The following is a 127,101-nucleotide window of genomic DNA, read 5'->3' on the forward strand; positions in this document are numbered from 1 at the left end:
CATGGTGCCGACACTGCCCTCGCCAATCCCGTGACCAAGGATCGTCCCTTCACGTCTATGAAGCAGCACTTCTGGGGGTGCACTTTCAGTCCTGCTGCTGCCACCCCCTCCAACACACATTTGAGGGACCTGAGGGCCGACTCAAAGGACTCTCCGTGTACCAGGGTATCGTCCAGATACACAACACACTCGGCGAGGGAATATCAGCCAGCACCTTGTCCATCAGCCTCTGGAACGTGGCGGGGGCGTTGGATGGACCTTAAACTGCCACAAACCTCTGTTGGTGATGAAGGCAGCTTTGTGTCTGGCCTCAGGGGTGAGAGGGACCTGACAATATCCGCTGCGCAGATCCAGAGAGGAGAACCAGGAAGACCCCGCCACTGAATCAAGGGCCCCATCAATGCGCGGGAAGGGGTAGGGGTCCTGAAGTCCAGGCAGAATCGAAAGTCGTCCTTCTGCCTTTTGGGGACCATGACTACTGGGGAGGCCCAGGAGCCGGAGGAGGGCCCAATGAGTCCAGCCTGTTGCAGACTTTTTGTGCTCGATGAAATCCGTCCGACCAACATCGTTCTCCGACAGTCAACTCAAGTAGGAGCTGTAGTAGCAGACTCTGTTCATTGGGGGTTAGTCCATCACAGTTGTTCTCTGTGCGGCTCCACACGAGCTGTCTCCCGCCATTCTTCGTCCCTGTAGCCCGCTGCAAGCACGTTGCGTTAACCCGGAGGCGAAACTTCTTACTTCAGAGACGACACGGGACTTTCTCTCCTTATTTGCAGCTTTATGTAAAAACGTAACCAACGTCTGAAGAACATGAAACACTCTCCTTGTTTTCCCGCTCCGACATTCATCACATGACGCACTCGTCTCTTCACTCTCTACTTCCTCCTTTCACCCGTGACCCGACAACAAACCCTCTCTCCCAGCCAATGAGAGCCGGCTATCTCACACAACCCCCACAGCAATTGGTCTAGAGCTGTCACGTGCCCCAACCCTGACCTGTTCACTGACACTCCGGACATTTCAGTACTTCAGTAACAAACCTTGTAAACTCAGCTGTGAACATAAATCATAAACAGCAACCACATGGCAGCAGTCAACCAGAACATGAACTACTAGTCCGTTACACTATGAAATAGAATTTTGTTATTTGATTGCATATTAATATATATATTTACCATTTGTTGCTCTTGACTTTATTGGGTTCATCTATCAATCACATAAAATGAATACACAGATTACTCTTTCAATGAAATATGAATATAACACTGTGTGTACCATGTGTCCTCCACCAGCGTGTTGCAGAGTTAGAAGAGCAGCTCGGCAGAGCTCAAAGAGACAAGAGCTCGCTGACCAATCAGCTGGAAAATGCTCGTAGCCACATTATTGACCAGGACAAAGACAATGCCACGGTACAGTGTGTGCAAGAAAGCATTGAGTCAACATGTATCCTTAGATGTCATTGGAACTTAGGTTGCACATAGTTTCCACTGAGTAGTTTGAATTAACATCATTCAGATTTAGTAATTTAGTATTTTGGTAAAATACAGCTGAAGTGAGAGGTTGAAATGCTGCTAGACCAGCACCTAAAAATGATGGCTATCGATCTGAAGGAACAGGGGTAAAGATCACCTCTGATACTCAAGATGCAGTTAGTGTTGTCTACTTGTAATGGCCCTGTAAATCCACTGGATGGTAGCAAAGTTTCATCAATGTCAAGATTTATTTTCAAGAGTAATTCAACATACATAATGCATAAATAAGTTTTGATATTTGGATTTAACTGAAAGACTGATGTTCAGCTGTTGCGTTTCAGCAAATCTGATACCCTGCAGAAGTGTTGTGACAAAAAACGGATCAATATCAGGTTTAGTTTCTGTTCCATAGTGGACCCTGATTTATTATTTCTTGGCCACATACTTATATCAATACCATTAAGTGCTTTTATTTTTTTGGTTATGATAAGTTGTAATAATAAAAATAAAGGTACTACACAGTGTATGAATGTATAATAACTATGGTAAAATTAGCCAAATAGATCAGTATTATAACATTCTGTATTTAGTTCAGGGACCTTTTTCCAAAATAAAATGACTAATCTGAAATTTGCCAATGATGAAAGAACGGACAAGAAGTGATATGTGTTGATAATCATCTCTAGATGTCTGCGGACCTGCAATACCGATATAACCAGGCCAAGTGGAAGAAAGAGCAGGTAGAGAGAGAGCTCAGCAACCTCAAGATCAGGAACACCAGACAGCTGGAAAACTCTGCAAAGGTACCTCTGCATTTTTATCTGTCTGCAGATGTATCAGGAGAGTTGGTTTTATATTAGCAAATGATCAGTTAAGTAAGACGATGGAAGCTGTCTTGAAGTTTAAGATGCGTTATCAAGATGCCCTCAAATATTATATCCAAACTGTCAAGTTTATTCCAAATAATTTGGAAGATTCAATTATCCGGGTTGTCATGTGGAAATGATTACGTAAGCAAGATAATTCCTTTTTTTTTACAAATAATGTAAAACATATGCAGTAAAATAATTTACTCAAATATTTTAAATTATAGTTTATTATCAATATTAAAAGGATGTCCTCGTTGACCTTTAGGTGAGGTTGTAATCAGCCTTTGACATTGTGCGTGTTTGAGGGCATAAGGTGGATTGTTGGGGAAGAGTTCCCCACCTCTATTCCCGTTTTTCCTCCATCTCTGCGGGACAGGAAGTGGAAGGGCTGAGCTCAGAGCTGGCTGGCTGTCGGATACATCTGGGGGTGGTCCAAAAGGAAGGGAGCCAATGGCAGGACAAAGCCCTGAGCCTAACAGAACAGCTGGCAGATGCCCAGCGCCAACTGAACCTCACCAGGTAGGACCTAATCCTATTATACATGCCACCACACTCACACACACACACACACACACACACACACACACACACACACACACACACACAAACACGCCACTCCCCTCTGCCCAGCTTCTGCCCAGCTCAGCCCAGTCTAGTCCGGTCCAGTTCAGACCAGCACACCAACTGTACCGCACCAGGTAACAGCTAATCCTATTATACAAACCACATACACATAAACACACATGCCCGCCGCTGTGCCTTGGTCCCGGTACCAACTGGACCTCACCAGGTCACCTCTAATCCTGTTAAGCATGCCACAACATAATGCAACACACACACACTGCTTGCGCTGTGCCACTAGGCCGGTGTCCAGCCCAGCAACAGCTCCAGCAGAGCCAAAATGGCGCCTGAGTCTTTCTTCTGTCCCTGGCGCGCGCACACACATAAACACATACATATATACACACAGAAAAGTGTGGCTGATGGTGACTGGACAGCCTGGCCTCAGTGCCACCTGCCAGTGCCCTGTACCCATCTCACGACGGGCGCTACCGGCTGCCCCCCCCCCACCTCCATCTTCTATCTCATCCTCTTTCTATTTCTGATTCTTTCCATCCCATTTTCCCTGTCTCCTTCTGTTCCTTTAGCCATTCACCCCTCCCATCAATCCCTTCGCACATTTTTCTATCTTTTCTACCTGCAGCTCTTTTGTTTTCATATAACTTAGCTGTCCTTCCGAAGCATCATGTTTATCACAACCGTCCTTTTCTTTCTCAGTTTCATCCTCTCCTACCTTATTCTCTATTTTCCATTATCTCCTAACCTCTCCTGCCCTCCTGTATTCCCTCCTTTTCCTTCCCTCTATCCATCCTGTCATCCGCTGGCTGCTATTCCCTTCCACACCATCCACTCACAGGGCCATGCCAGCCCATGCCAGCCGCCCAGGGCACTCTCTCACCCCTGCTGCCCACAGCCAAGGTGTCTGAGATGGGCACAGATGTGGCAGCGGTGTCCTGTGGTGCTAAAGGCTGCAGGAGGCATGATAGTGTGTGTGTGTGTGTGTGTGTGTGTGTGTGTGTGTGTGTGTGTGTGTGTGTGTGTGTGTGTGTGTGTGTGTGTGTGTGTGTGTGTGTGTGTGAGTGGTTGTGTACTTGTTTTAATGTGTCTGTCAGCCTGGTGGTATGTCCAATGCAGTTTGTCCACTGCTGCTCCTGGCTCTGATCTGTGTTTAAGTGAGTTTTTCTGTCAGCTGGCCAGCGCGAACACACTGGCTGCGTGGCGGCCTGTCGTGTGTTTAAGGGATGAAGCAAAGGCCGCATGAGTTTGTGTGTCTGTGTGTGTGTATATTTTGCAGCCAGCTGTGGAGAATGACATGCATATTAATGTGGCAACATGATGACTTTGACCTGTGCTAGAGGAGCCACTGGACTAAACCATTTTACTGCCATGTGTGCAAGTGTATGTGCATGAGAGAGTTCATAGTTTTATCTGTCCGCAGATGCAAACGGGATGTTTGACAGCTGTTGACTTGGCCGAGCATGTGGCCATTCAAATTCAATTGGTTATTAGCAGTGAAAGCCACTTCTGATACTGATTCAATTTGTAATTTCTTTTCCTACAGTTCAAAATGAGAAGAAACAAATATCCTGTAGTGATAAATTTGTGAATGTTAAAAATACAAATGTATTGATACACTTAAATAGGAGGCAACAGCTTTCAAGGAGCTGAAATAAACTTAAATGCTAAAGATAATAAAAATAGCCTGCAGGTCTTTATCCTATTTTTAAAGAACAAATTTCTTAAAGCGTGGGTTGTATTTAGGAATAGTAGTTGAGATTTATATTAGGGTATACAGATGGAATGTCACTGCTACAGTATATATCCCAACACTGAGTTTTAATCTACTGCCAAGTGTTTGTCTTTTTAAATCTTGTTAAGATAGTTAGAGCAAACAATGCTGCTCAGCCGAAATGCATATTTAGCCTCAAACTAAAGTGAATCATTCACATTTGTCAAAGTGGCATATCATTAATATTACTGATATGCTCTGATAAAGTATTTCTGTAGTCTGAACATTCACACTTATTAATTATTAGGAAAGATAATCGTAAAAAAATCACGAGGGGTTCAGGATGTGGGGTGTGTAAATGTGGTTAAATGTGGATAGAAAGAAAAATATGAATGCCATTGTACAAAAAAAAGTACTTCACTGATATTATAAATTGACCTCTTGGTTTATTCTTTTTAATTAATCAGAATAAATCTCTTAGACCCCCAGCACTATATTGACTGATTCATCATATTCAGCAAAAACGGTTTATAACTGCTTTGAACAGCCAGATTTGAAGGCTTATTCTCACAGAGAGGTGCGAGACACAATAATTGTTCATAAATGGAGATAATGGAGCAGAATTTGGAACAATCTGAGCCTGAGGGAGATTTTGAAGCTGCTTCTCACCCCTGCACACCTCACCAGTCGTTGTGGGATGGTAAAAAGGTTTAGAGGATGTTTGATCATCTGACAAGCACTCAGCTTGAAGCGTACTGATGCCTTATACATAGAAATACACACAAATTACATCTTTAGCTTTATAGCAGCTACTGGTCATCACTAAGTCACTTAATGATATTATTTTCTTCATTACATGAGTTTCTCAAGTTGGTGAATACTGAAACAGAAAAAGGTCGACTGAGGACACGCTGAGGATTTTGTTTTCTGTTCTCACCACAGTTTTGAAACATGATTGTTTTTCCCAAACCTACCATTTTATTAGCAGCCCTTGAATTCTGTCCATCCGTCTTCTTCTATCTCTCCTGCCATGTCTGTAAATATAAAATATCTAAAGTTTTAAAACATATAATAAGCAGTATTTTTTTTTAAGCTACATGCAGATGAAGGAGGGTATCAAACAAAACTTGGAAGCGTGACATATTTGGAGCACTTCATACACACACACACACACACACACACACACACACACACACACACACACACACACACACCTTCTTACATTTGGTCACAGCCTTTTCCTCTCCTCAGGCCAGCACTGCGTTTTTTCACCCTTTTTGGTATTCTACTTTTTTCCCTCACTTGTCATGTTCTCTATTGCTTTTCATGCGGCTCCAGCCTTCACAAATAAACCTCCAGCGATTGTCCCCTCCCTCTGTCTGCCTCTGCCCCTTCCGCTCTCTCTCTGTCCATCTGTGGACCCTCTGGGGTTATGCAGACTCTACATGTAGTTTACTCGTAGTCATGCCTCTGTTTGCCCTCGCTTGTTGTTCACTACAGAGCCACGCATGTGTCTTTGTATTTTGCAGTGGGTCGGTTTGTGTAACCGTGTGTTTTTTCGTGTGTTCTTAGAGAGCAAGAGTGTGAGATTCACAGTAGCGAGAGCCTGGAAGGCATTTGTATGACCAGCCTTCGGAGGCAGCTCTTTGATTCTCCCTTAGCAACTTGCTCACTCCCCTCTTTCATTCTGTGCTCCTCTCATGGCCCAAATGATCACAGCCCATCTTCAAACAGGGTACATGAAGCACAGACAGCCTCTGTTTGATTTCTGATAGCCCTACCTTCCTTTCTGAGAAACACACACACTGACACACACACACACACACACTCATATTTGTTTGTACAACTGCATGCCTGCAAATGTGCACACTGATATGCACATCAGTCGAATCCACATGCCTATACACACAAACACACACACGCATACACAGATGCATGCACGGCATCCATGTGTCCCATGGCGGCTGGTGCGCTGTGCTGTGCTCCAGGATTGGATCATCAGCCAGCTGTGAGTTGGACAGCCCAGGATCTGTCCTAATCCCCGCCACTCTGTTCACATTGACACACACACACACACACACACACACACACACACACACACACACACACACACACACACACACACACACACACACACACACACACACACACACACACACACACACACACACACACACACACACGCACACAATCCAGTCCCGGCCCCAGCCCAGCAGTGGGCTTTACCAAGTTTGTTTTGTTTGTTTGCTCCTGTCTTTCTTCACTTTCTTTCTTTTCTTATTTCCTCATCTCCTGGCCTTCTTTCTTCTCTATGTTGTGATCATAGAACCCGGTGGCCACAGTGAATACTGCCCAGCATAACTTTTGCGTTAGTGTATCCATAGTTGGTTGAGGCCTGTGTGCCAGCTTTGTGTTTGGGAGGATTCAAATGTCTGCAAGGCCCCAAATCATCCACCAGTTCCGTTATCCCCGTGAAATCAAGCATCCTTATTCGTGAAGGCACTCGCTTAGAGCTGTGGACGGACCTGAAGCTGAAAGTCCGTCAGTGAATACGTTTTCTTCACTTTCTCACCTAGCACTCCTAAATATGGATTGCTGGGCCAGGAAATGTCTGAACATGACTGTCCATATAATTTGATCTGTGTCTCTATAGCATGAACGGCAGATGCTTTCAGCCAAAACTCTCCCCGGTAGTGAGTTTGATCAGGAGGCGGTGAGGTTGGCAGGCAGATCTGATGCAATGAAACTTGCACAGGCGTTTTCAGTGGCAGCGCCCCAAGAATGGTGGTCACGAGAAGTGGAGGAAGCGTTATGGGCTTGGTCTGAAGCTTCCGTGACCTTTGAAGAAAACCCTCAGTGGACTGGGTGTAGGTGGGCCACGGGAAAACACTTTCAGTTTGCCATTAAAGAGTGTGTGGGAAACTGTCAGATAGAAGGAAAGGAGGCACGGCCTTGCCCAGCAAGGAGAACAACTGCTGAAAGTATTATTGTTAGGCAATGGACCTTCAACTTTCATCTTTGACATCACACAACATTTTCAACATTCAGGGAACAGTGGACAAGCCGTTAATATTAGATTTTATCTCATTGTATTACAGGTCAAATATGTAAATTCAAGTCTTGTCGACTGCACGCTGAGTTTTAACAGTGCTGCCTATCTTAGCAGCATTCCTAAATACCGCTTCACCCAGAATAACTTGAGAAATAAGAGACGAGGTATAAACATGGCAGCACAAAATGGGCCCCGTCACTAAGAGAAAACGGTATGTGATGAGGGTTGATGTGCATTTATCAATATTAATAGAATGCTGGGTGAAACAAACAGGTAAGAAGGTATACAGATTGAGAAGGAGAGATAGAGTTCCTAAGTTTTAAAAGTCACACTCCACACTGTGACCTGATATAAGATAGATGCTAAGAAGTGGAGCGAGAAACGCTGCCGCCAGATGAAGCTCCATACCCACCGCTGTGTTTCTTAAACACAGACTTCCCCAAACTCAATTAAACATGTCACGCTGCTGCTCTCTCTCTGTACCTCCACTTAGTTCTCTCTCTCCCCCCCCCCCTCAGTTGTACATGGTGATATCAAGGTCTGGAAAGGCGGTGAACAAAACTGTGTGTGTGTGTGTGTGTGTGTGTGTGTGTGTGTGTGTGTGTGTGTGTGAGGGCGGAGAAGTGTAAATGAGGAAGGTGAGGCAGCAGATGCCACGTCCCGCCAGAGGCTCGCTTTGAGCAGCGAGTGAAATCTGGGCGCGACAAAACTGCTGCAAACCAACTCGGCGGGAAGCCCTTGTCCAATCACGGCCCGGAATAAAAGGGCCGGGGCGCCATGCGGGCTGCAGTCACTCAGGAGAGGTGGGGGCCATAATGAACCTTCAAGCGCTGCCAGCGAACGCTCACGCACGGCATCCTTCTTTCTACCTGGCATTACAGCCTCACCACTGTCGGCACAAGCTCGTACACAACCTCTACAGCAACTGTGTGTGTGACTTTCCCTGCGTGTGTGAGCACATGCTTGAAGAGCCCTGTGTTGTGTTGTGTGTGTGTGTGTGTGTGTGTGTGTGTGTGTGTTGACTCGTTTGCGAGCGCGCAATTAGATGAGTTTGCGTGCATGCCTTTGTGCTAATGTTAAGTGTTGATACCTCTGGGCTACACCTGTGTCTCTGAAGTTTGATGTGTGTGTCTCTGTGTGACAGCAGCGGGGCAGTGCCAGGTATGAGTCTTGCTGTGTGTATTTGTGTGTTTGCGTGTGTGTGTGTGTTTGCGTGTCTGGTCGGCAGCCATGTTGTTGGGTAGCAGATGGCACCATGGTTGGCAGGGGAGGGGCTGCTTAGCACAACTAATCAGACAGTTACGGATAGGGCAGCTGGGAGGGCCGTCGGCCAGCCGTGTGTGTTTGTGCATGTGCATTTGTGTGTGTGTGTGTATCGCAGAGTGCCATGATGTTGACAGTGGTGGGCCCGTTGGCCCGGTGACGAGACCTTGCCGCGTTCTTCTCTCCTCACTGTCGGAGTACCCTCTCTCTCATCCTGCCTTCTCACCTCTCTCTCCGGCACTCGTGCTGCCTCTCTGGCTGAATCTGTCGAGACCTGCTCAGTCTTTTTATCTTTCAGTTTCTTTGACCCTTGGTTTCCTTTTGTCTTTCTGTCACACTGTCTGAATGTCTCTCTCACAGCTGCATGTTTCTGTCGCTGGTCTTTAATTGTGTGTTTATTTGTGTTAATATAGTTGACAGTAATTGTGCATTTTTTGTAAATCTCAGTACTAAATGGAAATAGCAGTAGAAGGCAGGGCAAGATCTATAAAAATGTGGCCTCTTGAGCAGGAACATTTTCTTATATCTCAACTTAACCATCCTCTTTTCAATCTTGTACACATGTTAACCATAGACTGTAAATGAAGATGGACGGCATGGCTCTACTTCCTTCAGTTGTACAAAAATGAGGCTAAAATACCCCAGGTGTGGGTGCTGCCATCTTGCTTTTTGGATGTGATTTGTGAATCTGGACTCTAGTAATCGTGGGATGGAGCAACAGTATCAAGGTCCCATGTATAAACACGCTCAACCAATCATGATTAGGACTTAGCTGTCAATTCTGATGTTTCACCCGTTTTTTAAAGCACCAAATATGTAGGAGGCCGGGTGTATGACCTAGAATGCAGCCAGCTTCAATTTGAGGGCAGCTGTCATATCGTCCATCTTTATTTAAGGTCTATGATGTTTATTCTGATAAAGTACGTTTCTTGTGTGTTTGTTTAAAAGTAAAGTCACAGACCTTTTGTGGTGTGACCCCCCCACCTAAACCTATATTTTCCCTCTAATTGTGTTGTTTACATTCAGCCTCTTATGATCCTGGTCTTTAACCATCACTGTCACATCAAAGCTAATTGTCAGTGCAACATTTCGTGATTATTGAAACTGCACAGCATCTCCAATTCATCTTCAATATTGATTTGTATTCTTTCAGTATGAGTGTCTAGATACATTTCTGTATTGAATTTGCACATTTTTATCATGGATTTCATGATGAGCACAAGGATGCAGTTTCTTTTGGAGGAATCAGAAGTTTAGATATAACAAACGGCTGTCGTTTCACCTGTACGGCTCTTTCTCTTGACTTTTCCTCCGCTGTCGACTCATGCATGTCCGGTGTTATAGGTAGATGGAGACAGGTGTATATATCTCCACAGCTTCATCCATCCTTCTATCATCAGTTTGTTTGGCAGAAGATAAATGATACCATGAGCCATGAGTGAGAATATCTTCCTTGCTCTAACTCTGTGAAAGCATCAACTCATTTGCACCAGAACTATCATAAAGGTTAATTTGTGCAAGCTATAAATTCAGCAGTGGAAAATCACGCACTAAAAGTAGAGGGATTATTAAACAGAGCTGTAATCTGCCCATCCTGCAGGGCTGGGAATGGATGGAATAGACAGATCGCTTACTGGGAGACCTCAGGCAAGATGGAGGCAAATCTGTCGGGTACAACTGTTGTCACCTCAGCCAAGTGTGCCCTGGGACACTGGCCTACATACACACAGTACGGCTGGAGGACAGAGCAGGAGGGAGAGCACCAGCCCTCTGTCATCCATCCACCGTCCACGTTTCACTTCATACAGAGTTCATCTTTTCTTGTCCGTGCACCTTGCATGCTAAAGCCACCTCTTACACATCTGACCATTTATCTTGAAATACCGAATAGCCTACTAGGGGTTTTAAAATATGTTATGCTTTACTGCACGTTCCATGTGTTGTGTGTGTTGTGTGTGTTGTGTGTGTGTGTGTGTGTGTGTGTGTGTGTGTGTGTGTGTGTGTGTGTGTGTGTGTGTGTGTGTGTGTGTGTGCGCTATCTGGCCAACTTTATGCCATCCCACAAAGTTGAGAGTAGCACCATCAGTGACTCCACACTGCCCAGTAGGCACAGGCTTTCATCCAACATGACAGAACCTCTCTCTGCTCTTCTGTCCCCCTCGTTTCTCTCTTTTACCTCTGACACTCTCTTTTTCCTGATTGATCCATCCCTTTATCTTATCATCCTTTTTCGTTTTTTCACACTTCAGAAAGCTGCTCTTTGTTCTCCTTTATTCTCTTGTCTTCAATTCATCCCTTTCTCTGTGTTGCCCTTTGTGACCACATCAGTGCCAAGCGTTGCCTCGTAGGTAGCAGGGCAGTGCCCGCATCTGCACCATTTCATCTGAATGATCAGGAGGATAAGACTGGAGGTTCAGGAAGAGATGCAGAGAGGAATTATGGAAGAGAAATGAGTGACGATGTATTAAAGAGGGTGTGATAAAAGGAAAGTGGGGACAGGCGACACATCCGGCTCTGGGTGTATCAGTCAGAGCGGCTTATGTTCCATGACCTTTGAAAAAACCCTTGTTTCTTGTGTAGCGACTCTCATAAGCAATGACCAAAATTAAGACATTTCACATAGGCTTGATTTTACTACACTTTTGAAATACCAAACAGATTAATGTACAGTTTTTGTTATATGTATTTTGTTTATCTTGGGAAGTAGGATAAACTTTGGACAGTAAAGTGTAATCTTATCTTAAAAGGTCTGTTGCTAAATTGCCACACAGAGATTTTGTTCATATTCATATACATTATAAAATAGGCCCAAAAATAGAAAGCTATATTTATGCATGTTGATGTGCGCCTTCTTCCAAACTAAGCGCTGTGTGAAAAAGGATAACAAATCGACACATAAAACACAGCCCTAAAAGTGATGCTATTTTGTGCAGGCTCTTAGTAAAGGTTTACTGTACATGTAGAAATATGGCTGATTTGAAAGGAGGTGAGGCTGGAAATGTAAATCAGGGCAAATACATAAAAGTAGATGTAGATGAGAATGGAAAAAGTGGAAGACGAATGGGAAATTGTGCAGAGAGAAGGTTTTTGGAGCATATGGAGGAAGTTTATTTGTATAAGTGAGACAGAGGGGAGTGTAGGAGAAGAGTGGTGAGGCTGGCCATGGTGTGTGTGTGTGTGTGTGTGTGTGTGTGTGTGTGTGTGTGTGATCCGGACACAAATCTCCGGTGCCAACTCCAGCCCGAGTCTCCCCTGCTGAGTTTAAAAAACGCCTCTCTTTGTTTTCCACCTCAATGGCCACCCTCTCCCTCACTGAGCATCTGATCTAATGGCCCAGGAGTACAGAGACTGAGGACAGGGGAGAAGGAGTAGAAATGAAGAGGTGCGGAAAGTGAGGGGATGATAGAGGAGTTGACTGAAGTTTGCTGGGTCGGGTTTGGAGAGCGAGATGGCGAATGTTCCTTCCTGCCAGTTGCCCCCAAGTTTCAGAGCGTGTGGGAGGGGTGAGGGGTGTTTGAAACAACATCAGGTATGTCTCAGGTGTGAAGTGAATTCCAACACGGGTGGATTGTGTTCACACGAGGAGAGAAGACTCAATGTGATGTTTCTGAACGTGTTTCTTCCTCTCGCACAGCTCCGTTTATCCTTATGTGAAACTTTCGCTATTATCTTGAATTTGTTTATTTTAGAAAAATTGACACGCGTTTCCTGCAGATGATTTATTTACTTTTTTATAAATGTTCCTGTCATGATCTTACAAAATCCTTCTCACCATATAATTTATTACAATATACAGTATTCATTCATATGCTATAATATTCATATGCATCTATTATTCACCCTGGTGTTATCCTGAAGAAAACAATTTTAGACAATTTTCCTCCATCAGCTCAAATTGATTTGACCCTCAGCTCCACCACATATGTTCCCCACAACAGTTTCTGCAGGGCACAGATTTGACACTGACGTGGATTCCTGGTTTTCTTGGACTGGGTCAGTAGGGGAGAGTACTGTACGTATGCTGTGGGTTTATTTTTAAAAATCACAGATGCCTGCGCCGCCGGTCCGCTGTGTTCCTGTATTAAGACCACCAATCATCCGTGCCAATTAAATCTTAAACTTCTCGTGCTCTGCTTTCTGTGCAGAGAGACGATGACAGAGGCCAATCAGCAGCTAATTACTTCAGTCTCGAGCTGCGTTCTTCTCTGAGGGAATGTGTGCTGTAACAGCAAATGTTTGTATCTGTGGGGGTCATGCGTATTTATAACTGTATGTATATGTGTGTTTATTCATATGCATGAGAGAGTTACAAACAGCTTTTAAGATGTGCATATCTCAAGAGTGTTATTGTCCATATACTTAACATTTGCCGTTTTTCAGTTTTTGGGCACGATTGGCTCGCCGCTGACCTTGGTGGTGGTGGTGGTGGTGGTGGGGGGGGGGGGGCTTTCGTGCTCCTTGAAGAAGAATAGAGGCTTGGGCCGCCCGCTGTAAACAAAGTTGACTTGCCGACAGATGGATTGAATGACAGAGAGGCTAACTGAGCCAGGAATGGGCCTGGCAGCATCGTACTGAGCAGAGAGAGGGAGAGAGAGAGAGAGAGCGAGAGAGAGCGAGAGAGAGAGAGAGAGCAAAAGAGAGAGATAAAGGGGGGGGGGGGGGCTGGCCAACAGGAGAGGAGGTGTGAACAGGTGCAGGGCCGCTGAAGGAAGAACCAGCAGATGGAGAGAGACACAGCCAGTTTAGTTACAGGAAAAAAGGGTGGGAGGGAAAAGAGGAGGGAGGAGGGAGAGATGGAAACGGCAGAAAAGAAAGATCGGAGCAGAGATGAGAGCGGCTCTGTATGGATAGATGGACAGATAGAGAGAAATATCAGCTGGGCAGAGAGTAAACAAACGGTGGGGCTACATCAGGCGGCCTCTGTTTTCCGTGGCTTTCTTTCATAAATTTGAGCCGCGAGATGAAGGGAGGGGGTGTTAGGGGCGAAAATATGGGAGCAGAGTGACTGACAGACTGATTAAACCTCGGGGTGATTACATCAATCTGAGGTTTCATAAAAATGTGCTAAAAACACATTGAGGTGCATGAGAGAAAAAAAAAAGGGTAACACTGCATGTCGTCGGCAACACGAAACAATTCAGATGTTTACTGCGCGCAGCATCACTGATATGCAGCGAAACAAACGCTCAATATGTCACCTTGTTTTCTCGGCGGTTGCGCTCGTCTATTGTTGGCAGTGGCGGTTAGATAGGCCCGCACAAGGCCTCTGCCTCACACACATAAACAAGCGCACTCGCACATAAGCAGAACATCCTCTTTGTAGTTGCTGCGTATCAAACTGTTGAATATTAATGCGGTCTGATTGATGCAGTCTATCATAAATAGCCGTGGATCTGCTGGAATTCCTCCACTAAAATGAATCACTGCGAGTGTCACCATTTTTTTTGGTTGCTGTTGATATGTGAGCAAATAGTTAACAGTTGTAATTTTATAGTACGGTGTCAGTTCTTTTCAATCGCATCATATCAACAGCAAGCCTCACAAAGTGAGAGTTTGAGTTTGGGTGAATTAGTTTTGATAATCAAATCTTCTTTTAATTTAGGTGTTTAGTTAAACGTATTGGTCTAATTTTAAAGGTGAAGTATTTTAAAAGTAATACGTAGATCATTCATTGTTTATTGCTGTTGATATTTTTTCATTAGTTCCTGGTTAGGAGCAGCGTCACACGTGAGAGCTATGACACAAATCTGTACATTTTATTTTCGGAGACACACTTATAGTTTTTAAAATGTACAGACAATAATGTATTTATGTGCCGAAACGCTGCTGGTACAGGGCGTCCTCTGTAAAATGAATAGTATTATTGGTCTTCTTCGTGCTGCGCCGTCTCCTCAGCTCTGCAGTGATCATCAATGTCTGACAACAGTCCGTCTTCTTTGCTGCGAACGAGGCTTGTGAGTTTGTATGTTTGTGCTATAGGCTGAGTTCGCAATCTGTTAACCTGTATGCTAATTTCACACCTGTTATTTTGCAGCCCAGGATCATTGCAGAGCATAAATATGAATATGCAGCGATTTCAGGGATTGTACACTTCAGTTTTCGATTAGTTCTCATGTAAAGAACTTATATGCATTTCCTGTGTGTTTCCTCTTCTCTTGGTTTGGAAACTGAACACTTCCAATAAGCTTCTCAAAGTTGAGAAGAGCTTCATCAATCATGTCGATGTATAACTTCAGTTTGCATGTGTGTTTATGTGTATTGCGTTGAGAGAGGATATAGTCCCTTTTACTTGGGTCCTAACAGCGGTCAGTGGTGTTGGCGTTTGCAAATGTCTTCTATTCCTCCAAGTCCACCGTCTGACTCCAATTTGTGCTCGTTCTCTGATAAACCGCGGCATTTGGTGGTTCTGGCATGGGATCCCGGCTGCACCATGGGGTGCTGCAAACTCTGCGCTTGGTCAGGCCCTGGCACCCCACATCTAATGGGCAACAGCTTGAATAGTGCCCACTTAGGCAGGCAGTGTGGACTGGGCCCCCTCTTCTTCCTCGCCACTCCAGCCAGCTAGCCAGCCATCCACCGCCTCTGCCACCTCCCACTTACCCAGCAGCCACTGTACCTGGCCGCAGCCCCAGAGCCATTCCAGTCTACCTTAGGCCCCTGGCCCATGCAGCTCTCGCCATACTTATCAAGCTGTCCTTCAGCGCATCAGGCCAGGCATATACAAACAGGCCCAGCTATCCTCTAACTCAATATTCAGTCTATTGCCTCCTAGGCCCAAACAGGAGTTCCTGCCACAGGCAGCAACCCAGAGCCCATTCACCAATTAGCTGGAAGGCAGATTATTGTCCAGGGAGAATTATCCAGCTCCAGCCCCACATATTCAGCCTCTGCTCTTCCCGTCGCCCTCCACGCTCGCTCCGGGGCTCGGCTCTCGACTGACTTTACTTTCTCTTTTTTATGTTTTAATTTGACAGTGCTCATCAGCAGCCATTTTGTGAGCAATTTGCAAGTAAACATGTTGAATTTGATTGGGAGCACAAAATGGCGCCGGCGAGAGAACCGCACATCGTTCCAAGTTGATCCTGGAGGAGATTTTCATGAACTTTTCTAAACTCTCAGGCCTGACCGACCCCTCCTCAAGGTCTCCTCACTTCCACCCAGAAATGAAGGTCTTGAGTCTGTTCTGTTGTGTATGAGAGTATTAGGTTGTACATGTTGGTTCAGTAGATCAGCAAGACCAAACAGATGCCAAATGTGTAGCTCTCTGTCTTTTTGCTTATCTATCTTTTTTGGCTTTTTTTTTTTTGTCACCCTCCTTCTCTTCACCACCACTCTATTGCTGACTGCTGGAACTTTCTGGCGGTCTGTCTGATGCTAATTGGTGGGTAAACAGGTCTGGTGTGAGTCCCCCCCCCCTCAGTTATACACAAACACACACACATAGACATACGCAAATACACACGGCCCCCTGGAACCTCTTGCAGGACCAAATGGCTGGCAACGCCTGCCCGCCATCTCCCGCTGAGCCCTGGTGTGCGCTTTGGTGGCTCAGGCTGCTGTTCAAGCCCAGCGGGGGTTCATTCACTCACACACACATACACACATACACGTACAGACACACACAGTCTCCTTGTGTCCCCTGCACACCCGCCACCCGCTTTCACACCCCAGACAGCAGGACAGCAGGAGAACACACGCACACACACACACACGGAGGAACAGACAGACGCGGTCACTTTAGAGATGCAGGCCAAGCGCTGCAGGGGAGAAAAGTTTTCACTTAAACTGGAGAATTCTCTCTTCATTAGCGCCTTTGGACTTCAGGAAGAGTTCTGTTTATTTGTTCGATTTTCCTGTCTTTGTAGTTGTTCTCTTCTCTCCTTCTTTGTCTGTTCCTCTGTTGTTTGGGTACATTTGGACTCAGTTGTGTCACAAAGTTTGGTTCAAACGGGAGTAAAATGCAGTGTTGTTCAAAGGCAACAGGGATAGGCACCTTAGCTCGCATCTTACCTGCTCGAGATTGAAATTCAGACGAATGTGAGTTGAAATTGAAGAGATATTATCGCTACCAAAAATATCGGTGTTTAAACCGGTTGTTCGTACTGAGACCTTCTACGGTTCAAATCTCGAAATATCTGTAAAAAGTGGATAAGACTGATCGACTCAGTGTTACGTGTGTGTTCAGCATAAGTGTGGAGTGTGTACCATTGAATCAGATTGATCGAGTTTACAGTACGTGCACAGGACCACAAGTTGCTTAAGCAAAGTAACATCTTAACTGTTAAAAACTTTATTCCTGATTTTTATTTTTTTTTAATCAGAGGATAAAGCTGTCCTCCTGGACTGGTCTGTAATGGAGCTGTGTGTGTGTGTGTGTGTGTGTGTGTGTGTGTGTGTGTGTGTGTGTGTGTGTGTGTGTGTGTGTGTGTGTGTGTGTGTGTGTGTGTGTGTGTGTGTGTGTGTGTGTGTGTGTGTGTGTGTGTGTCGTAGACAGCTGCAGTATCACTCAGGGGTCTTCGAGCTGACAGTGGCCTGACACTTCTACCCTTCTACCCCCTGAGTCTTTTCTGTCGTGTGTGCTCTCCTCCACACAAATCAACCCTCTCCCTCTTTTGTACCAGCAATGGTTGTTCATATATGCTGGGATGTACATAGAAATGCAGCTGCTGAATCTGAAATATATATATACTGTGAACAGGGCACTGGTATTGGCCTGATCTGGTTTTCATACTCGTGTTAATCAACACTGAGTGCGATCCGAGGTTTTCAATCTCACTCTCCCTTTGCACGTCGAATCATGAGAGCGATTATTGAATGTACTGCTTTCACAGCTGCTCATGTACAGTATATTACTTTCTAAGTGTTTTTTATAGCCTGTTTAATTAGTAGCCATTTAAAGCTACAATCTGTGATCCAGCAGTAAACATTTGGACACCCCCACCAACAAAACAAGACTGTGGTCCTCTGTCACTCTTATATTGGATACACACATCTTTAAATGCATTGCATGATAGTTACTGTAAATGACTGTCAGTAAAATCAGCTTATACTTCAAATCATGGTCAGCTAAACTAATTAAAATGCAGTATTTAATTATGCTTTTGAATTCATGATTTAAAAAAAAAAATGAATATGTTAAAGACAGAAGTTGTTGACGATGTGGAAATGTTTTTAATGCTCCTCCACGAGCAGAACATGAGTCATCAGTCATCTCAAGCACAGACTAACATTCAGTTGCAGTGTTTGAAAAAAAAAAGGGCAAAGTTATGTGCATCTAATTCACACCATGCTACTTTGATGACGCTTAGCTTGTGTAAAAAGTATACGTACACAATGGCAATATTCATGTGATCTTCATTGCAGTTACTATACAGCTGATATCAGGTTGAAATTGTAACAGAGATTGTTCCTTTTCTTTTCTCCAGGCATGAAGTTAAGAGTGCTGAACGCTCTCACAAGGAGATAATGGAGTCTACGACCCTCTCGGCACAGGAAAGGCACCGAGACATGACTGCGTTACTGGAGGCTCAATACAAGCAGAGAGGTCAGTGCGTCCTGCGTGGGCTTGACTTTAACAGTGGAGATACTGTCCACACACCTTTCCTTTGTCCTCCACTCACTAACAAACCACCTTTTAAAGTCCTGCATATTCACTGGATGAGGCTGCATCACGGTGGCGTTGTCCCACAGCTCTGTCACGAGAAGCACTGAGGTGGAACGTTTTTTTTCCTTCAGCTGCCACAAAATGTTTCAGAGTTGTCATCATTTTTTTACTCTACAAATGCACTGAAGACACATTGGCAGCTAATTTCTGATCATTGTGCTAATAGATTAATTTTTAGTATGTATTTGCTTCTCATGCGATACAGACTTCAGGAGGGAAGAGACGTAAACAAGAAAAGTCAGTTTTCCTCGCTTTTTGTAAAAGTTAAGACAAAAGCAATTGTGGATGAAAGGCTCCAGCACACATTACATTCATGTGATGTGATAATAGATATCAGTCAGTGAATTTCAGTCCACTGAGACATTTCAGTTAGTCTCTGGTGGCCATTAGCACACCAGATCGTGTGCGGCTGCCATGATGGAGCCACATCCAGAGGATATTTGGGATCAGACTTCCCAGAGGACGGCATTAAAAGGGTTTCAGTGGAGAGCCAGGCATTCTTCAGAGCATCTCTACACAGCTACATCACAGCAAGTTCTCAAATTTGCATATCAGTAGGTTGTTGGTAATTGTTACTCACAGGCGTTTAGTTGTCTCGCATGAGTGTGAGGTGAGAATGGGAGAATAACAGAGAACCACACAGGATGGAGCCCAGAGTCAGATTATCCAGCCCTGCAAAAACAGCAGAGATGATCCGGCTCAGCTACAGGATCACAGCCCTGAGCTGGGGTCCTCCTGATGGACACTTCAGCAGGGAGGATGTTTGCTGGGACGGGGTCTTGAACCTGCATCTTCCAGTTAAAAGATTGTTTTTCCCTCTTACTGTGCCACCTCACTAACCTTCATCACAACATGACCAGAGTGGGAGGGGACGGACAGCAACACAAATCATCTGAGCTGAACGAGACCGAGTTGAAGTGACCTCAAACGAGCGGAACGGAGCAAAACAGAAGTGGAGAGAGGAGACGAGAGAATCACGGGGCAGAGCGGAGGGAAGGTGATGGGAGCGGTGCAGAGAGACCCCGGCTCAGAGCTCCTTGTCTGTCTGCACAGCAGAGCTGCTGCTGCTAGCACATCTGTTGCACCATCTGGACCCCCCCCCCCCCCCCCCCCCCCCCCCACACACACACACACACACACACACACACACACACACACACAACCACCCGCCCTCAACGACTCTCCCCCTCCCTCCCCTCTCCCCTTCTCCTATCTTTTTATTTACCTGTGGTTAACTTCAACAAACAGGGAGCCTGCTGGTACACAGAACAAAGATGGAGGGTATAGAGGGAGGAATGGATGGAGGCAGGAGGGGGGAGGGAGGGAAGGGGGTGTGGGGATAAACAAAGGGTCTGTTTCTGGCGCGTGTCGGCAGCACACATGTTGTCTAAAGAGAGCTGACATCAGAGCACAGCAGGAAACTGTGGATGGGGAGGGGATGGAGGGGTGGACGTCCTTTAGTAGCTCGCATCACTTCCTCTCCCCGTGCAACCCAACAGACGAGCTGGATAATTAGCTTTCTTGCTCTCCAAATCCCGCCTCCCTGTCCATCCGTTTGTCCTCCCATCCATCCACCTTTTTTTCCCGTTTTTTCATGTTTCTTTTTTGAATAAAATACGTACAGAGCAGCCTCTAGATGATATCAGATTTTTTGTTTCTCTCCGTCCCTCCCTTCCCTGCCATGCCTCTTCCCTCCCTCATTTTTCCTCTGTTTGTTTTCAGTGCCAGTTCTGCTGTGTTTCTGTGTCCCAGGGTTCTTTTTGGACTACGCATGGCCAGACGCATTCAAAGCCTGCTCGGCTAATTACCATTCTTCATACAACTTTTCCAGCACTGACCAAACTTTTGTTGAGTGTACGTGTGTGTGTGTGTGCATCTCTGTGCAGATAAGAGTCGTTCTCTGCAGCATCCGGTGTCTGCACTCCATGCATTACCTATGGCTGTGATTTGTGTGTACTGGATTAAATTAAGTAATGCAGCAACTCACTTTGGAGGAGCAAAGGGCTGCCATTAAAATATGAATATTACATTCCCGGGAAGGAATGAAACATTAGTGGGCTCTGACCTTTACACCTCTCCCAGTCATAATCCCCCCCTTTGTATTTTAATAGTATTTCTGTAGCATGTAGAGAAAGATGGAAAAATTGTGTAGTCAAAATTCCGCCTGCGGAAACAGTCACATTCACTTTGCAAAGATCTACCGTTATCGCTCTTCCTCATTTTTTTGTCTTATCTTTCTCCCTCCCCCAATTTCTACTATATGCAAAAAAAAAAAGCTTCACAAGTCTGAGCTACTTTTCAAAGACTGCAAGTCCTTGGTGTTTTTAGTTGCGCTTGACTGTAACAGAATGCCGGAGCAGGTGGATCATTCCCTCAATCCAAACGGCAGCCATTGTTATTTTTAAAAGAGCAGACATATGTTGGAGAGCGAGACGTGGATCATTTCAAAGAAATGATGAAAGCCCAGTGTTGGATTGTTCAGAAAGAGGCCCCCATGAGTGGTTGAGGACGTGGCAGGAAGGGTGGAAAGGAGAGAGAGAGAGAGAGAGAGAGAGAGAGAGAGAGAGAGAGAGAGAGAGAGAGAGAGAGAGAGAGAGAGAGCAACAATACCCTCTCTCTCTCTCCACCATGTTCTACCGTACTCAGTCACTTAATATCTCCATTCTGTGTTATCTGTACTTTTGTTTTTCAGTTCATCTCCTGCTCTTTGAACAGTTCTGCGAACGTCAACAAAAGACTTGTTGGGAATACATTCAAACAGACATATGTATCTTGTTTTCGCTGCGGTATTTGTTACAAAAGATTTCAATGTTCATCTCGACGTGGATGTTTTTTCTCTGGTGTTTGAAGCCATTTGTTTGGCATCCTCTTGGAAACGTATGTGTTCAGAGAAGAAGCCATGAGGCTCTCAAAGCCAAGTCTTTTAAACTTGTACTTCCTTCCATTATTATTGTATACAAACTGTTTTTACCTCCTTGATTGTAACTATAGGGAATCATTGAATTTGATTTGGCAATGGAAAAACACAAATGTAATTCACACACATTCTTTATGCTTTAGGTATAAGCTCAAACTTGTTCTGCAACTTTTTTTGATCAGTGAATTTGAAATAATTTTTCTCATGAAATATGCAGATCTCAAAACACAAATCAGATCCTGGTCACTTTTTTGGCTTTGGTCTTAACATTGAGACTAAATAATCTCCTGGCAATTTAACTCGTAACACTTTAAAAAATGTAAAAAGGTGCTTGGTTGCTGGTAGGTCACACAGTATCAGATATGACACATCACACATTAGAACGTCACAAATGCTCGTACTGGACGTTGTTAATTTTTGTTTCTATTCTTCTAAATGCCAATCCTTTCATCCTTTCAGTAGAATTTACTCTGTTTCTCCTCTTCTCTCAGAAAGAAATATTTAAGAAATATAAAGTCATGTTTGTGTTAGCTTTTGTTTAATGGTTATTGTATTACTTCACTGTTATTGTGTTACAAACATATTTGTCCAGGTCCATCCATCTCTTTTTGCAGTGGAATAATAATTAAAAACTATAGGTTTAGGAGTTTCAAAAAAAGTTACTTTACTTGGGTTTGGCTCAGTTTTGTTTGGGTCAAGGTGAGGATTCATTAGGCCTGGATCTCTGAAAGCTAAACAAAGTCCTCCTGCGATGGTTAACCTCGATGTAACCAACATCTTTTTCCCAGTGACTGATTGCAGTTGGAGAGCAGGACGGTCTGTTGAGTTCCCAGAGTTCCATGATCAAGAAGATGGGGGGTGAGTGCAACAGACTTGTGGCACAACTGGAAGAGATGGCAGAAAAACACAGGTCAGCATTTGATTCTCTCATTACAGTTTCTTAACAAAAAATAACATTCAGCTTTCATTTTCTCTGACAACATCCTTCATCCTGATTCCACAAAAAAAAAAGAAATTTCTTCCAGTGAGTTAAAATGCTTAAAACTTGAGTCGATACACAAAGCATCTGTTTTTTCATTGTTTCCTTCCGCGGCTCAGTTGTTTATTCCCTCTATCTGCTGGACGTCCTTGTCATCTTGTCACGGAGCATCATCGATTCAGGCTGTTTGGACAGAGCACGTCAACACACTACACACTGCTTTCCATTCTGACCTGTTTTCTCGTTAACCTGATGCTACAGTAGTCACAGCAGGCCTGCACAGCTCTCCATCTGGGCTGCCTGTGCGTGTGTGTGCGTGCCTTTGTGTGTATGACAGTGACCCTGGGCCCAGTGTCCTGTCAGCTGTTGGAGCTGTGCTGCACATTAGTCACATGACAGCCCCCAATCTGGCACTGCCAGACCGCACTGGCCTCACCAGCTACAGGACACGTGGACACAATACACACACTGAAGTGCGCTGTGGGATTTCTTATATATCAATATAAAATACACATCCTGTACATGTACACACTAACTTTCACCTTGAACGTGTCTTTATGTGAAAGTTTCTCCGTTCACAGACCGACTCAGTGTTCAGACGTACGTGTGTGTGCAGTGTAGTTTAGCAGCATTGTGGTGTTGGTGTGTTTTGTGCCTCGGGTTGTTTGAGCTCCTGGAGCTGAAGCCTAGTGTAGCGGTTAAAGTCCTGCTGGACGGCCTCAGTCGAGCCGAGCGAGGAAACTCTGAGACAGTTGCAGCAAGACGGAAAAAGTAAACTCTGATGAATTGTTCCAGGAGTTAGTCTCACCCGCGGCGTCTGACAGTATGAGCCGTGCCCCCTGCTGATTGGTCGGTCTCAGTTTGTGAAGCAGGAAATGGGGTTCAGGGCGTCCAGTGGACTAGTGGTTCAGATGCACCACATAACTGCAGCCTCACTGGAAGTCCGACCCATCACCGCTTATTACAGTCTTGTCCTAGATTATGAAGTATTTTAGACATAAGTTTGACAATAAAACATAAAAAAGATTTATTCTCTAGTTGGTTAGGTATGTTTTCAACTGTAGCATTTGCATTAACATGTGTGTCGGTCTGTGTGCAGGCGTAAAGAAAAACAAACGGCCGTGGAGAAAAAGGACCTCCAGGAGACCATAACAAGTCTAGAAGCTCGCTGCTGCAACTTGGAGGAACAGAGCGGGTTATGAAGGGCAGGTGAGAAAATACACACAATACTACTGTTAACACATCTTCTCACATCTTTATCACATGTTAAGGGACATTTGTTTGAAAGCAAAAAAACAGGATTTACAAAACATTGATTTGTTAATTCTCCATCAAGGTTATTATGATTTCAGTGATATTTGTCCTCCTTTTATAATGAAAAGCTTCTACTTTTACTCTAACTGATGTATTTTTCACACTAGATCATTTTCATCATTAAATTGTACAGTGGAGGTACTTGGCAGCAGGCCCTCACAGAAAAGTACACTTTCTTCCCAGCGTACCCACAACCCGGCTATTTCCTGCACATCTAATGTTTATTCCTAATGAGAATTGTTTAAATATTTGTTCACACCGTGGTGTTTGTGTCATCCGCACGCAGTTCTCCTGCTTTCTGTAGAGCGGCGATGTTTTCTGCATCATCAGGAATCATCAAACAATTCTCTCTTTGTCCTGTAACACACTGCGATTAGAGACTTCCATCAGTGAATCTATGCTGGTGAAGCACTACACCTGCACTCATGCCCAACAGTTGGTCTCGAAAATGGTGGTGTTAAGTGCTCATATATCAGATGATTTATTTATGGCTGCGTTGCTTCACAACTCACATGAATAATTGAGTTAACAAGGAGGTAATTCATGATAAATTGTGACTGGTTTCGGTGGCATCTGCATCCCAGAATACTTTCCGCTGTGTAAGAGACGCGCAGCGATAACGGAAGTACTGACTTATAAAAAGGCTGCGGCTAAAACTGCTTCCATCTTTGGCTTATGCTATAGTATCTGTATGTGTGTGTGAAGAGTGTGCGAGCCCATTGCGGGGGTCTCATCCTCCCTGAGTGTGGAGCCCAGTTGGTGTGTGGCTCCACAGGGCGCCTGGCGTACAGCCTGGCTCTGCCGACGTGGGCAAGGGTGTGTGGGTGTTGTTGCCCCACTGTGCAGGCTCTCTACCCCCCCCCCCCCCCCCCCCCCCCCCAACTTCACCTTACTCTTAACCACAACCGAACACACACATGTACACACCCTCGCTCGCCCTTCTCTCCTGCTCCATCACTGACACCACATATTGTCTACCACCCACCGGTGTTAACCTGTCGACAGTCAGACGCTGCCAAAAAACAAAGTTTACCGAGTCACAGCTGTCTCCCGGTTGTGTGCGCGACTCTTTTTGTGTGTGTGTTTCATAGACAGAATAACAATCTAAGTTGTCAAGGAGTGCGGGGTATGAATATTCTGTATGTTTCTGCCGCATATGCTATGGTGGTGGTTTGTGTGTGGACCGGTTGCTATTGCATGTTCTCTGGAGGTTTAGCAGAGTAGGAATCCGGCTGCCAAAAGTAGATTGGCTGGGAAGTTGGCACCTAACTTCTCTCTTCTCCCATCTGAACCACAATAATCACTCTTGGCATTTAGTGAGTTTTATTTTTTGCTTTGACACTTAGTTGGTTGATGAATCCTCCCGATAGTTAGAAGAATCTCTGGAGTTCACTTCTACACGAGGTCACTTTTGGAGTGACTGTTAAACCGCTTGACCATATTTAAAGTATTTGATTTTTTTGGAGATTATTCTTCTGTGAAAAATGTGTATATGTCTGGGATATCCACCGGGTGAGTTCTGATCAGTAAATACGTGTATTCTAATCTTTTTTCGATGTATTAATTTTAGACGTCTTGATGTGAGGAGGCACAGCACAGGGACGAGGGAGAGACGGGGGGGGGGGGGGGCTCTGACTCACAATTACGATGATCCACGTTACAGCTGCTGCTTTCGTTTTTCTGCACGTGGTTGTACTTTTGCTGCTGATCCCTCTCAGGTGGTGAACTCTGACGCTGGTGTCCTGCCACAGATATGATTTATCTTATCAGTCGGAGCTTTGACGAAATAACAAGTAGATTAACCGTGTTTATCAGGGTTTTGTTGCAGTTACGTTTGTGATCAGGCTGCAGAGACGGGACTGAACTTTGTGTTTTCTGATGGAACTCTGTACTCCTCTGTGTCTCAGTGATATTTATATGCATGTGTGCATTTTCACGTTCAAGTGTCAGTCTCTCTACACATGATGCAGAATAGACGCTCTTGTGTTCTCCTCGCCTTGTGTCTATGAGTGCGTCCATACATTGGTTATATGTGAGTTGGTCCCTGCAGGCCCCGGGTGCCTGTTGGGCGCCCTGCCGTGCCGCTCGGGGGTTTAGGTGTACGTGTTAACAAGCTGGTGCAAGTGGGTTCAGTATGATCCAGCGCCCCGCCCCTCCCCACAGCCTCTCCATCGGCCTGCAATCTGTGCTGCGAAGAGCGGCAGCAGCGCACCACGCACAAAACATTTGGAAAATCAGCTTGATTTATTTTTACATGGGCGAGCTGATTGCCAAACTACACAGGGGTTTTTCGCACACAATGTTTTGCTGCAACCATTTAATTATTTATTTCACTATTTCTGTGTTGTTGTGCTTTGAAAGCGAGGGGGACAGCACGGAGGGTGGAGGGAGGGGAGACGGAGCAGCAGAGCAGAGAGTTGGGGACGACGAGGAGCCAGTTAATGATTCATTTAAAGGTTGTGTGTCTTTAATCAGCAGTTTGATTTAAGAATAACACGTTCAATTTTAGTTCATGAAATAAAATCTTTATTTGATTTAACTCCCATTTGGAGAATGTTTAGTTGATTTATGACATTTTATTTAGTTTTGGAATTTTTTGGTCCTTTTACACCTGAAGAAACACAAACAAAATGATGTAATCTCTTAACTTGATATAGTTGCTTCTCATTGAGGGAAGGAGGTGAAACAAAATACAGATGCGAAAATAGAAATGCAGGGAATGGATGTGTATTATTTCACAATTCATTTTAACAGTGCAACTAAATGAAAAATCTGTTTCTCTAAATTTATTTCTTACGTGATTCGATTAAGTCGTCAAATGTGAAATCGGAAGAAATTCTGACGAAAAGGAAAAAGCTGTTTGTTGATTTCATTACTAGACAAAGATCTTGGTGAGAAAAGAAACTAAATTCGTCGATAAATATCTGGGACATTAATGAAGGTTGTTGTGTCTCGTAAAAATATTTGTGATAAGTGAACAGTTGTTTTTTTGTCAGTGTAAACATTCCTTTAAATAATGAACTTAGAATAATGAATTCATATCTGGCTTCCAGCAACAGTTAGAATCAGTGAATTTAACTGTTTCTCATTAGTTTTATTTTGACTGAAAATCACAACTTTTATCCTTTTAACTTCACAATAAATTAAAAACCAATCCTCTCTTTGTATTTATATGGAAAATATTTGATCTCTCTCCATATATATCAAGAGTTAAAGACAGTCAGAAGTCTGTGTGTTTAACAAGGTTTGATGTTGGAGGAAATATAAGAAACATGCAGAGGAAACTTTGTTCCACAGACTTCTCCCCTGTGGAAGATTTACATCCTCTCTTCTCTTATCTCCCCCTCTTCTTACCTTCTTCTCGTTTCACTTCCCTTTCCTCTTTGCCCTTTTTAATCTCCAACTTTTCCTTTCTCCTCTCCTCTCCTTCTTCCTCTCCTCCTCTCCTTATTCCTCCTCTCCTCTCCTCTTCTTCTTCCTCTCCTCCTCTCCTTCTTCCTCTCCTCCTCTCCTCTCCTCTTCTTCTTCCTTTCCTCCTCTACTTATTCCTCACCCCCTATCCTCTCCTCTCCTCCTCTCCTTATTCCTCCTCTCCTCTCATCTCCTCTCCTTCTTCCTCTCCTCCTCTCCTCTCCTTCTTCCTCTCCACCTCTACTTATTCCTCTCCCCCTATCCTTTCCTCTCCTTCTTCCTCTCCTCCTCTCCTTATTCCTCCTCTCCTCTCATCTCCTCTCCTTCTTCCTCTCCTCCTCTCCTCCTCTCCTCTCCTTCCCTCTCCTTCTTCCTCTCCTCTCCTCTCCTCTTCTTCTTCCTCTCCTCCTTTCCTTCTTTCTCTCCTCCTCTCCTCTCCTTATTCTTCCTCTCCTCTCGTCTCTTCTCTTTCTCCCCCTCCCCTCTGCTTTCCGTACCAAACACCACGCAACCTTTCCTCACCCTGCAGCTGTTCGCAGGCTGTTTCACCAATTATCACTACGCATGTACACACTTAGGTCACATACACTGACTCTCTCACACACAGACACACACATGTACGACAGACCAACATAACACCAACGCTTGCTTAACCACACATAGTGACAGCAGTGTGTTTGTCAGCCCTGGGTGTGTGTGTGTGTGTGTGTGTGTGTGTGTGTGTGTGTGTGTGTGTGTGTGTGTGTGTGTGTGTGTGTGTGTGTGAGTCCACAGCTGACTGTGCAGCCCTTTAAGGAGAGCAGCAACATATACGCAGATGTGCCTGTAGATCCACAGGCTTCACTGGGCCATATGGCCTCCACCAAGAAAGATGGTGCATGCGTCTGAAGTAGAGCAGAGGAGGGAGCGAAGGATGGAGCGAAGGATGGAGGAGGGATAGAGGGCCATGTGTGGCATGAGCTGTGCAAGCAGTTGTTGAAGTATGTACTGTATGTCGGTGGATGTGTGTGTGTGTGTGTGTGTGTGTGTGTGTGTGTGTGTGTGTGTGTGTGTGTGTGTGTGTGTGTGTGTGTGTGTGTGTGTGTGTGTGTGTGTGTGTGTGTGTGTGTGTGTGTTTGCACCAGAGGCTCCAGGAGATTGGTTAATGGAACAAATGGTCGCGGCGGGCCGGGGAAGAAGGAACAGGCTTGCTGCTACCACGGGCGAACAGCAAGCCCGGGGCGAGGGCTGCTTCATCTGGGCTCCTGCCACACACACACACACACACCCTCTGTCGAACCCACTTCTCCCCCCCCACCCCCTATCCCCGAACACACAGTGTACTGCCATGCCCCAGAAGCAAAAAGGACGCTCCTCGCAAAACTTTTCATTTGCAAATTAAGTTGGCAGCGGCTGGGATGAAGAAAACAGGACAGCTTTCATTTGTCTCGTCGTCTCTCTGTGTGTGTGTGTGTGTGTGTGTGTGTGTGTGTGTGTGTGTGTGTGTGTGTGTGTGTGTGTGTGTGTGTGTGCATACGGGAATGTTTGTGTGCTTCACTGTGTGTGTGATGAGTCGCAACTGTGTGTGTGAGCTGAGCGATAGAGGGATGATAAAAGAATGAAAGAAATGGAACGAGGTCCAGTGTGAGGTCCAGCTTAAACTGAAAATCATGACGGTTCACACTCGTGTTCCACAGATTAATATTAACATCACTGCTCTCTCCTCATCCCATTTTTTATTTACCTAACACATATGCGAGTTGTTGTTTTCATCATCCAATTTCAAAAATCTGACATTTTCATTTTTCATAGAACAACAGCTGCTTCACATTATCTGGGTTTTTTTCCCCCTTGAGGAAGTTTTTACAGAAATTGCAGAAAAAGAGGTTTAGGCACATTTTTAAATGCAGTTGTGGTTTATTTCAGATCTTTCTTTTCAAGTTCCTACTGTAAACTCTGAAAACCCACCAGCATCGCACACGTCTAATAGTTAATGAGACATTTTCTGAGAAAAATTACAACGTAAAAAAATGAATTTGAGAAATGATTCGGGGCCTCAGTTCATACTTACAGTATATCTCTTAATTTCCCTCTTACCTCTGGATGGCGCTGATCAGTCATCCTCTCCCCTCCTTCATCTTCCTCTCCTCCTCTTCTCATCGTCTCTGTCTCTGCGTTGCCCAGCTGGCTTCTGTAGCCGGGAGCGAATGCAGGGCGGCCTGCTGAAAGAGCATTGTCAAACGGTGGCTTTACAGCTCTATCATACACACAGACACACACACACACACACACGCACACACACACACAGATGCACAGATTTGCAGCTCAGATGTCAGGCTGTAGCCAGGGGCTTGCAAGCTGGAGCGTTAACTGTGCAAAGCGTCACATCTCGAGCCCCAGTTGGTGACACTCGCTAACATCTCGTCATAAAACTACGACTAGAAAAGCTCGCGCAGGAAAAACACCTGCACCTTCTTTAGGAAAATGTTAAAAGTAATAAGGGCTGAAAACACTCTGATGCCAGGGAAGCAAACTTTCAAACACGAGACTTAAAGAGAGGCTGCGGGGCCTCACGGCTCCAAACGCTTTGACATTGAATAGATGATATAACAGCCTGCAGCAGCAGCAGCACTGAAACCAATGACAGAATGAAAGCAGAGACGACTTCTGTGCTGGTTCAGAAGCTGTTTTGCGGCTTTGGTTTTAAAGTCAGGGTAAGAATATATTTCTGTTATTCCAACCTAAACAAATCTGGTTTAATATGGCAAAAATAGATAGGTCTGCAGAAAAAGTTCATTAGGCTGACGACCTGTTTTGATCTTTTTTTTGTATATTTAGAACAGATTAATTGATTTTCTCCATTTATCACCCTTTAATTGTTTTATTTTTTTATTCTTCTCCCTTTTAATTTTTATATTCTTCATTTAAACAGTAAAAAAGATTTGGTTTGATGTAGTTTAAAGGTTCAGAGATGGTCTCAAATGTCTGGATGAAAATAGCTCGTCATTATTATAGAAATAAATAATGACAAAAAGAGATTTAGACCCTGAGCTCTGATCTGTGTGTTTGTACAAACAGCACATGCACCTGTGTGTTTAGCTAATTTGAGCAATCACATTAATTATTATTAATTAATTAGATTTGTTAAAAAGGCCAGAAGAACAAATTATTTTCTAATTTGCTATTTAATTCAATGCAGCATTTTGTTTTGTGCTTGTGTGAAAGGACAAATAACCTGATAAAGGTGTGAGAGGCCTTCAACTGTCATTCGTCTAGCGTATCGATTACAAATCCTGTAATATTACTTAACATTGGTCAAAATGAGTGCTTTTATTTTTATAATGTTTAATTCTTCAGTTGTGTTACAGCTTCTCTCTTGCTCAGCTGTAACCAAACTCTGACAATTTTAACATTTTAAACGCAGAAGCACATTATAAAAACATGGGATTTCTATTAAATCAGTGTGAACATAAAAAAAGGTGGTGTGGTCATTTTAAAGATTTATGCCTCTGGTAATTTCTTTCAAAATTAAATTGTCATTGAGAATTTTTTTCGCTCATAAATCAGCTGCATCGAATCTATAAGTAAATACAATTTTAAAAACAAAAGTGTTTCAATGTAAAATGGTCGAGCTTCAAATATCAAACAGGCAGGATGGTAAAAAAAAAAAAACGAAAGCAACACAATAAATTGATAAGACAGAAAAACAAATATCAGCAGAAAGAATCCTGAGTAAGTGAAAGATGAAATATTTCACGATATGTGATTCCAAAATGTAGAAGCAAAAAATAATTAATGTTTTAAACTGAGATCTGAGAACATTGAGATACATGTTGGGTAAAGATTTGTATGAGGACACAGCAGTGAGCTGCTCTATGTGAAATTACTTTAATTGTGCTTTGCTTTTATATGATTTATGGTTGAATTTTGTATTTTAAAGTGACTCATTCAGACCAGTTCAGCTTCTGGAAACCACAGGTAACTAAAAGACAGGGAAATGTCAGGGAACTTAAACCCCAGCGAGGGAACGTGTGTCGCTCTCGTCCTCATCAGAACACACAGGGACACTGATCGTGTTCTCATGGCAAATGTACATGTCAGCAAGAGCAACAACTGGCACGACAGGTTGATGGAGGGGAAGAGGGGTGTGGCCTTCAGGCAGCAGACACACACACACACACACACACACACACACACACACACACACACACACACACACACACACACATTCTTGAGTGCAGTTATGTGCCAGCCAAGATTTAGCTAGAGCGCTGAGGTGTGAGGGTGGTGATGGTGGGCCTCGGATTGGGCAAAATATGCTTACGTGTGTGTGTGTGTGTGTGTGTGTGTGTGTGGGGCAGCTGCAGCCTTCATGCCCCTGGCAGTGTTGTTGTAACCAGGCAAGCCAAGGCCGTCTGCCGGCATTCTTCACCCCCTAGGCCCCCTGCATGCTCTACTCACACACACACACACACACACACACACACACACACACACACACACACACACACACACACACACACACACACACACACACACACACACACTTCAGTTACTCCAACAATTGTGTGTTTACAGCTCAGATTTTTCATTATCTTTAGAGTTGACTTTTTGTTGAGAGAAAGATTTAACTTTTCGTCTTTGTTTGTGTGTGTGTATGTGTGTGTGTGTGTGTGTGTGTGTGTGTGTGTGTGTGTGTGTGTGTGTGTGTGTTCTATGAGCTCAGTTAATATCTCCTCCCCGATTATAGCTCACGTTCGTTTTTTACTTTGCTTTCTTATTCTGAAAATCTTTAATCTCATAGAGTGAAATCCAGGTTCAACGGTTGCACTTTGAAATACAGACAGATTCTATACAGATGGATGTTAGTTTACTATGTGAGCTCATTCATATTATTTTGAATTTGTATGCAAATATTTTAAGGATTTTAGGGATTTTCTTAAAGTGACTAAATGTGGCTACATTTCGTGAATCCAGGTTAATCAAAAGGTGGAAACTTTGTAAATACCAGATCGTCTAAAAATCGCAGGTTCACTTTTACGGATTGTTCATCAACGTTTCATTTCAACGTTGGAGCATTTGAATGTGATCGTATCAGATTTGGCATATTTCAATATATTTGGTCTCATAATCATGTTGAATTATTAAAAAGGCTGTAACATGGAAGCTGTTTTAGATCAGTGAGGCGACCACGCACAACCCCTCGATTGGTGAAGAGATTTTCTCTGGTTGACTACATTCCTAAAACCACACACATTTATCGGGGGGGGGGGTTTGAATGACGGAGCTCAACACTGCTTCCAGTTTCTCTCTCTCCGTTTCTCCAACATGACATTAGACTTTCCCTTTGGACCTGGTGCCTTTAGGAGAGATGCCTCCACCTGTAAATAAATATGCAAACAGACAAACATACACAACAGAGTTTAGACACTAGCTGAGGGCTACGACTGATGTATACCACAGAGAGGTGACTGTGTGTGTGTGTGTGTGTGTGTGTGTGTGTGTGTGTGTGTGTGTGGCTTGTAATTAATCTCCTTAGTAGCAGCAGTCAATAGAGAGTGCTGCGGTTGGAGGTGCAGATTGTGAGCAGAGTTTGATTATCGGCCTGTCTGGGGAAATTACTGCAAACTGCCTCCCAGCAAAACGTGTGTTTATTATGTCTGCTGAAGAGCAAAGAAACACACCAGCAGCAGCGCTCGGTTTCAGGTGGGTTCAGAGGAATTATCTCCACCTAGGTGTTTGTCCTGTGTGTCAGTAAACTGTGGGATCCAGTAGGTGGTGTCCTTTCACCGGGTCAGTGGGGAGGGATGGGGAGGTGGGGGGGGGTCGTTCAGACCAGCAGCAGCAGGGAGGTGGAACTGGAACCTTTAGCTTCTTGGTTTCCTCCGTCCCTCCTGCACTGCGTCTAGAAGCTCACCGGAAACCGTCAACCCTCGTTTTTCACCAAGTGCACATCAGCTCGACATCCAGTTATCTGTCTCGCTATCAGCTCATCCATCCATCCATCCATCCATCCAAGCTTCCTTCCTTCCTTCCTCGACAGTGCCTGGCAGCGTGCAGATGCGAGCCAGCTTACTGTGTGTGTGTGTGTGTGTGTGCGTGCGCGTGTGTTAGTGTAGGGCAGTGCCCGAGCATTAAGCCGCATTAAGCCCTAATTAATGAGTGTGCCAGTCGATAGAGGCCAGTTATTGGATTTTCTGCTTTAGCTGCTGGAAGGCGTGCTGCTACTATAATCACACACACACACACACACACACCTCTGAGGCAGGGTATGCAAGGTGAGAGTAGATTAGTGTGTGTGTGTGTGTGTGTGTGTGTGTGTGTGTGGGGGGGGTCTAGGTATTATGTTGTGGGGACAAAATCTGTTAACACAAAAATTCCAAAAATGTCCCCATGACATAATATTAGATGTTACGGTAGCGTGGGGGTTGGGTGCAGGCGAGTGGTAGTTATAGTGTCCTGATGTCTGAAGCTATGGAAATTCAAGTGTGTGTGTGTGTGTGTGTGTGTGTGTGTGTGTGTGTGTGTGTGTGTGTGTGTGTGTGTGTGTGTCAGGGTCAAAGCTTTAGTCACTGCATTACATAAACGTGCAGATTACAACCTGCAGCAGCTTTAAACATCTGAGGCCGCGACCCGACTGTTTGACTGCTGCGCTCACTCACTGTCGAGCTGCTGGAGCTGGAGCTGAACGCGTGTCGGCGTTTAACACCAGAGTTTCCTTTCTGTCTAGTTTGTGTTTGTTTTGTCGGCAAGATGACGTAAACACTACTGATCAGATTTGTCATGAAACTCGGTGGCAGGAGGCGACTCAGGCCAAGAAACAACCCGATGACATGAGGTGCAGATCGAGTTCAGGGGGAAGATCCAGGAACGTTCTTCACTTTCTTAAATCTTGTGCTGCATCGACTAATCGAGAGTAATTAATACATAATGATTTTAAAAAAATTAGGGGACTGATATACACATAAAATATATTTTAAAAATATAGTTATTTTACTAGAAATGTTTGGAAATAAAGGGTCAATTTGTCCAAATTATGAGCCTCAATCTGACTCTTGTTCTGGTAATAACTATTGTTTGACACAGGTTCTGAATCATCTGCTGCGTCGTCTGTTCTTTGGTTTACTCAGAACAACAGGGACAATATTTGCTGAATTTTTTTCAAGTTAACTTAATCGTTATAAGATCAGATCATGAATTCTTCAGAGATGGTCCATTGTTTACTGCAGCAGGACGTCCTCCATCAGCAAGTTGTGCTTCACCCCAGGAAAACAACTTCCTACACTCGGCGTCACACTCATCTCCACAAACAGGCCGAGTGTAAAATATCAGAGAGGCTGCGTCATCACGAAACCTCTGACTGCTGCTTTTAACTCTTTTCCAGAGAAAACAGGTTTGAAGCTTTTGGTTCCGTCCACACACACACACACGTAGATCAGAGGTTGTGATTGGACGGAGGATCGGCATTTTTTTCTCAGCGTGACTCAGATTAGTTTGGCGGTGCGGAGCTAAAGGCCGCCAGTCGACACACGGCCAACACTTCCCTCATCAAACATTTACAGCCTCAGAACAACAGGCTCTGTCTCTGACCTTTAGGTCCTCGGCTGTGTGTGTGTGTGTGTGTGTGTGTGTGTGTGTGTGTGTGTGTGTGTGTGTGTGTGTGTGTGTGTGTGTGTGTGTGTGTGTCGCTGATATCGGCCGGACTCTCACCGGCGTATCGTGCGTCTTCAGTCATAGCGGGGCTCTTTCTGTGCGTGTGCCCTGCTGCGTCATGCTGTGGTGCTGTTTGGACGGGGAGTGGGGGGGGGGGGGTTGGCTGGTCAGGGGACTAAGCAGAGCCTCCAGGTCTGAGATGAAACTACCCGGCGGGCCTCTGCTCGGACAGAGAAGAGGTCACAGAGTGCAGGTTGTGAGCAGGGACATGATGATGAGGATGGAGGAGGAAGGAGCTCCTTATTAAAAGGGGAAAGAAGAGGGATTAAACCCCGCGGTGGAAGCAGCACAGGGCAGAGTGAGGACAACGCGGGGGGAGAGCACGGAGCAGATTGCGGAGGAGAGTTGGGATGTTCGCCTCCCCCGTCTGTCACACGCAGGCAGCCCCGACACTGCCAACATGACCAGCAGGGCAGGGGCATCTGTCTCCCCCCTAGCTACCTCTCTCTGTCTCCCTCTGCCCCGAGCCACAGCTCCCTTCATCCCCATCCTCCTCCTCCTCATCACACACATTATTCCCGCAGCCTTATCACCCTCTGAACCTGTTGAAACAGGGAACGGACAAAGTAGAAGATGATTTACTTCATGTTGAGATGCAGAGCAGTGGTCTTTCCGAAGCTTCTCGCTCTCTGATGTTTACATGTGATTCCTGGTCACAGGCTGAAAGGAACCTTTAAGCAGCTCGGCTCTTTTAGCAGTGAAGAGAACGAGCTCTGTCCGACCGGATTCATCCATCAGTCAAATTTGATTTGTTCAGCCCGTATTCACTAATCAATGAGAAAAGACAGTGTCTAACGTGTGTTCAGAGGTGTGTCAGTATTTTAAGAAAATGTCTAACAGAGCTGAACGGAGCAGTAATGACAATTGTAAGAGATTTTACTCGTAATAGTGAGCGGTCAGATTATATATGATCAAGTTGTGATCCTGATCCTGATCCTGATCCAGATCCTGATCCACCGCCACAGGTTGGAGGAGAAGCCCTGTGGAGACTTCAGCTCCCTTCACAGATGTTTTAGTTTGGAACCTTTTGTCAGTTCACGATCAGAGTTCAGACTTTCTGTTGACCATCGTTTGACCTTTCAACAAGCGTTGGTCTTCATGAACCAGGTCCAGTCTGTTGAATGGGCCACAGGTGGACTCCAGTCAGGTTCTGCACCCATTTCAAAGGGAGTCAAACCAAACTGGATGTGCACCACAGGGTCTGAATACTTCTGTCAAGGAGACGTTTCACGTTTTGATTTTCTTAAAATTTGCGGTAGGATCTAAAACACGTTTTCACTTTGTTATAATGATTTGAGTGGAGCTCGATCTGCAAAAACTTAATTTTGTTCATTTAAAATGAAAGCCACGGTATAATGTTGTATTAAATGGAAATACTGGAGGAATATACAAATACTTTATTAATTAAACTAAGTTTATCTTTTAATTTCAGGGTTTGGGTCAATTGTTATATTTATCCACTGATGTACAAGCAGTTATTACTAAACACTTTAACAAGTCATAGGATATTGTGTTGGGGTTTCGTGTGTGTGTGAGAGAGAGACAGAGACAGAGAAAGAAGTGTGTGTGTGTGTGTGTGTGTGTGTGTGTGTGAGAGAGAGAGTGTGAATGAGTTCACCGCTGCATTACAGGAAGGGGGGGGAGGAGTGACTGAATGAGTGAAAGGATGAATGAGTGAAATAATAGGGGAGCTGCTGGTGGGAAATATCTAAACAGGCAATCCACCCCCACCCCCCGAAAACACACTCAATACACACAGTATTCATACCCCGTCACCCCCAAACCCCAGCTGGATAACACCACCTCACACACACACACACACACACACACACACACACACACACACACACACGCGCGCTGCCTAATCCCAGTGTGCCAGTGAAAGAGTTGATTGTCTGCGGCTGTGTCAGAGGGGACACACTAATTGGAACGTCCCACTAATGACACAACACTCGCACAACTTTCTCACACCACTGTTTGCTCGGCGTTACATCATTTCAACAAACCGCCGACGATCGAATGTTCAGACAAACTCGTGCGGAGTAAAAAAACAAGTCAACATGACTTCTGCTATTTATCGGAGTCTCCTTCATTTCAGGAACACAAATAAAATGCCTGGAAAAGGTCAGAGATGCTAAAGTGATGTGTTAAGATATGATATTTAAATCAACCCTCCATCGTGAACCCAAAGGGAAAATTTACTACCATGATTTATCATTTATGAAAATACTGAAAATACTTCTCTGTCGATCGTTGCTTTACGTTTAGGGTTGGTTCGTTGTTTCTCACCTATTTTCCTATGCACAGGATGAAATTGTGATTGTATACTTTTGATTCATATCTTTGTTTCAGCTTTTTGATCGGTCACTAAGAAACCGTACGTGAGCGTGTGACTCGTTGTGCTGTGACTACATGAATTTGTCTTTTCTCTGCAGGAGCTCTTTAAAGACATCCATGCACTGAAATCAAATCAGTAAGTGGTTCTGGATTTACTGAAAAACACACGGCCTGTACTTTGTCATGATTAATTGTGAGTGTCGGACGTTGAGATTCCAGTTTTCCTGATGTCGTGTTTGTGTCTCCAGCTTCTCTTCCCGGTTTCCTCCTCCTCATCGTCACCACTGTTCGGCTGCTCTGTTTGGATCCAGATGTTTTTATTGTTTGACGGATCAAACTGTTATTTATTGTTCTGACTGAGGCTGATGTGCAGGGAGACGTGAACATCCTGTTTCTATGAGCTTTTGTGTTCACTTCATATCAATCAATCAGTTTAATTGTTTACATGGTTGAAAAATAATTTGTCAGTTTATTTACATTTGGCAAAGGACTGTTACTGTGTGTTTATTTTCTCAGGACAAATCTAACATTTACTTTTTCATGCAAAGGTTTTTCTAAAAAAAGTTTCCCTGATCTCAGTTCTATTTTCATTTGAGCTGAGCTGAAAGTTCAGGAGGTCACAAATCGTATTTTTAGCCACGAAGCAAACAGTCGACACCACGGCTGCAGATTGACATAGTGCTTTATTGAAGCTGTCTGTAAGAAGGAAAATAATGTGCATCCCTATCATATACATTTTATGTGTAAAAATACTAAGGATGTACAGTGTAAAAAAAACAGCTTCATGTTGATGGTAATTTGTTGTGTTCACATCCCGGCGGCCTCAGCGGCCAGCAGCACTGCGTCCTCACAGCATGAGGGACAGAGAAAGGCTGTTTGATCTGCTTTTCTGTGAACCCTTCCCGATCTGCAGAGCTTCCCCGACGCTGACTCGAGAGTCGACGTGGTCTGTGCTCCGGAGCGGACTCCAGCGCCTCGGGGGAAACTCCACCCGGCTCTGCGGACAGCTGGAGGCTGTCCACAAACGTCCCGCACGACTGTAAAGCTACAGTAGATGGACATGGACATGAGAGGAAAACTGTTACACCTTTATTTCTAATATTTGTACGTTTGCTGTTTTTTTTTTGTTTGCTGTTTACAAATAAATGCATCCCATGCTTGTTCATGTTAATAACCATGATGATAGTAGACTAGTACCAGAGAGAAGAGGGGGGGGGGAATTCTGTCGCAGACTTGAGGTCAAACACTCTCAGAAATCCTTCCAAACACTCGAGCCGTTTACTTATCTGCACTAAATGCCAGGCGGAGAAGTTTGTGATTTTGGCTGACGCCGTCGGTTCATTAACAACGGACGAGATCAACACGGAACAGCGAAGGTCTTTTAGAGGATTTTTACACATTATTCAAATGCTCTTGGAGTCAGATCTGTTGTGTGATAGATGCACGGTACAAACAGCAGCAGCAGCTTGAGGAGTGAACGTAGCAGTAGAAGCTGCGAGGAGGCTGAGAGTGAATTTCTTCTTCCAGTGCAGCCACCTCTGTCGGGTGAGAACAGTTAAATGTGCCCACGACCGGTTCGTGGTCTTAAAGTGAAAACCCACAGGGATGAGGAGGGTCACTGAACTCCACCTTCTCTCACAGGAGCTGGAGGAAAAACATTTCTTCTGTCGTGGTCTCGGACCTTTGAATCGGCCTCTGAACGTGAATCTGTTGAGGGATGAATGAGGAGAGTTTGAGGGGAAACTGTTCAACGGAGGAAGGAGCCGGAGGCGTCAGTGGATTTGTTTTGTGTAGAAACACTGAGAAGTCGCACTGAGCCTCGTTCCGGACCCACTCTGCAGGGACAGCACTGACTCGTCTCTGGCATGTGAGACACAATCACCAGGGTGTTGCCAACTCGAGACATCAGAGCAGCATCAAAGCCGCCGGTCGTGTGTGGAGCGGAGATGTGCTTTTAAAAAAAAAAAATCCTCATTTTTCTTAAAAACATAAAAAAAGCTAATATTAAAAAAGAAAAAAAATCTCCTTTTAAAGCAGAGCTGAATCAGATCCCTCTGAATCATATAAAAAAAGTGATGGATGTGAAAGTGCTGTGGCCAAAGATACAAAGCGGTATTTTATGAACTCTGGCGTCTAATGATTTTGGCGTTGAGCGTGCACATGCAGCTAGAACTCCTCAGTCGCTCGCAGACCTGGGTCAGAGCAGAGCTGAAATCCTTCCAAATACTTGGGAGCGCTTGCCTGAGCCTGTGGAAGGTGCCAGCTGGGTGGGATTTGTACTTATTTTGAACTTTTCCGGCTGTTTCCGCTGTGCCAGACACAGAAAAGTATTTTTCATAAGAGTTCTGTGTGCCACTTTGACTCAGGACTGGTGCTGCGGAGAGAAGAGGACTACAGCATGCAGGCCTCCGTCGTCCTCTCGTACTTTCTGTCGTAAAGCGCCTTTGCCTTTCGCTAATTGCAATTTAATTGATGTGCAAGAGTAAATCATGTGGACATTAGAGCAGCAGGAAAACGGGTAATGTGTCGTGTATATAAGATCTGTAAAGAAAAGAAAAAAACAAAACAACGGAGGCATTTATTTTAGAACAGAGTCTCTGAAGAATTAAACCGCAGAGAGAAACACGACTACGCCCCCTCACTGCTAAACTCACATCAAATAAATTAAACAGAAAAGAGAAATTCAAGTTATCCAACGATCATAAAAACATTCACATAAATAAGAGTGGAATGCAGTTTTCTAATGAGAGCACGTCCCCCTGCGTTTTTAATTCACGTCGTCCTCTTTGTCGTTGACGTCTTCCAACGTGACGCTATTTTGGATTTTTGAAAAATATATCTCCGATTTTCTTTTTTTTTTTACTCTTAAGTGCTGGATGTCAAAGTTTGGAGCTCGTGGCTCAAACCGGCCCGGAGTTTAAAAATCGTTGTTGGTCAAACTGGAAGACAATGACGACAAAACAATCGCAAAAAACAAACAGGACCGGAGAAATGTCGGGACGCGTTAAAAGATGGAGGAGAGTCTCGTGTGAAGATCCGACAAACGCTGACCTTCAAACCCCCTCGTGCCTCCTCTTCCACTTCCTCCTCTCGCTCACCTCCACGCACTTAGTCGTGAAACTCTTTCCCTCACTTCCTGCTTTACATTCTGTGCTGCACTCGTTTTTTCTTTTCTTTTCCACTCGACTTCCTCTTTCGTCTTTCTCTCTGAACTTCGCCGACTCGAACCTGTGACCAGATTAAAGATGGCGGACATTCGTGTCAGTGTCGGGTGACGCAAGCCTTCACGCTCGACGCCTGTGGGAGGATTTGGATAAAGTTGAAGAAGGAATTCGTTTCCTCTCCTTTTCTCTTTTTTTTTGTTAATCTGCTCACAGTGAAACTCTCGTCGTCTTCCACGCGTCCCGTCACATTTTGGTCAGAAAACAACACACAGACATTAAGATAAACGATGGAGCAGGAAGGCGATCTGCTTTCCCTCCTACATTCTTCAGCCATTTTTGTTTCTTGAGGTGCCTTTTTTCTTTTTTTTTTTCTCTCTCTCAGCCCTAAGAAATAATTATCTCTAGAATAACGTCATAACAATAGAAAAAGTTAAATATAAAACCGATGAGTAGAACAATAAATAGAACATATATATATTATAGCCTTTGCTGTGATTGGTGTAAACCCAAAACCTTTGATGCGAACCACCTCGTCGAGCACATCTTTTTAAATCCCTCGTGAGGAAGTCACAGGAAACAGGAGATTGACAGTTACCTCGCTCGTGGACACCTCATAAAATATCACATTGTAAATATCTCATATTGTATCATTCATGGAGCCGTTTACCTGTACACACACACTCTCTCTCTCTCTCTCTGCTCATCACTGTGGACCTGCCGTCCTGGACTCTACTCTTCACACTGCGGTGAGTCTGTCCCTGCTGCGGTTTCCCTTTCCTGCACAGTGACACACACAGGCACAGCCGTGTGCTTCCCAAAGCCATGATAACAATATGTCACAGTAAAGCTTTCCGTCGTCCACGCTGAGCAACCTCTCAGTTTGTTTTTTCCCTTTTGTGACAGAGACTGAAACTCAGAGGGACTCGTAGCTGTTTGAGAAATAAATAAAAGAGAAAGAACTCTGGGGAAGGGGGTGGTTGGGGGGGGGGGGGGCAAGTCGTTAAAACCATCCTCTCCTTTTTCACCTCTGCAATCCCGGATATATTAACCACCTTGCACTGCATTGTGGGTAACGTAGTAAAGCTCACGGTTTGGGAGCTTCATCCTTCTGAGCTGCTGTGCTTTGAGGTGCGATCTTCAACACAGACCAATAATAATGACAACAATCATAATAGTACCTCGCACACACTCACACACATCACATCACATCCCATCATCTCGATCTACAGACCTGTCGTGGTAACGTCTGTGCTGCAGCTGTACAAGCATGGACGTGAATACAGGTGGCTGATGTGTTGCTGGCGCCTGTGTAATGACCTGCAGCATCAAGCTAGTAGTGTAGCACCGGGTTTTAGAAGTATAGCAGTAGTACCTGTAGTAGTTGTAGTAGAAGTTGAAATAGCAGCAACAATAATAATGAATTGCACTGAGCAAAACCTGAGTCAAATCCTGCTCGGTGACACGAGGTGTGCAGGATTCTGCTCGTCGGCGACAACTGTTTCCTCAATGCCAGGCAGCCTCAGTCAATCCCAGATGTATTATCTACGTAAGGACGTGAAATCAGAGCCGAGCGTCTCGCTGAGTCTGAGAATCGGTTTGCAAAAAGCCTGAGATACAACCGGAAACGGCAGTTTTGGGTTCGAACGACTTAAAACGCTGTATCTCCCTCGTACGGATGGGAAGCCACAAAAAAACGTCTCCTTTTTAAAAAAAAATCCATCAGCTGTCGTCTAACTTGATCAGAGGTGCTTGTTTTACGTTTGTCGGGACCCACATACGTCAAAGCACAGCAGGCCACCGGTGATGCTCCTGTCATTAAAGGGACATTACATAGTAAGTGATCACATCACAGCTCGGATCACCTGGGGATGCAGTGCAGGATTTAGAGGGAAATTTGGCCTGGAATTTCTTTCTAGAGATGGATTCACAAAATAAGAATAAATTAATGGGTAGAGAGGTGAAGAAGAGGAGGAGAAGGGCTAAATCCTTCAAGTCATTGTTTGTTTCGGGTCAGTCCAAAGCTGTGGGTCTTTGTTTTTGTCCCACACTGATGACCTCAGAGATCAGCTGTGATGGCGTCATCCGCGTGACGGACTGATCATTCCCGCCCGCTGGCCGAGTAGGAGAACTGTGGGAAGTGCGGCCGTCTCTCGTTGTCCAGACACTCCATCCCGTCCTCGTCAACTAAGAAAGAGAAAAAACACGGGAGTGAGTTCAGAGGACAAACCAGCGTGTTTGTGTTGTGCTGCGGATTTAAGAACAGATCACAATTCAATTAACAAGTGGCTCTTTGAGGTGCAAATCTGCCGCTAACAAACTGATGTGTGACCTAAAAAAAAAAAAAAGTGGAACTTACACGATCGTGCAGGGAAACACGTCGGTGCCGCTCATGCATAATTCAGCGCTGAGCATTTTAAAAGCGCTATCTGTGTCTGAAAAGGCTGTGAAGAGCCACATGTGCCCTGAGGACTATTACAGAGACACTTGAACAAACACACAACAGCACTTTTGAGCGTTTGTTCCCCTCAGTTAATTCAAGTGGAAATGTCTCAACTGAAGAAAGAGAAGGAGCCATGATTAATTTAATAAAGCTGCAGGTATTAAAGTGAGTTTATCACTATCAGCTGCTCGAGAGATTAAATCTACGCAATGTGCAGCCAGATGATTTATTAAGATTATGCTCTATGCTGCAGAGATTGTTTTAACTCAACTCAAACATGTACCCTACATATATGTTTGTGCTTTTGTAACAGTCACGTTTAATATTTGACTCACAAACACTCGATAAACACAGAGTCCCAACCAGAGGACAAACTTATTTCTCCCTCAGTCTGTTTATTCCTATATTTATCCCGTCGCTGAGAATATTTGCGGCTCTGTAAATCATCAAAGTGCGATTTCGTCAAAGTGGTAACGTGGGCATATGTTTGTGTGAGCATGTGTGAGGAAGAGAGACGGGCAGAGACTCACATTTCTCTGGTGGAGTGACGGTGATGGTCTGGGCTGTGAACTCCTCGTCAAAGTATCTGGTGTCTGTCTCCGACGTCACCTGAGGCTTGAAGGGCGGGACGAGCTGGGACGGAGGAGTGGGGGGGGCACGTGGAGGAAAGATTAGAGAAACAGTAACACCGGCTACTGTGCTTACATCCACTGAACCGCTGCTTTAAACACAAACTCTGGACGTCTCAATACAAAATAAAAGCTCCTTCATGATGAAAATAGAACCAAACTGAATAATAATTACTATAATAAAAGTGAATACATTTTTAAAGTATATGTGAAGAATGCAGAGAAGGCATAACATTTTAATTCAGTAAATTAATTCATTTTAATTCAGTTAATTAATTCATTTTAATTCAGTTAATTAATTCATTTTAAATAATAATTGCAGCAGTTCAAAGTTAAAGTCTGCATCAGGAGAATCATGACCCATTCAAAGCTAAAGTGATACGATACGTTTTTTGCTTTCTTTAAAAATTCTTTGAAAACAAGGTAGTTTATTCCACCAAACTAAATAAAGGACGAGCAATGACCCGTAAAAGCCACTAAAAGGAGAAGAACCAAGATATTCAACTCTATCAGAGCGTAGTGTGAGATATTCCAAATCATACAACAACCATGCTAACAATTTTAACTCTAAATGCAGGGAGTTAAATAACCGCACATCTTCACGTTATTATATATATAAAAGCCCCTTGAGAGAAATTGTGATTTGTGAACATGGGCAGTAAAAATAAAATAAAATAGATTGATTATTTTCTACCATTCTGTTTTGCCTTATGACAAATATTGCTCCGACCCTAACTTTACCTTTTTATCGTAGACGTCCTGCCAGTCAACACCAGTGAAGAAGCTGTGTCTCATTATTTCCTTAGCATCATCTGGTCCTCCACCCAACCTGGAGAAGAGCAGAGAAATGTAATAAAACAAACAAACAGGTCGGAGGAAGGAACATTTGATTTGAAACCGACAAGAACAGGATGTGATCAAACTGATAAAAGTCACGAGAAGTGAAAAATAGCTTATTGCTGGTATTAAATTGAGATTCTGGGGAAATTATCCAATCAGAAAAAACCAGGTCAAATATTAGGTGAATGAGAAACAAACACTGCCATCAGTTAGGAGAAGGTGGAGCTACTTCCTTAAAAAACCTGCAGAACATCAGTTCCAAATTTATTTTACTGCACAGGAGAGTCTCCCTGAAGCCAGAGTCCCACAGAACCATCTTCAGAGGAAGTGGCCTCCTCGGAGTCAGTGTGGGAGAACAAGAAGAGACAGAAGACGCTGACACAGAAGAAACCCTCAAACGAGACAAGTTCTCCGAGATGTTTGGAACGATCTACTGTACGAGAACCACACTACTGCACGACGTGTACCGAGGAGAAGAGCTGCTGTTCTACAGGTGAAGGATGGTCGAAGCAAATTTTTTTTCTGTCCACTAAAGGAAATTGATAAATAAACATTATTCATTGCATTATTTATTAAAATGTCTTCTCTTTACCTTTGGCACAGAACTGTGAATAGAGCTGTTCTAATGTTTGTTCATATCCCGAATGAAGGTTGTATTGACCTTGTTAATAAACATGGCAGAATGAAGTGAGACAGTATTTTCATTTGTCTTCACGTCAGGAGCATTTTTTTTGTTTCAGTTGTTTGAAACTAAAATGAAAAAACAAAGAGGTGATTTTAATTGTGAAGGATAATTCTCTAGCTAATTCAGTTGTTTTTTTGTGTCTGTGTGGTTCATCAGTGTTTTATCTCACACAACAACACACACGCACCGACACAAGTGAAACCTGGACACACACCGTTTGTTGGGGTCTTTGATGAGCAGGCCGGACAGCAGCGACTTCGCGTCGGATGACAGAGTGCGAGGGAACTTGATGTCCTCCATGAGGATGAGCTCAAACAGCTTCTCGTGGTCCTGGTTGTAGAACGGCAGTCGGCCGCACATCATCTCGTACGTCACCACACCCAAACCCCACCAGTCCACCGCCCGACCGTAGTCGTTGTCCTCCAGGACCTGAGGAGAGGAGAGAAACGCAGATAGACAACTTTTACTTTTTTTTTTTTTTTTTAATGGGACAGTTTGTTTTATTGGACATCTGCTTTTATTCTGCTTTTATAGGACGATGAACGCTGCCCAAGGTGCTCGGTGAAGAGACAGATGAAGGAAAAAACAGCAAACAGAGTCAATATGCTGTTTAGCTCAGGGGATAAATTAAAAAAAAGTAAAAGTTGCGTGATATGAAGAGAGGCAGCTGCACAGATGACAGGGGGCTGAGGTGTGGACGGCCGAGCCCGTCTCTCAATAAACACACACAGATACAGAGGCAGACATCACGGGATGGCAGGTCTTCAGAGGCCCCTGTTACAGTAAGGGAGTCAGTGTGTTGGCGGGGTCCGCCAGATGCCCCCCCCCCCCCCCCCCGGTCCCTGCCAGCTCTCCCTGGCAAACTGACGCTCTCCTGGCAGGGACAGTGAGGAACGTCCCTGAGTGAAAAAGGTAGAAACGGCCCGCAACACGGGTCAGTGGCGGCCAAGCTGGCGAGCACAGGTACCGTGTGTTCCCCCCCTCACGCCTGTCCTGTCTTATCCTGCCTTTTCCGTCCTCTAATCATGTCTTCTTTCTCCCGGTCCTTCCCTTTCATCGAGTCATGTGTCCGTTCCTTCACCTCTGGAAGAGTGAGAAAGACGAGGAAAAGGGAGGAAGATGAGAAGACCACTGAGGTTTTTTTTTAAGGTGCTGTTGAGGCCCTTGTCAAAATAATACTCTTAGTATATGTGTGTATCCAAACTTTAGTGTCATATCTGTGTGTGTGTGTGTGTGTGTGTGTGTGTGTGTGTGTGTGTGTGTGTGTGTGTGTGTGTGTGTGTGTGTGTCTGATGGACAGGCAGTGTTGGACAGCAGCCAGACCAGCATATGTTGTACATCTTGCCAATAATAATAACATCTCACTCACTGTTAATAATGGACCAGGCAGGGTGGACGTGAGCACACGCCAACAGACACTAAACACACCAATTGCAAAAAAAAACATGTTTTTCACACAAATATTATAAAACCACACGATAAAACTATACAGCAAATGTCCCAGAAATGATTTAACAATGTGCGGCACAGTGAGCTCATGTGTGTCATTAGCTGTGGTGAGATGAGCGGCAGATGCAGATAATACAGGCGTCATAAATACACAAATAGCTTCGACTAGAATAGAGACTTGTTTATGGAATCTCATTGACTGGGTGTGAAAATGCATAATGAAATTTAACCTGAACATTTGTCGTGACAGTCGTGTCAAAAAATGAGGCTGTGGTGGTTTGAATTTATATAATCTCATATTTGGATATTTAAAAAGAAATCTTTATGATACTACTTTGAAATACATTAAAAAAAATTAAGAAAAACATTTTCTAGAATTACAAAACACCCAAATTTACAAAACATATCTTCTTCTGGTATTTCACACAACAAACAAAAACACAAAATTAACTATTGCATATTAATAAATTGAAACTAGATGGGTTTGTACATAAAGGCCCCGACAGTCCTCTCATCAAACCACATTTAAATTCACTAGATCCTGATTTTTCTTTGGAGCTGCACCAAATTGCAAACACACATAAATATCAGTCCCCTAAACATGGCTGGTTTTTATCTTCAAGATCCATGAACTTCTCTGTGACAATTTAAAATGTTAAAGGAAGTTAAAAAAAAATTAATATGGATCTGTCCCGTTCTGGATTTTTACCAAAATTTACCATTTTTCTCTTTCCTGACCTATAACGCATCCTACCACCGCATTTAATGGATTATTAAACCCACTGACGAACAGACAGACAAACCAATGCAGATAAAAACATAACCCCCTGGTGAAGGTAGCTACAGACTATTACTGATTAATTTAACTTGAACAAAAGATGAACATTTCCCACTCAGGAGCCTCAGAAATGACTGTTTCAGTCACTGATACATATTCAGAGTTCCACTGAGGCTGCAGATCGTGAATCCGGCATCTTTAGCCCTCGAGTCTGTGAGAGATCGACTGTAATTAACAGTCACCACAGGTAGGCAGAGAAATCATATTCGTCTAACATATTACTGATGGATTCTCCTAATAAGTGTCAGATGAGGTTCTGTCGTACAACAGACCAGGTGAGAGAAAACACCAAACAGCTGCCTGTGGGTTTCCACAGCAGCTCAATATCACAAATTTGATCATTAACCGACTGAGCTCGTGCACTTGACGCTTAACTGCTAATGATGCAGGCGGCTGCTTCAGCGTGTGCACGTCAACATGCGCACGGGAGTGAGAGAGAGATATACATGTTTGCTATTTTATTTGTGTGTGTCTGTTTGTGTGTGTGTGTGTGTGTTTGTGCGCGCGCATTGAGCTGGTCACCCTGTTGGCAGCTGCAGAGAAGAGCTGGGGGAATGAAGTGTGCCGCCAGCTCCAGATATACTATTGATTGGTACTGCTGGATGGATAACACTGGCTTAGACTGCTGGGAGACTGTCTTTCACACGTACACACCAACACACACAAACACACAAACACACAAACACACACACACACACACAGACACACACACACACAGCAGATGGAATATTTATCCATCCTCATCAAATTCATAAAGTTTTGAGAGTGAGGCAAACTAGGAGATGTTTGGTGTTGTTTCAGTCCCTGCAGCTTGAGGAGGGAGGGACACACACACACACACACACACACACACACACACACACACACACACACACACACACACACACACACAAACATAGACAGATTATGAAATTCAGAGCTGTTTTTACATGTGTGGATGTGATGTGCGCTGTGTTGAGTCTTTTACAAGAAAGGTATAAGAATGTAGAAAAACCTAAACTAACCGTGAGTGTGTGTGTGTGTGTGTGTGTGTGTGTGTGTGTGTGTGTGTGTGTGTGTGTGGGTGTGTGTGTGTGTGTGTGTCCTGGGACCAAAGAAAGTGGTGGCAGCTCGGTTGCAGGCAGGGAGCAGATTAATCCACACAGAGCCAGAATGCTGCCCCACAGCCGTAGGCATGAGGCAAGGGAGTGTGTGTGTGTGTGTGTGTGTGTGTGTGTGTGTGTGTGTGTGTGTGTGTGTGTGTGTGTGTGTGTGTGTGTGTGTGTGTGTGTGTGTGTACAGAATGTGTGGTTATGTGTGTATATTTAAGAAAAAGACAGGACAAATAAATAGGACGAGATGAGAAGAGAGGAGAGGAGGAGTCTGGGTAAAAGCAGCCATGAGGGAAAAGGTCTTGTCCTGTCCTGGTCCCTGTTGGTGCAGCCATGTGGCAGCTAGAAGCTGTTCACAGGACAAGGGCTTTGGCAGCCTGGACAGGACGAGATGGGACGGGCACACACAGCCCCGTGGCTGTAACAGCCCAGATACTCAGCAGGGAACACAAACACACAAACACACCTCACAGTGAACATACACTCACATATTGTCGGTGTCAAACACAGACCTTCTACGTCCAAAGTGTCGTTATGTGGAAATCGGTTAATTCTGTCTGATAACTTGCTTTTACTAGACATTAACAGTTATGATAAAAAAACTGAATAACTCACAATACCGAACATATACAACATACAAGGAAAATAAAAACAAACACTTCCAAATAAATGGAAAAAATCCCAAATGCAGCCTCCTCAACACTTTCAACAAAAAACAGCCACAACGAAATGTGTCAAACACATGAAATATGAGAAAACAGAGAGAAAACACTCGCATGTGTTTCTTCTGATCCTGTTCCATCCTTTTACGAAGACCTTTTACTGCACACTGTTCATTAATCTCACATTAATCCTTTTCTTTTATTCCTGACTATCCTTGAAACAAGCAAATAACACTTCAGTCTGATTCTTTACAAGTTCGGCGGCAACATTATTCACTTCATGTGTTATGTTGTGTGTCTTCCTTCAGGCACTTCGCAGACACAGACCCTTTTTAAACACTTCTCATCTGCCCTTCTCACTGACGGCAAACACAGGAACTGTCTGAATTTCACTCCTGTAACCCTGAAATATTTTTCTCTCTTCTCATCTTCCTCTGTCTTCAACCCCCACCTCCCCCCTTTCTCTTTTTAATCCCGGCTACTTTGCATCACTGTAACTTGGCTCAGAGCAAACTGTGTTATTTTTACACGCGGGCGGGCGAGCAGAGCGAGCGGGCGGGCGAGTGGCGGCGGTGTAGATTTCCAGGTTTTTTCCGAGCACCTTCCTCCAACCTCGCCCATCTGCCGCCATCTGCCTCGCTTTAGCCCGCACTTTCTACTGCAATCACACACACAGCGCACACGCGCACACACACACACATAAATGCACACAGACGCACATCCTGTGAAAAATAACCAACAGCCTCCAATCAGCTTTTGGCACGCAAAGGGAGGGACTCTAAAAAAAAGCACAAATGCTGCGCCAAATTGTCCTCCATACTTTTTCAAGTGGGATATACACTATGCCTCTCCCCTCCTGCTTTCATCTCCACATCTCCATCGCTCCCATCTACGCCACCCACAGTCCTGCAACGCTCCCGCCAGTTGATCTGCTGGCCTTCGAGTGAGGCAGAGCTGATGGCTGGACAGCGGATGGCTGCAAAAAAAAATTATTACAAGAATGTAGTGATGTGTGCATGTGTGTGTGTGTGTGTGTGTGTTTGTGTGAGCGCTGTGCCGTGCTGTGCCCTTTTCCAATTCAACCCAACACCCTCGTTCACACGCAGAAGCTGCATATTTACAGTTCACCCTGATATTATGGAAATGTTTCGCCGGTGAACTCTGCAAATAAAAATGTACACACATACATTCCACTGTAAGAAGATTTCACACGCAGCTACTGCAGGTCCTTCGTTTATCGCCCATTTATCAAAGATGAGTAATAATCCTGGTCGTCCCACTGATCAGTCGGGGCTGTTGTTAGATAAGCAGGTGTTGTGCGGTGGGCAACATGAGTCCCACAGTTCAGGCCGTCCTGAACCCTGAGCGCTGCAGATTCACTGCTTAATGGATTGGCTGCCTGTGGAGGCCACAGATGCCTTTATGTACTTCACAGCCTCAGTCGGTCTTATGTACATAAAATAACTGAATATCATTACTGTGCATAACAAGTGTCACGTGTTTAACACACGGTCTCATGTCATCAGTCGTGGCTTCTCATGTCATCTGTGATAAACATTACATAGAGTAGAACATGTGAATACATAGTTTTGGTAATTTTCAAATATTCAGGTGGACTGTGTGTAAGCTAGTGATGGCGTAATGCTACATAACGAAGTTTATGATGAGTGGTATGAACTTACGAAAAATAAATAAAACTAACATTACAGCACACAAGCTTACCTTCGCGTCACTCATCTTTTACACCTGCCTTTTATTTTCCACCTGGTGATTAAGACATGTAAACGTGCTGCACTGTGGAGGAGATGCTGTGATGTTATATTTTACATTAGACTTCACACCTCACTTGAGGGTGGGTGGTGGTGTTATAGAACCCCCAAGACTGTTCCTGCTCTTACACTCATATCTTACTGTATAACATAATGGACAGATGAATAGATGGATTACAGAGCAAGAAGATAAAGGGAGACATAGGACATGGGAAGGTAGAAAAACACAGGTCATAAAGAATCAGAAGAGGGTTACCTCTGGTGCTAGGTACTCCGGAGTGCCACAGAAGGTCTTCATGGTAGCAGCGTCTGTGATACCCTCCTTGCAGAGGCCGAAATCAGTGATCTTGATATGGCCATCTTTATCCAGCATCAGGTTCTCCAACTGAAATGGAAACAAAAATATTCAGCATCACTTCCCACCATGCCACTTGTAGCATCGGAACCTTAAAAGAAAAACTGGGGAAATGGAAAAGACAACTTTAATCCTGGTGATGCATTTATTGGGAAACGGTTTGAATTCATCTGAAGGGGCCTTTTGTCGATGGTTATGAATAAAATATTTTATAGTCATCAATCGTGACTGAGAATCAACACTAGTAACTGACTGGAATACTTTGTGTACTGTGAAGTCAAGGTTTTACTTCTTTGAAGAAGAGAGCAGAGGCAGACGCGCGAGGATAACCATTTTGTATTTGCCCACATGGTGACGATAGACACACTCAGCCGCTCAAACTCTGAGCAGAGGAGGGAAATAAACTTCAGGCGTGTAGTGGAGCCACTCAACCTTTTAATTTTAATGGCTGAAGTGTTTTTCTCGCTCTCTGTCAGCTTTCTTCTCCTTCCTGCTTTCTTGGCTGCTGTGAGCGGGACTGGGGCCAAGGCTGCCAGGCAGACGCTCAGACAGAGCCATCTACCTCTCTACCTCTGTGGCATCAGCACCCCCCCCCCCCCCGCCTCTGCCTTCCACACTTCTCCTCTGCTTTATGTCTGTGTCCCTCTCTTTAATTACCACACACCCTGAGACGCTCGTCTGCTTTTGGATGAAAATAAACTGTGGAAACATAAGAGATGTGGGGCGGGGGCTTTCAAAAATGTTTTCCCCTCAAATATCTGATCACTCTCTTCCAATGCCCCCAAACCAGCCCCCCCGTCTCTGCTTCTGTTTACCTTGAGGTCCCGGTACACAATCTTGGCGGAATGCAGGTAGTCGAGAGCTGAGACGATCTCGGCGCCGTAGAAGCGCGTGCGCTCCTCCGAGAACACCCGCTCTCTGGACAAATGGAAAAACAGCTGCGGCAGAAGGAGGGAGGATACGGGAGGAAGAGAGGGTGAGAGAGAGAGGGAGAGAGGGAGCGAGAGAGAGGGGGGAGAGACAGCAGGGACGGCACAGCAATAATTACTGATTTATTGGAGGAAATTAGCACAACACAAACTGGCTGCCCGCACCATATTGAGATGATAGATTGTGGAAGGGAGGGTGAGCGTGGGGTGCGTGTGCTAGAGGTGCTTGTGGAGAGGGGTTGGGGGGTTGGGGGGGGGGGGTGGGGGGTGTCTCGGAGGAGGGTGGGTGGAGGCACTCGGCAGCTGGCGCCTCATCTAGCAGCCCCCCTCAACACACACACTCACACACATACCTCTTCCATGTTACCCTCTGGGCTAGGTTGGCACAGTGTTGGCGTGGAGTTAGGCAACGGGGGCCAAATCAAGGGTTTAATCAATACACCAGTCTAGTTAAAGAGAGGCCGACCGCCGCTGCCGCCGCCGCCACTGCCGCCGCCGCCAACCGCCCAACCCCACCCCACCTCCCATCCCAACCGCCTCCAGTGCAGTACTCATTAGTGGCCTAACTGGCCTTGCCCCTTGAGCCTCCATCTTCATTTACTTCATTCTCATATCCATCCCTCTGTTTTTGGCAAGGAGCTCATGTTGCGACTTTAAAGAGTACACAACTCGTCTCTTTTCCCCAGGTGGCTCTGCCTCTCGTTACTCCTCTGTCCTGCTTTTTTTTTTTAATCACTCACCTCACATTCCCTTCATCTCTCCCTCCCTAGCCGTCAGTTGTCAAGTTGTCATTGTCACACTGCTACACATGTGGCACCGAAATGACACCAGCCTGCTGCGCCGCAACAGTCAAGTCGAACAAATTACCCATGAGGCCAAGGGGCACACATATCCCCATTAATTGTTCAGGGAGGTTTGCATATGGCCGCTGGAGTGATGCTTGCAGACCACCTTGCTCAAATGATGTGCGTGTGTGTGTGTGTGTGTGTGTGTGTGGAGGGGGTAGCACGACAGGTGGGCCTTCATCAGTGTACTGGCAGCTGTGACTGTGGCAGGTTTGTAATGGGTTGTGTGTCCATGTTTGTGTGGTATGTGTGGTCACAATTCGTCCAGTGAGGTAAAAATTTGCCGTGTGTGTTTGTCTAGGCATGTGTGTGTGATTGCTGGTGTTTTCTGCGTGTGTGTGTGTGTGTGTGTGTGTGTGTGTGTGTGTGTGTGTGTGTGTGTGTGTGTGTTTGCTCGGGCCTGGCGCTGGCTGAACTGCCTAACTAACTGGGAGGGGAGCAGGTGACAGTTTCACTGAGGGAATGAACCAAGATTGCAAAAACGGCCCACTTAAATATCAGAGAAATTGAAAAGTGGGGGAATCCAAACTCATTTCGTCTCCGACTGTCATTCCGGTTATATCTGCCCCATAGGTGTGTTCATAAATAGACACAAGCAGGAGAGACGAGGAGGCGAGCGAAAGTCCAGTTGGTTGGCAAATTAACTGTGTTAGGAAGCAATTGAACAGTGAAACTTTAGTCACTTCCTGAGTGTTTGCACGTCTACACATTCCTTTGCTGCTTTGCTCCAATTACACTAAATTGTCCGATATATTCATCTGTGGGAGACTTTCTTTTACGTATAAGCCCAGACAAATGTTTAGGAGACCGTCTTCACGCACAGAGTACAGTCTGTTTTAGTTTGGTTGAACACTGGCATGAGCAGCACTAGGGAATGATACCCCTGTTTAAAAAAAATACAATTTATATCCTGTAAATATTTAACCATAACAAAGTTTGAATCTTACAGCAGAACATCTCTGTCAGTTGATGTAGTGGAGTTGTGGTTTAACTGACTGCTCAAAGATGGGTAACCACACACAGCACAATCAACATGAATGGGTGTGCGTTTGTGTGTGTGTGTGTGTTGGTGTGTTACTGTCATAGGCTACTTTCCGGGACAAAATTTCAGGCAAAAGACCAGTTAATCACTGACGGCTTCTCTAACTGGGAACAAAAGCCATCGATAACGTGTGTGTGTGTGTGTGTGTGTGTGTGTGTGTGTGTGTGTGTGTGTGTGTGTGTGTGTGTGTTTGTGTGTGTGTGTGTTTTACCTCTCCTCCATTCACATACTCCATGACGAAACAGAGGCGGTCTTTAGTCTGGAATGAATACTTCAGCGACTGAAATGAGAACCACACACACAAACCATCACTAAGTGAACTCATACAAACACATTTTAGATTAATTTGTGTGCTACTAAAGAAAACTTGGTACTTAGTGAACAGTTTCATCCACTGGTAATATTTGTACTGTCCGTCTTTGTGGACAAATTCATTATTAAAGCCATTGCCAACTATTTGTTGTTTATAATTTTCTTGTCCTATTGTATTAATTGTATTAAATCTCACAGTCTACTGTATATTGTGTTAAAACTATCCAACTGTGCAATGGAAATAGGAGTGTACGAGTGATGGTTACTCAAAACGCATGAACTACCACGACGCATTTACTGACACAATAGCTTCTCTTTTATTTCTGTAACAGCACAGACAAAACCCATTGCTCACGACTGACGACTTGAAAAGCAATAAATATTGTTTTTTGATTTCGCCCGGTGACAAATCACGTACTCATCTTCTATATGCACTCCCAATAAAATGAACAGTGAAGTGACAGAGTCAACGATTTCGCACACAGCCAGAAGTCTGGTCCCATTCTAACTAAAACAGCAGGAGTGATCGGTTTATGTCTGTATTTGCTTATTCAAAGCAAGTGTGTGTGTGTGTGTGTGTGTGTGTGTGTGTGTGTGTGTGTGTGTGTGTGTGTGTGTGTGTGTGTGTTCTCTTTTGAGGGAGAAAGCTGCTAGACAAAAGAACAGTTGGTCTGAATCTCTTTGTGGCTGCAGGTGTGATAGGGGTAAACTCAGATGTGAACTGTAATTGCTCTCAAGACAGTGAGCGAGCGAGTATGTGTGTGTGTGTGTGTGTGTGTGTGTGTGTGTGTGTGTGTGTGTGTGTGTGTGTGAGCAGAGGCTAATGTGTGTAGGTGTACATCAAAGACAAGGTGTAAAAGTAACAGATGCAGCAGTTAATGTACAACAATTTGCCGTCTCACTTATAATTAGCCACAAGAGACTCAGGTATGTATAGGATCAATATGTTTTCTTGTTTGTGTGTGTGCAGTCACTCTTACAGATGTCTATACAATGTACACACATACTGTATATCAGTATTCAAACCTTTTGTTTTTGTGTATTTGAGGTACTCACGGTGAGAAAAGGATGTCTGGTGTTTTTCAGCACTCTGCTCTCCGTGAGCGTGTGAGCCACTTCATCCTGTACACACACGAAGACATTTTCAATCAAACACGAAAAAGAAGAAGGCTGAAGCTGAAGAGCAATCAGAGTGTCAACACAAACAGATATAAAGACTGACACATAGATGGACAGTGTCTGCTGGACTGACCTTGGCTATGATGACTTCTTTTTTTAGGATTTTCATGGCATAATATTTCCCGCTGGCCTTTTCTCGGACCAGAATCACTTTGCCAAAGGTTCCCTTTCCCAGCAGCTTCAGGTAGTCGAAGTCACTCATTGTCTGGGGGTAACACAGAAGACCAATGTCAGTGATTTGTCGGTGATTTAAGTTGATCAGTCGACATGTTTCCAGATTTGGGATACTATCAGTGTTTCCCACAGAATGACATTCATCTGTGGAGGCAGCTGCTTTCGGTGAGGGGGCCGTGTTCTGCTGAGAACAGAAAAATCTGTATGGTCTTTGAGATGGGCCTTATTTAACGGTGGAAGGAAAAATTAAATAATGCCGGCCCTACGCAGTGTAAGAAATGAATAGCAAATAGTGATTATAGTCATTACAATACCTGTGCAATAATATTCTTGCTTTATCGAAATCATGTTTTTTTATTGGTCATTTTCTTTTTTTTTTTACAAAACCCTTATTGTATTTTAACAAGAGGCCAAACATCCCAAACATTAAAGCTCTTCTCAACACTTTTATATAAAATACATTTAAAATTCTACATTTGTTTTATTTGAAAGTGGAACTGATTTAATCCGATCAAGTTAACATCACTAATCTGATCAGAAATTTCTAGATTTCGATGTTTTGAGCAATGGACACATTTTTGTCAGGACCATAATTAAATGATTAACTTTAGATACCTCGTCCTGTGGCTGCAGAACCTAAATATGTTTATCTTTGTTTTGTCCATTGTTCACTTTATTTAACACATATATAATGAACTGACAGCTACTGGTCAGAATACCATTAATAGCAGCAGTCATGTTAATGGTCCCTGTTGGAGGACACCTATACAGACCTATACATTTATTTTTTACTGAGCCACTAATATTTTTTGCCAATAACACTACAAAACCTTTAGAGTGTGTAGTGAACCATGAAGCCTGCAGGGGACTCGAGCTGTATTTCAGACTGTTTACTTTACGTGTTATATCTTGTAAATGTCGCATTTGCCTTCGAAACGGTCTACATTTACAAAAGTTATTTCCAATCACTGCTTTTTACTGCTGGATCACTATAATTTGGGAAAAAACAATTTACCCCTTTGTTGTTACAGTGGCTATTTCTTTAGTGGAAACCTGTGGCCGAGAGGACAATTTTTAAAATTGCATGCATTCAAAGATAATAACCCATTATATGGTGATGAATGACAACAGTCCAGCTGGAATAATGTCTGTGTTTTCAGTGTTTGTATGTCTGTGTGCACATCTGCTCTCGTGTGTTACCTTGCGTTTGTGTTGTGTGGTAGAGATGTCCATCTCCTCCTCGACCATGTTGTCGATATTGGAGGTGGGGCTGCACTGGATCCTCTCCTCCTCTTGTTTCTGCAGCTTGTCGGCGACCATCTGAATGGCGTCAGTCCACTCATCTCTGGACACACAGCGTGGGACACGTTTATGACTCAAATCAGCTGTATTTACACAGAACTTTACAAACAGCAAAGTGCTTCAGTGCAAACAGAGGAGGAGAACAGAAAAAAACAATAAAAGGAAGAAGAAAAAGGAGGAAGAGGAAGATTAGGAAAAAAGAAGAAGGAGAAGAAGGAAGAGGAGGAAAATGTTGCAAAAAAATGGCGCAAATGTTTTAATAATCATTCAGTCATTTTAGTAATTTTTAAATCAAAAGTATAAAACACTGATTCTGGCTTCCTAGAAAGTAAAGACTTGATTCTTCATATTTTTGGGTAAAAAACAAACAATTTACTGAATATCATTGAGGTTTGCACATACACATACATCTAGAGTACATACCATAATTGAAACTAGCCCAAGTGACAATACATTACACTGGTGTAAAATCTAATATTGGTCAGAGACTCTCCAGTAGGATGGTCAGCGCACTTCTTTGACCAGGTTTGTAAAGAAGCTAATGTGTTTTCAATTAACATAAACATCTATTTGTTCAACAGAGAGGAAACACGGTCAACTAGAGAATCAACCAAATGAGCAATGATCACGGAGCAGAACTAATGCCTACCAGTCTGTGTGTGTGTGTGTGTGTGTGTGTGTGTGTGTGTGTGTGTGTGTGTGTGTGTGTGTGTGTGTGTGTGTGTGTGTGTGTGTGTGTGTGTGTGTGTGTGTGTGAGAGAGAGAGAGATGGTGAGTGAGTGTGTGCACAAACGCACATCCATGCATTAGAGGGAACAATGCATTGGTGTTTGCTAACATTGTTCCTCCCCATTGACTTTCCATTAGCGGTGTTGTTCAACATCTGTTGGGAGGAAATATGCGAGTTTAATTTTGCGTACGTGTGTGCGTGTAGCAGAAGGCCAGCCATGCGTCAGGATGTGTAGACACGTTAACTGTATTTAATGATGATGAATATAATGGTTTGTTAACAGAACCAAGTTCTCCTCTGCTCTGTTACACAAGAGAAGAGAAGAGAAGAGAAGAGAAGAGAAGAGAAGAGAAGAGAAGAAGAGGAGAAGAGGAGAAGAGAAGAGGAGAAGAGAAGAGAAGAGGAGAAGAGAAGAGGAGAAGAGAAGAGGAGAAGAGAAGAGACTTGAGTAAATGAGACTTTAAGTTAAAGTTATTTTTGAGGTTTTATCAGTTTTCTGACGTTGTAAATTTGGTTAATTTTGTATAACGATAATCTCTTTATTTATTAAATAACATTTCTGATTTTGAATATAATTTTAAAGTTGTTTCCTCAAGCCTGAACTGAACAGAGAGAATTCCCCTTTGAATCTCCACTCAAACAGCGTTAATCCTGTGCCACATGCAGGGCTCCACGTTTGCAGAAAACCGAACTGAGGTGATCCAAAGACCATATTCAAATATTCAGAAATCCTCTGGAGTCCGGAGAAGCAAGTCGGGATTTACAAGTTTGCACTTTCAAATACACTCACCCAAGTGTAAGCTGTGACAAGATCATAATAATGAAACCTGTTTGACTCTCAAACGATCACCCCTGTGTGTTTTGTTTTGTTTTGAGTTACATGCCCATATGTTTCCTTGAAGGATCTGGAAGAACATCCATCTGAACCTAAACTGAGCAGTGTGTTTTTAAGATCTGAATCCCTTTCTACTGCAGAGACTTCTGAGCGTACCCTACACACTCCAATACAAGGGCAAACTCAAGTTACACTCCATCTACGACAATGGAGCACTCAATTTGTGGCACCCATGATGTGTCTGTGTGTGGGTGAGTGTGTGTGTGTGTGTGTGTGTCTAGCTACATGAAAAGCAGTGGGAACTCTCTCAAGGTCAGGCAGCAGATAAATGCTCTCTCTCTTGGTGAGAGTGTTTTTTGTATAATGAGTTTTTTTTTGCTAATGAGAGATAATGGGCCTGCCTACAATCCGGCACCACGCCAACATGTGCCACCCTCTCTGCTCGCGGTTGGGGCTGTGGTAGCTGGAGTCCCGCCAGCTCTGGTACAGTACAACAAATACAGTAACACACACACACACAGAACCACAGACACCCAGTTGTGGCGCACACACACACACACACACACACACACACACACACACACACACACACACACACACACACACACACACACACACACACACACACACACATCTGGATATTCTTTTGTATAAAGTATGTGACTTCATAAAATAATTGAGAGCTACTGCGAAATCTTTATTTGATTATCTAGAGACAAAACTACTAGAAAACAACATATAACATAGACAAACTTGGACAGACAGCTGCAACACACACACACACAGATAAAAACACACACACACACACACAAACTCAAAGGATGCACAGAAGCATCTGTGGTCTTCTGGGCAAAGCTGTTCATTTTCTGGAGATAAACACCTCAGCTTCTCAGAAAGGAACTGAGCAGCTGGAGAATTTATGCCGACACTACTTGAAAGGTCTCCTTTCCACTCTGTCTCTCTCACCCTCTCTCTTTCCCTCAGACACACACACACACACACACACACACACACACACACACACACACACACACACACACACACACACACACACACACACACACACACACACACACACACACACACACACACACACACACACACACACACACACCATAGATACCTCTGCCCTTGATGATACGTCTACCCACATAATACATACATATACATATATATATATATATATACCTACAAATGTTTAGTCCAATGTCAAGATCTTTTAAAAGCTATAAAGTTGAGAATGTTTATTTATATCCTCTTCTTTTACTCAAACATAAAATGTAGATAATCCTTAGTTACATTTCTTGATTATATAAATTAAGTTCTTAAGATAAAATGTTAAGTTGAAAAGTTTAAAGTATGTTTGAAAAATAAATATTGATTTGTGTGAGAAGTGTCAGCCAGTCTGCAGTAATACAGGCAGAGCACATTCAATGGCCTGTGGTCGATTTGCCTGAAAGCATCTTAGCTCTAAGATGCCACACAGAGAGAAAGTTTACTTCTCACTTTAAAAGAAAGCTCTGGCCAGATGATATCATTAGCATCTAAATTTGAATCCAGACCAGACTCAGCCCTAATATGTTGTAAATGATTAGAGCTCTCACAGGAAAACAGTGCTCGACCATCTCATCGTTCACTGGCCAACGACTGGAGGATGCTCTCAGCACCGAGCCGTTCTTCAGGAAACTGACCTCTCATCAGGAGTGTCCACGTGGAAGGTCCTCTCGATGACTGTGGTCCACTGGAGGCAGCGTATGATGAAGGTGTTTGGCTTTGGCCTCTCTGTCTTCATCAGCTGACATTCTGAAACAGGCAGCAAGAGGGAGAGTGTTGTCTATTAGGTACATTTAAAATAGCATTTGTTGTCTTATTAGCGTAAAGTTAAATCTGAGAAAAGGAAAAAGATAAAACAGAAGTTGGAAAAGTTCGAGTTTTTAATTATACATCATAAGGTGCTTGTGGTTGCTTTGGTATTTGGATTACTAAATCAGTTTATTATCTAGATCTGCACCAGATTGTACTAAGATCTAACCATAAATATGTCTTGATGTAATATCAAGATTCATAAATAATACTTTTCTAAAAAATGTAAATGTGTATATGTATGTTTTTCCTACAGAGGAGGCCCAGGCTCCATCCCTCGTTAGTTTGTTCTAAATAAATTCAGTACTTTTCAAACACTCCCACTGAGAAATAAACACACAAATAGAAACATAACCTCCTTGGTGGAGTTTAAAGGAGGAAATTTCATACTTATATGGTTCTATACTTCAAAGATATCCACCTGATGTGTCTGGGACAGATGAAGCCTCAAATGACCACAACACAAGAAAAATACTTGAGTAAACTCATTCACAGTAGTTCCCCTCACACTACACTCATCACGGGTTTAACCATAATCCAGATTGTTGAATTCCATTCAGCATCAGGGCCCTGATGTTGAGCATCCTGGCTCACTGTCACACTTGAATTAAACTGAGACAATATTCCTAACCTATTCCCCTGTCTGTGAGAATGACCCATAAGAAATAGCATAGGTCTACTTATTACATGAGAATAAGTTCAAACCAGATGAGTTTATGCCGAATAACAAGTTTGTTGTAACATTATCATGAAGAAAAACATACAGCTTTTCATGAGCAATATCTTCACCGACCAATAACACAAATACAGTGGCTCTCCTGTGCCAAGAGATATAATGTGTTGCAGAGCGTACACATCTGGCGAATATATCCGAAGAGACACATTTCTGTGAAAATGGGCAATACAGTTAGTCATTATCACACAAATGTATGATATGGCACACAAACACAAAAAACGTACACACACTTGGCCAGATGGGCCTGTGAGTTCGCTATGGGAGGGAATACATCTTCATCGTCTCCCAGCAGTCTCTGTGGTTACTGGGGACAAGAGGTGATGTAAAAGAGCTAAATGATCCATCTTCTGTTGTCTCATCGCTCCCACTTCTTTGTTCTACATCTATCACCTGCTCTCCTCTATCTTCTGTTCCCCTTTTGGTCGCCTGTCCTTCTCTCCTCACCTTCTCGCCTGCCCTCCACTTGCTTCCTCTCCTTTCCTCCTCTCCCCTCCCGTCATCAGCTATCCCTTCTCCCAATTACTTTCTGTTTAAGTGTGGCACTGCACAGCACGTCATGGCTCAGCCTAAATATAGACAGGAAGGTTAATGACAACACCGCTCGGGTCGAGCACGCAGCAGAGTTTCGATGTACAGTCACACTCAGACAAAGATACACACACACACACACACACACACTCGCATAAAGAAGATACTACCTGACTCGTGAGCGAGGCCTGCTGTGCTGCCAGAAAACAAGGTCAGGTTTGGTTGATGCCAAAAAATACTGGACACACACACAAAGTGATATTGAAGTTTGAACATTAGCTGAAATTGGGTTGTTTGCCACAGCAGGCAATTGTGAAATCTGTGTAGCAGTTTGGTTAGTGTATGTGAGTGCATGCATCAGTGTGTGTGTGTGTGTGCGTGTGAGTGCGACAGGCTTGTATGTATGAGTCCCTCTGCAGGGAACAGGCCTGTACCATCTCTGTTCCATCTGACCACTTCTGTTGTTCACACACACACACACACACACACACACACACACACACACACACACACACACACACACACACAGGCACACACAGGCACACACAGTCACACACACACACACACACACACACACACACACACACACAGGCACACAGAGATAAACAAACACACACATACACACACTCACTCACACACACCACCACCTGGCCTCCCAGCTTTGGGCAACAGATGTGGCAGTGCCAGCGCTGTGCCAAGCAGCCGGGGCCGGATGTATGGCCTGGCTTGTCCTCCTCTCAAACTCTTCTCCTCTCCCCCTTTTCCTCGTTCTTCAATCCTGTCTTCGTCTCCTCCTCCCTGTCTGTTGAGCGCTGACGAACCTCCTCTCAATATTTCATCCGCGAAAAACCTCACCCTCCAATCCCTCCGTCCCTCTCCCCAGCTCTCATCCGTTGCTCTCCACCCAAATCATCCTTCCGTCTCTGTCCTCTGATTTCTCTCTCCTCTTCCTCTCTCCTCCCTGTGAGTCCAATTTTCTCTTCCCCTGCCCCCTCTGATCGATTCCCATCGCTCATTCCCAGAACTTGTCCTCCCTTCCGGACTCCTATCTTTCTGTCTCCTCCTCCGCCCTTCGATGTTCCATTCTTTATAATTTTCTCGGAGGTTTCAGCTTGTATTCTATCATTCGTCATCGTTTTCTTTTCCCTTTTTCACTCTCATCTCGCACCTCCTGCACCTCCGTCTCATCTCGCACCTCCTGCATCTCCTGTCGTTCCGTCCATCACTGATCCCCAACTATTTTGCTGATATTTTACATTGCTTTTCCCCCCAAAAAACTGACAAGATATAACCGACTAAACCTATTTTAACTTTAATTATATGTAAATGCTCTGTGCAGCATTAGAGTTTTAACTATAAATATATACAAGTAAATACAGTGGTGGCTGCTTCAGGCCTTTTGGAAAGAAGTGAAACCCTATTTTAGAACTTATCAGCGATGTATGGGCATAAACATAAGTCAAAAGTTTGGTTACCATTCAAAAACCACATTGTGAGAACTATAACTTTGTAGTAAATCCACTCTGTGTTCTTAAAAATTAAAGTACACAGGTTATGAATGATCACAACATTTTATTCCAAAGCTTAAACCATTAAAAAGCAAAGACAGATTTTGACTGATAATCTTCATTAACTATTTGATCAGTGAGGAGGTGATGGTGGTGGTGAGACGGAGAAACACTAAGATAAATCTTGTCAACTCATTTGCTGCTTAATTACACATGTCAACGACGCTGTGGAGCCTGTTAACCAGGTGCAGACTGATGATATACTGATAAGTGGTTAATTAGAGCCCTCGGTGAGTTCTGCAAAGTACAACAACACTCTGAAGACCAACTGATGACTGACTAGATGTTTTGACAAGCCACGAGTGAGGCTGACGCAAAAGGTGTTGTACCATTTCACTCTTTTGGCAACATCTCATGGCTATTTAGATGACAGACGTGACATTTAAGAAATATAAAAACATAATCGGTTTGAGGATATAGATTGTTACATGTCCTCCGACTGGAAGACAAAGGTTTAAATTCCCGCTGAAGTGTCCTAAAGCAAGACACAAATACCCTCCCGCCTATAGAGGCTCTGCTCAAAACTGAGACACTCCCTTAAGGTGTTCATCACAGTATCATCGCCACTAAAACATGTTTGCGCACAAGCCTGAAAATTATGAAGCCAACATATAAAGGTTACTGCTCCCTAACTCTTCTGAGTACAGTCATAATCCTGGTCTCCTCGAGGCCTTAGCTGTATCTTTTTATGTGGAAAACACTTTTGAGTTTTAGTGGAAATCAATTATGTGTCAGCAGCTGTCGGAGTGATAACCTAAAATGCTGTGCACAGGTAAATAGAAGCAGGAGACCAAGCTTCTGGAACAGACCAAAACAAACAAACCACTTCAGTGGCGACACCAAAGCCAATGTGGCTCACAGGTGAGACCATTTGTTTTAAAAGGTTAATAATAAGCCAACAAATACATGTTTCTGTTTTCACAGCAGAGGCAGTAGAGGGAACGTACTTGCTACAGAAAAGTTATTTAGGGGGTAGGGCAGGTCTGCGTCCTGAGGTTTCTCTTTGTAGCCGATGAAGGAGCCGTCTGTCTTCAACAGGAAGTAACGCGGTCGCCAGTTCTTTATGTATTCACCTGGAGAGAAGAATGCACACAAAGAGAGGGAGGGAAATATAAGTCAGATCAAATAAAACTGAATTTAGAACATGAGGCAACAGTGATGATGATACTGAGGGCAAGAGTGCAAATGGCTTATGATGATTATGCTGATCATCGGGTTATATGGAAAGCATTTATAGCAATAGTCTTTCTGGTCATAATTTAAATACAGATTTTATTCCCCAGAGAAATAAGAGTCTGTCAGCTCAACTGTCTCATCTGTCCAATGATATCCCGCACGCACGCACGCACGCACGCACGCACACACACACACACACACACACACACACACACACACACACACACACACACACACACACACACACACACACACACACACACACACACACACACACACACACACACACACACACACACACACGACTTCACAGGAGAACAAACCTTAACCTAAAAATAAGACAAGTTCCAATAATGTGACTAAATAATTTAGGTCCGCACAACAAGAGTTAAACTTGGACCACACACACACACACACACACACACACACAAACACACAAACACCTACACACCCACACACCCAGTATCTCTGACTCCCACAGCGCTTGCCAGATTGAGATCGGATTATCATGTAAAAAATGACAAAAACATGTTTACCAGCACCACACTCAAACTATCCATGCCAGAAACATCATCTGGCTGATACATGGGCAGGCGTTGAGGTGATGACCTTTCCACCCAGCACACATACTAGCACACTGAAACCATACACACACACACACACACACACATGTATGAACTTACACTTTAAGCACACATACACACAAACCACTGGTTGCCAGGAAAAGAGGAACAAGAAAAGGGGGATGAGATGGGATAAGATGAAATGACACGAGGAGGTAAAATTACAGATAGAGAATAACCCTTCTTAGACGGCAGCGATAAATAACAACATCTGCTGAGCAGCTGGTGGCAGAGTATTACCCAACTGGCTGGCACAGACTGGCACTAAGGTGGCACCACAGCTTTATCAGATGACCCATCACAGGATTACACGAGTGTCAAACATTTCCACACCACAGAGGCGGATAACACTTACTGGAAACAGCATGGATTAAAGTACATACACATGCGGATTCCCACATAGTTGGACGAGTACAATGAGTACCAATACAGGGATGAGACTTGTGCACACACACACACGCACGGGTGAGAACTGAATACGGCTGAGAAACACTTTTCCGAAGCTGGGAGTTGTGTAAACATTTCACTTTCTGTTTATTTCAAAACAACAGAAATAATAACCACAGACAAGAATGATCCCCCACTTCTCAGCCCCTTTTAATTAACCAGCCGCTCGCTGACACGCTCACACACAGACACATTTACACACCTTGTGAAGACATGCAAACAGACAAAAAGATGCATCTGTGCATGCACCCAATAACACTTTCTAGGATCGGTAACAGCTCTGATCACCTTTTTTAGGCTAATTCACAGGGAGAGGAGAGAAAAAAAAATATGTGTGTGTATGTGTGTGTGTGTGTGTTCTATTTGTGACAGCCATTTAAAGCGGAAATGACAGCAGGCCGTGCTCGTTAACACGCCGCAGAAAAACACCTGCTCCGCTGAACTGCGGGCCCTGCCGGTACCTCTGGGTGCTGCTGGTGGTGGAGCTGTGTGTGTGTGTGTGTGTGTGTGTGTGTGTGTGGGGGGGGGGGGGGGGGGGGGGGCTACCAGCTGACTTGGACCACCACACAGGGACAGAGGGAGAGACACAGATAGACAATGATAGACAGATAAGAAAATGCTGTTGGGTGTTGGTGCGTCATCAGGATGACAAAATCACACCTCTCCTTTCCCGGTCTCTATTTTCTTCTCTTTTTCACAAATCACCACCCACTCTCCTGTTTCCTGCTCCTGTTCTTTGAGAAACAAAGCATATTCTTTGGATCACTTGCTACTGATAAACAGAGCGCTGTGAGAGGGGCTGAATGGGAAGAGGTGGGAGGAGGGATGGAGAGAGTCATGAGGAAGAAGAAGAAGAAGAAGAAGAAAATATTTATAAAGAAAGCAAAGCAAAAAAGGATGGAAGGAAAAAAGCTTGTAAGAAAAGTCTCACCAAATCAAAGAATCAATAATGTAAGAACTTAACCCAGCCCCATGTATTTAATCTTTTTCTGTTTCATGCACAGGTATTGCTAATAAAAAGTCTGGAAAAGAGATTTATTTTTTCAGATCTCCTAACAGCAAGGGATTGACAAAATAAAAAAAAACGTTCATTACGCCTGTGCTTTTCCTACTGTGACATTTGAAAATGTCTAAGGTTTTATTGTAAATGAATACAAATATATATATATATATTTACATAAAAATAAAATGAATTGTGAGGGCACAGTCACACATATCCAAATGAAGGTTAATGATAATCACCTGCCAAGGCAAATTACGTAATGTGAGTGGTCTTTAGTCTGTCTCAGTCGGACTAGCAGTGAAGAATAGAGAAAGATGCTGCCATTTCTTGTAGTGAGGAGGAGGAGGGAGAGGAGAAGGAGATAGCCTAGTGGGGTCGACCACACAAACATCCTTGCTATTGGTTGAGGGTGTGAAGTTGCTGGTCAAAGTTCACCCAAGTTGAAGTCCATGGATTTGGCTCACACAGAATGGAAGTGAACGGGAGGTGATGGTTTTCATTTGCATTTGTGTACGTGTGACGAAGCCAACACTGTGTTAAGCTCCTGTGGGTTTGAATCAGACATAATATATGAATTTATGTGAGTACTTTGGTTCTAAGGTCAGATGAATTCGTGTGACACAGGTATATCAACTCCTGCTGTAAATTAAAAAATTGATGGAAGAAAGTGATCATCTGTAAAAGGGGAAGTTCACAGTAGAAGAAGATGCATTGACTGATGGAATGGATGAAGAGAAAGTTAAACTAATAAAACTATTATAAACTGGCAGCAATGACTGGTTTGCTGTTCCAAGTCCAGTCATTCCTCTGAGTCAATTTCCAATGGAAGCCTGTGGCTGGCCACTTCATCGCTCAGCTGTCCAGTACAACTGCAAACATTTAAGCAATCCTTCTGGCCGGGCCTAGACAGCGTTGTTTGTGAGTGTGTGGTATGTAGAGTGTGTGTGTGTGTGTGTGTGTGTGTGTGTGTGTGTGTGTGTGTGTGTGTGTGTGTGTGTGTGTACATGTCCACGGGGGGCGGGGGGGTGGGGGCAGCCAGGGGTGGCACAGACGGAGGGAAGAGATGGACAGTTGTCGAAGCACGCTGTTCCAAATAGACACCGGCACGCACACACGTGCTCGCAAAAAACTAACACAGTTCTGGTTCGACCGTTCCAAATTCTCCGAATGATGGTGTTCTGTCAAGCTATCCCGTCTTGGCCCTGCCTGTAATGAGTCCAGCGAGCTCTCCCACTCTGGACAGCTTGTCTGGAGAGCCACATGTCTCTAGTTTGGACTGCTGGAGAAAACAGAACAGCCGGTCTCCTTCCCACACCATCTCTCTCGGACTCCTCACTTCATTTTCATTTAGTTTTCTGCACAACTTTACTTTTCCCTTAAGGCCAATTAGCAAATACTACAGTACACAGTGCTGAAGACAACAGGAGTCTCTTGTCTCTTGTTAGAACGATAGCATATCAGCGATACAGGAGAACGTGGGTGACTTGAAAGATCTGAGGAACAGAGGATATTTAGAAAGATAAATGAATGGATTTAAATGTGTTCAAAACAAAGACAATAAAGTCCTGTGCAGCAGTTCCAACGTTTTAATTTGAAGTCCTAACTCATATATTTTTGTAGTAATCATTCCCTTTACTTTTAATGGTAGTAAAGTGTTACATAAATGTTCTCTGATTCCAAAAGGTCTTGAGGTAAAGGTTGCAAACTTTAACAAAGTGTCCGCCCTTCATACTTTTTTCTTTTTTTATTGCCAACTGAAAACTGACTTAGACTTTTTGAAAGTTGCTTTGGAATTTCGAGGAAGGAATAAATCTTGTTGGCACATCCTCCAGTTGCAGCTTGTGGATTTAGCAGTAAGCGGCAGAGATGAATCAGCTGTGACTGTGCCTGTTCCAAGCTCTCTGATTGGACAATTACAACAACGCATGGACTCACTGTCACTCAATTAGCAAACTGATTAACTATTCATTTTGGGACAGAGGGGGGAGAGGGGGGAGAGGGGAGAGAATTAGAGAGAAGTGCGGGAATAAATGGGAGACAGGTACAAATACTGAAGCCAGAAACACAGAAAAACTTTGCAGTGTCTCCATCGCTCTGTCTAATACACCCTCTCCGTCAGGACACCTGCACACCTCTGCTCTTCTGCTTTGCTGAGAAAAAAAAAAAAACTCTTGATGACAATTAAATAAATAACTCCATAACTATGTGAGCTCACCAGCCATTTGTTAATCAACCCAAACAGGGATTTAATTTAATGCTTTGGCCGAGGCAGGATGTGATATGCAGATGGCGCAGAGACGGGGCTGTGTGACTGGCACTCTGGGAGCTGGACGGGTGGTGGTGTATGGAGGTGGGGTGGAGGGATGGGAGGGGGGTAGTGGAGAGGGTGGAGGGGATGTTCAGCCATGTTCATACACAGCAGCTCCCAGCAGGAAGAGGAATGCATCGTCTGGCCACAGACACACACGCAGTGTTCCGCAGCAACACAAAGAGTTTTGCTGTAACAAGACATAATAGATAAGTTTACTAAACAAGTCACTGAGGAGCCGGCTGGCTGGTTGCCCGGCCGATAAGCTGACTGGCCGAAGAAAACCTGACAGACTATTCAGATGAGTTCAACCTCACTCACAGGCGGGGTTGTAAGTGTCCAGACTGGATGACTCACAGACCTACATCATGTTTTGATGCTGGAAAGACTTGATCAACAGATAGTGAATCAACTGTTTTGAAGTCAGAATTATGTTTTCACCCCTGCCGGTCTTTGTTTGTTTGTTTGTAAGGAAGAATACAAAACTAGAATTACCGCACTGTGCTTGTATGCCTACGCAAGTGACAACTGACAAAAGTTGAAGAAATTCCCTCAAGCACTCTTGTGATATCACATTAAAGAGGCCAAAACATGTTTAACATATGAGAACCCAAATGTATTTATTGAGTACAGGTGAATGGTACCAGATGTAATGAAATTCCATACGGGCAGCCCTAATATTCACAGGGACTCGAGGTCACTGTGACCTTGACCTTCAACTTCGAGCACCAAATTCGAATCACTTCAACTTCAAATTTTTTTTTTAATCTGTGAGATTAAACTCTTGTTCATGGTGACCTCCACTGTCTGCATGTCAAGTTTCAGAAGATTTTACTGTAAAAAAATTTGAGGAAATGAAAGAAGATTTAGCAACTCTTTCATCATGACCGTCATAACTTGCTCCCATTATGTATTATTTAAAAAGATAATATTAAGAGGTGACAAAGAAGATCATCCTTAAGTCTAAGTGAATATTTGCACCAAATTTGAAGTTCCCTTAAGGATTTCTTGAGGTATTGCATTCGGAAATGGGATGGATGCATGGAAAACCCCAAAAAACACTGGCTGACGCCGGCGCAGAGGCATCGAAACAACCAAACAGGTTGCCCCAAAACTTGGAGGCAGAATGTTGTATCAGTCAGAAATGAACCCATTAAATTCTGCTGATCTGGATCAGGGGGCAGAGGTGACATTTTCACAGTTTGTGCGGTGAGACGCTTGAGGAGGACACCTGTCTGATAGTCTCTCCATGATTGAAGAAGCAAGTGAGAACACATGTTGCAGAGCTACACAGGACATTTTTAATTACTCTAACAAACAGTGTTGAGTGACGAAAAAAAAAGAATATAGAATAATAAAAACAGACTTTGTGCACTTGTGTCTATGCAATTATGCATGTGTTTGTTTATGAGAACAGGGTGTGTGCGTGACCCCGACCCCAGCAGTTCTAACTCCAGTCTGCTCAGACATCTTAAGGCGAATCCAGGCTCTTCAAAGCCAATCCACTTACAGTGCATTAGTCTCATTACCACATCGGGGCTGGTGTTTGTATCTGTGTGTGTGTGTGTGTGTGTGTGTGTGTGTGTGTGTGTGTGTGTGTGTGTGTGTGTGTGTGTGTGTGTGTGTGTGTGTGTGTGTGTGTGTGTGTGTGTGTGTGTGTGTGTGTGTGTGTATGTGCCTTAAATACAGACACCGTCACTAACAACGTAAAAGTGTTGCTGTGTGTTACCTGTAGAAGGTCACAGGGCATTTTAGCCACTTATGTAAGGACCGTACAAGACTGGAACAAGGGAGGAAAAAGATTTGACTAATCAAAGCATTAAACTCAGCTTGAAGCTGAGGCTGTGGCAGGGTTTAGTGCTGGAGTAATTGTACAAGCCTTTGGCTCAGTCTGTTGAATGAGACTACACGGAGGCTACCGCTGACTAGAGACGAAGACGACGCCAGAAGTGAAAGATGAGGGAACAGAAGAGAAAGGCACAACAGACAAACAAGAGACTGAACAGGAGAGAGAGAGTATGATGTTAAGGCTATGGCTTTGACAGAGATGGGACAGGGCAGGGCAGCCACAGGGCGGCCAGATTGAGTGGAAACCCATGGGAGTGTGGCCATCCCTTGGGGGCCACTACGAGATTTCACCCAGCCAGCTGCACACAGCCAGAACCTCCTGGTAGGCTGAGCTGGATGCACATGTACACACACACACACACACATGCAAGCTGCCCTGGTGCCCCTGTGCTCCACCAGCTGGTACAGAAGGAGGGACATGCTAACTGATAGACACACTCATACACACACAGGCAACATGTCACAATAATACACAAGTTTTTAATACAGATGAGACTGAAACCCCCTCTCTTTTATTTAAACGTCCCCTTTCCCCCCTTGTCTCTCTTTTAGTCCTGCTGTATATTACCACACTCGTCTCCGCCTCTCATTCTTCCCTGCAGTAACACTACATTCCAGTAGATGGTGGTGGCTCCCTGGAACATGGTGACCACCGCTGTGACGCTGACACAGAGCTGGAGACAGAGTGACTGACAGACACGCTGCTGCCAAGACGCCTCTCGTCCTAATCCCCCCCTCACAGCACTGGCGTGTGTGTGTGTGTGTACAATATATACATAAGTACTTCTAAAATACAGTGTGAGTGTATTTTTGCATGGAAGAATCCAGTCATTTTATAACTGCATGTGTGTTAATACACGAGTGCTTGTTCCTGTGTGTTAGGGAGGAGGCAGGGTCCGTTGCTTCTTAAAGCACCCTAGGATTAGTGCAGTGTTAGCATATTAGCATCTTAGCTGGAGGGCTGCTGCTCAACACCACCTGTGCCAGACAGGAGGCTGTGGCTACCCAGTTACCCCCCCACCCACCCATCCCTTCTCTACCCCCCACCCACACCCACTCACATATGTAGACACACACACACACACAGTGCGTTTGTGAAGGTCACTTAGCTACAACGACTCCAAGCTTACTGTCTTACTGTCTTAATTCATTACTGTAACTGCTTTAACTGTCTCTTTACGGCTGTATGTCAAGACAGTTGTCTTACTTTCTGTCACACATATATAATTAACTTCACCTCAACATATGAAATTCAAGGTTGTGAGTTGACTTTTTCTGTGACTTTACCACATGAGGACACATCAATGGCCAATTACATGAAGATTTGTTTTACCACTTAAGAATAAGTCGTATCAATAATATATTTTTAAGAGTTTAAAACACAAAGTTGTCCAAAGATTAGCCCAATGCCAACGTAACTGTGGAGTATACAACTTCATGTCAGAGTTTCTACATGATATAGTTATGTTACACTCTGGGTCTGGGATGTCAAGGGAAAATTTAAAATGTACATACAGTAGAATGAATTTAGAATTATTTTTGAATAATTTGCTTTGTTAGATTATAGATATAGATTCTTCTTCTTTCTGCTCCTTTTCATTCAAGATTTGAGATTTTGTGTTTGCATTTAAATTTCGTTTTAATGTAGAAAATGAATGAACCATTCTCATTATGGTTTTACTAGCAATAAAATGCCCTCGTCATTATACATTGTATCGTCAGAGATGAAGACAGCAAGCAGCTTCCATTTTCTTTTTCTTCTTCTATCGTTTAATGCCGTCTCAACTTTCTGAAGTCGGTCCGAAAGTCTGAACTATTAAAAAAAGGTTTTCAGACGGCAAACAAGCTGAACCATGGTTCAGTTTGATCCGAACGGAGACCACCTCCTTTCGTCGGACCAAATTTTGTTCTATTGGTCTAAGGCCCCTTTCACACCTGTCATTTTGGCTGGTGATAAATCCTAGGGTCCTGACCAAATAAGGTAGGTGTTAAAAAAAACCTAAATCTTTTCATTGTCTTTATAAAACAAACATGTAACCCAGAGGAATGAAATACACAAGGGAGAATGTTTAAATTCATATACTGCACAACTTAAGACAAGTTTTCCTCCTTAATGATGCAATTCAAAGGTTTCTGTGATGGCCCTTCTGCCCTTCTCGCCAGTTTCCTGCTCTGTGCTCTTCTGTGTGCTGAGGCTCATCTTGTGAAGGGGGACCATTACTGGCAGGAGACACACCTGGGCCCAGTGTGACCTCGTGTACACCACAGAAGCGTGGGTCACACACCGGCCCAGCAAGATCTCTCTTCCTCACACACGGTTTTGAAAAGATAACAGGCCCTTTCTACACATCCACCCACCACAATACTGATTCTAGACTGGTTGGTATTCAGAGACTGTCACAGTCTCAGAGCAGAGCTGTGACAGTTCCGTTACAAGATATGAAACGAAACATGAAGAAGAAACATAACAAAGGAAGTCAAAGTCCTGCTCTTTAATGCCCAGTGAAAAATGAATGAGACTGGTAGAGGGATTCAGCCTCTTAAAAACCTGCTCCAGCTTTCAAACTTAAGCTTGAACTGCAGCCAGTAAGAGGCATGATGGTATGATGTTTTTATTATTAATGTGACAGGGCAAACTCAGGTTTAGATCATTTTAACCCTCTCAACTCAGCTCAGCTGGATGATCTATTTCCTCCAAACACATCTATCCACCCACACACAAGCACCAAGCCATAACATTCCATCGAAAGCACAAAGACTGATCTGTTTCGAGGTCCTCTAGCATGTCAAGAAGGTAAAAATACAATGTGAGTAAGCCACCACAAAAAGCCCCTGCATTCAAACACCCAATAACATTAGGGATGCCATGCTGCTTGTGTTCAGAATGCAGTGGATCCAATGTGATTAGGAAACACACACACACGCACAGCCACACAGCCAATGAGAAAGCTAATCAAATTGCAGTGATTGCTGGTATATTGCCTCTCTCTGTTCTCTCCCTTGGACGGCATTGTGTGTTGGCATCATTGGTCTCTTCATTTATTTTACAGTACATTCACATTCGATACACAACACACCATCTCTAAAATACAGAACCTGTTTGAGTGTCATCAGTTGGAGGCTAATGGTTCATAATTGCACAGAGGAATTGGTTTCTTTGAGGATCCACATTAAATATGACATTCATATTTAGACTCCTACTCTGCTCCTTAGCGTTATTAGATGTGAAATCATCCAATGAGACAAACAGACTGAGACGCCGGACCAATCAGTCAATGAGATTAGCCGTCGGTCAGAACAAGAATGGGGAGGGCCACGAGACAGACACAGCTGTCCAAGTGTTGCTTACAACAGGCAGGCAACAAGGAGTGTGTGTGTGTGTGTGTGTGTGTGTGTGTGTGTGTGTGTGTGTTTGTGTTGGTGGTGGTGGGGGGTGGGGGGTTAACCAGCCCAACCCTGTCCGGTTGAGCAGTGGTGAACAGGTGCAAAGCTTTGTGCATGCATATGTGTGTGCCTGTGTGTAAGTCACTATTATTCCAGAGTGGTTGGCTCTGTATTATTAATTCAGAAATGCCGGGCTGGAGCTGTGGGCGGCAGCTGGCGTTATGTGTGTGTGTGTGTGTGTGTGAGTGAGTGCGTAAGACCCCCCTGGTCTTTTGTGAAGCCCCCCCCCCTTCCTCATCTTGTGCTGTATGTCTCTCTGTCTGCCTTTAAACTTCTGCACACTGCAAGCTCACACACAATATACTGTCAACACACACACACACACTAGAGTACAATAGCCCAGCCCAGCAGGCAAGAGTAAACAATCAAGTACTATACCCCAAGTAATGTCAAGTGCCCGCCTACCATCCCTCGTTGGACCCCCCCCCACACCCCTTGTACCCCCCCCCCCCCCCCCCCCCCCCCCCCCAACACACACGCATACAAAACACACACCAGTCCAGCCGTCCCTCATTCTAAAGGATCCATTCATGTGTTGCACTGAAGGGCCGACAGTAAGTGCTCTCCACCTCACTAACTGCTGCTCTCCCCACTGTCCAGCCTGTCCTGGCTACCTGTCCGTCTGTCTGTGTCCCCACCTGCCAGAGTGTGTGCCCATCTGTCCTTTAGGGCGCATGCACACTGGCCGCATTCAGAGTGGATGTCTCAAACTCTTATTTAATTACTTACTTAACCTTTATTTGTAAAGACAGGCGAGAGCATCCTGGTTTTCCAAATGTTTCCCAGTATGAGGTTTGTTTGGGGACGAAACAGAAGTACAGCACGTGGATGAATCAGTTCTATGGGTATAAGGGGACAAGAGAGAGACTGCAGTTAATAATGCTTGTAAGAGGAAAGAGCAAAAACAGCCTCATCTTATTCCCTCAGAAACAGTCATGCTCCATTGGAGGTAACTAACATGTTAGAGCGACTGGATTAATATTTGTTTTGGCTCACCTGCTGCTAAATGTCCTGATGTTTTATGAAGACAGTTTATCAAAACACTGTTCAATAATCTTTCTACTTCGAAGCCAACTCTACGAACTCTACTTCAGAGTTTGGACCAACCAAATAAAAAGAGGGCTCGCAATTGGTGTCTGCTTGTTTATCTGTCACACTCTGAGCTGACAGCTACACACGTCACTCCATCTGAGACAAACACTGCTCCCTGAGAGCTGGTGTTTGTTATGCTCTAACGTCTGTCTATATAAGAGGCTGTTTTTGACAACATGTCCACCTCAGCTGGCCAGCAGCAGACACTCGAGGCTCTGAGACAATTCAAAGGGAACAAAGAAGCGTATATGTGTATGTTGTGATCAGTATAGATTGAAGCAAGACAAAAATACAAATTATTTTAAGAAAAGTCCTCTCAAAACCTGTGTAGCAGAATAGTCAGAGAAATATCTTTATCTAATCAAACCCATTCTGATGTTCTAGCGACATTCATGTGAAAATTCTCTAATCACTAAGGAGAAATTCAGATAAGAGGTCAGCTTTAGACAATATCCACTGGAGCTGTTATGTCCATACCAAAGACTGCATATAAAGATGGACAATGCGTCTTCTCTTCCTATTGTTGTACAAAATAAAGTGCAGTAACAGTGCAGTCTCTGGTCCATATATAGTGTGAACATGCAGGTGAAAGATCACTGATTTAACTATGTAGAAAAAAAACATTCAAAGCAGGGCTTTTGTTTCACATGAATAACTTTTACAATAGTTTACCTCATCATTTGAAACGTTGGTCAGGGTTAATAAGAACATCCAATATTGTATGACAGATAATAAGGGAAAAAATATCAGGTCCTCTTTAAGATGAAAAAACAGCCCTCAGCTCCTGCATTATTGTTAAAATATATTGAAGAATATATCTGAAACCCTGAATAATATTGACACTCTCCGAGCATGCCTGCCTGGCCCTGTAAGACACTTAATGAGCAGACCGTGTCCCAGGTCTATTCAAATTCAAGATATTGTGTAGAAACACTCAAACCACTGAGCAATATCTGAGTACGGCAGATGTTCGTCCTCTTTTCTTCTCTGTTCTCCTCCTCCACCTCCTCTCGTACAGCAGTCCACCATTGAAACTCATGTTCCAGCCACTATGCTGTGAGACATCTGCACCTCACTCACTGTTTCTTTCATTCTCCTCCGTCTCATCTTTTCTCTGTACACACACACACACACACGCACGCAAAGATAGAACTCTATTCTTCATGACAGATGGCAAGTCAACAATTGTACGGCATCAGTCTCTGAAAACACAGACACACACAACTTATGCACACACACAAACAAACACCACCTCCTTGTCCTCCTGTCCCTTTGTTCCCAGTCCTCCGTCAGATGTTTTGATTTGTCTCTTCCAGCTGAGAGTGTGCATTAGGGTGTGCATGTTCCTTTACCTTGGTGTATTAAGCACTAGTTTAATGAGAGCTTGGTGAGGAGCAGGCCCCAGCCAATGGACCATATGGGGGACATTTAGCCCCCTCAGAACATTGAGCCAAACCTTGCTGACATGATTACCATGGCCATCCGCTGCTCTGCACTAGTGTCAGATTGGGAATGGGGGGATTTTATCATGGATTGCTAATTAATGACTGGAGATTGGCAACCAGAGATGGAGGAGGCTGAGAGAGGGGAAAGGAAAATGTTTTATCCCTGTGTGGTCTCTTCTTCCTCACGATTTTAGCGATTCAGGACACAGAAAAAGATGTACATGCAAGCACAAACATACACAAACAGAAGCATGTAACAGGGTTACATGGAGTCACAGCTTCTGGTTGGTTGAAAACAGACATATATTTGTCCTTCCTTTCCTTCAATACCCCAGTGTTGATCACATTTCATGCACTTGTATGCCTCACATGTACTGTACACATTGTACTGTACACACTGTGCATCTCTGTGAATGCATCTATTTATTCACAGCTCACATTTTCGGTGTCTCTGTGTGGCTCAGCGGGCCTCAGATAGTGGCTTAGTTAATCCTGTCAGAAACAGATTACAGGTGGGAGGATATAAATAGACTGACTGTCCCTTTAACCTGGCCGCTGTGACATCAGCATGCAGCTTAACTTTTAAGTCAAGCATAACAGGAGCAAACTCAAACCAAACCCACTGACGGCAGCCCGCAATATAGCCAATTATTTACCCATCTGTAGTAGACAAACAAACAGAATTGACTAAAACAGCTACACCAACCGACTTTAAAAATATGACGGCATTATCATGGCTGCAGAGGCACTATAGGTCAGTCAACATATTAACCTGTTAATGTTCATTCAACTGCACTCTCTAATCTGAAGTGCTTGAAATTAATTTGTGATGCTTCTGCCTACAATAGGAGGAAAGACACATCATTTTTCATTCAGGTTACGATGCACAAAATATCACTATTAGTATTTACACTCTATAGCTGATTCTGATTTGCTATGAGTCAGCTTCACAAAAGTAATATTGTCTCAAAAAGCTAATTCTCATTTGTTTGTGACCATGAGTTATTTTACATGGAACAACATTTTTCATCTGATAAGATCACATATAAAGTCAATGCAAATATGCAAATGGTCAGTTTTGCGTGAGTCCATCCGGGCAAACTAACTATGCAATACTTGCAGCAGCTCAAAGTAGCTAAGAATGCAATGATAAGGGTGGGACAGTTTGTTGGACAGTTTGTTGGACAGTGGACGACAGATCTACTGGAATGGCAAACATTTTGTTAACTTTTGTAAGCAACAGATTTCTCAGTCTGTTGTCTAAGGCCAGTGGTTGGTCTGAAAAGCATTGATAACACATAATTTAGCTGTTTTAATATTTAATAAGGGGCCAAACGAGTGTATATTTGATAATCAATAGTACCTCATAATGGAGAAACAGCAGTTTGGAATGAACCACTACAAGCCCCATAAAAATATATGGACTGATATCATCTAGTCTTTGACAGCAAAAGATAGAAAAGTGGACATATATGACATAACTGACTGACTGCTCCCACTGTTCAGGTCGTTATCCTGTCATCTACCAGTTACAGTAGCTGTCACCACCAGGCACTAATCTGTTGATCTAAATCAGCCAAACCAACCCCCACTCTATAACCTGCCTCCTCTAATCAGCCCAAAGCCACACCAACCAGCCTACAATACCTCAAGATGTTAGACTACACACTGACCCTTTGGTCGCATCCATGTGTTAGCTCATTTAATACAAAATGTGTTTTCAACTCAACATGAAAGGGCAGGAGCTGCTGCTGATCAATATGAAACACCGTGGAAAGATATAATGCTCAGTAGTGGAAACCAGTTGATGATGAAACTGAGGTGGGCAAGAAACCCACGTGTCTGAGAAATTCAGAGTCTCTGCCCTTTAACCACTTCCTTGTAACATCTGACAATGCTGGCATATTCAGAAATGGAAATGAGTGTGTGCTCATATGTGCAACAATATGCAAATATGCAACAAGTAATAATGAGTTAATAAACAAATAAATCCACGATAAATCATTTGTTTGTGGTTGTATTGCAATAACACCATCCTCTGCTATTCAACAACGTTTTACCAGAAGATAAATTACAATACGTTTGCTCCATATTGAACAGGTGAGAGCATGTCTCAATAAGGACAAATATTAGAAACTGAAATTTAAAATGTACTGTGGATGACAATAGATATATAATAAAAAGTATAAATCTAACAATAACAATGATTTAGTCAAGTGTATATGTGTGAATGCATGTACATCCGGACTGTGATCAATGTTTGAAGTCATCATTTCCATGATCCTGAGCTACAAACGAATCCCATTACTCAACCTCTCCTCCCTTCACCCCCTTCTCTCTTCTCCTCTCGCCAAGTTTTCCCTCCGCAGTGATCAGCACTCCATTCATTGATCCATTCATTCATTTATCTAGGACTGACTCTCTCTACATCAGTTCATTCACTCACAAACCCATTAATCCATCTCTCTGTTTGCATGGCCCTTACAAGGATGCTTCCTACCACTTACCACTGATCTTATTGACTGACTGACTTTGCAGAGTTGCACCGCTCCAGGCTGTTTAGCCCAGACACCGCACATTTTAACGCAGGGCTCTCAACTCATCTGCAGGTGCATGTAAGTTTCAATGAATTTAGAGGCTACGAAATAGCAAGCAGCTGCTGTATTGGCAATTTGTAACTGAACAAACACAAGCAAGTAAATGTTGAGTCGAAGTGATGCCAACACAGATGAAGCAGTTTGCTGACAAAAATGTTTACAACCTTTTTCTGAATGGTTTATGTGAAAAGTTTATCTGATAAGCTGACATAGAGACAATAATAGTGTTTTTTATTGTACTCTTCATCTTTCACTGTATGCAATGTATTGCATTGAATTCTTTCTCTTTTTTTATATATATATATATATTAAATTCTTGGTGCAGCTTCAACAAGGAGTTTGATTTGAATTTGATTGAATACGAAGGTGACACACTCTCTGCTGCCTGTTTGTAAATGTTACTCATCAGTCTTTCATTTGGGATCTGTGAACCGCCAGTCGCAGGTCTCCTATTGACAAGTTGTCTGCCTCTGTGCCGTGATGGCTGTATCTGTCACAAACTATCTGCCTCTGCCTGTCCTTCCTGTGCTGTTTGTCTGTCGGCTCTGCGGACTAGTCTGCCTGTTTGCACTTTGCTGTTGGTCTGTTTGACAGTCTGGCTGACTGCCATTCTCTGCAGTGTAGAGTGAGTCATTCTTAGGACAATGGAGACAGTTTGTAAAGCAACACTGGAGCACACACTTCCTCCGGATGTGCAAGAGGATGCCATTCATAACAAAGCCTGCACTGTCCGCTACTGCCCTGAATTTTCATGTTAGAGTTTGAGAAACAGAGGGGACAGAAAGAGGAGCGCAGGGTGATGGAAGGAGAGTGTGAATGGCAATAAAAAGGAGTGAGTTGTGTTGACAGGCTCTACAGCAGAGACAGCACAGAGGAGAAGGAGGAGAGAAGAGAGGCGACACCACAGACAGTGGCGGCAGCAGCAGCAGCGGCTGGTGATTGATATCATAGATCTGGCACTGCCACCTGATCTAGCCAGCCAGCCAGCCTCCAGAAACACTGAACTCACTGAACTCAAAGAGCCAAGATGGCTGCCTCACTGCACTGCACCCAGTGAACCCCTCAGCAGTCTAACATACACAGTACAGCACAGATGATTCTCACAGGGATTCAGTTGTTAAGATGGAAGGTACAGAGGAAAAGGTATAAAAGAGTACAGGTGTGTCTAGCTTCGAATTTCAGCTGGATATCTAACATACGATCACGGCAAGATGAATTAAGTGACAGGACGAGACACACAAATAGATTTACAGTAACGACAGACATTGGGTGTCCATTGAACTCACCTCCCAACTGTCTACAGGAAATTGCCTCAGCAAAACATTTCAGTCGATGTGATTTGATACTGCATCATACGAGGTTACATCAATGTGCCCATAGCATGAGCCACCAGAGTTTTAGCTCAACAAAGAAATCAATGCACTGCGGGCTCATAAAACTATTGAACTACCAGACGAAGAAAAAAGAGAAATACTCCCAGTCAATGAGCTGCTGCTTCTACTATTATGAATGAATGTGCTTGACGGGATTTAGTGGAATTTCTATCACTCTATGAGCTTCATTGTGTTTGACTATAGTCCCATCAGAGCTTTTCAGAATTCAAACATAACTTAAACCATTATTTGAACGTTATTTAACGCTTAACCCCAAATACTCCGCTGTGGAGATCAAGTGATTTCCCTGACAACACAAAGACACCGGTGTCAGGTCTCATCACCACAAACTCTCTTGACACCTTCGTCGCTGTCCTCTACGTGTATGAAACCGTTTTTTCACTGGGCGATATTTGTTTTCTTATTAATTTTTGCATCAGTCGCTCGCTCGCAGTGAGTCCAGCGGGGGAACTCCTGCTGTGTTCTCACATCGACTTCTCCTAGATTTCTACAGACATTATTCTAGGAGGCCAGGCGGAGAAGGTCCGCAGAAACTGCAGAGCAAGATGATGGTCTTGTCCCTGTCTCTCTCCTGAAACGTCTCCCCTACTCTCCTCCCTCCTGACCATCTGTTGTGCTGACTGCTGTGTGGGCTGATGCTTGTGGAGGAAACAGTATCCTCGACAACACTGGCTGACTGCGACCTCTGTGGCCTCACACGGGACAGAAGGTTAACTCCTGGCCGAGGTAGAAACCAAGTGGAGTTCACTTCAGATTCAGACTTTAAAAAACACAGTGACTACGTTTACATGGGACACCACTATTTCGATATTAACCTGATTAAGCAAATAGTCTGAATAACACACTGCCATGCAAACAGCAATTTCTGATTACCTTAACCTGAATATGGTCATACTCAGAATAAGCAATAAACAAATTAAGACATGTGGAGTATTCTGACCTTATAGTCACATTTTGTAGACATGTACATCTTTTAGCCTCCTATTGAAGGTTTCACAGCAATTTGTGACATCGACATACTGCAAAAGGAGTTGTAGCTTTTGCAAAATTAGAAAGAAAACACCCAAAACAAGGTAGCAACATACATTAAACTATTTAAGGTTGGGGGTTTTGAATTAACTGTTGGAGTAACGTTGGATATAATGGAGTAGTGGACATCGGGGTATGCTCTGTAACATGTGAACAGGAATAGGAATGGAATATTCTATCAGCAACTCATCATAATCGAAATAATGTCTTCCTTTGAAGAGGGTCCATAATTGGAATATTGGTGTCAATGTAAACGTAGTCATTGTCTTCCAAGGCTGTAGCTCACATATATCCACCAGATTTTCAAACTACTTTCATTGAATACTTAGAATAACAGGTTTGCAAATATTGGCTATTGTGCAAGTTTACTGCCTCTAAATTTGACTCTGACAGATCCTGGTATTTATTCTATGTTCATTATTTCCAAAGATAAAGAAATGATGCAGCTGAATGCACTCCCCACTCGCGTTTAATGAAAGGAGGAAGGAAATTATGGCTGTGGTTGCGAGCACGGAAAGACTCAGTCATCTGGGGACACAGTGTGCTGCTCTTTGCAGAGGTGATGTTCCCGAGGTTTGTCACTCTGTTCCGAGACGATGGAACATTTTTACTGCTTTATTTACTCCTCAACCAGGCTTCATTTTTTTATCATCATCTGCTATTGTTTGTTTTATCTCTCATTGATTTTTTTATAACATAAGTGTGAAGCACTTTTAAGTGGAACTGATTGACTGCAAAAAGGAATCCAAAAGAAACTGCCTGAAGCTTTAATATTGTTATAGTATATTTATCGTCAGTAGATCATGAGAAGAAAGCCACTGTACTCACTAGTGACAGTGATCAGCATCCACCAGCATAGGTAAGATGATGCATCTTACCTATGTGTGCAGCAATGTTCTGTACACATCTGTCCCGTTTGACTCAATTAATTTAATCACTCTAATGGTTTGTCACACAAAAGTTACACACTCAGACAAACACAGTCCCATCATAAAACATGCAGAGAGCCGGGAACAGCCATAAGCATGCATTATCATTACAGATAACTAGTTCAGTTGTCATAGTTCACTAGTTCAGTTTTCATTCATCACATCCTGACCTATACAGTCTATGATCCTGACAAGTAAAAGGCCTTTATGCCAACGAACATGTCCCAAATATGTGGAGGTATATTATCTAAAGCATCTTGGTGTGCAAACTTAAGTTAGTTAGTTAGTTTATTGTCCCAGAAGAGGGAAATTCAGTTTTACAACACTGTACATTCACCTGAACAAACCACGTCAACAGAGCAATAAAAACCGTGCACATCACTGAACAACAGTGATGGGGCTGTGCACGGTGACATTTATTCTAACAAGCTGCAAGTGATTCAAACTTCTTTTGGATTTTCAATTTTGGATAAATGGAGAGTTACATAATACAGATATATCTGCCTCCTTCCTGTTCATTTCACAAGTCGTTCTTTTCTCTCATTCAGTCTTTTAGAATTAGTACAAAAGAGAGTATGTGTGTGTGTGTGTGTGTGTGTGTGTGTGTGTGTCTGTGTGTGTGTCTGTGTCTGTGTCTGTGTGTGTGTGCGCGCAGAGGTTTCACTACTCTCTCTCTCTGTCTCTCTCTCTGTTTGGTTTCAGTAAAAAGCTGTCTAATGTTTAAGACTGCAGTCACGACCTGGACAGTGAGTCAGCACCCCGACCCTGCTCCTCTCCACACACACCAATACAGACAGAGATTTAGCATATGATGCAGACAAACATTCATATTCCTGACACAATCAAAGTACCCCCCCCCCCCCCTCCCCGAAACCCAAAACCTCTATCTCTCTCACACACTGATGAACATTGGTAGCGCTGCGTCGTGACTGGGGGCGATGTGTTCCTCTTAATATGCACAGACGACTGTCTGAGGATCACACTGGCATGCTGGCACACACAGACAAAGATCCTCTCCTCTGCTTCAGCAGTGCAGAGTTTGTACTGTATTTGTGTATGTGTGTGTGACACTGTGAGAGAGAGAGCATCCACTCCACGGAGAGAAGAGCACTCTTGTTATCCAACATGTTCTCCTGCTGTGCCATGGTGTTAGCCTACATTACCCAGCATCCCGCAGTCTGTTGTGTACCCACATCACTTCCTGTTCAACAGTTTGTATTACACATTCCTAGACACCATCACATAGTCAGTGGAATGATGCTCATTGGCCCAAAAAATTGGAAAATCCTCCTTTTCCTACTCCTGAGGCTCTCCCTCTCTGAAACACACACATTCACGTACATTTGTACTTGTGCCTGAAGGAAACATCAGCAGCAGACACATGACCCCGTGAAATTGTGGTTTGAAAAATCAAGTGCCAAACAAATGGCATCACAATGCCACTGTACATCACTTTTTGATGGTTCAGGTTGACCCTGCTACAAATGACTTATCACCTGTTGCAGCAGCCTCACTGATCATAGCTGTGAATGTCTGGGAACAGGGAAGTGCTATCTGTGCCACATGCTCTTCAGCTATGACATTTTTTCCGATTTGTTATACATTTGGTTGTAAACAGGATGTGCTGTCAGTGTCCCCCTTGAATCCACCCCAGCCAACCCCATGTCATATGACTCTGAGTGTCCCCATTCACCAACTTAAGAAACAGCTACGTTAAACAGTACTTCTGAGAGTCAGATCTGACTGGATTTCACAGACTATAGTACACACACTGACCTGACAGAACACTATGCACCAGCAGTGTTAACTACAGGACTGGTACATGTTATCAACTGTACACACACAAAATACATGCACAAACCCCATGCACACACTCTTTTCAGCCACAACCTGACTGAGGCACATAGAGGCTTAGCAAACAAACTGCCAGACAAGCTTATAATAAAGAGACGCATCCCTATGGGGGCAAACGCACACACGTACAAACACACGTGCACACTAGATAATCAGACATCCATGTGATCGCACGCACACACACTCAATTGCAAACGCTCACATCCTCCCACCAGCACATGTGGACAGCCACGGCCAGGCCCTCAGTCTAGACAAGAGGCAGGGAAGAAGAGGAGAGAAGAGAGAGGCAGAGAGGAAGGAAGAGAGTAGGAAAAAAAGAGAGGTACTAGATGTACTTACCCCGTTTCTGGAGCCATCCCTCTCTAACGATGGTGACATCGCTCATGGTTCCTTCACGCCGAGTCTGATGCCGCTACACGCCTGCTCCACAGAGAGAGAGAGGGGGAGGAGGGGAGGAGAGGAGGAGAGGAGAGAAAGAGAGGGAGAGGAGGAGAGGAGGAGGAGGAGGAGGAGGAGGGGGGGGGGGCCAGGCTCTCCCAGCCTCCGCGTCACTCTCCCTCCCTTCCTTTCCCGTTCACCCTCTTGTTCGCGCAGTCTCTCTCTCGGACGCGCACACACTGTGTTTGTGTACGCGTGTGTGTCGTTTTGCTTCCTGTTGTGGCTTATCTCCCTGCCTCCCCTCCCTCCCTTCTTCTTCTTCTTCTTCTTCTCCCCCTCCTCCACCACCTCCTCCTCCTCCTCTCTCGTTCCCTCTCCAGACCTTCCTCCTCACCAGCAGTGACTCAGCCTGGAAGGAAGTGAAAGGAGAAAAAGATATAATAGAGAAAAAAAAAAAGGCATGGATTAATTTCTCTCCTCCTCTGCTGCTCCCTCGCTTTCCCTCCAAAGCCCTTTCATACAATCTGACAGGACAAACAACTAGTTATTGTGGGGACGACTCCACTCTTCCTCCACCCAATTATACACCCAGTTCCTCTTTCTGTCGCAAACACTCTCGCTGATAAACAGGATGAATTATTGCAGAGCTCTCGATGAAGCAAAAACTGACCTTGATTGCCAAAGAAACCTTCCTGAGCTCTACCTCTCATTCATTCACAGATCCTGTTTTATGCTGTTGAGCAGCTTGCGCCGTGCAGAAAAAGCCAGTCGAGTCTACCTTTCTGCGCTTGCGGTATTGCTGCATGTCAAATTATTTTGTCAACATGTGTGTGTGTGTGCGGGTGCGTAGGCTGATGTCTGTGCGTGGGAGGTGGGAGAGCATCTCAGGACCGTGGAGTAGGGCTCGGCTATAAATAGAAACAACGGCAGTTAGGGATGCTCTCACACTCTTTCTCTCTGCCCAAATCTCTGCACCTCTCTGTCGTCTCACTCTCACCCCCCCCCCCCTCCCTTCTCACTCTCTGCATAGCTGCCGTGTTCACCTCAAATGCACCCTACTACAATGTATTACACAACGTGCAAGCACACTACGCTGCTCAGCTTGAATGGAGAGCGGTGCTACGACGGTTATGGGCTAGCAGGCGTAGCTATCTAGCTGAAAATCAGTATTCAGATCAGCTAGTGTCTGCACTGTGCCGCCGACACTTGGAGGGACTGCAGCGTCATGACGAAGACTGAAACACACTTGCAGACGCATTTACATGCAGGCACACACCCTAGTAGACGCTTGCTGTTGAAGCAGCAGAGTTGTGACCAATCCAAGTAAATACAGACGAGTAACAACACATCCATGTTCCTGCTCTCAAGGGATGCTACGTGTCTTTCACTTACGTTACCGTTATTTTTTCAAATTTCTGTCCCTTTCATGAGCTTAGTTGCCAAAAGGATCAACTTTATCACTCAGAATAAAATAAAAATAGATGCAAGCACAGGCACAAAGGTTTTAGTGCATTCGAACTGACTGAAAATATAAATATAAATATATTTTTGTGAAAATTAAGATGGCAACCGTTCTAGGGTATTTTTTAACCAGCAGTTCTTTGGGCTGCTGTGAGTGGCTGTGAAATCAAGGAAGTAATTTTCTACTAGTTGTTTGAGTTATTAATAAAAAAATGTGATATTTGCTTCTTTTCTTAAGTGTTAACCAAAAGGAAATCACGAGAACAAAAAAATGAATGTTGCACTCTAACGAGTATTTAAGAAAAAGCTTCTTGGATTTACCACATCTAATAGTTCCATTGATCTCTGACTGTATGTCTGTGATGCATATCTTGAGAACCATTCATCTTATCAGCTTCACACTTGCTGTGTGCATTGGTAAGGGCACAAAGAAGTGCAGTGATCGAATTTGGTGCAATTTGGACACGTGATATGTTCAATATAAATAAACTTTGAATAACCAGCGCTCTGTAGCAGCTGCAACTGGGACTCATCTACGTAAGTAACAAGTAACAATAGAAAAACAGAGCGAGCGTCACTAAACTTAAACAGCAGTGGTGTAGCTTCAGGGTTCTGGGGACTGAGTCCAGCAGCCAGTCTTTACTTACTGCGGCTAAATTACTGTTGGCTATTTTTGTAGTTTCAGAAAGAAAGCTGCAACAAGTATTAAAACAGCCCATTCCAAACAGGCTGGTTAAGAGCATTTTTAACGACATTATCAATTGGTACCAACCAATCATCTGAAGCTGCCATCAAATGTCTGATCTGACTCATAATATTGAATATTCCTTCACTTCCTTTGATTTATGTCATACTTTTAACAGTGTAGACTATTACACTTAAATCAAGTTTCTTCAGGAATGTGTTATAGACACGTGAATATAGAATATTTATATTCGTAGAATCTAAGGTAGTAGGTAAAAAGTGCTGTTTTTGTACCGATAAAAAGAACTTGGCTCAAATTAAATTCAAATGAGACCCAGCCCCAGTAATTACATCCAAGGGTATTGAATCCTTTTTATAGGCACTGTGCAATTCTGGATTAAGCTTTCACACTGCCGTGTAATTCAATGACGCTTCAGTTAGCTTTAACCTTAATCGGGTCGAGCACGGCCCTGATCACACTTAGTGCAGAACAGGTCAGAAGAGCGCAGAACAGGTCAGGAGTCAGGACAGGGTGTCAGAGGGGCGGACAGGGCAGGAAAGGGCAGGACAGGGCAGGATAGGGCATGACAGGGCAGTGGAGTGAAGGACAGGGCAAGCCGGGGCAGGAGAGGGCAGTGCCATGAAAAACCAACCAGGTCAGGGGAAGAACCTTCCAGGCAACATATGTGATACTGGTGTGTGAAATTAGTGCGATCAGGTATTTGAGAGAATAGGGCTGTGAATCAATTGATTCAACTAAATTCAATGTTACCCTATGTTCGTTCATGAGCCTGTTCTACATCATGCATCAGTGATGTGACCTTAACATGAGGAGATCTTACAAGGTGAACACTTATATTGTAATTCCCATTAATTTTGAAGATTCATTTTGAAGTTGCTGGTGCAAACGTTTTCATTAGTTTGATAATAAATAATTCAGTAAATTGCAGTTGTGTTATTATGAAACTGCCCAAACATTTAAGTATTTGATGCTTTTCAATACTTAGGAGTCAGGAGACATTTCAGCCAGATTCAGAAACATCAATGTAGGAGATTGATGATTCAGCTGCCGCATCAAAACATGATTCCCATCCTTTTCATCATCATTAACATCAAAGACATAATATTAATACTTTAATTACAAATTTGCACGACTGAAGTTTCAAGGATGTTTGGTCCTCAATCCTCCATCCTGTGGCTTGTTCTCATCGATGAACTTTGTTGTGTGAATGTAGTTTTGAAACCTTAACCGTTCTGGTTTCTATTGAAGTTGTTATGTGCAATATTTTACAAGTATGTCTGAAGACAGTTTTCTTTAATAACTGATAATTAATTAACTTTTATAATTTTTATAAATTTCTTTCGTTTCTATTTTTAGCCATTTTTCTTATTTAATATTATTTCTCAATATTTTTGATTTCCTCTATTTTTAAATGTCATTTTAACATGTTCTTATGTTACTTTAAATCTGTTCTCTCATGTGAATTACATTGTAATATGTTTGTATTGTTTACCTATATGGTATGGAACGTACTTTGAGCTGCATTTCTTTTATGAAAGGTGCTTCACAAATAAAGTTTATTGTTATTATTATTATAAAGACAATTTAAGGAAAAAGCAGCAAATCTGTTTTTGATTTGAGAAGCTGGAGCCATATATAACTACTTTTAAGATTATTGATTTACTCATGCCATTAGGAAATCATATTATATATTATAAATATACATATGTCAGATAAATGTAGTGGAGTAAAATGAAATGACAAATATAGAGTAGCACAAAAGGAAAATACTGAAAAAGAAAGTATTAAAGTGTGGTATCTACTTGAGTACATGTACTCAGTTACACTGCACAGTCTCTACCAGGATCTACCAGGAGCCTGTTGCATGACAGTTAAACAACAAGCAGAATCACAGACTGATCGACATGAAGCTTGGTTTCATCCCGAGCTTCGTCCTCAGGTGATCTCTCCTCACATCGCAGCATCAGAGCCACACTGTGTGGAGCGGTCTGCCATGTTCACGGTCCCCAGCGGGGCAGCAGCTAGCTGACGGTGTTACCTGTAGCGGCAGGTGCTGCGGTCTGTCCCCGTGCACCTGCTCCTCCTCATCGGCCGTCACGTAAAGCTATGCGGGCCGGACTCCGAGCCGAGCCGAGCCGAGACGAGCCAGGTTAAAAAGGGACCGGACCGGAAATAGTCGTTTGAATCGCGAAAGGTTCAAGAACGGGGACAATTTCCGCGGAGGGAAAACGTCACCGCGGCCGAGCGGTTGTTTTGACTTTCATGGAGAGCTCGTGACGTCACCCGGAGGAACGGCAACCTCCTTTCTCTGGAGGCGCGCGCGCACACACACAAACACACGCTCACACATAGAAACACACAAACACACACACCCACCCACACACACACACACACACACACGCGGGTCCTACCGTCTCGCCTCGTCCCCCAGTCCTCGGTTTGTGAAGATGTCCGCTCCGCCTCTGGTTCTCCTCCACTTCATCTCCCACATCCCGTGAGTCGGTGCCGGATAAATACTGCAGCTATCGCGAGAGTCAGGTGTTTGAGAGCCAGACGGGAACAGGCCTGAAGTTTCCTCACGAGGAGGAGACGTGATGGAGACGTGATGGAGACGGTGACTGTGGCCTGTTGGTCATGGAGCCTGACATGTCCTCCAGCGTCACTCACACAGCAGGGCCCACTCAGTAGTTAGTGAGTGAGTGAGTGAGTTAGTGGGTTAGTTACTTACTTACTTACTTACATACTTACTTTGTTAGATAGTTAGTTAGTCTCTTTGAGGTAGTTTTGTGTCTTTGTACATGTTTTTCATTTCGTTTGGCATTTGCGTTTGTACACATTTTGTGATTTTTTTCGTACACAATTTGTGTTTCCTTGTATTTGTTTTGCGTCTCTTCGTACATTGTTTGTGTCTCTATATGTACATTGTTGCGTCTCTTCATAAATGGTTTGCGTCTCTGCGTTCATGTTTTGTGTCTCCATGTGCTCATTGTGCATCTTAACTCGTTTCGCATCTTTACGCATTTTGTTCTCTTTGGTGTTGTTACCTCTCCCGTGTCACCCATGTCCGATTAGGACACCCAGAAAATGTTGTATGATTTTCTTTAACATCGCAAAAAAGGACTTTTCTTTTTACATTTTAACTCATTTCCCAGGTAATATAAAAAATGGAAAATGCCGAAAAAAATGGCCAACAGTTTAACAGTGCTACTGAAAACCCCTTAGACACTAAAAACACTTGCATTGCTAGCGGGTCTACAACTAATTACATGAAGGCATCTGATGTCAGATGGTAAACTTAGCCCCTGGTTCTGTGGGTTGGAGTCAGTCAGTCTTGAGCAGAACCAAGTCTTTGTTGTACTTTGTGTAGCTGCGAGCTTATTGTTGCTTTGCTTAATGACTTTGTGCTGTAGGTTGTCAGGCATCAGCTGGTTCGGCTTAGCAAACATGTCCAGTTCCTCTTGTTTACATTTCATGCCCAATGCCTGAAGGAGCCGATTCAGACGTCACGGCAGACTCGTGTTGAGGTTGGTTCATGATAAGCATTATGTATAATAAAGATGAGCCTCAGAGATTAATTTAATGTTTATGATGCAGAACATGTTTATTTTTGACAGGAACATTGTGGTTTCTGAACAACAGTGAGTCAGTGAAGTCAGCTGTCCTTACTGCACCTCTTCACATGAGCACATTGTATCATCTTCAATGCTGTTTGCAGCCGGAAGGATCAGACAGCTGCACAGCACATGACTGAAATCTCTGCTCGGCAGCTGATAGTGTAAACAAATTGTTCTGTGGAAGTTTACGGCTCTGAATTGTTGATACAATGCATTTTTTGAATTTTCTGTGCAGGTTGTTCAAAGGGTCAACTGCCCTCGTAGTGTTGTTATGTTCAGGGTGGTGGTGAGATAGAGGACATTGTCCTGTGCATCCTCCTCTTCTAACATCGCAGTAAATATATTTCCCCCCGTGACTTTCCCACATGTTAAAATTCTGTCTGATAATTATCTAAATCTTTTATATTTTCACAATGGAACAGTGATGTAAATTAATAGAATCAACAAGGACATCGTCCCTCATCTGTTCCCTCGTCTCTGTCTCCCCAGGTGGCATGTGGAGCTGGGCAGCAGTGGCAGAGGGTATAGGTATGGGGCCATGGCTGCAGACACAGGTGGACCTAGTGTGACATATGATATATGTGTGTACTGTTCTGGCCTCTCTTAACACATACACACATTGCCATCAGCTGGCCTTTTGCTCACAGCCCTGCGTGCAGAGGGGAGTGTGAGCAGAAACCAGCAGCCAGGCTAGGTGTGTGTTTGTGTGTGTGTGTGTGTGTGTTTGTGTGTGTGTGTGTGTGTGCGCTTGCGTGCGAGTGCATGCAGAGGAGGCAGTGGAGGTGGGGGTAAAGGGACAGCTTGAAAAAGAAAAAGGCATCGCAGGGGAGACCTTCTGTCGCCATCGCTGTGGCCAGACGTGTCCCTCTGACATACACGTGTACACACACACACACTCACACAACTTAAAGTCAGCTGTCAACTTCACATGTTGGTCCTGCATTCTTACAAAAACACATCAGTAAAATGATTTGAATGACCTTTGAATCAAAGTAGAATTGGACAACTGGAGACGCCTGTAAACAATAAACCTAAAAGAAACAAACAAGTTAAAGGAGTTTCATGACACAACATTTTCTTAGACAAGGTCTGAACAGTGGTTGATTAGCTGTAGTTTATTGTAGTTTGTATATTCAGACCTATAAACCTGGGGAAGAGGAGGCAAATGCACAGTGCTGATTTGAGGTAAATGTTCATTGTTAGTTCAACATGTTGAGGTCACTTTTATTTGTATAGCACCCAATCACAACGCACATTATCTGAAGGCACTTTGCATAGTAAGGGTAGTGTAGCTTTATCCGCATGCTAACAGTGGTTTTATTACAATTTTACTATGAAGAAGACGTACATTTGTGTGGCTTTTGTTTGGCAATCTCTTATAATTGTTGTCTCTTAAAATCACATGTGAATATCATGATGGAGCTTGAATGTTACAGTTTGATGTGCACCCATCAAATCAGTGATGAGTAGTTGATATTTTTAAGTCATGACCAAAGTGGGGGACCAACTGACAGACTTTATTATCAGAGATTATCATTTATTTGTCCAAAACACTGATAGTATAAACCTCAGATTATTTTTTTCAGGGCTGTTACCAGATTCCCAGCATTTGTCAGGTGCTCAAGGCACAGTTATTTGTCCTTCCCTTTATTTAGGTCTTTGTGGCCTGTCTTTTCCTTTGGGAACCCCATGCAACAGTGGCCCCTGGGCCGATGGTGCCATCAGTTCTCACCAAGCTGGACCCCTGACTCCCTGTGGGTGAGATGATGCACCACACACACACACACACACACACACACACACACACACACACACACACACACACACACACACACACACACACACACACACCTGACACTCCAAAGTGACACCAGAGCACAGGAGGTCTGTTCAGGTTGGAAACGACACACACATACACAGACAAAAACACACTCTTCCAGCTTTTGACTACAACATCCCTGCCCCCATTCCCATACCTCCTGTCTCTGCCCTCCTGCCACACACATACCCCCTATCCCCCACCTCCCATCCCATCCATGTTTGGGACTCCCTTCACCTCCTGCAACACACCCAACCCTGCTCCACCTCTCCACGCTTCCCATCCATCCCCACTAACCTTAACTCCAGCCCCAGCTCCCCAGCTCCCAAAGCCCAGGGAAGCAGCAGCCGTGCTGGCCGGCCCAACACCCCGTACCCCTCCAGCCCATCCCAGGTCGCTTTGAAGTGGCTTCAGGAGAGAGAGGTCAGCCTCGCCCCGGAGACCAGCATAGAGGTAGGGACAGCTGCGGTCAAACAGATCCTGTGCAGGGGATACGTACACACAAGAGCAGACGCACACACGCGAATGCACACACGAGACGGGACAGAGCAGCTGCAGCCACAGTGCTGAAGGTGTGCTGTGCAGCAGGACAGCTTGGGAGCCAGTATGGTCCAGCATGGCTCTACGCTGCTCTGTTCTGTTCTGGGTCACCTATTTTGCACTCAGGTGTGAAATGTGTGCTGTGGAGTACCAGATGACCAGATAAAAAAAAAGATATATATTAAACTTCCAGCCTCTAAACTATTTTTATGCCTTTTTAATGTCGTTGCTGCAGAATCCAGGTTGATGTATAGAGAAAGATTATTTGAATAAACCTTTGATGTAGGGCTATTATAATTGATTTAAGATGTTATTTTGTTCCGTCCCCAGTATGTGATGATGATGGCTTGGTTTAAAAATATATCTGCACACTTCAGCAAATTGAGTGTGTTCATCTTACGTATTGTGCGCAAATGAAAAAACAAGGTTAGCATTTTTTTTAAGTTAGACCTTGATGCCATTAGTTTTAGACTTTATGTTTGTGTTTTTGTGGGTGTTTGTCTGTGCATATGTGCCTACATGTGTTTGCCTGCTAGCCTGTTTATGTGCTCGTATATGTGCATATGTCCACAATATGCACATATGCAGCATGTGTGCACCTGCGTGTATGTGGACACCTTCTGCTCACGTGCAGACAGGTTGCACTGCCCCCAAAAAACACCCTGTCCCCCAATCCTCCATAACACACACACACACACACACACACACACACACACACACACACACACACACACACACACACACACACAAAATACACATTTATTTTTATGAACCTCTGCTGTTACTGAATTACATTTTAGTTCACATAGTGTCGTACGTTGCCTTATCCCTTTCATCTTATCATTCCACTGCATTTAATTGCAACAGACTCTGAAACATAAAGAAAATGCATTTGGAAATATATACATAAAAATAAAATCAGGTGGTAAATGCAAATAGGGCCTTTTAATGACTGCAGAATTCTGATTACATGTTCATGTTTGGTTAACTTCTCACCTTGGAATTGGGTATAACAAATTATTTTCTAAAAGCTCACACTTGTGATGACGGCCAGAGAGGATGTTTGAGTGCAGTGTCTATACTGGAAAGTTGTATTTCTAATATCTTTGACAGCCGGATTATTTACAACAGAGGGTAAAAGCAATTATGTGATTGACCGCTGCTTAGCAGCAGTAATGTAGGAGTCAATTTGCTCCATGGTGATAAAGAGAGGGATGAGCCACAAAGCAAAGCCTCTTAATTTACTGCTTCTTTTTGTTCTGACGCATCCTAACGTCACAAGCTCTCGGCTGTGTCTGTGAGACTGCAGATTTCAGGGTGGGGTTAAGTTTGTTTACAGGACCAATACAGGAAACTGAGAGGATTAGGTTGAGATGTTTTGTCCACTTTCCTATGTTGTGTGGTATTATCCACGGTGTTGTCACTGTCAGCTACCAGAAGTGTTTTGAGTGAGTATCAGGTTTGTGGGTCCCAGTGTTTGTAGACAGATGTTACCTGCGTGAGGCCGTGGGAGCAGCCAGATCCTCCATCCTGCCTTCAGTGACACAAACATGTCCGGACTGTGTGACATGAACACGCATGTGAATTCTCTGTCTCACACACACACACACCCATGCTGCTCTTCCAGCTGCATGCTGAAGTTCCACTGGGTGCCATCAGTGCAGATTCTGCTCAGTGGTCGAGTCAGTGAAGCAGTGGAAAGATGCAACAGAGAGAGAGAGGGAGAACTTTCAACTGTTTTTGTTCCAGAGGACGCTGCCACTGTGCGACCTTGACATATGGCTGAGCACGTATACTTGACAATGGAGTAAAGAGAAGATGTGCTACAAAGCTGCATATACAACAGGAGATGTTTTTAGTTCTGCAAAGAATATTCTTTTCCTTTTACGTCAACTTGCTGACAGCCATTTTCCCCATGATTATACTATCTACTTTTTCTTTCCTTCTTCTCCTCTCACACATAGATGCCTAAAGGCCCTTAAAACCTATTTTCTCGATAAGCAATTTACTGTCAGCAAAACATTTAGATATATATTTTATAAATCTGAATTCAAAATCTGATGACAGTTAGGTGGTTGTTTTCTTGTTTAGCCAGACCATATAAATGAATAATATAAATAAACCACATCAATAAAATCTGATAAAAACACAGGCTCATCTTTTGAATATTTAAAGTCTTATTAAAAATAACTTGAGATGTTTTTGCCCAACTTTAGATTACTGAAGATATTTAATATTATATATAATGTATCAATATTTAATGCTATTGAAAAATACTTAAGAGTTGAAACCAGGTTTGCAGGAGCTGTAACTTTTGAACTACTGTATATTAGCTTGAACTAATGGCAAGTATCTATTAATTACAGAAAATGCATTTACAGTATGAATGTAATTGAAACTATTATGGTCACTCTTTTCATTGCATTGTGTTGGTCTGTTTGAAAGCCTGTGATCACCTTTGTGCTGAAATGGGAACAGAGAAGCAGTTGTCCACTACATTAAATGTATTATAGTTGAGTATTGGTCTACTATTGGACTTGACAGGACATGATAGGACAGGGTTAGTGGATAGGAAAGATGAGACAGGACATGTTGGGAAAGGTCAGGATAAAAATGGGACAGGAGAAGAAAGGCTGTGATAGGCTGGAATCTGATAGGATATGATGGACGCGATGGCGGTTTAGGAAGGGATAACAAAGGACAAATATGGTAGAATAGGACAGAATAGGATAGGATAGGACCACTGGGGATAGAATAGGAGGACTGGTCAGGACTGTAAGGATAGGATGGACCAGAATAAGATGACAGGACAAGACAGGATAGGACAGGACAGGATATGATAGAATAAGATAGATAAGGACAGGGCAGGAGGAGATGAGATGGGACAAGACAGGATGGGATTGAATTAAAAACAACAGCTAAAACATCACGACAGATGAAACCTAAACGTCCCACCACTCCAGACCATCACTATCAGTCTCCTGCACCCACCTGCATCTGCACAGCTGCAGAAACCACTCCAGGCCACTAGGGAGAGCTGCATTAGTTACAATTCTACAGAGGGCTCCAGCTGTTTGTCTTTCTCTCTGTCTCCCATCTTTCTGTGAGATTACGGCATGTGAACTTTACACACCTGGATGAGGAAAATGAACATCTGGATAAAACATCTGGAACATGGACATAAGTCCCTCGAGAACTCAGCAGCTCACCACAGCGTTGGTTTTAGGAAATATTGTGGAATTTGTTGAATATCAGAAAGATTGTCCCTAGAGAGGGTACATGGAGGACATGTGTTACTAGTGTGTGTGTGTGTGTGTGTGTGTGTGTGTGTGTGTGTGTGTGTGTGTGTGTGTGTGTTTTAGAGGAAGTTACACAGATTGTACACAGCACATCTGTCAACATCTGGGTGCACAGGCTGTGTTTGGCTTTCCAACAACTGGATAAGATCAACATCAAAACACACACAGTTTGAGTACAGCCAGAGGATAGAGTTACACCCCCCCACCCCAATACACACAAACACATTCACCCACTTGCAAAGCTTCTGATGGCCCCTGAGGGCCCCAAGTTTCTCGTCCTGCCGCTTCCTATTTCTGGTCTGCGCCTCCCTTACTTCTTTTTCTCTTTGTCTCCCTTTTGTCTACACACACACACAAACACACACACACACACACACACACACACACACACACACACACACACACACACACACACACACACAGACTCAGAGACACATTAACACTTTATGTGTAAATGTGATTTTCCCCAGGCTACTCGCACCTTGGGGAGGCACAGGAGGGATCGTCTTTTCCTCCTCAGAACAAACTGCTGTGTAACATCTGTGTGCAGGAAGACAGAAACAGATGTGAGGAAGATATCTGTCACGGGAGAAGTCTGGGAGAAGGTGTCATGTTTTCTCTCAGCAATTTGCATTTCCTGAACGTGTCGTGCGCTGTGTTTGATATAAAGTTGTCATTGCAGACTAAAGTGAAGAAGTTAACGCTATTTCTCAGCTACTTACAGACATGTGTTTAAATTCAAAAGTAAAAGACCAAGGACATTATAATCCAGCTCAGTCATACACCCCTAACATCTGATGCCTATGAGTCATAAAACCTTGTGAAATTATTTAAAAATCATCTCTGTTTTGATAGCGTCTGTTGACAAAGATGTTTTTTAGAAAGATAAACAGATTTTGGCATAAATACTGACATATGACCGAGGTAATTCACATGAGAAATAGATTGCCCTGATGTCATCTGTGGTCTTTCATCACAGGTTTAGGCGATTATATCCTACAACCCCCCCCCCCCCCCAAAAAAACCCTAACAAATACAACATCGTCACCCCATGTCCAGTTGTTGTTTACTCAGCCCGTCTGATGGCTGGCTGGAGGTCCCACACAGGGGAGGGCTGCCCTGTGTCGTCCCAGTGACAGATCACCATATGGGGGGGAGTGGATGCTCTCTAAGCCCTGTGGAAGTCCACGCACATGGATCTCACAAACGGAGCTAAAGCGCCATGGCAGATGCCACCTCTGTGGTTACTACAGTACACACACACACACACACACACACACACACACACACACACACACACACACACACACACACACACACACACACACACACACAAAGCCAAATCTGCCCTAACATCACAGCTACACTCGTCCAGATGATCAAGCTAATTGGGTCCGACTGTTTGATGGTGAATGCACATGTTGTGTTTTTACTAAACTGCTCTCCTGTTTACCAAAATAATATTTTGCAGGGATATTGGCTGCCAGTTGTTTTTTGGCTTTAGAGCTCATGACCAGAACAGAGGGTGACCTCACAGTAATCGAATCATAAGTCAACATAATGTTGTGTTGTGATGCTGCACACATGAGCTTCCTGTACACTAATCTCACTGCTGTTGGAAGATAATATAATTATGAGTATCGGCCCATATTAAAGGGTTTAACGTTACAGCTGCATTAGCGATATCCTTACATTGAAGTTGCTTGTAGTGACAAACCCAAGGAGAATTATCACTAAACCCCTCATCACCTCCGCAGCGCATTTTACTGTTGTGCAGCTCATTCCTTTGGTTAAACCCTGACTTTACTGGTTTAGGTTTGGCAAACTAGAACAGCACTCATTAGAGCACATACCTCCGCCAAGGCCCAATTAACAGTCGCTCTGATTTTTTTTTTTCACCAATAACCATTAACTATTCCCTGGGAAAATCGTGGCAATGTCGAAAAAAGCCTTATCTTGTGATTTTAAAGGAAGTGGAAGAAAAATCTGCACCAAAATTTAACATACGTTCAGTTGTTTTTGTTTAATCTTGTTTACAAACCAACCAACAAACAAACAGACAGGTAAAAATGAGTATGTGATGCTTAATGGTTCTTGTTCAGTCTGACTTCTTCTCAGTGATATCAGTGCAAGAGTTTAGCAGTTACCTTGGTGAATATGTTTCCTTATAGCCAATAGAAACTAGAATGGCATTCAGTAATCAGTTACATAATCTTGCTTACAATCAAACCAACCAACAAACAAACGGACAAGGTGGAGGTAATGATGGCTACATCTAAGAAAACCTAGATTACAATGAACCTGAACTATAGATGAATGTTTCGGTTTCATTTTTACCTTCCAAAGAGACTCTGAATTCAGTTTGTGTCTGTGCAGAATACAAATGAACATGCAGAGGCTTGAAACTTTTTTTGACATAGATACAGTAATTCATCAAAGTGGCATTTAGTCAGATGTATTACAGTTGTTATGATTCCTCTGTGAGCTCAATGAAGAGTAACAGTCACATCACGTCATCTCTATCTCTCATCTGTCACTCTTTCCAGACCTCTCTCTTTCTCTCACTCCTCTTTTATTCTTTCAGCGTCTCTCCATCTCTCCTCTGCTAAAAAAAAAATGGTAGCAATTTACTAGTCCCAAATAACGTGAGTGTGGCTCCCTCCATTTAGCCTGAGGCTTACAGAACTAACATCTGGGCTGTTTGGCAGGCTGGCTGCCATTGGCCTTGTTGGAAAGCCTCTTCAATGCTGCTCCAGATGCAGGAATGGGAGGCCCAGCACACACAGATGGAGACACACATACGCACCAGAGCTGGCACACACACAAAGACATGCACATACACACACACACACACAGGGCACACAACGTTAGGAACATCCATACATTCATATACACACTGGCACCATGCACACTACACACAGGAGAGGCTGTGCAATCATGCACACAGATGTGAGCACAAATACAGATGTGGGAAGAGGCGGCTACAGTAAGCTGCAGACAAACAAATACACACACACACACACAAATTCAATCTCACACCCAGATGGAGACAGAGCGGTGGCTGATGTGGTGGGCAGAGAAGGCGCATTGTTGGCACAGGTAACATGTTCTCAACAGCTGGCGCAGGTTAGGCATTCCTGGGAATTGGAGCCACAAGGCAAATGTTCCCGCTGGCTCGGGGGCTGGTGCTGTGGCAGGCAGGCTGGCACGCCATCGCCCATACACACACACAAACACACACTTAAAACAAGACTGATGAATCCAGAGGAAAAAAGACACATGAATACTGTTACATGCAAAAACACACTGAACCGCATGGGTACGTATGTTTGTATATGTACATTCACAGCAACATGGGACAAACAAACATACACAAGAGTCTTATGGTCTCAAGCCGGAGGAAACTTTTTGCATCTTCCGCTGCACAGTTTTTCATTATCCACTTGCTTTCTTCTGAGCTCATCTTTGTGTGTGTGTGTGTGTGTGTGTGTGTGTGTGTGTGTGTGTGTGTGTGTGTGTGTGTGTGTGTGTGTGTGTGTGTGTGTGTGTGTGTGTGTGTGTGTGTGTGTGTGTGTGTGTGTGTGTGTGTGTGTGTGTGTTAGCCTTTTCACTGCCTGGGGGCTCATTTCCTGCCGCAGCTGTTGGCTAGCTCCTCTGACATCTGGACTGAAGAGAGAGAGAGACAGGCAGGCAGGCAGACAGAACAGAACAGAGACTACAGTCGCGCTTTTCACTTCTACTTGATCTCTGAGATCTTACAATAAAGATTTGAGGAGATCACACCGCTGTTTATGTTCTCTCGGGCTGGACTCAGCTGTTCCACGTCTGCTGTGGCTGTATTTATTTTAAGCTCGGTACATGTCAGTGTTCGAAACTCTTTTCTCTCTGTATGTTCTTGTATTCATGTAGATCTAGTAACACACATGACCAGGGCCATAAACTCACATATTGGGGGGCAGGTGGCTCAGGTGAATATAAGGCACCCTTATTCAAACTAGTGCTGTCCACGTTGTAAGCAAATGCCTGTTTGAAATGGGCTGTTAGCTTGGCCTGTGGTAATGTTGCGGAGCTACCTCAGAGGTAGGTCCTTGTCATTATTGTCCTCAAACAGTTCTACAATATACTGTCAGTTTTTAGTCTATGGTTCAGTGTACAGTTGGAAAACTCTGTGTTCATCCCTACCTGGTTTATCTGCAATGAAGATTTTACTTTCAATGTTTGACTGAACCGCACCAAATTTGACACTGCACCTCCCTGGGCCCTTCACAACCCACTTACCCAGTGTGAAGCCGATAAGATGAATGGTTTGCGAGATATGCGTTTCATATACAAACAGACAGACATTTGTGAAATTGGTAGGTAGATAAAGTTATATGCATTTGTAATATATCTTTTAGTTATACTTTTATGTATCCAAGTACCCATACACACAGACAGATGTTTAATACTCACGCAGAGAAGATAATCATGTAGTAACAATTTCAGTATTTATAAATAGTGTGTATTTAGTAGCCTTTGTGCAGCGAACATGCGGGGTATGAATTGCCATTCTGATGCTTTTAATTTCACAACAGTGACAAACTATGTTGCGGTTTGTAAACACCATCATTACCTGATTGACACCAAAAAATGGCAGATCAGGGAAGCGTAGCCTTGATGCCGCTCTGCAGGGTGCTCGATTCACGGGAATAAATTGCGGTGGCTGTAATATGAAAAGAGGGAGGGGCAGAATGAGGTCTTTGCAGAATTGGAATTGGAATTAGAGAATGTTTTTAATTGAGAATGGATTCCATAATTGGAAGGAATTCAAATAAATGTCGTCAGAGGTGAAAAGGGCACGGGGGGTTTATCTGTGCATGTGCCTGCACCTGAACATTTCCATAACTGGCTTTTGGGGGATGTGGTTTCTTGTCATGTTTTCTATCAGGACAACAAATCATAAACTAAAACTCCGTTCCAACCATGTTCTAGCATTTCAAAAAGACTTGTAATTAATTTTGATTACTATCTTGACCGTGGACACTGTGATGATCTTGTCACAAAACAGCGACAGCTTGTCTTCATTTACATCGAGGATCTCCTCATGCTCTCACAAAGCGCCGCTAGTCTTGTTACACTGGTTGCCATGGCTCCTTTTGTGCCACTCAGATACCTAAAGAGCGGTTATGTGATTTTCCTCAGATGTTTGTGTTTACTGTGAAATGCTTGCAATACCCATGCAGAGGTGAAATACCATAAAACCCCCAGGACGCTTTTTACAGTGATTAAAACCCGGTAATATCACAATTGTTTCGCAACAAGCCGACATGACACACTCAAGGATATAATTGCTATAATAAACTATAAGCACCTTTCACCCCATTGTTGCTACTTTCTAGTTTACCTCACAGTATCGCTCCAACATCTGTTATACATTTTATTTTCTCTTGGCCTCGCCCTCCTCGTGTCTTTCCGGACCGGCTCCACTCTTGAGCTGCTGCAGTCTCCATCTGCTTTTCGTTTCTGCTCTACTGTTGCAGGTTGTTCATGAGGACAACAGAGGGGTCCGGATGGAGTATTTGGTTATTACATTCCGAGTGGCTTTATCCTCCTCAAGTCTTTTCTTTATGTATATTTATATGATCATGATCGGGAGGCTGTGGATCAGGAGGTATAACGGGTTGTCCACCAATCAGATGTTGGTGGTGGGATCCCTGGTACCTCCAGTCCACGCGTCCAATTAGGGAAAAATACGAAATCCAAAATTGTCCTCGATGCCTGTGCCATCACTGTGTGAATTTATGTGGGATAGAGAAGCGATGTTTCCATCGGGATGAATTGTAATTACATTTACTTTGTATTTAGTGCTCATTACTACATGTTAGCTGCTAACATGCTAAAAGAGGATGGGGAACAAGTAAACATACGTGCTAATGTGACGATAATGTCATTGTGAGCATATCAGCAGGCTGATGTAGCGTTTAGCTCAGAACAGCCTCACAGAGCCTCTTATATTTACTCTTGTTTCTTTCTGTTATTTGTTCATATGCGAACTGATAAGATAAATGACAACGTGTTCTTCGACTGATGAGGGTTTGTGAGCCACCATGAAAGTAAGCATTAGGTAAAGTCGCTCAAAACGAGAGGTGGTACAATTTAATATCAAGCTGCATTAATACTAGTTTAACTCAGCTGTTTGCAATAGTGCCTCGTGGTGTTTGTGCTCGGAGCCAAATGTGAGGCTTTTTTCTACAGTTTCAAACGCAGCACATTTGGCTGTGTGAACACAACAATCTGATTTTGTTTGGAGTATACTCTAAAGATAATATAAAAATACAGGGTGTTTGTCTGTGGCAGGATGGCTGGCCAGATGTAACCCCCCCCCCCCCCCCACCCCACACACACTCATGCACGCGCACACAGACACACACTCTCAGCCCAGCAAGGGGACGGCCGGCTGGCTGTTGGCTTGGAGGCGCCATTAACCAATTTAGCTTCCAGATGTCCATCAAACAGCCACAGCCAAAGCTGCACAGCTCTCTGTGAGCTTCACACGCACGGGTGTGAACAGCCCCCACACACACACACACACACACTCATGCACACACATACATGCACTGCTGAGCTGTGATGTGCTGACGCTGAGATGAACACAAACAGATACATATAGAATAGCAGAGACTTCAGATATACAAAAGACACATTCTCTTTAACACATCTCACACACACACACACAACCCCCCCCCCCCCACACACACACAGCACCAACTGCAGCAAAGCCACTCTCCCTGCTTGTGTGTGTGTGTTTGTGTGACTGACTGATTTTTGATTGACAGGCACAGATCCTGATAAAACTGAGGCTCACTTTTTTGATCGTTTCTAAAATGATCCTCAGCCATCTGGAGTAAAGCAAGTTAAATACACAGTTGTTTCTCCTGATGTCTGGTCCCCCTGAGACATGGACACACACACAAGGAGACTGAGACACAGAGAAACACACACATAAACCCGAGCATGCACTCACACAAACATATATTCACTTTCCTCAAATGGACAGATGCTGCACCTCTAGAGGCACAGAGACCCAGCAGCTGTTCCCCAGCCAGTCAGATGGGCTACCATTGATAGTTCATGAATATTTTACACTCAGTCAAATGGCTGCATTCCAGTCCGCCTACAACAGCAGCCGCACTGGGCCAGATGATCAGATCATTAAAGTATATGGACAGACTTCACACTGACGTCAGCTAAAAAGAATAAAGTTGCTTCCATACATCTTGGAGGTTCCGACAGACATAAAGTTTGTGTTGTGGTGGGACTGTCTGATAGTCTCTCGGTCAGTTAATTTTATTGGAATGCAATACAGTGTATATTGTATTCCAATATATTTTAATGGCCATCATTTTCATCCCTTTGAATCCTTTTGATGCCACAAAGTTGTGTGAAGTAAGCCCAGTTTTTTTAAAGAGAAAAATCCTGCAGGAAGGATTTTTCCAGTTCCACTTTGGTGTTGTCAGTTTGATCTTTGATTCATAAAATCAAACTTTGTAAAAAATGAAGCATGACAGATCTCATGGGGCCATAAAAGAACTCCCTAGCATAGAGAGTCACAGAATAGGAAATCGTGAAAATCTTTATCTTCAATTCCTTGGATGAAACCAAAATGTTCACGGTTTGATTATTGCAATGTCTTATCAGAAAACTAGAGGGGGACTTAGAGAGTATCTACCTCCACCACGGCCCAAGAGTCCCCTTATTATGTCTGCATCAAATTGCTGAACACCCTATCTAGCATTGTTAATGAAAATGAAAATGCCAAGTTTCATGGTAATCCGTCCAGTAGTTTTTTGTGTAATCCTGCCAACAATCAATCAAACAAACAAATACAGATGAAAACATAACCTCCTTGGCGGAGGTAATAAACATCTCCTCATTGTTACTGCACACACACACTATAAATGTGTGGTCAAGGACAGATGTGTGCATGTGCGATTCCTGTTATTTCACCTGCAACAGATTGAGTCTCTTCCAAGCTGATAATTTCTTCTCTCACATTTCTAACAGATTTATCATAGGTTTGCTGCTAACCTTGGCAAAATAAAAAATAGAAAAAAGGAGCATCAGGATGTCTGGGATGCAGAGAGGAAAGAGCCAACTAATATTCGTGGCTTCCATCTCTCTATCTCGCTCTCTGTTTCTGTCTGTGCCTTGGAGGATGGATTAATCTCATCAGCCCCGGGGCTGAGATTCAAACATCTGTCTGCCCCCTCCCTCCTCATCTTCTCTTCCTCTTCCTCTGTCAGCCAGCCAGTGTCTCCCAGAGTGTCTCCCCTCTTGCATGCCTCCATTACAGGCAATGATGAGGGAAGCTGTGGGACACTCTGTGGAGGAGAGCTGCAGGTTTTCAAGGCTCTTGAATGAATGAATGGATGGCCAGGATGTGAACCCAGCTCAAACCACCACGGGTCTACAAGCAGAGAGAGAAGGACTGGTGATTTGCCCACACCTGGACTGGAGAATCTCCCTTTTTTTAAGCCCACTAATTGAAAACAACCAACTGACTTTTTGTTCTGTTCTCAAATCAACCAGAATCATCCCTGAAATCCTCAAAAAGAAGTGAGATAATGATCTGGGATGCTTCGCTCTCTGTTGCCCCCGTGAGCTGCTTTTTTTCACGGCTTTATTTCATTATTTTGGCTCCCTGCTGCTTTGAAGCCCAGCTAAACAATTTACCAGACAGGACATAGCTGCATATTAACATTTTCACTTTTCAGGAAAATGCCTCTCTTACTCATTCAGAGTGACTCACAATGAGGGTAAATTAAACGTGTTGATTCCTCAAATTGACCAGGGACTTCACAGTCAGATTCCTGGTAAGAAGGCAGAAGATGGAACGGTATATCTGTGCACATAGCAACAAAAAAAAAGGAAAGATGTTTAACGTCAAACGAAAACACTGTGTTTTTTAAAATGTTTTATTTAATGTATTCTCAACACATTTATAAATCCCTGGTGAATCACTCTGAGACAACCATATATGCCTGAAAAATAGGATCATCATCAGAAATCCCTTTTCAGAGGTGCTGAAGAGTCGCTCTCTCACAGCTGTCTGTGTTAAACACCTTTTAATATATAAACCCGTTGACGAGGCAAATGTAATTAATGCCAGAGAAGGGAAGGCAGAGCCTGTGAAGCATGTACAGTTGTAATGTCTCAAGGATGGCCAGAGGTTTTCTCACAGAATCGCTTCTTCTGCCAGACTCACAAAATGATTTTTCTTTGCTTCAGGGCGAGCGGAAATAAAAAGCAGTATTATACACTTTTGTGTGGGAAAAAGGCAGAACAATTACAGTGATTAAACGGAAAATAATGTAATTGTGGCCCTTAAGGCAACACTTATTCTAAATTAACCAGGTGAAGAAATTATGTAAAAAATATAAATATTCACATATCATTTTTGAATGATCTTTCACTAATTGTTTCCCTCTATATACTTAACATCTCTTACTTTTAATTATGTTATTGTATGTATTAAGTATTTCACTCTATTTAGATGTCTTGACAACATATTTTTAATTAAAATATCACGCCTCAATATTTTCATTGAATAAAAAGAGAATTGAGGGTGTGAAAGATGGGATCTACAGCGACCTCCAGAGGTGTGAAGGAGAAAATCAGCTGAAGTCAGAGCTCTTGTTTGCACCAGAACAACACAAACCCTGTATTGTTTCCATATTTAAAGGAAAACGAACAGCTGAAGGTGCAGGCGTCATCATTTTATCTGCGTTTGACCGGTTCCTACATAAGAGTGTTTGGGGATGAGTGCATTTGATTTCCTCTCAGAACTCAAACTAAACAGGAACTTGTTGTCTTTTACTGCGGCCGCATGAGCACAAGCTCTGCTTTGCATATCGGTCTCTGTTTTTGTGTTTTTGTCTGTTTTTTATCTGGCTGCCTTCTGCTTTGTCTTTGGTTTTCCCTGCTTTAAGGAGGATGAAATAGTGGTACATGTAATTTCAAACATCTGGCTCCGCTTTTTTTGCCTCACACACACACACACACACGCTCACAGACACACACAAACACATGCACACACACACACAGCGGGCTGCATTCTGGTTTCTGTCAGTGGCAGAACAATATGTGGATCAGAGAGGGGCAACACAGGAGCAGTGGAAGAAGTTTAGAAAATTGCATAGTGGTCTCTTGTGGCATTCACAGACACATTCAATAATACATACTGTACATACATGGCTATCAGAGATGCATCTTTCTCTTTACATTATCCTGCACATTGCAGCTGCCCAGTCTTCCTCACATCACATCGACGTGCACAACGAAAGAAAATCAATCCAAAAAAAGAGCTTTATATTCAGGGAGATCTACAATTACCCTCAAAGTGGTTGTGGCCGCTTTATATTTATTGCTGAAATTAGCTAGTAGTTCTGAAAGCCTGTCCTTAAATCCAATTTTCTGTTCTGTGGAACCGTTCCTGCCTGTGGGCCTAATTGTATTTTCGTGCATGAACAAGGGACTCATTGTAATGCGCTAATAACGCGGATGCCTAAATTGATAGACACATAACAGGGTCATCATTCATTTGCATTTTAACAAGTCCTTCAGCTATGACACCGGATCGTGTGAATTCATTACCATACAGGGCTACAGTTCATCCAGCCACCTATTAGTAACGCCAATTAGTTTACTGGGACAGGTTTACGGGATGCAAATAGGCCCACAGACTCAGTCAGGCAACCAGAGCGGCCCAACTTTTTTTGTTTTTTTTCATGTCAAGGCTCCCATGACAGACGTTTGATAAAGGTTTTTGTCCCAGTGACCCACATCTGAGAGGAATCATTTTAAATTCTTAGAAATTATTTTAGGAGTGAAGGTAGTTTAATTTGAATAAATGATTTATGTATTTTCTGACCACCTCCCCCCTACGAATAATTTACTTTCAATTAACTTGATGTTCATGTGTTTCTGGGACCCCTTCAATTATAGTGTGCCGTGGTTTGAGCTCTTGAACGTGTCTTTCCTGAAAATGGTGAAACAAGCTGCCTATTCTTTTTTTTTCTCTGGACAAAGAGAAACTGCTGCTGAGGTTGCTTTGTGTCCTAGATTTGCCGTTGTCTTCTCTTGGAAGTCACGTAGGAAATTTACAACCTAAAGGTCTCCAGCTCTGCTGCTCTGCTGCTCTGCTGCTCTGCAAATCACATTCTTCATCAAATACGTATTCAAATCAACCACAAGCAGATGTATGAGAAAAATACGATCTCACATGAAGCTGTAGATAAACTGTGAAGACAACAGCATGATCAGATTTTTTTTGAGATTCGTTTGGCAGTGAAGGGTTCGGAGCAGTATGCTGTGAATACATTTAACAACCTGTTTATCACCTCCGCCAAGGAGGTAATGCTCTCACCCCTGGCAGTTTGTTTGTTTGTTTTCAGAGGGCGGATCGGGCGGATTTGTCTTTCTTTAACATTGCGAGATTGTAGTTTCTCAAAGTTTTCCCCATTTTCCCAGGGATTCATTCTTGGATCTTGATGAAAAAAACAGCCATTTTTAGGGAACTGGTTTCCATGAGTGTGTGGAATTTGGTGCACCTTGTTGAATTTAGGGGGACTGACTCATTTCATCTCTGCTAGAAAAGTGCCAGTCAGACTCTCAGTGGGTACAGGAACCTGTTTCATTCATAAGAAGCCTCCTCAACTCACTGTGGGAACTTTAGAGATTTGTTTATGCTGGCAAATCATCTTAAGCTGCAGTAAATCAACGTGTCTTCCTCTACTTTGACAAAACAGGCACGTTTCCTTCGACTGCACTTTCGCTGCATCCACAGACGTCGTCACAGAGGATTTGTCCTTTCCACTTGTAGAGCTGAGACTGAGAAACTGACAGCGCATCACAAACTGAAGGCAGCCATGCATATAAAGTATACTCAGTGCTCAAAGTGACACTATTGAGACGTGTAGCGAGGCAAAAGGAAGGTTATCCTCAGTGTGCCTGCAGGGTTTTCTCACATTTTCTCATCAATAATTGAATCTATAAGATGTAAAAAATAATAGAACTCATAACTTAGTTGACCCCAAGTGTCTTGCATGTTTTGTCCTGACAAGAAAAAGAAAAGAAAAATAATCAAATTCAAGAAGTTGTTACCAATCATGGGTTGCCAGGTTGTGGCACGACACGTTTTCACCTCTGGCCGTTGGTTTGTTTGTTAAACTACTCAATTCCCACGAAATGTGATGGAACACATAACATGTTGGTACAGATTTCAAACAAAGTGCCAGATCCAGGATTGAGAAGGATATCTCTCTCTTTAACATTGTGGCATAGGGCTTTTTGTCATTGGTTTAATCAGGGAATAATTCATGGGTATAGATGAAAAAAAAAAATCCGGCATATTTAGGGGAATGATATTTATGAGTGTGAGCAATTTGGGGCGGCTTGATTGAATTTAAGGAGACTGTTGGACCTTGGTGGAGGTTCGTGCTCGACTGATTCTAATTAACTCTTTAAGTCATTAGTGAGACCTCTCCAATGGACTGTTTGACCACTTATCTTCTGGAAAAGAGCTGCTTTTACAGCACTTAACTTTTATGACTTGTTAGAGCACAAGCTCGAGTATTTTACATGCTTAACTTATAAATGGAGTTTGAATCAGTGTTTGTGCACGTGCAGAATTTAAAGTAGTTCAATTGCAGAAAGAACAAAACTGTAAATGTGAAATATTGATTGTAAAAACCTGTTTTAATTCACCTCGTACCTTGTACCTTGTTAATTAATATTTTTGTGTGTTTCTATTCAGTAATTATGTAGCTATTCATGTTGGTAAACCATTAATAAGCAATTATGGTGTCACAAAGCACATCAAGAAAAAAACCTATATTTACAACATTCGTGAGAAAAGACAGTTTTACATTAATGAAGAGGTTTATCAGTGTTAATTGAACACTTAGTCACCTGCTGGTGGTTTAAATGGTATTACCTCCACTAAGGAGGTTAGATTTTCACTATTTGCTGTTTTTGTTTGTTTGCTGAATTACCAATAACTGTTAAAACCATTTCCACAGAATCGTGTTGCAGGGATTCAGCGTGGGTCTGAGAACAATCTGCTACATTTGGTTGCAGGTGTGTATTAACAGGATCCAGGATATTTATTTATTTTTTCCACTCAGTCTTTAATTATGTTTCATGACATAAACTATTCTGTTATATTCGCAGTTTCAAGTCCACTTTGAATGTCGGGGCTCACGGACACTTGATGACACCACAGGAACAGTATGGAGGTTATTTATGTGTTGTCTTTTTACATTTGAAGAATCAGTCACCATTTACTTCAATTGTATTGGATTTGGCTGCGACGCCGAATTACTCCTGAAACTCTTGAAGTGTTTTCTGGACTCAACCCCCCCCCCCCCCCATCTGCACAGTGGTAGATGGAGGGGGGGGGGGGATTTCATTTCCAGGTGAACTAGCCCTTTAAACTCTGGGTTCCTCTCCGTCCTCCTGTGAAACAACGTGTTCTCTTCTTCCTGTCAAGGTGGTTGCACCTGCTCACACAAGCCCCGCCCCCCTTCCCCCCTTCCCCCCTCGCCTGCTCCCCCGGCTGGACTACAGTACCCAGGCGGCACCGCGGCGCTCTCGCTGCGCCAGTCCACCTCGCGGAACCAGTTGGTTTGGCCCAGTTTCTTCTTCTTCTTCTTCTCCTTCTTCTTCTCCTCCTCCTCCTGACTGTGTGTGTGTGTGTGTGTGTGAGCTCCGCCGCTGCTGCTCCTCCTGCTCCTGCTGCTGCTGTTGTTGTTGTCAACCTTCGCCGACGGAGAGAAGAAGACTCCCCCCTCCTCCTCCTCTTCTCCTCCTCCTCCTCCTCCCACCCCCCTCCCCTCCTCTCTCTCTCTGTGAGGAGGGCCGCTTCCAGTTCGCCGTCACTTTCCTCCCTCCTCGCCGGCAGCACCATTGGCTTCCGCGCGGTGCCACTCAACTCCTCTCCCAGCCCGAGTTGAGCAGCAGCAACAGCTCGGAAACATCTGGCCGCCGCAGAGTGCTCCGACTCCCCTCGTCCCCCCCCCCTCAGCTCGCCCGCTCCTCCTCTCCTCCTCGCCTCGCCTCCTTCAGCCCTGTTATGGAAATTAGTCCAAAGTCAATCTAGTTTGGTCTCCGGCTGGACGGACACACCGGCGGCGGGGGAACGCGGAGGCTGGACCGGACGCAAGGAAGCCGGGGGAAGACGTCGGACCGTGTTGTCTGTGAGTGCTGCCTCCAACACCGGAGTCCGCTCGAAGCAGGCTCCGGGAGGGAGGGAGGGTTACGGAGGAGGAGGGGGGGGTGAAAAGTGGCTAAACCTCCCTTAGCATGACCGTGTTGTCTCCACGCACGAATAGTTGCCATGTTAGCTGCGGTGTTTTAGCAGCTGTTGTCATAGCACCGGGGCCTTCGCAACAACTGTTAAATAGCCCGATATTGTCGCCTGTTCGCGTTACTTTTGTTAGCAACGGTCGCGCTATAGCTAGCTGCGTGGGTCACCGTGTGTGAGTGTGTGTGTGTGTGTGTGTTTGTTGTGTCTCCTGGTCACAAATGGCTTATTACACGTCCTCTTGTGTTGTTGGTTCGTCACAGCAGCAGCAGCAGCAGAAACGGTTACTTTGACTTTTACGCTCATTTCCTCCTCGGTCCCCCCCCAGAAAAAGCTCTCGAACACACACACACACACACACACACAAACACAGCCATTGTTGATGGTGGAGGAGTTAACAGGTATTCATTGTCAGCTGCTTTGTAACTTCACGATCCCGCCGGTGGACCGAGCGACGCTGTCACGGTGCAAAGTGAAACTCCCCGAGAAGAAGTGAGAAGTTGACGTCGGGATCGTTTTTGACGTGTCCGACTTTTGGGAGCAGGGTTAATTTTTTACTTTAAGCTCATTAAAGATTGCGAAAGTTGGAAGCGAAGCGAAGCGCTCGCGCGAATTTGAGCAACACTCCTGCTTTTTTATTACCAGGACATGTACGTAATTAACTTTTGAAAAATGTTGCACACTCCACTTTAATGTTCTCATAAAAAACGATCCCAGGTTAAGACATACTTATTTTCTTATAATAATTTAACACCCTCGTGCTGTTTTGGATGTTTTAAACTTTATTCGGACACAATAATTAAATGTAGTTTCAAATGCTGAAACGTGCGCACTTCCATTACAGACGAAAGATAATTATCACCGCCGCTGTGATAAGTTTCTCTGCGGCTTATTAGCGGCGTGTTTTGGCCTGTTTTGTTTAGGATGTGCTCTCATTAGTTTCCCTCTTTATGACTCGCTCCCATTGTTTCCGCATTTCATTTTTTTGTTCCTGTCACTTGTCCGAAGGATCTGAGCAAAAAAGAAGAGGTGGGGGTGGGGGGGTGGGTGGATGGATGGATGGATGAATGGATGAGTAAAAGGACGAATGAATGAATGGGTTACAAGAAGAGGCAGCGGCGGTGAACCGTAAACAAGTGGAAAACAATATCAGCTGCGTTTGTCTGTCCATTGGAAATGTGCTGTGTTGGCCTTTTGTTTCTGGTTCTACTGGAGTTGGAGAGAAAGACAGGAAGGAAGGAGGCTTTCCAACATCTCACAACGGAGACCGCACAAAGTTTTTTTTTAATCCACAACCTGTGTTTGTATTTTACACATTTCCCCTCTCCTCCACAGTCAAACTCTCCTGTGTCTCCCCCCCCCCCCCCCCCCCCCCCCTCTCCTCTCAACAAAAAAGCATCCCAGTGCATTTAGTAGATCCATGTGTGTGTTTTTTTTTTCCACAGAGAGAGAGAATGGGGGAGAAAGAGACTAAGTTGCGTGGTGTTGGTAGAATGAAAGAGGAGTCTGGTGGCAGGAGTGTAGAGGAGGCAGCATATGGCTGTAGAAAGAGCACAGCTGGAGGTAGCATCTCCATCTGAGGATGATGTCAGAGCAGCTGACAGGCTGCCATCCACCCCACCTCCTCCCCCTCCTCCTCCTCCTCCATCCCTCCACCGCCTCCACCCCTCCCCAGTCCTTTATTGTGAGTCTCAGCGGCAGCCTGGGAGAGTTAGTGCTCTGTGCATGTGTGTGTGTGTGTGCTTGTGTGTGTGTGTGTGTGTTTGTGGCTGCCGATCAGTTAGGAGGAGGAGGGAGGTGGTATCTCGTTCCCCCTCCAACATCTCCTCCACTTTGCATCTGTCCCTCGCAGTTTGAACAGCGTGGTTTTTTTTTTTTTTGCCAGCCTCCCTCTTCTTCTTCTCTTCTACCCACTCATTGATTCAGAGAGTGCGAGCGAGGAAGAGAAAGAGCAAGGAAGAAAGAGAGAGAGAGAGAGAGGAGAGAGAGAGACAGAGACAGACACAGCCATTCCCAGCCAGCCAGCCAGAGAGCCCAGCTATTCTGCTACAGTGGAGTTAATCAAGTTGATGCATTCTGCTGCAGGTATCGTTTTGTGTGTGTGTGTGTGCATGAGTGTGTATGAGACCCAGTGCTTGGAGTAGAGTCCGGGGTAGTGGAGTAGTTATTTTGTGTTGTTGTGGGGATCTCCGGTGTGTCAGAGCTGTGTGAGCGCTGCGTGAAACTGCTGGTGAGTGCCTCAGTAGTGAACTTGTGTTGGTGCTGCCTGTCTGAGGGGTAATTGCTGTCCGGGTCTACCAGTCCGCTGTGTTTCTTTTGAGTTTGGAGTCTGGAGAGCTGCATTTACAACTCAGCTGTTGTTTTGTCTTCTGTTTGCTATTTACATTTATCAGTCATTTTCCGTGGGGACACATTATTTTGAAAGCAGAGTTACATCTGTCAGAGTTTCATTTTCTCTTTATAAATCAAGTGGAAATCTTCATTTAAAGTGCTGCTTTTTCAACAAACATTAATCCAACATTTTTCACTCATTTTGCAATTTGTTAAATTTGATTAAAGACGCTTAAAGGACTTTATTTTTTTAAATAAATAAAATAACAACAGATTTAATGTTTTAAGCCAAAAATATAATGAGCAGTCATTTGATCCTAATCATCCAACCTGTTTTTTTCTCACTTGCTGTTAAATTACTTGAAAGCATGTGCGGTCTGCTCTACCCACTTTTCTCCCCTCCTGTCGGCTGGAGTAGAGGAGACTAATTTAGAAGTTGCAGATTTGAGCTGCCTGAATTGGCTAGACAGCTGTAATCGCACTCCCTCCTAGTCTTAATCTCTTTATCTGGCTAGCAGCTGCCATATGGCCCCCGTCAGCTGGATCAGATGTGGGTAAGCCTCCCTCCCCGGCCGTCCCAGCCTCTCCCTCACCCTCTCCCTCACTGCCCCTCCGTGTCTCTCTCTCTTTCTCAGACCCCTGCCTGAGCCGGCCGGTCCGGGGCCGGGTTGGCCGGGTTGACAGGCGGCTGCCCTCCTGAGCCTCTGCCGACGGCTCCCTCCCCGTTCGCCGCCACAGCCGTCTTTATTTTTAGACATCTTTAAGGATTAGGATTGATGCTGTGACGAGCAGGGCACTTACAGTGATTGTATTGTAAATCTTCTCTTCTGGGTGGTGGGTGGGGTGGTGGGGGTTGAGGAAAAGGGCAGTTTCTACTATGGGGCGGATGTGTAGGGTTTTTTCTTGTAAGATTTAGATGGGAACAGTAGTGTGTGAGTGACGGATGGTGAGTGCGTGGAAGGAGGAGGTGGAAGAGGAGTTTGACTGGACAGGGGGTGGGGGTGTGGAGAGGTGGGAGGTGGTACACCCTTGTCCCCGTAAGCCCCCTCATTAAAAGCAGTTTGAATGAGCTGTAGGGCGAGCACACGCACACATACCCCACCACACACACACACACACACACACACAGTCTCTCACACACACTGACATTCTTGGTGTAGCTTCATTTAAATGAGGTGATTTAACTGCTTTGGTTAACACAGTGCCGAGCGGGGCCGATGTATTTTCTCAGGCAGGAGAAATCCACTCGGTTAACAGGTGGGATTTTACAGATTTCATTCTCGTTAACGACTTCTGAAATCTTGCCGAATTCGTTTTTTTAATTTCTTTTTAATCAAACTTTTTTTTAACTGCACCTGACGAGCAGCAAGTTTTGTCCTTTTTTGTCCTTTTTTTCCTCCTCCTCCGTCTAAACTTACACTTAAAGCCGGCGCTCGCAGGTTAAACAAGGGACAAGCTGTTTTCTTTCTCGACAGTGCTATTTCAATTGGGCAGTTTTCCTGCTCGACTTAGCCTGTGGAGGTGGTTGGTAGGTAGGCTGGTGGTGTGTATATGTGTGTGTGAGTGTGTTGTGTACGTGAGGACAGTGTGTGCAGCTGAAAGCCGGTTACCTAAAAGGGCTGTGCCAGGCCAGGCCAAAGTGGGTTAATAAAAATAACCAGCGTAGGAGCAGCGACAATCCAGGAGTGCAGGCAGAGGAGTTAGAGAGATTCAGAGAGAGAACGGAGAGACAGAGTAGAAGAATCTGTCGCTGGTGGTTTACCTGAGTCTTTCTCTGGGTAAAGGCAGAATTAGACACTATTCTTTAATTACTCTTAATTGCCTTGTTTTTATTATATATTTATGAAAGGCTAATATAATTAATATAAAACGATTTTGTGTAATTGTAAGAAGGAATAGGTGTCTGACTTTACAGTAACCTCCGTGGTGTATTTTAATTTGAGCAGAAATATTTCTGTTCATGTTGTGATTGTGAGTCAAATTTTAAATATATATATTGTATCTTTGCAGCATTTTTGATATGAGTTTTTTATTTTTTATTTCGATATCTTTAAAAACAAAATCTGTTACACTTGCCTCCTCCTGAAGTGTTTCTTTCGCTTGCGTGTCTTCTTCTGATGCTTATTTTCAGCATCTCATTCTTCATTTATTTATTTATCTATTTTACCTTATTCTATTCTTTTATTTTACTTCAATCTGTTTTCAATGTCTCTCAGTTTAAATCCTCTTTTATAGATTTTGCTTTTGTCTACATTTCTGCTTATTTCTGCTAATTCAGATTAGTTTTAATTCTTAAGACATAATGGCGATGATACCTTTATGAGATGTACTGAGATCTGACTCTGCTTCTGTTTCTCTGTGTTGCTGCAGGTTATGAGGACGGCAGGATGGAGTTCCCAGACCACAGCAGACATTTACTCCAGTGTCTGAGCGAGCAGCGGCACCAGGGCTTCCTGTGTGACTCCACGGTGCTGGTGGGCGATGTCCAGTTCCGTGCGCACCGTGCTGTGTTGGCCTCCTGCAGCATGTACTTTCACCTCTTCTACAAGGACCAGCTGGACAAGAGAGATGTGGTGCATCTCAACAGCGACATTGTCACAGCCCCGGCCTTTTCCCTGCTCCTGGAGTTCATGTATGAGGGCAAGCTGCAGTTCCAGGACCTTCCCGTGGAGGATGTGCTGGCAGCGGCCAGCTACTTACACATGTATGACATTGTGAAGGTGTGTAAGAAACGTTTGAAGCAGAAGGCCACGACGGAGGCGGACAGCACGCGCAGAGAGGAGGACGGTGGGTCCAGCTGCTCTGATAAGGCAGACAGTCTATCAGACGGTTCTACCGGCCGGCCTGCAACTGCCGACCTGCTGCACAGTGATGAGGAGGAGGAAGCAAAGGCAGAGAGTGCACCGCTGTGGCTGAGGCTGCCGTCTGCGGACAGATCAGCGACACCGGCCTTGGCTACAACCAGCCCAGGTCACAGTGAGGCTGTGACACAGGCTGGGGAAAGTCTTCGGGAGAGAGGAAAGCTGCTCTCTCCGGCCGGAAGCCCCTCCAGCTCCACTGGATCCCTCTCCCAGAGGTCGCACCGCTCTGTCAGCTCTCGTGGAGCGCACAGGGGCAGGAGGGTCTCAAATGATGTGGCTGACTGTGTCCTGGACCTGTCAGTGAAGCCTATCCCCAGTAGCAACCACAGTAACCACCACCAATCCTATTTCAGCAGTGCAGCCACACCAGACAGCATCCAAAGCCCATTGGCTGTGAGGGTGAAGGTAGAGAGGGGCGTGGCTTCAGACGAGGAAGAGGAACTAGGAGGTGGGGACTATGAAATGGAGCACAGCGGCATCACCAAGGCAACAGTTCCCAGCGCCAACGGGGGCCTAACCCACCACGGGGTCGGAGGGCCTCTGTCAGTCCAGCGGCGGCTTGGCCTGGAAGCGCACCTGTCCGCTCTGCGAGAGGCCTCTCTGGCCTCTGAGCTGGAGCGAGATGAGAAGCCTCCAACCACAGCAGATGACGAGGACCTACTGGGAGGTGAAAACGAGCGCGCCCAGGCCGAGGTGGCCAGCATGGATAGTGCCCTGCTGCCCTACGTCTCCAACATGCTGTCAGCTCAACACACCCAGATCTTCATGTGCCCGCTGTGTAACAAGGTTTTCCCCTCCCCGCACATCCTCCAGCTTCACCTCAGCTCCCACTTCAGGGAGCAGGAGGGCATCCGCGCCAAGCCCGCCGGAGACGTCAACGTGCCCACCTGCACCATCTGCAGCAAGACCTTCTCCTGCATGTACACGCTGAAGCGCCACGAGCGGACACACTCTGGTGAGAAACCCTACACCTGCACCACCTGCGGCAAGAGCTTCCAGTACTCACACAACCTCAGCCGCCACGCAGTGGTGCACACGCGTGAGAAGCCGCATGCTTGCAAGTGGTGCGAGCGGCGCTTCACGCAGTCCGGGGACCTCTACCGACACATCCGCAAGTTCCATTGTGAACTGGTCAACTCGTTGTCAGTAAAGAGTGAACCGCTGGCACTGCCCAATGTCAGGGATTGGGCGATTGAGGACAGCTCCCAGGAACTGTGGAAGTAGAACAGACTGCTGGGTTTGATAAAGGGAAAGAAAGAGCAGAGTGAGAAAGGCAGAGAGCCATGGGGAGGTGAAGAGAAGTTTGATGTTCGGGGTTTAAGTGAGTCATGTTCTTGTGTGTCGCAAAATCTCATTCAATTGCACTTTAATAGCACATGAAAATGTTACTACTGATTTTTTTTATTCTATTTTATTCTGAACTCTTATTTTTATTTGGCGTAAGTTCCGTTTGGTGGTTTTCATTGCGTCTAAGGACATGGGTCCCAGTGAGAATGTCTTGCCTTTATTTTTTTGAAGAGTTTTCACTCTGTTTGTGTTTCATCTCAGAAACAACACTCCGACGCTGGCCAGCGTATCGGTCCCAGTCCCACAGACAGCAAACACCACTGCAGGAGTTCAGGTCGAACACACTGAAGTGAAAAAGCATTACAATACACTAAACGGGTACTGTGATCGCCACAAGTCGATACCACCGCACACACAGTTTGAAGAAATGTGTGCGTGTGTGTGTGTCTGTGTGTGCGCGCAGTCCCGCACTACTCTGGCAAAAAATTCACCTGATGTGCGTGAGTGTGTATGAGTGAGTTTTGTGTGTATTAATTTTATTTTCTACTGGCATGGAGGTGTCGTTGGCGAAGCGCTCCCCGCTTCTCTCGTTAAGCTCTTTGGTGTCGTGTGTTCAGGGGGAAGCTGACTGACTGACAGACTGATGGCACTCATGCAATGCACAGCCTCCTTTTTTCACTTTTAATCAATTTGAAGTATTTTCTAAAAATGAAAAAGACCTTTAAAATTATTATTATTATTAATATTATTATTGTTATTAATAGATTTTGTTTCTTAAATCTAGCTGGCAGTCTTTAAAACATCTCTTGTTGGAAAAAAGTAATTTAATTTAAGGTTGTTGTATATTGTTCTGCTATAATTTTAAAAACTTAAATCCTTTACCATTTTTTAAATTAATGATTATTATTATTATTTTGTTACTTTTTTTGTAATGGGACCTGCTGTTGTTGCATGACGTCCAAACCTGTATACTTTAAAATAAAATGTGAATTTGCTGTATTACTGTACACATTGTAATTGATCAAATATTTGACAACGGGCTTTTCTTTTTACTTTTCTTTGTGAATACTACTCCAGGGTGCGGTCTGTTGAAAAATCTGAATATTATTCTGGAAAAAAAAATGCATGAAAATTTGATTTTGTCTTAAACCTTTTAAGTTGTGGTTTTTGCATCGGGGGGAAATGTGTGAACGTTACACTCTTTGACAGTGAAAAGTTGGGTTTTTCTACTCGTTGTAGGTCTGTCGCTGGGCTCCTAGAAGAATGTTACCGAATGTGTTACCCTCGGATGTTGAAGCGAAACGATGAAGCATTTGAAGCCTGTGTCTATATGCACTGATCTCTCTGCTGTGTGTGTGTGTGTGTGTGCGTGTGTGTATGTGTGATTATGAGCATGTGACTCGGTTATTACCAGTCAATTTAACCTACTGACGATCTGCGTCCACCCAGCACTTCCTCCTCCTCCTCCCGCTCCTTCTCCTCCTCCTCAGGCGATACATTTCTCCATCGCTGCATGTTGGTTTTCCGTCTCTCCGTCCTCTCCAGCTCAAGATGCCGTCATAGCAGTTTCTCGGTTTTATCGTCTCGCTGGGCACTTACTTCAGGTCTGAGTGCAGGTTTGTGGCTCTGAGGTGGCTACAGTGTGAAGGATGCGGAGCGAGAGAGAGAGAGAGAGAGAGACAGGAAGCAGAGAGGATGAACCTGAAAGTTGAAGGGTCAGATATCTTTGTCACACTATAGTGTGGCGTCGAGCTGAGCTGTGCTGAGCTGTGCTGATTCTGTACAGTAACTCGCTCGGCTCAGCGCGGTGCGGCGTGAATGTGATCAGATGTTTGTGTGTGTGTGTGCGTGTGTGTGTTTTTCCACTTCAAACATGGTCCTGACTTTGAGAGAGACGGGAGAGATATGGCATGCCTGAATGCACCTTTTTAGGCTAAAAGACATAAATTCAGATTTTTTTGCTGAAAAGATGCCTTTATTAAAATAAAAAAACCAATTTCTGACGCTATGGAAGTATTTGATACTGTAGAGCATTGAGAAATAGTTAACGTATAAATTCAAGGAATTTTTTTGAATTTGTCAGAAAATGATGTCTTATCATATTTTGATCGTGTGATCTGAATTTTTTGTTTTGTACGTGGATGTTGTGTTTGGGTTGGGGCTACATCGGTTTAATTTTTTACTTTTACTTTTAAACCTCAAATTTGTTTTTTCAGAGTAATGGTCAAGCGTTGATACAATCCAAACCCATTCAACGTAGAGATGCTGAAAAGCGAAGGCTCCGCATTTCCCCTCACTCAGACGTGTGTGGGTGTGTGTGTGTGTGTACATGCCCCCACTGGTGTGCATGCGGTGGCTGTATGTGCCGCCCCGTCATCTGGTGGCACCTACAGGCTTTGCCAGTGCAACAGTGTGGGTGACATTGCGGCAGTTTTAGCCGCATTGTCTCATCTTTTTTAATTTTTCCCATGAAAAATTATTTCTTCACTGGCAGCGTCTCTGCATATGGGCTCACTCCATCCTGCTGTTGTTTTCATCATTACTGCTGTTTTATTTATTTTTTTCTCTCGTTCCGTTCTGTTCCTCTGGTTGTACTTGACCGCCTTAAACTGCTGTAGTCCGGGCTAATTTTTATTTTATTTTATTTAAATTAATGTGTGAGTGGAGGGTGGAGTTTGTGGTAGTGTTGTCAACGGCTCACGATGCTATGAAGTAACCACCCTGATGAGACATCTCCTTCTTTTGCTGTGCTTACTTGAAAACAGGGGAGGGAGGGTGGGTTGGGGGGGGGAGTTTTTTTTAAAGTAAGGTATAAAAATGAAATGTTCAAATGTCATAGACAGGTTATGGAACGACAGATGGGGAGGGAGGAGGGGGGGCGTGGGGGGGGGGGGGGGCGTGAAACGACGAGTTTGTTTTGAAAAAGGACAATCACTGTCGGGGGGGCGGGGGGGGAACAAGCAGATTTTGATTGAGATGTATTTGCTCTCCCTTGAGATTAAAAAGAAAAAATCTTTTCTTTTACGTTTCTTTTTCAGATTTAGTCATTTTTAGCTTTGACAATCATAGTTGGGTTGATTTATTTAATTTTTTTCGTTTGTTTTTTTCTCAAGGGGAGTGAATTCTAATTGTGTTTAGTTTTGTAATTTTTTGGTGTGCTGTTGTTGACATTTTTAAAATTGTGTGCAAACTGCAATAAATTATAAGAATCTTGAAAATTCAATCTCACGTGTGAAATTCTGTTTCGGCTTTTCCTCTCTCAGTTTCTTTACTACTATTAGAATAACGACTGAATATTCAAATGTAAGTTTTCGTGTAAACTTGTCTTGAACACACACACACACACACACACAGGTTGCTGAAAGGCCAGAGCCTCCCGTCCCTCACTGACTGGAGATGTGGGTGGAAGTTGAGAGTGTGCATGTATTCGTGCACGTGACGAGCTGAACAGCGAGCCGTGCTGATGGCCTTCACACTTGCAGTATGCGTGTGTGTCGTGTCACTGTATTCTTTTGCATGCCCGCACAACTGCTATATCAGCTGCAGCAGAAAATGTGCAGCAGCTTGTTGGGATCCAAACCGCCAGCCACACACACACACACACACACACACACACACACACACACACACACACACACACACACCCTCACACCCTCCAAAGCTCCTCAAGCCCAGTTTTCCAGTAAAGAAATCAGCTTTAGCTAATGTCTTGCTGCTCAGTAAACCTGCTCTTACAGATGCATTAAAGGCCCCTGCACTCGGAGGCCAAGGAGCAGCGCTCATTAGGCCCCAGATGGTCTCTGCTGTAAGCCCCCAACGTACACTCACGCGATAAGCTCACAACTAATCTTGATGACATTGTCCTCTGTCTGATAAATAACTTATTGGTTTAAGAAACTTAAAAAGACTTCAGTTCCGTGTCCATTTTCCAGGCAGCGTTTTTTGCGAATATCTCAAACCAATAACTTTCAGTTTATTTGACTGGATGAGGTTTATTATACATTTTGGATGTTTGCATTACTTGATATGTATTTTATCTTTTCATTAAACATGTTTTACACGTTTCAAACCGTCCACACTGTGTACATGGTCCATGATTCTGAAGTACCTGCCCTCGGTGCTGATTTCAGTCGTCACTTCAGACAGACATTGTGATAACTGCTGCAGAAAAAACAGCAGCTCTATCCTTTGGTCACGCGCTGCCTGCTGATCATTAATTGCAATCTGCAGTGTTGTAAGTGAACATCTGCTTGTAGACAACTGCTCTCTCTCTGTGAGCGCGAGGAGGCCGTGCGAGGTTTGCTGTGAATGTAGGTCATTAATTTGTTTCTGTCCTTTGTTTACTTAAGGAAGGGGGACAAAGGGGCAGCTGCAGAACCATTTGGCTGTGCCCAAGGCGGGCCAGCTCAACATGTTGGGAGGCTGAGACCAGCTTGGGCTCCTGTCTGGGGCCCGGGCCCCTGCACTCCGCCGCTTCGCGTGAGGGAGCGGCCTCTGCCAAGCTGCCAGCGAGGGCTCTCGTACCGGGGGGGGGGGGGATAAAGAGAAGTGTCACGTGAACTCGAGGCGTCCTGATGTTTGACTGTTGCGCTTTATTTTCAGAACCGGCCCCCGGCTCGTCTCTGTGAACCGACATCTGCAGGCTTGGCTGAGGAAGCGGTTCCTCGTAACTTCGGTGCAACTTCCAAAATCAGCTGCAGACAGATGTTTCCATTGAAAACCTGAGAATAAAAAGACACTTTCAGTTTGTTTGTGCGTGGCTGTTTCCAAGAATTCAGTTTCCTCTGCATAAAAATGCAGTTGGTTAAAGTTACAGTAAGAACAAAGCTTGGTCACAGAGACCTCAGCAAACAGGATTCCGGCTTTTAGCCTTGACACGACCGCTTTCATTCAAGGCGTATAACTCAGTATTGAGAGGAGGAAAAAACCTCCTGGATCCTTTTCATGTCTGAGACTTGTTGATTCTCTGTGAAAAAAAGGAAACACTCCCAGGCCAGGTCTCGCCACGGAAGAACTGACGGAGAGAGAAAGAGGAGAGCAGTCACAAACGTGTGTGTGTGTGTGTGTGTGTGTGTGTGTGTGTGTGTGTGTGTGTGTGTGTGTGTGTGTGTGTGTGTGTGTGTGTGTGTGTGTGTGTGTGTGTGTGTGTGTGTGTGTGTGTGTGTGTGTGCGCAAGTGATCGAGGATTGTCTGCATATTTAAAAGAGCCCCTTTGTCAGGCACTCAGCACAGCAGGACAGAAGGCAAGCAACAAGCGGCCCGCCTGCGAGCAGACAATACAGTGGCACTACACTGGCTGGGGAGGGAGGGAGGTGGAAGGGGGGAGGCAAAAAGGGGGGAGGGGGATCTTTTTTTTTTGGGAACATCGGGAGGCACAGTGTCCCAGCCCGCCGTCCATCCATCCAGCCACTGCACCCTCCTCCCCCTCCCTGAAAACAAAAGGCGACACAACTCGAACTTGAGTATCTGTGTGTCTCTGTGTGAGAGGGAGGGAGGGAGGGAGGGAGGGAGGAGGAAAATACTACTTACCCATAACCCCCTCTGCAACCCCCCCACCCCCCCACACCACACACCTCTTTACACATATTTAGTATTCATATAGTTAAGTATAGTATTTATGTCTACATGTGCAAGAAAAACTTCAGATAAGTCATTCTGTGGTCGTGCACGCACAAGGAGATCACAGGTTTATATAACCTGTGATCTAGCATGAGCGTGCACACACGCACACGCACACACACACACACACACACACACACACACACACACACACACACAAAGGCCTCCAGCTGGTGTGTCTTTAGGGGCTGGGCTACGCAGGGATTAAACAGTACTTGTTCTTTGTGCGATTCTTGTATGGAAGGAGAGCGGCCTCGAACTCCCGGGATAAGTGAGGGGAAAATAGAGAAAGAGAGGAAGGGGGAAAAAGGGGATGGAGTGAAAACAAATGCTCCAATCAGAAAGGTTCATTTGAAGGAGAGCTAAATTAATTGGCTCTAAGGTTAAAGCAAAAAAACTAAACTTCCTCTGCCATCCTCTCCCAGCTGTGTGTGTGTGTGTGTGCCAGATAAGGGGCATCACCAGGGCGTGTTCGGGGTGTTGATGGAAGCTGCTGGCACTGGGACACATGTGCACGACTCAGCACTTTATCATCGCCATAGTGACCTGATGGGGTCACGCAGGGAGGGGTCTACTAGTGTCACTAACTCAACCGGCTGGGCTGCTGCTGCTGCTGCTGTTGTCTGCTGTCTGCTGTGTAGATGTTAGAGGCGTTACTGTGCACGTGTGTGTGCATGTTTGTGTATGTGAGTGTCAGACATCTGCTGCACCTGCCTGCTGAGATGTATACAAGTGTACGTACCACACACACACACACACACACACACACACACACACAGGAAACCACAAAAACACATGTACACACACGACAAGCAAGCAGCCAGCTGTGATGATGTGGAAGAGTGAAGTTCATTCTCGCTGTCACATCTTTCCTCCTGCAGAAATACAGTGATGAAAGCCGCACACACACACACACACACACACACACACACACTCACACGTACACAGTTTTGGGTAGTGGCTCATATCCCTGTTGCTGTATTGTACTATTGCAAGTGTAACAAATCACAAAATTCTCACTATCATTTGATGTGTCACTGTGCTGCCAAACTGTAACACATCTTCAAACCAGCAAACACACGGAGCGGTGTGCGTGTCTGTCACCTGCAGGTGTTGGTTTTATAATAACGTTTAACTTGACAGAAGTTTAAGGTTTCAAACTTTGGAATGAATCATTTGGTAGTTTCCTGAGCTTCCTGAGCAGGATGTAACTTTACGCTGCAAAACCAATAATATGTGGAGACAAAAACAGGCGACATCTCGTCGGCTGATGAATACGTTGATCTGATTCAGTCAAATATATAATTACATGTGTGTCCAAATAGAAGAATGAAGTCATGTTCAATCTATTGTAAATGGAACAAACTGTAAATAGCATGAAACCCAAACAAGGTGTCAAAGCCTGACACATTGAAACATTAAGAATATCTGAATTGAGAACCGGTACTGAGGGATATTATTAGTTATAACATGCAGTGTAGTCTGATGCAAGTTGGTACAGTGTGAAGTGGTGAAATATAAAAATGATATGAAGAAGTATGTGTGAGCAGATCGACACAGAGACGCGTGTTTAAACTTTAAAAATGAAACCGATGTGTCACTCAGTGGAGCCCTGAAGTCCCCTTGAATTAAATCAAGCCTTATAGCCAACAAACCAATGGGGATCATGAAATCATAATGTCTGTTGCGGGAGAATGATAAGATCTTTTTTTTTTTCCAAGATCCATGAATTATTCCCTGGGAAATCCGTGATAATATAATGAATAATAAATTCCTGGATCTGCCCCCTTTTTCCAGATCTATGGCATTTTAGAATATCCCTCGTATAGTAGGATCATTCTTGGCTCGTGTCCCTTCCTTCCACCGAGTTTCATGAAAATCCGTCCAGTATTCTTTTGCGTTTTGGAGGAAAAAACATGATTAAACTCCTAAATGACACACACTGGAACATGTACACTGACAAAGTCAAACCATGACACAATAGAAGGGTAAGAACACAATAAACAAAATAACAGGAATGAACACTTTATTATTTTTATGTTGAAATAACCACACAACCAAGTACAGCATCATCCAAATGAGAAATAACATATCGACATAAACAGTAGTGACACATGAGTAAAATACCACAACCATTAACATAAGAGGGCAGAGAAACTCATATAACTAAGAACTTGACTAAAATAATGCAGAAGTGTTTTCTCTATCCATGGGAATCGTCTCTGTAAAAGGAGAAATGAAAATGAAAATGAAAATAAAAACAGTCCAGCATGTTGAGATCCTGTGTCCTCAAACTTCAGGTCATGCTGGTGACCCTGATCCCAAAGAGGATCTCCATCCATTACTGGGACGACTTTGGGAATTTCTGAAGTGAGATCCTGAATCGTCTCGGTCTTCCAGTGAGAAAGTTGATCGCAGAGCAGAAAAATAAAAATTTATGCAAACAATATGTCGGAACATTTCCGCTGCGCCGTTTATTTGACGATTTATCATGTGGTCGACGTTTTCTTGACACGAGGGGAGACATCGACGTGCTTCCTGACAGCAGAGACTGTGCATGACGGGAGTTAACTGGCGCACATGCATGTGAGCGTGCAGTCATTGTGTGTGTGTGTGTGTGTGTGTGTGTGTGTGTGTGTGTGTGTGTGTGTATGTGTGTTCTCTCACCCTGTGATGCCAACCTCTCCGCTCCCTCCCAGCTCTGGCCAGGCACGACCCATCTGTCACATTCCTCCTTCCATCCATTCTTCCATCCCTCCCCCCAATCCGCCGCACTCTGTCCATCCCTCCCTCTGCGTACCCATGCTTCTTTTCCATCCCTCCATCTCTCTCTCTCTCTCTCTGCCTCCATCACGTCCGACCAGCCTCTCCCTCGCTCCTTCCTGAAGAGGCCTCGTCTCCGTCTCCATCTTCATCTTCATCTCTTTTATCTTGTAACAAGTTCCATGTCACTGTTCGCTCTTCTTCCTTTCACTTGTTTCTTCCATCTCTCTCTCTCTCTCTCTCTCTCTCTCTCTCTCTCTCTCTCTCTCTCTCTCTCTCTCTCTGATGACCAGGCTTACATTGATGAAAATGAAAACATCTGGCCGCTCCAGCTTGTGTAATAATACTAATAGTCATCATCAAAAGACAACACAACGAAGCCCCGGGGCTGTTTTCCATTGTGGCCCCAGCTATACTTGAGGCCAACTTGGGGCCCTGTAGGCCCATGTAGAGCCCTAAGGGCCAGTGTTACTGCTCCATGCTGAACCAAACTGAACCAATCTGGGCCAGAGAGACAGGGGTCCTGCCTAGGGAACTGGCACTGTCTCTGTAAATGTATGTGTGAGTGGTGTAGCATCAGGGGTGTAGCCCGGGGTGTACTGGCATGGCTGTGCATTGGATTATTGAAGGCAGCTTGGGACCATCTGTATGGTGGGGAAGAAGTAGAGAAGGAGGAGAGGAGAGGAAGAGGAGTGGAGAGGAGACAAGACGAGAGGAGACGAGAGGAAGAGGAGGAGAGGAGAGGAGAGTAAGACGTGAGGAAGAGTAGGAGAGGAGAGTAAGAGGAGGAGAGGAGAGTAAGACGAGAGGAAGAGGAGTGGAGAGGAGAGGAGAGGAGGAGGAGGAGAGGAGAGGAGAGGAGGAGGAGGAGAGGAGAGTAAGACGAGAGGAAGAGGAGGAGAGGAGAGGAGAGGAGGAGGAGGAGAGGAGAGTAGAGTAGAGGAGACGAGACAAGACGAGATGAGACGAGACGAGACAAGACAAGACAAGAGGAAGAGTATGAGAGGAGAGGAGAGTAAGACGAGAGGAAGAGGAGAGGAGAGGAGGATAAGAAAGACCAAACGAGCGAAGGAGTCATCGTCTTCTTTCTTTCTTATGTCTTCTTGCTTTTTGCCTCCTTGTTCGATGCAAACAAATCAAATCAAATCAAACACAGCTAAATTATCCGCTTTAGTCTCGTCAACATGAATAAACTGTGTCTTGTCCTTTCTTATTATTGTTGGACTCCTCCAAGTGTGACATGGGATATGAAACAAGGAACATACAACATGTTTCCATCATTCTGGTCCAGACTGAAAGGCCTCGGCAGGATTCAGGTGAGGGGTGGAGCAGCAGGCGTAGGCAGGAGGTAACATATTATCCGGAGATCACGTGTTTGTTTACACACACCGACACCAGCGGGGGCCCTTAGCACCGGAAACTGTCTGTGTGGCTCCGCTTTTTCATCCGGAGATATTTGTTTTCTTTCAGCTGCAGGTTAGAATCCTCATCAACACCCCCCACCTGCTCGCGGTGAATCCTGCGGAGAGGATCTCCTGCTGGGTTCTCACACCGGCTCCTCTGGAGGGGGCCAAGCAGAGAGACTCCGCAGAAACCCCTGAGGTTCTTGCTCGGACATTTGCATTCACACAGTTCAGTGGATGTCTGACAGCAGCTACAGGTAATCTG

General features: G+C 44.1%; 3 protein-coding genes across 17 annotated transcripts; 2 read left to right on the plus strand and 1 right to left on the minus strand.

Annotated features, from left to right (window-relative positions):
* Window positions 1-42,118: 42,118 nt before the first annotated feature.
* On the minus strand, window positions 42,119-89,504 carry akt3a (v-akt murine thymoma viral oncogene homolog 3a). Of its 3 annotated transcripts, none has more exons than XM_034608177.1 (14): window positions 89,371-89,504; window positions 84,754-85,201; window positions 64,173-64,298; window positions 60,222-60,333; window positions 56,864-57,008; window positions 55,563-55,694; window positions 55,367-55,432; window positions 54,210-54,278; window positions 51,998-52,120; window positions 51,084-51,212; window positions 45,233-45,447; window positions 44,235-44,322; window positions 43,395-43,497; window positions 42,119-42,608 (listed from the first exon to the last, which is right to left on the minus strand). In XM_034608177.1, exons 2-14 carry the CDS (start codon window positions 84,797-84,799, stop codon window positions 42,523-42,525), a joined length of 1,440 nt encoding a protein of 479 aa, XP_034464068.1. In that variant the 5' UTR covers window positions 84,800-85,201; window positions 89,371-89,504; the 3' UTR covers window positions 42,119-42,522. The 3 variants fall into 3 exon arrangements, with proteins under 3 accessions (XP_034464068.1, XP_034464069.1, XP_034464071.1); XM_034608178.1 differs by lacking the exon at window positions 89,371-89,504 and adding an exon at window positions 88,998-89,121; XM_034608180.1 differs by lacking the exon at window positions 89,371-89,504 and adding an exon at window positions 85,463-85,603.
* Window positions 88,694-110,400, plus strand: LOC117775234 (leucine-rich repeat extensin-like protein 5). Of its 8 annotated transcripts, none has more exons than XM_034608187.1 (5): window positions 88,694-88,898; window positions 91,063-91,154; window positions 92,229-92,331; window positions 92,701-92,845; window positions 109,760-110,400. In XM_034608187.1, exons 1-5 carry the CDS (start codon window positions 88,864-88,866, stop codon window positions 110,366-110,368), a joined length of 984 nt encoding a protein of 327 aa, XP_034464078.1. In that variant the 5' UTR covers window positions 88,694-88,863; the 3' UTR covers window positions 110,369-110,400. The 8 variants fall into 8 exon arrangements, with proteins under 8 accessions (XP_034464078.1, XP_034464082.1, XP_034464077.1 ...); XM_034608186.1 differs by lacking the exon at window positions 88,694-88,898 and adding an exon at window positions 89,182-89,453; XM_034608190.1 differs by lacking the exons at window positions 88,694-88,898; window positions 92,701-92,845 and adding exons at window positions 89,185-89,453; window positions 109,290-109,347.
* Window positions 110,177-120,274, plus strand: zbtb18 (zinc finger and BTB domain containing 18). Of its 6 annotated transcripts, XR_004616218.1 has the most exons (3): window positions 113,907-114,160; window positions 115,274-117,085; window positions 117,313-120,274. XR_004616218.1 is itself a non-coding variant. In XM_034608174.1 (2 exons), exon 2 carries the CDS (start codon window positions 115,291-115,293, stop codon window positions 116,986-116,988), a length of 1,698 nt encoding a protein of 565 aa, XP_034464065.1. In that variant the 5' UTR covers window positions 110,177-110,465; window positions 115,274-115,290; the 3' UTR covers window positions 116,989-120,274. The 6 variants fall into 6 exon arrangements, 5 of the variants coding, with proteins under 5 accessions (XP_034464065.1, XP_034464064.1, XP_034464067.1 ...); XM_034608174.1 differs by lacking the exon at window positions 113,907-114,160 and adding an exon at window positions 110,177-110,465 and having other exon boundaries at window positions 115,274-120,274; XM_034608173.1 differs by lacking the exon at window positions 113,907-114,160 and adding an exon at window positions 112,289-112,657 and having other exon boundaries at window positions 115,274-120,274.
* The last annotated feature ends 6,827 nt before the right edge of the window (window positions 120,275-127,101 follow it).

The sequence above is a fragment of the Hippoglossus hippoglossus genome, chromosome 15 (assembly GCF_009819705.1).
Source record: "Hippoglossus hippoglossus isolate fHipHip1 chromosome 15, fHipHip1.pri, whole genome shotgun sequence".
Taxonomy (NCBI): domain Eukaryota; kingdom Metazoa; phylum Chordata; class Actinopteri; order Pleuronectiformes; family Pleuronectidae; genus Hippoglossus; species Hippoglossus hippoglossus.

What these genes read in the sequence shown, in the direction of transcription:
- zbtb18 (XM_034608172.1), top strand. Translation starts at nt 114,121, where the DNA reads ATGTATTTTCTCAGGCAGGAGAAATCCACTCGGTTAACAG. An exon ending in GAAATCCACTCGGTTAACAG is followed by an intron (nt 114,161 to 115,273) that starts GTGGGATTTTAC and finishes GTGTTGCTGCAG; the next exon opens with GTTATGAGGACGGCAGGATG.
- LOC117775234 (XM_034608186.1), top strand. Translation starts at nt 89,407, where the DNA reads ATGTCCGCTCCGCCTCTGGTTCTCCTCCACTTCATCTCCCACATCCC. An exon ending in GGACCCCTGACTCCCTGTGG is followed by an intron (nt 92,332 to 92,700) that starts GTGAGATGATGC and finishes CCTTAACTCCAG; the next exon opens with CCCCAGCTCCCCAGCTCCCA. An exon ending in CCCCGGAGACCAGCATAGAG is followed by an intron (nt 92,846 to 109,759) that starts GTAGGGACAGCT and finishes CTTCCTGTCAAG; the next exon opens with GTGGTTGCACCTGCTCACAC.
- akt3a (XM_034608177.1), bottom strand. Translation starts at nt 84,799, where the DNA reads ATGAGCGATGTCACCATCGTTAGAGAGGGATGGCTCCAGAAACGGG. An exon ending in GTGGACACTCCTGATGAGAG is followed by an intron (nt 57,009 to 60,221) that starts GTCAGTTTCCTG and finishes CTGTGTGTCCAG; the next exon opens with AGATGAGTGGACTGACGCCA. An exon ending in CCACACAACACAAACGCAAG is followed by an intron (nt 55,695 to 56,863) that starts GTAACACACGAG and finishes TGTTACCCCCAG; the next exon opens with ACAATGAGTGACTTCGACTA.